Source organism: Larus michahellis, chromosome 4 (assembly GCF_964199755.1).
Source record: "Larus michahellis chromosome 4, bLarMic1.1, whole genome shotgun sequence".
NCBI lineage: Eukaryota > Metazoa > Chordata > Aves > Charadriiformes > Laridae > Larus > Larus michahellis.
The window spans coordinates 53,783,881-53,928,059 of record NC_133899.1 but is presented as its reverse complement, the minus strand read 5'-3'; the positions used below and the strand labels follow the sequence as shown (position 1 = coordinate 53,928,059).

At 45.5% G+C, this 144,179-nt stretch overlaps 2 protein-coding genes across 11 annotated transcripts; both read right to left on the bottom strand.

The window, feature by feature from the left end:
* Positions 1-23,575: 23,575 nt before the first annotated feature.
* On the bottom strand, positions 23,576-41,612 carry LOC141742478 (serine/arginine-rich splicing factor 5-like). Of its 4 annotated transcripts, XR_012586721.1 has the most exons (9): positions 41,492-41,612; positions 39,075-39,213; positions 35,473-35,543; positions 34,605-34,691; positions 32,220-32,292; positions 29,033-29,276; positions 28,236-28,309; positions 27,205-27,315; positions 23,576-25,090 (listed from the first exon to the last, which is right to left on the bottom strand). XR_012586721.1 is itself a non-coding variant. In XM_074584883.1 (8 exons), exons 2-8 carry the CDS (start codon positions 39,198-39,200, stop codon positions 24,799-24,801), a joined length of 834 nt encoding a protein of 277 aa, XP_074440984.1. In that variant the 5' UTR covers positions 39,201-39,213; positions 41,492-41,588; the 3' UTR covers positions 23,576-24,798. The 4 variants fall into 4 exon arrangements, 2 of the variants coding, with proteins under 2 accessions (XP_074440984.1, XP_074440983.1); XR_012586720.1 differs by lacking the exon at positions 29,033-29,276 and having other exon boundaries at positions 28,236-28,334; XM_074584883.1 differs by lacking the exon at positions 29,033-29,276 and having other exon boundaries at positions 41,492-41,588.
* Positions 41,613-51,105: 9,493 nt separating this feature from the next.
* ACTN1 (actinin alpha 1) lies at positions 51,106-143,382 on the bottom strand. 7 transcript variants are annotated; one of them, XM_074584879.1, is made up of 22 exons: positions 143,109-143,382; positions 98,947-99,061; positions 93,518-93,637; positions 85,756-85,842; positions 85,092-85,179; positions 84,075-84,153; positions 78,636-78,717; positions 76,921-77,006; positions 69,999-70,091; positions 68,621-68,851; positions 67,961-68,108; positions 67,238-67,388; positions 64,654-64,762; positions 64,024-64,164; positions 61,837-62,019; positions 60,945-61,079; positions 59,921-60,100; positions 58,843-58,989; positions 56,815-56,895; positions 56,186-56,251; positions 54,568-54,726; positions 51,230-52,006 (listed from the first exon to the last, which is right to left on the bottom strand). In XM_074584879.1, exons 1-22 carry the CDS (start codon positions 143,211-143,213, stop codon positions 51,848-51,850), a joined length of 2,745 nt encoding a protein of 914 aa, XP_074440980.1. In that variant the 5' UTR covers positions 143,214-143,382; the 3' UTR covers positions 51,230-51,847. The 7 variants fall into 7 exon arrangements, with proteins under 7 accessions (XP_074440975.1, XP_074440977.1, XP_074440976.1 ...); XM_074584881.1 differs by lacking the exon at positions 76,921-77,006 and adding an exon at positions 75,501-75,586 and having other exon boundaries at positions 143,109-143,352; XM_074584874.1 differs by lacking the exon at positions 56,186-56,251 and having other exon boundaries at positions 51,106-52,006.
* Positions 143,383-144,179: the final 797 nt, after the last annotated feature.

The window sequence follows — 144,179 nt, the reverse complement described above, 5'->3', positions numbered from 1 at the left end:
GGCCACACCTGGAGGAGACGAAAGCGGCCCTCCAAATACCGGTTCAAAAAACTGAAATGGGGGAGGAGGGATAACAAGGCAACAGGATTTGCTGCCAACAGAGAACCATGTATTATAACTGCAAGCAAGGCTCAGCAGGGCTGGGAGGAACTCCAGAAGCTTCTAACAAAACTCAGAAACCAAACCATAATGACGGAGAAAGTTCAGCGCACACAAACGCCAAAGCAAGCTGTTTCAGAAAAATTGGGCAAGCCTCTCGCTCTGAGTTAGAAGCTGACTTGCAGGGGTCAGCAGTGGGCATGGGCAATGACTGTTCAAGCATTGCACGTAGAAGACCTGCACCGTGGGGGTGAATGAAAAATATGTATAACCTGGTCACACAGCCCAGTCCATGTCCGCTTGCCCGCTTTGAAGCAGGACCTAAAGAAACATTGTAAGACGGACCATGCTGAGTCAAGATCAAAAGTCCACCAAAGGCAGCATGGAAGAACAGAAACAGGATCAAAGGCAGAGCTGGGTGGGGGACTTTTTTCGTGAAGGGAGATTGAGGAGCGTAATATTATTTAATTTGCACCAGGGAAGCAGAGGGCTACAAAACAATGGTTCCCTTTGTAAACAACTGGCTGATGCCTACGGTTTATTTGTGCTGAGCAGGCTGAAAAGAAAGATGTAAAGGTGCTTTTAAAAATAGTTGCAAGGGAAGTTTGCGCTTTGCCACCGGTCTGCCTTGCAGTACTGTTCCCCGCTGGATGCGATCTGCTGATAAGCTCCTACCTGGCCTGAACTCGGCTCTGCGTGCCAAGCCACCCCCAGCAGTGTACCTGCTCTGGCTGGACTGCCGAGACCCGCTTTTGCAGAGGCTGGATGCAACTGCCGTGTGGGCAGCCTCCAGCCCTGGGCAGCAGCTGGCGATGCCCAGCCTGTGCACTGAAAGCCCGCTCAGCATCAGCCTCCATCCGACACGCAGCGGGGACTGCACGGCGGGGGCAAACGCGGTCCCTGGCAGGGTGCAGTGACACCAAGACCCATGCAATAAGAAACGGAAGGGGGAGTGTGTGTAAATAATTTACTAGTGTGACCTAAATGCTACCAGGCCTTTGTTTATTTTCATGAAGTCAGTGAAGAACCACGCGGATTCTGAGACTGGCGTTTGGGGACCAGAGGCTGAGAGGTGACACAGAACAAAGGCATCCAACCCCTCCGTGCGGGAAGGCAGCCAGGCTGGGAGCGTAAGGCTCCAACTTTTCCTGCACACAGAAAGCTTTGCGGAGAAATGAGAGAGGACGAAATGCCACCTATCTACAGGTGGCTGCCCCAGAGAGGTGGGAGCTTCGCCACGCACCCTGTGGAGGGACCAGGGAGGGGACGTCGTTTGCTGGATGATGCCTGTCATGTATTTCCAGCAGGGTTTCTCTCTGCCCACAGCCACCAGTGCTGTGCTGGGACCCTGGGTCCACGGAGAGGTAGGCTTTTGACTGAGAAACAAAAGTGAAGCCTGGACTAATTGGCATCAAAGAAGAGCTAATCGTGCTTCTCACGAGAGCAGAGACGTTGGGCCTGGTGTCATGCAGGTGATGAGCACTGATGGGATGCCGTGATGCCCTGCTCCATGGCACAGCTTCCTCGACATTGCCAAGGCCAGGTGGTCTTGGAAGATCAACAGCAGGGTGCCTCCTCCTTACAAATCCTTTGCTTTCTGTAAGGGGTAAGAGGTGTTGCACACACGTGAGACATTGATTGCTGGCTACTGGCGTTGTGAGAAGAGGAAGGCTACTGCTCCTACTTGTCCCTACTTTTTTTTTTTCTTTATGACTCTGCTCCATAGATTGTGCGGTTATAAGATAATCTCATTTTTCAGTTAAGAAAAGCATGCTTTTCCTGCTAGCTAGTGCAGAGAAAAACATGAAAACTCAGGAGTGTGAGCCAAAGACTAAAGAGTCAAAAGGCAAGCATACAGGATTCAACATTATTGTTTTTAATTTTTTGAATTATGTTCTTTAGCTGACTGACAATATTTTGGAACCCAACTCTCAAACGTTTGGGATTAGCTGTCCTGGAAAGGCGATGACGTTGGCCCTCTAGTGCCACTTGGGAAATGCCAAGATCCCAGCCCACAGCTCTGCAGGGGAGGTGTTACTTGGCAAGTAGCTAGAGCTTAATCAGAGGTTTGGGACCACCGTCGGGGGGGTCACGGAGAAAAACAGATCAGTTTTTCAGCTCTCCTGCATGTGGCCAGTCCAGCTGGATAATAGGTCCAGCGGCAACTCCTAGCAGCAGGAAATTCTCCCCTTCAATGGCCCCTGACGGTCTGTGTAAAATGAGAGTTCAGCCAATGGTACAGGCACTTTTAGTGGACAAGTATCCACACAACGTAATTTCAGCGGTAACTGGTGTCTTTGTGTCTGCTGTGACCAGTCTCCCTGCCAGCCCTGCAGAGAGGACTGGAATTACCTGGAAATAAATGTCACCATCAAAGCGTCCTTCCAAATGAGGCTTTCGCGGCTCTGCAATAACAGCACATGCACAATCGCTGCTTCTTTATTTCTTGCTGTAGCGTGTCTGTGGATTGACAATGGCTACCTCCAGGCCTTCAGAGTGAGTATTGTTAGACATATTAAAAATTAAAAAAACCAATGGCTTCTGACTCAAAAATTCACTGCCCTTCAGTGAATTTTGCGTACATCTAGCCCTTCCATCTGAGGAGCTGTACCCACTAATTGTTGCTGAGGTTTGCAGTTGGTTGACCCACCAGTACAGGGACGGGACGCAGGGTGCAGTTGTGCAGCTCCTCCTGCCTTCAGATGTGTTCAAGGCGCATGACTCAAAGACGACCAGTCTGTCACCTTTAATATCATTGATGGATGTCGTGGTTTAACCCTGGCTGGCAACTAAGTGCCACACAGCCAACTGCTCACTCGCCCCCATTGGCATGGGGGAAAGAATCGGAAGGGTAAAAGTGAGAAAACTCATGGGTTGAGATGAAGGCAGTTTAATAGGAAAAGCAAAAGCCACGCACACGAGCAAAGCAAAACAGGGAATTCATTCATTACTTCCTATCAGCAGGCAGGTGTTCATCCATCTCCAGGAAAGCAGGGCTCCATCACACATAATAGTTACTAGGGAAGACAAACACCATCAGTCCGAATGTTGCCCACTTCCTTCTTCTTCCCACAGCTTTATGTTGCTGAGCATGACGTCACGTGGCATGGAATATCCCTTTGGTCAGCTGGGGTCAGCTATCCCCACTGTGTCCCCTCCCAGCTTCTTGTGCCCCCCATCCTGCTCGCTGGCAGGGCGGTGTGAGGAGCAGAAAAGGCCTTGACTCTGTGTAAGCACTGCTCAGCAGTAACGAAAACATCTCTGTATTAACACTGTTCTCAGCACAAATCCAAAACATAGCCCCATACTAGCTACTGTGAAGAAAACTGACTCTGTCCCAACCCAAACCCGCACAATGGATCAAAACCCCACAGGTTCCAGCTGCAGTGGATATGACTGCGTCTGTTGCAAAATGCAAACCAGAATTTCTAAGTGCCACTGGAATGGTGAAGACCCACTGAGGAGCAGGTGGACAGCAAAAGCTCCTTTGGTGAAACTGTTCAAAAGAGCAAGTCTGCTGACGGAAGGAGGGTCCCATGTGCCCCTCCAACAGCGTAAGTAGAATGGAAAGCAGCAGCAGCAGCAAAAGCCAGCAATGCACCAAAAGCTGTGTCCAGGCTAAATCAGGCCAACAAAATAGCTGTGCTGGTGAATGAGTAACGCCAATCTAAACCACGTTTCCTGAAGCAGTTGAACCCTCAGCCCCAAAGCTCATCCCAGGAGGACGGGCTGTTGCAGTGACGATGCTATGGAGGGGATAGCTCTGCCTCATCGTTGCGCTGCGTGCAGTTACGGCCAGTTTGCATTTGTGAAATGCATGCTTTTCCATCTCTCATTAGTTAAAAAAAAACAATCAGCGTTTCTGTGTGTGTGTGCACTGGTGAGTCCATGAACTAGACTAGGAAGAGCGCGCGTGTTTGTGTGTGAGTGCTGGCTGAAGGGATTGTGTAGGCGCATGAGAAGAAGGGCTGGTGAAGATGCGGACAAGACCCCGCGTGGCCATCGCACGGCGGCATGGCGGCGTCCCAGGCTGCAGAAAGGGCGGCGTGTGCTGGGACAGCCCGGATGGCCACAGCGCAAGGGCGGGTAGGGCTGCGTGAGTGCTGGCTTATGCAAGCCATGGGGAGCCTGGGTCTGCGCCGGCGGGAGGGCAGGGGACAGCACACCAAGCACCCGTGTGCACGGGATGGGGAGACGAGCGCCGGCGCAGGACAGGGGAGGGGAGATGCTGGAAGGCTTCTTCGCCACTGCTTATACAACCGGGTTTGGCTCAGCAAAGAGTTAATGTGGTGAAGAAGAGTCTAGAAGGGCTCCTGCCAGCTATAAACAGAGCGATCAGCGTACACACAGGATGTGGCAAGCAGCTAAAGGCGTCCCGTTATTAACTTCACTTTTATTTCAAGGGGATTCACTTCTCTGTTCTGTTTCCCATTTGGGAAGTGAAACCTAAGATCATGGTACCATTAAAAAAAATATTTGGTCACAGCTCGTTTGTTTTTCTACTTTATTCTCTCTTTTCTTTTAAAAAGTTACTTTGCTTTCCCTTGAATGGAATTTATTGAAAATCCTGGTAACACATTAAGTCTTCGCTCTGTGTTCCTCTCCGGAGGAATTATCTCATTTGCTCTCATTTGAAACTGTTGACTCTGAGGGGAGTGTTTACACCTCACGACGTGCTCACAGTATGGTGCAACCCGGAGCTGAGGGAACAGAGCGGGTTCCTCCTCAGCACAGCCAGAGCCGGCCTGTGCGCTGCTCACGAAGGTGCTTTGTAAACATTTATTCATTCTTGCACACAGGCTCCCTTCCCTCCCCCCATCAGGTGAGGAAATATTATTGTCACCGTTTCACAGATGGAAGAAGTGAATGCAGATAGGTTTGGTGACTCACCCGCAGCCGCTGAGGCAGATCTGAGCTGAGATGTTAAGCTCCCAGCCACCTAATTTAACCCAGCAGGTCACGTTCCCACCCAGTGCTGACAACGTAGGTAGTGCCAGCTCCATCTACCTGCCACCCACTTGTCCTGTGAAGCAGTAACACGCATCTCCACGTTTGCAGAATGAGATCAGATCGCCGTGGCTTACTCCATGCGATGGTGTCATCAGAGCGCGATATATTATTATGATATGATGGTGTTATTATGCCTGAAACTAATGCAAGGCCACGCACAGAACAGAGGTAGGCAGCTGAAAATCAGCGACCGTGTGCTCCTCAACCACATCACACACACACAACACACACCCTGTACCGGGGTGTTGGTTGATCCCGCCGCGCTGCAAGGATCTGCAAACCATCTGCGTGCTGGGCAGGGTCCCCCCACCTCCTCTGCTGGGGCCTGGGTTCGTTTCTGCCCCATACGGTCCTCGTGCAAATGACTGAAGTACGAAAGATGGCTCCGTGAGGCAGTGGAAGGAAACTGTTTGCCTCTCCAGTGGAAATGGCTCTCAAAGCACATGGTCAGTAGATAAAGATCATGGCCCCAGTGCTCCAGTGAGACTGGTTGTTTTTGAGTGCTGAGCGCTTACTGGAACCCAAGCCTCCTAAAGGCGGTTCAATACGTGCACCCGGGTGTCTCATCACGGCTGAACATGCAGGGCCACATGTTGCCACCATTTGGTTCTGCTTTGCTATTTAAAATCCTCGCCAATATTGTTATCCTCTCCCATTGAGAACAACAACAACAACAATAATAATAATAATAATAATAAAAAAAACCACCTCTCCTTATCATCTTCGTTTGCTTTTCACGCTGTTTACACGGGGCATGATTTCACTCATGTCCAACTCATCCCAGACGACTGAGATTAGTCAGCTCCACTTTCTGAGACGGGCTCGTCTGGCTGGCTGCTGCCCAGGCCCCGCAGGATGCTGCTGCAGCCAGCCTCACGCTGCTGGAGGGGAGGCTAGCTTTCCCTGTGCGAAGCTTATCTTGCATTTTTAAATAAAACACTTGGTATTTTCTTCTTTTTTAACAGGTCACCCCAATGAAGCTGCTTTTTGCCCTAGACAGGTGCAAAACCTGTTTCCGTTGCTCCGAAGAAGTTTGCAGAAAGATCCTCCTTGATTTCTGTGGGCTTTGGACCCTTCTCTCAGGGGTTGTTACTGCACCTGCTGAGAGCAACGGCAAAACGCCCACTAATTTCAAGGCGTGAGAGGCTGGGGTCTCAGAAGTACTTTGGAATGAGAAGGGAATGCATTTGAGTGCCTGGACCGTCCAAAGGCCTGCCTACATCCCTTCCTACCATGGTGTGTGGCTTTGGGGAGCGCTGGGACTTTACAGTTGTAGGGAAATTGAGAGAAGGAAGAGTCTTGAGCATCTAGAAGGCAGATGGCTCGCTCTTCTTCCTCTGGCCCTCCTTTAGGGACTAAGTGCCACCCAAACTCTGCCAGAGACCTGGGGTGTAGCACACGATTAATCGTGAGAGTCATGACAACACCTTTCTGGGCAGTTGTCTCTGGAGTTGAGGTTTGCTTTCCTTACCGAGGGTTAAAGGGGAGTTTTCGGGACGTGGAGGACGGCAGGGTGGCCAGCCCTGTGACCGGCGGCAGGAGAGCGTGGGCTGGTGTGTGGTAGAGCCTCGAGTCAGCACCTTTCGTCCACAGAAACACAAGACCCTCTGTTGTTGAACTGGCAGAGAGTTAATCTCGTAGTTAAAATATTACTGGGCTCTACCTGCTCTTATCCTTCCACAGTGCAAGGGGCAAGGGGCTTAGTAGGTCAACTGGCTCGTACCTGACCGCAACTAAAGGGACCCGGTCAAGGCCCAGAATTTGACCCGTGCCTCATTGGTTAGATCCCTTTCCACAGTTCATGTCGTTCCTTTATAACCCTTGTTCGTGATTCAGTGTGTTCTGTGCTGAACAGAATGAAATAAAAACCCTGCAGAGAAGACAGCCCCGGCTGAAGGTGCCGTTCGGTGCAGGCTTCGTCAGCTGTCCCACAGCAACACAGGGGGGCACGGGGTGCTCGCGCGGGCGGCCTCGGCATCGCTGGCTGGTGAATGAAAGTGGAGTCCTTAGAACAGCACAAAACACAATACCTAAATTTCAGGAGCCCACAGTGGGGAAGAGACAGCTGTGCCAGCTGTGAGAGGCAAATAAAATGACTAGTTGAGAAGGAGCCACAAATCCAGGGCAAACGCCCAGGCACTACCCTGCCTTCTTCTCGTAAGAGGCGTACAGCCAGCACCCCGTGGCACGAGTAACCACAGCCCTGGGGAGCACGGGGCTTGTTTGCTGCTGGCATTGCCACTGTGCCTACCCTCGCCACAGATCTCTGCTCCCAGACCTAAGCCACCGAGACGTCAAGTTACAGTTTTGCTGTCCAAAAGCTTTCTATATGGGAGCGGGGAGCAATCCTCGCTATCTCTACAGGTCCCAGCTCGGCGATGCCTGCTACACCCATTCATCTAAATGCAGAATTAGCTCTCAAACTAATGATAAGGCTTTAAATGCCATCCCACAGCTCATTTATTTCCCCGCTGTCCCAAAGTGCTTCCCAGGTGCTGAAAAGCTTAGCTGCCAAAATCTCCATGGCCTCTGCTGACAACCTCAGCGTCGCAGCTCTGCATTGCGTCATATTTCCTATTCGTGCAGGCCCCAGGTGCTTTCCAGCATTAACGTGATCAGCCTCAGAGCCCCCAGCAGTGGTGGGGGTGGCCGTTCTCCCCCCGACACAGGCGAGGAGACCCGAGGACCAGCGAGGAGAAGTGACTTGTCCCCTTTCACAGGGGAAGTGGGTGCTGGAGCACCACCACCAGCTGATGGACGCCTCCCCTCTTCTACGCGTGTCTTCCCTCCTCAGAGCAACGCGCCTTGCCTTGGTGTCAGTGGAGTTGCACAAGTGTCGGCGAGGCGTGAGCTCACACTGCAACACGCTGGTGGCGCTGAAGGCACAAGGTCATCCCACCCTTGGGAAGGAGAGGGAGGACATGCGTGCATATACGCACCCAGGAGCTCACCTCGCTGATGGCTGTTTATAAACACACACGGAGCTTCCATTTGGAGATGTGCCCCGCATGGCACGTGGCTGTTCGGGCAGAAAAACATCACTGCCCCAGTTCCTGCATCAGCATCTGTTTTGTTTTTCTCTCTTGGGTTCTGGAGTTACTTTTGGTTTGCAAAAATAGCACCGCTCAAGGCAGCCTTCCTGATAGGTGGAATAGTTTCCCCTTGAGAAGAAACTGGTGGAAATCCCCTCTCTTGAGACATTTTTAGCTTTGCCAAAAAACGCACAATGGGAGTGACTGCTTTAACTAGTGAGCTGACTGGGATGAGCTAATGGGTTTTTCCATCTCTGGTGTCTAGTTCCAGGGATTTCCATGAATTGCTGTCAGGACAGAAGAAGGCAACAGATTGCAACTGTGGGATCTGCTGTTTCAGCTCCGCTGACACGTCATTCCCTCAGGACACCCAGTGACCTGGTTAATCTAGTTCTTTGCTTCTGACTTCTCCTCGTAAATGATTTATCAACTGGCGTGGATCCCTGTTTGCTTAAGGAGGCGTGTGACGACCTCTAGCAGACTGGCTGCACAAAGCTACAGCCCGCCTTTGGCACCCGGCTCCTGGTCCCAGCTCGTGACCCTTGGCAGGGTGAGCAGGAGGACGGGGCTCCGGCCCCGAAGCCCAGTGGCAAGGGCTGATGCAGGGAACCGTGGTCAGTGTTTACATGGCTCGGCGGAGAGCCCCGGTGACTAAGCCGACAGCTCGTCAGCGAGGGTGCTTGGAGGCCTGCCTCGGCCTGTCCTGACCCCCACAATATGGAGGTCCTGACTGGGTGGCTGGCCCCCGTGTTCCCTGTATACAGGCTGTTGGGTACAAGCCATGGGAAGCATCAGCCGTGCCAGAGCCAGCCTTTGGGTCCATGTGCTGCAGAGAGAAAATACCGTGAACGTCCACCACCTTGTCCATCCTCACAAAGTAGCACCGGTGGTGTTGACACTGGTGTCTGAACCAGATGCTGCTCTGGAGGTCTTCGTCATGCACACACGTAGGTCAGTACACAAGTCACCACACACGGAGCACTGCAGCTGAAAAGAAGATGGTACAGATCCAAACTCAAGCATTCAGGCCAGGGAGGTGAGGGGTCATCCTGCCTTTGTACGTGAGGCTGAAGGAGCGTGGAAAGAGATCAGATACCACAAATTGGGCACCCCCCTAAAAAATTGTCTGTGGGCAACTCCCTGCCTTCCCTCCAGGCCAGTTATTGCTGCTTCCTGCTCTGATTGTTTCAAATCCGGTTATCTTGAGTTATGCCTGTTCTGGCAAATATGGTGCAGCAGGGGGGAGGTCCTGTTCCCGTCGATGCTGTATGCATGCCACAGATCAGAGATTAGCATGGGAGGAATAGCTGAGATGAGCTGCTTCAGGCGGGTATTGGGAAGCTTACAACTGAGCTGTGTAACGATTAGAAATATAAAACTGTTTAACAGAGCCTTCATTTTGGAAGATACAGGGCCATGCTGGATTTCCAGATGGACGGAGGCTGTTTCATAGGGGCAGCACCCAGCAGCAGGGGCAAGCTGAGAAGCTCACTCCAGCACCGGCCCGGACAACCCCACTCCCAAGAAGCACGGTGTCACGCCACCCAAGAGCCACACGTCGTCAGGGAGGGCTGGCTCCGGCTGCGGCAAGGAACCTGCAGCCACATGTAGGCAGAAGCATGGGGTGTGTTTTCTTCTAGCGTAAGGGTGGATCTGAAGGAGCTTTCAGCTTCCTGGGGCCTGAGAGGTGGTTCTGTTCCTAGCCCAAGAGGATGGAAGGTGCAGCTCCTGTTGCCTTTTTTTGGGGCTACCATGAGCTTTTTGGGGCTCCCACGAGCTTCCTTTCCTTGCGCCTCAAGAGGAACCTCTGTGCTCCCACACCGCGTGCTCCCACTCTGCACCTTGTACAGCACACCAACATCACAGAAGGACAGAGAGCTGGTGGGGTGTGTGAGGGCTAATTTGCCTCACCAGAGGCAGCCATAGCTACCCTGTGGCTCAAAACCCCAAACCACGTCCCCAAGAACGTATTTGGTCTAGGCTGAGCCCACACGCCCCATGATATCTTAGTTGTAGTTACAGAGCAGAGAGGCGGTGCAGGGAAAGAAAGGACGGCTAGTGAGTTACCCCAAAATCATATTTCCAACCTTTTAATATGGGAGGATGTGTTTTAGGTATAACCTTCAATGTGAATTCTTAGTTTCGAGCCCAAACTCACTGAGTGTTCACACCACCTCTTCTGTACACAGTCTGGCTCTCCAAACAGCAAAGAGCCTGGTCCACGTAGAAACTATGTCCTTCCCAGCAGCACAAGTACTCCTGGCTCAGAGCTCTTGGCTTTGCAAACTCATTCACTGAGGGCAGCACAGATGTAGACCAATGCAAGTGCAAAAGTCCCCAAAAGCATTCCCCTGTCCCTAGGGTGCTGAAACAAGAGCTGGGTTTTCTCATTGACCTCTTTTGTGGCAGGTGCACAGATTTAGCAACGGCGTGTTAAAAAGAGCACCCAGAAACTCTTTGGCAGAGCCAGGACTGGAACCTGCCTCCTGTCAGCTCCAGTCTCCCAGGCTGGGGGAGAGGCTGCTTCCCAGTGCCTGGCTTTGTTCTGGTCCTGGCAACACAAGGCCATATTCTGGTCCATTCTCTGTGTAGCCCAAAGGGGTTTTAATTTGCATTTTTGACCACAACCAAACAGATATTTTCATTGAGCTGTTCAGGCAGAAACCATTTTATTGAGCTGTTCTGGTTTTGGTGTGCTAAAATCAGCCAACTGGCAGAGCAGTTTAGTGCAAGACAGAGAGAAGTCACATACTTCTCAGCTGGGTCTTACCACAAGTGATCCTTCTGGGATGCTCCAGTCAAGGCTACAGCTACCTGCTGCATAGTCAAGGCATCCTCCTTTACCACCACTGCTCTGGGAAGACTGGCTCAGAGTTAAGAGGCAGCTGATCCCGGTGTCTTATCCAGGTCCACCGCTGATGAGGTTCACAATAAATCTACTGGCAAGATCTGACAAGACTGCATGCAGAAGGGCACAGTTATGGATGAACAGAAGTTAAGGGAATAATAACCTGTTTGCCTTGGACCTGGTCCAGTATTCACTAAAGGGATTTCCATGAGCATTGGTAGGATTCAAATCAGACCATAAAGTCCTTGCAAATTTTCTTCTGCTTTATTAAAATGGAAAAAAACCCCAACCCAAACTAAAAACTATTTTAAAAGTTGTTTCCCCTTTTTCTTACATACTTATTGTAGAATCATAAAATGGTTAGAGTTGGAACGGACCTTGAAGTTCCAACCCCCCTGCCATGGCCAGGGACACCTTCCACTAGACAAGGTTGCTTGAAGCCCCATCCACCCTGGCCTTGAACACTTCCAGGGATTTATTCTCCTGCTCCTTCCTGGCACTGGGAAGAGTATATCCCATCTCTGACAAGACCATGATTTGACAACTGCCCATAGTGTGAGAAGTGCATTCCTGAGCCTCCCAGTTTTGCTGGCCCTGGAGAACAGTCGACTCAGCCCTCCTCCACTTCAAGGCTCGTCATTGGTGCCGGGCACTGGCATGACAGAATTACGCACCAAGAGGACGTTCTTCCTATCTTGTTATCACTTCCCCAAACTATCAATTAAAAAATGTCACATTTCTGTACCCTGTGGATATCATCTGCCTTATTTGCGCAGTTTGTTCGTGCAGGGTTGTGACACACGCTTCCCGCAAGTCATCTAGGGAGGAGTATTACAGGTATCGAGGCACTTAAAGATGCCAGCAGAGTGCCTAATTGGATTTCAAGAGGGCATTTCTCCTGCCACCTTTTGTTTTCAATGCAGGCTGGACGTGTAAACCCCGGTTCCCATCTCTAGGAAACAAACACCTTTAAAGTCTGGTTGACAGCCTCAGTCCACTCTTAGACTACAGCACTTAGCTCTCAGGGTGTTGTGAGGATGGAAGAAGGAATGACTGTGAGTTCTCAGGAAATACAGAAATGGGGTCAACTAAGTAACTTTTAAGTCAGTTAGAAAGACAGTCTATTAACACTTTCTGCTAATAGCCAGCTTTGATAGATTCCCATGATTCCCACTGCCAGCATCTCTATTCACACAAGGGAATATTTATGGCCCTTCTCCCTCAAAAGGCTGGTTTATCTCATTTAAAATAGAGCAAGCATGAAGATACATCTATCAACATTAGGGACATTAACTCTCCCTTTTTGTCCCTATGCTTAAAAAAGAAAAGAAGCATTCAAACCTTAAAGTGGAAAGTGAATCACACAGAGTGGCTGTGGATGAGGGCCATTAAATGCCTGGCTGCATTTTTTTTATGGAAACAGTAAAGCAATTTACCTTACAAATAGCTGTGGTAAAGTGGGGTTTAGGTTCTGTGGAAGTTCAGAGCCCTACGTCCCTAAAGGTCAAGTGCAGCGGCAAAGCCTTTGACCCTCCTGAGCACTGCTGGGGGGGGTCCTGGCTCTCGCCCCAGGAGAGCTGCTGGCCCACCAGGCAAAGCACATGCCAAATGGGTGCAAGCGCGAGGCCTGAAGGAGCTACCGCATCTCTGCTTTGATTTCCACACAACTTCAGAAATGTCAGGGTCAGTTCCCAGGTAACAATTCTTGGCCCATTACAGACAAGCGTGAGCTCCAGAGGGGGGCAAATCCACACTCTTTTGAACAAGAAGAGAGAAAAAACCAAATCCAGTTTGTTTTCAGGGCAGTCTGTTTCGACTGCCTGTAGGTTTTGATCGGAACTACTGAAGTGTGGGCCTGTCTTTATGCCCCATTTTGGAAAGGAGGGCCTTTCTGTGTTTTTCAGCATTTTGGTGTGTGAGTCATAGGGCTGCCATCTAGAGGCCAAAGGGACTTTCCAGCACATTCCCTTGGACAGCAATGGCACTGGCGATAACCTACTCCTCTTGCTACCTCCTTATAAAGGATTTCTCATTTCTAAATAAGAAGGCTATAGTACAAAGCAATTCTCCGTCCACATCTCTCATTCAAGAATCCTGCCTTAATCAGTCCAGCTTAAGAATGGGCTACATAATGAATGTACCTGCCATAGGGATGAAGGACAGTGTGAAACATGAGATATAAAGCAGAGCCTTGCAGAGATATTTGAGGGGCTCTGGGGAGCTCTAGGCTTCTGGGATTGGTGTTAAATGTGTGGTTTTGAAAGAGTTATAGCAGGGAGACTTGAGCATGGGGCAGGGCTTTTTGTTGCCTTCTTAGTAATAACATCAAGCTCTATAGTCACAAAGTGAGCACGATTTTCATCTGCTCATCCCGTTGCTGCTCCTCACCACTGCCAGGCTTGGGAAGAGTTCGCTCTGGAAATGCCCCCAAACTGCATCTATTTTGGCTCTGAATGTGCTTTTCTCCCATCCCTGCAGCAATCTCATTCCTCTCTGACAACAAGCAGGGACCAGCAACAAGCTCTGTCTACTTAGGCCTGGACACTGTCCTTCCCAGCCTGGCCCTGAACGGAATACTGCAGGTCCAACTGATCCAAAATCCCGGCAACAGGAACCAGTCTGGAACCTGTCTTGGTGGTTACAGCCTGTACAGAAAAGTCACATCTCAGCTCACGCTCCTTCCCCGTGGCTGTTCCTCTGCCTTGCTGCCTAATCTTCCCTCTTAGTCTAGTTTAGGAGTGGCCTCTCCCTGCGCGTTTCCCTGCAGCAGGCGTAGGAGTCATTTAATACTGACAAATGTTAAAAGGAACCAGGCAGAGGACATTCATGGCGACCTATTGCTCTCCACAATGCCCCGTGCTAATTTGAGGTGTGTTAAAGCCTTCCACCTCCCACGCGGCTCGGGTGGCCGGGCAGGTTGCAGCGGAGCGGGGCAGTGCGGGGTTGCAGGGTGATACTCCGGCCGGGCGGCTGGAGAGCCCCACTCAAACGCCCTTGCAAAGCACTTCAGCTGTGCTCGCACGCCGCCTGCCCCGTGCCCTGCACCCGCCGCGTTGCAAAATCCCCCGCCGATGTGACTAAGAGTCACGCTCTGCAGCCTCAGCTTCGGTTTCTACCTCTCACAGCCCTGAAATGGAGACAGGGAAGTGTCAGATGCTTTCTGTTCTCCTTACCCAGGGACTCTCTGGCCACGGGTGTTTTCGAGCCCAAGGGGCCGGGGTGCCCGTCGTGTGAGTGGCTAAATAAAATCGTATCTGAACCCAGCCAGCTCTGCTTACATCAAGGAAAGGGGAAGCGGCCGTTGACTCCAGCGAGCGCTAGCAAAGTTCTGCAAGAGGTGGCTAAAAATAGGGCTGCCCCCCCCTACAACACTTCCGTCCTGCCTTTGACACACGCGCGGCTTTCACATCCCGTGGGCCTCGCTGTTTCCTCGTGGCGGGCTTGCCTCACGCCCCGGCGTCACCCAGCAGCCCTTCCTGCCTGCCTGGGGACAGCCTCGGGAGCTCTGCAGCGCGGGCGGCTCGCTCCCAGCCCGGTGTAAGCGGCCACTTCCCCTGCCCTCTTTACATGCGCTTGGGTTGCAAATGAGAAGTGGGGCAAGCCCCCAGTGACCGTCTCGCCCGAAGAAGACGCTAAAAGTCCCAGAGAGACTAAAGACTGGAAAAGCTTTCCACAGCGGCGTGTTTTCTCAGTAAATGACACGATGGAAAGCGTTTGCTTGAATACCCTGGGACAACATTCCCAAACGCTGCCTTTTGATTTTCGTGCTTATTCTCGGAGAACTCGTAGCTGAAAATGGCCTGAACCTGCTTCTTGGCGTGAAAAGGAAAACAAGTGAACCCGGATGCAGAGGAGGGGATGTGAAGGGGAGCACTTCTGCGTGCTCTGAGGCTCAGAGATGAGATGTCCTTGCCTCTGGAGCCAGGGAGATGGCAGTTTGCAGGCCAGTGATACTGTCTGGGTTTTGGATGGTGGCACATGGAAGATGGAGATCCGTTAGCAATGTACTGTAGGAAGAGGGAAAAGCAAGAGCGTTACCAGTTCTGCCAGTGCTGTTTGTGAGAACAGAGCTCAGGGCTGATGGTCGTCACTGTTAAGCTAAGGAGAAAGCAGCGAAGTGCGTTAACCCAGATGAAACGGAGACTGTTGAAAATGGCCTGTGCTGTTTGCCCTAGGTTTTCCAAATCCTAGGAAAGTAATGCCCATGGGAAGTTGGGCTCATTGGAAGCTCATTAGTGTTTCTGTCTTCCCCACGTTTCAGTCCAGCAGGTACCAGGGAAGGGCAAGGCAGCACGTGCTGGACTCCTGGTAAAGACAAATAGGATGAGGGAAATCCAAGACCAGGCCTTTTCCACCTTCTCTGGAACACAAGATGATTAAGCAACCTACCACCTTGTTGCCACACTGCAAGGAGCAGGGTCCAGGCAGTCTAGGAGCTGATCCGCTCTTCCAGGAGCTTGGAGTCTGGCTGTTCTGGCCTCAAGCTGTCAAGCAGAGGGATCTGGTCTTGAAAGAGAAACACTTCACAGCCCCCAATTCTGCTCCCAGGCACCAGGGGTAAATCAAGAAAGCCAGTTGAGTCCCCGTGCTGTAAAAGGACTGATGATGAGGGAGAGCTGAGCCCCTTCACTGTGGGTGGGGGATGCTCTCTAGGGGTAGACCCTATGGAGCCCTGATGTTGTCAGAGGATTGTGGAGAGGCTGCCTCTGGAAGTTGGTTTGGTAAGTGCCAGAGGTCTCTGGAGTGGACCGGTGAAAGGCACACGTGGAGAAAGAGCCCCTAGCCAGCCCGCAGGGCAGCCTCCAGCGGGTAGTAGCCCTGCTGCGAGAGGGCTGCGTCAGGGCACCGGGTGGTAAAACACAGCAGAAAGGCAATCCACTCAGAAGTCACACCCAGACAGCACGAAATTTTCTCCAGACCAAGCCAAAAGCTATTTCCTGAAGCCTCTTTGTCACCACACTCCTTTGGAGGAGTGGCAATGTTTCAGCGTACACCTAACGCTGGCTAGAAACAGGGCCATGGCAGGAGAAGGGTGCAGCCCCAGTTCTGGGCAGCTCCTGCGGGTACACGTGTGAGTGTGGGGAGGAGGATGCTGGGGGTGGGGGTGGCTGGTTCCTCAGCAGACAGTTTTATATTTCTCAGTCTGGTGCAGAGGAGAAGCATCTGTAAGCTCTCGCTACTTCTAAGCCTTGCTAACCAATCTCCTCTCAAAACTAGCCTGTGAAGGTTTCCTGGGTGGTTGGTTTGTGGTTTTTACCGTTGCAATTGGGTATCTGGATCTTAATTCAACCTCTCCATCTCCCTCCCCTGCCCCGCCAGTAGTCACAAAGGCAGGCAACTTGGGCCTCTCCTGTTGTGGAGGTGGAGGTCTGGGGAGCTACGCCGGGATCGCAGCTGGCCTGGAGAAACAGGTCTGTAGCCCTTTGGGTCAGTTCTCACGGTGATCCTCACGACAGAGGGACTTTCGAGGGCTTGAGGCAGTGACAGGGAGTCAGAGGGATGGACACAGAATATCTGCACATGCTGACATGGCTTCCAGCAGATCCTTTGAGAGAGCTGCACAGGGCTCAGCTCCTCGGTTGATTTTTGAGGGCCCCCCCACTCCCCCTTCTGCTGCTCTGGCAGGTGAGCGTGCCGGAAACCACATGAGCGGAGGAAGACAGAGTTTCCAGTGCTCTAGTCAGGGGTGTTGTTATGGGTTTTTTTGTGTGTGTGTGTATATATATTTTTTTTTTCCGCAAAGGCGATGGTTTAGGTCACCAGGGCTATTTTAAGATGGATTTTGCAAGTATCTTTTAGAAAGGGTATTTCCTTGAGGCAGTGTTACAGCACCATCTGGTGGGGTCCCAGCCAACCTCCAGGAGAGCAGGAGAGGGGCTGCTCTTCTGCAAATGGCGTTAACGAAGGGGCTACTCTGAGCCCGGAGCGCAGAGAGAGAGGGTCCGGGGCAGCATGCACCGACAGCAGGCACGTCGGTGGGACCAGAGGTGAGGTTTTGGCCCTGTTCACAGAGCGCTTGGCAAGAGCTGTCAGAGAGTTGAATATTCATTGAAAGCAAAGCCTGCTGCCACGCTGCGAACCGTCCCGGGCCTTGTCTGCTTCACGTGATGTTAAGCTTTCCCTCTGTGACTGCATTGCAGCTGACACGCTGGTACCCTGAGATCTAATTACCCACATACTGGACAAACCCCACTGCTACGTAAACCGCACCGACATGGTGAAGAAGCTTGTGGGGCAGCTTTAGATCCAAAAGTCCAAGGCAGCACTGGCTGCTACCTACCACCGCAGCTTCTTCCCTGTGAGTACAAGCATAAACCACTCTCACCACACTCTTTTTCCACATACAGCTATTACGGTTGTTCAGGTAGTGTAGACAAGTAGAGGGTAGGAAGGTGCACAGTGCAGGTTTGCGAGGTCTTAGCCGAGCTAAGTAATAAATTCACTCATAGTTTGCAAGGAGCTTGCTCAGAAATCTGGGGTCTCAAAAGTTACATACTGAGTATCATCCATTCTCACTGGGAAATACAGCATGATGTGATCATTTTGGTGTTCAAGGATGAGAGATATGAGCTACTGGACTAAAAGAAGTTCAGGAGAGTATGTACAATGAGTAGATGTGGATTTTAGACCATCCAACTGGGAAAAAGTAAAGCAAATTGAAAGAAATGGAGGGCGGGTGTGGGCAGAAAGCTTGCAGCAAGCACTTTGGCAAACCGGGAAGACTACTCTACATGATCAGCAGTGTTCTGGAACAGGGCTAGAAATAGGCTGTGACAATTTGAAGGAAAAGAATGAGGAAACTTTTTAAACAGATAAGAAAAGTTGTTCTTTTGAGCACATCACTTTTCAGTTAGGCATTCACAGAAACCAGCAGTGATGCAGAGAACGTGTCAATGGCCGTGTGTGTAAGACACAGCAGAGCTGCTTGCTTATGCTTTTTGTTAAAGACCCAGTGGGGAAAAGACATAGAAGGAAGAAAACCAAGCGCAATCAAAACCCAACACTTGAGGCTGAAGCACTAGATGCTGTGTTTAACTCCAGCTCTGGTAAATTCCATCTTTGGCCAGAGGCATGGAATGGCCTGGCTGTCTGGAGAGGCCAGATCCCAGTTCTCTGGCGGTCAGTACCAGCAGAAGGACAGGCTGCCCATGGCCTAGGCAGGCACAGTCTGCTGCCTGCTTTGGAGAGCTATGGCTGGTGGCTGGAATGGTGCTGGCTTGGACTCCCGATGTCTGGAGGCACTTAGGAAAATCCTAACCATGGGGCCTAGACCCACAGTCCGGTTCACTGAGTTTGAGGAATAATTCTTTCACCTGTAGATGTGAAATGCAAAGATTTCATCCAGTTTTCTTTCTTTCCCTGTATATCTTTTCCTTACTTCCCTTTCCTGTCATTGCAGTGCCAACATCTGCTGCAACAACTCCACCCTACCCCCAACTAAAATCTGGCTCAAATTTTAGTATCAGTTTGTTGTACCTCTGCTTTCAAGGCTCTACAGTGGGAGCATTTTCAGGTTTTAATGACTTCAGCTATACCAACGGGTGCTCACTTCCTTTAAAAGTGTGACCTGCTACATCTTACCTCTATGAACCCCAAAGTAATATCCACGGGCCTCTGACATGCAAGGAGAAATCAGTTGCCTTAGAACGCCAGAGAGCTGGGTGTTGGGTAAAACAAATCCAGCGTGGAAGTAGGATCCTGCTGAACCTGATTTCAGGGTCTCCAGTGATGTATCACACCTACATACACACATACGGAGTATTTTTTGGTCTGAACTGAAATATCCACTCTAAGCATATCGATCTGGATCTTTCCAGCTCAACCTAAATGCCCACAGAGCACAACAGTTTTCTAGAGTGGAAAAGGAGAGAACAGGGAGAGAAGACATTCATCCCTGGTTACAGGAAAAAGCCATCACACAACACAAAACTATCATTCATCACCGGTCAAACTCTGTCTTTTATTTTAAGCCCTTTGTTAATCTTGAAGAGCAGGTTTTACCATAGACCCTTCTACTCTCCTTCATCACTCCCTCATGGTCCTAGGCCCAACAAATCAATAGTAGTGATTGTCCTTTGAACATTTTGAGACAACCCAGACCTACGTACAGAGCTGCCATTAGCTAGTATTTCACTACAGCATATAATTTGGCCTTGTTTCTAACCCAGGCCCCCAGCCTGTTAACCCTTGTGCTTTCCTCTTGGTGCTGGCTCTATCCAAGCCCTGAATGGCTCCCTTATGTGGAGCCAGTGTTTCTGCTATATCCCCTCATTTAAGCAGACATGCACAGAGCACTCTGTGGTGCTGCCCCAGCTATAGCCCTCTGCCAGGCATAACTGTTAGCTAATCAGCGTTATTGTCCTAGTAAATCACCCCCAGGGTGAAAAGCTAACAACTCTCTTGCAGGTTTGCAAAGAGAGGGGGTGGAGGGGTGACTGATTGCGGGGCTGGTAAAATGGGAAACATGCCCTCAGGTACTGTACACACAGAGCATTTAGTCTTCCAGCAAACAATGGCTAAAGAGGGGGAATGAAGGAAACAGACTGGAAATTACATGCTTCCAAAACCCTTGTAAGAAAACTAAAGCCACTTGGGAACTGTACAGGACTCAGCCCATGACCAGGGTGCAGCAGGAGGAGCAGGCAGGGCTGAGAAGTTCCCACCTCAGAACTCATTGTCCTTGACCCTCTCTACTGGAGCAATGGCAGAGCACCGCGGGTACGGACCCCGGGGCTTTTCTTCCTCCTGGGAAGCACGCTGCTACTTCACCTCATTTTTGAAAGAGAAACTTTTTCTTTCCTGAGAGGAGCCAAACTCCTTCCGAGCCCGTTTCCCGGCTGCACCAGGAACGTACGGCCACTAGATGGCACGAGTCAGAGCCCAAGCTGTTCCCTGGGGAATCCCGGCCTTCCCGTGGGCACCTTCCTCCTCCTGATCTCCTCCTCCGGACACCGCAGGTCAGCACACCCACCACTTGCTTTAATTTTCTCCTCTGCAGAGCAGAGATGTGATGTGGCCAAGCATAATAAAGTTTATCATCACAAACTGCTGCGATACCCTTGGATGGAGAGCCCTGTGTTAAATTGACAAAAATGTAATTAAGTGATAAAGAGGTGCCATAAATGTCACAGAAAATATACTCTTATTTTTGGGGTGGGATGTTGCCACTTGCCTAAATGCAACTCGTCACCGTGCTCAACTTCCAGCTGTGCCCTGTGCTGCAAGCTGCAGAATAAGGCTTCCCCCCAGGAGGAAAATATCCTGTGGTAAGAGAAGCACAAGAAATCCTGGGCAGAAGGAGAGTGGTGATGGTGTCCTGTTTGGAGACTGACGGCTTGGAGAACAGAACGGGAGGATAACGTTAGGAAAAATCGGATACTTGTGATGGAGGCAAACAGAAGGTTCACATGGGAGTTATAGCCCAGGTCATAGTGCCACATCCTCCCTCCCAGAGAGGACTGGGAAAAGCTGTATTGCAGGAGACCTGAAGTACCCACTTTTTGTGATATAATTGACTGGCTTCTGAAGGATCAGATGAGCATCAGAGCTAGCAGAAGACAAGGGGCAGGCACAGGGATGGCAGCTTGTCTTGCCAGCAGCAAGCTGCTTGATCATCCTTGCCATATTGCCCAACTGCACCCCCAAGGTACAACTGGAACCTTTGAATCTAATGTAAATTTAACATTTATGTTGTCTTATGTCACCTCCATTTGCTGAGGAGAAATTTGTGAAAACCGCTCTTCAAGGATGGGGTTAGCAGAATAAAGGTAGAAGTAATTACAGATTTACTTGTAGATGCATCATGACTTCAGCGCTTTGTTCCTTTCAACTTCGCAGGGCTGAGAGCAGAAGCTTTCTGCCAGTTGGAAGGGATGATTCCCAGCTTTCTCATGGAAAGTGTTAGATGTTGGAACATGCTGCCTGTAAAAGGTATGACTTTACTACATTAAAGATGTCTATTTATGGTTATTTTAAAGTGGAGCTTACATTCCTGTCCTCTGTAAAGTTGGAACTAAGGCACCTGATATGGATAAATAATTTGTCCCAACACAGTCTAAAGATGTTCTATTTTTAAAATAAGCTGGTTTCTGAAATACATTAATAGTTCAGCCAAGTTTCAGCCTATAATTTGTTCCCTAAAGAGTCTACCAAACAAGACTATGTCTACCAATCAAGATGCTTACCTGCCTTATAGGTATGATCTTCTCACAGGAACACAGGTACAACTTTAGTTTTCTTTACACTGTTCGCTCTTCAGCAGAACACCAAATATTTTTAAACAGAAAAAACGAGCACACCTTCCCCAATTTGTATATCTCAAGATCACCATGCTGGAGGAAACCTCTAAATTGGAACTGTTGTCATGAGTTATATTCCTTTCTGTGGTCTATCTAATAAGTCTTTGACACCGAAACTGCCACCTGTCAAAATTCAAACTCCCCTCTTGTCCTTTTTTCACTTCACAGCTTCTATCTACCCCAGTCCCTCTTCTTCCCTCTCAAGACTTTTCCATGTTTGCTGATCACCAAGCAAGTATTTTATTCAGGCTGCTGAATCGTCTTTTTAACCCCTCTAGCATCAACTCATACGCCCTACAAATTCCAGATTGGGTTTGTTCCAAGTTGAGGTCAGACATAACCAACTTAAGAGTGGCACTGAGTTATCCCTTCATCAAAGCAATTGAGTGTATGCAGTTTTAGCTCATTTTACATGTCAGGTAAGACCAAAACTTTAAATCCCAACGAAAAATGTAGCTTTCATTTCCAACTCTACCGTGTGCCAAACAGGGCTGTGCTGCTCTGAAACCTGCTCAAAATTGTTAGGACTTCCTGATATGATAGTCTTGAGGCTTGGTTTGGTTTTTGTTTTCCTCCCTAAAGGCAAAAAAATCTAATCTGCTATTCATAGTCTGTGCTCTTTAAGTAAAAATAATAAAAAAAATAATGTGGTGACACAGCAGGAAATGGGGGGAGGGGGCAGGGGGGAGGGCAGGAATCAGATCACCCTTCTGCCTGCTCCCCAACATACATTTTAAGGCATTAAGCTTTTTTGACACGGAAAAAGCCATGGAAAAGAGTCACATGCACAGTAAAAATTTGGGCTTCAAAATCCATTATTTCTACAGGCATCTAAATTAATATACCAAAAGAAACAACTAAGAGCTGAGTAACCAGAGACTCGACCTCTCCTTTAAGGAAACTGGTTTTAGCTGCTAAAGATTCCTACCCTTGCCCTTCAAATATTGAGAAAGCTGCCAAGTTCACATCTACCATAAACAAATCTTTCCCTAGAGATCAGATTTGCTATTCTTAGTATTTCCAAAGCTCACCTTTTCCTCACCTAAACACCTTTGTATATTTCAGGGGAACAAAGAGCCACTGCTTGCCACCTCGAACAACATGTAAAAAAATTAGCAAGAGGTCTATTTTTGCATCGCGTCACGTTGCATTGGTACCACCCTACAATCTGCAGTCCCGAGTTACCTGTTGCTACATTTAGAAACCAGTACTACATACAGTTTACTTGGAGGCAGCTGTGCTGGCAAAGACGTTTAAACTGCTACTACGCCAGCACAGAAAAGAAATAGTCCTAGGTGTTTCCACACTAAACCACTACCAGTTCAATCATACCATTTAAAATAAATTTTAAAAAATGTACTTCTAACCAGGATTAATAGCAACACAAATCTACGGGTAGACCAGGCTTTAGGTTCATGTATGTATTTATGTCTGCAAGCACAACAATTTTTGGGGGGAAGGGCAGGCTGGTTCTTTGGTCTATATTCATCTTACTAATGCCACTGCTGGTTGAATCAACAGAAAATCATGGAAGGGATATTATGTACAATAAAGAATCAAGAATTAATAAAATTCACAAGACCTATGTTAGCTCTATATTTAAAGTATTTGCAAGGTAAACAAAGGTCTCAGGCTAAGCAGTGGACGTTGCTGGAAATATTTTTGGCAGTGTAACAAATTTACTAAAGCAAGCAACACTGACGATTAACACAGCTGAGCATACCCCAGCTTTCCCAACAGAATCTGGTAAGATTCCTCTGCAAAGTGATTCCTATTTGTTCCTTCTGTTCTTTCTGAACTGCTAGCGTATTCAGATCACACCAAGATGCGTGCAAAGAACATGTTTAGCAGTAATTTGTTCTAAAAAAGGTGTCAGCCTTGAAGACTTTGATGCACGGAAGTACTGTGGGCAATATAAGAATCTCTGGAACCGTATTTCAAGTGACGAATTATTTTACTTATAGGAAGATTCCAACACCTATGGCCATTTGGTTGTTGGTTCTTCTGTTGAACTGGTGGACAAGGAGGTGTCACACAAATCTTCTGCAAGGACTGGAGAAAAATTACTATTTGGCATCCGTGCAAACAGCCACTGATGGCCATGACAGGAAAATCCTATCCTGTCCTCCTACTAGTCAGCATTTGGTTACTTACCTGTCATAACTGGTTTCTAGTTTACATTTTGCTTGCTTCCATATGGATACACCTTCAAATAAATTTCCTTGTGATCACATTTGCAAGACTGTACAAAGTGAACAACAGCAACGTTACTAAACAAAACTGCAAAGTAAGCCAGAAAAAGGTTTTATTTTATTAGGAATGGTACATTTAAACACATGTAAGACTTTGGGATTAATTTACATATTTTTCCAAAATGTTTCCCTTCTTTAACAATACAGAAGTTAAAAAAAATGTAATTCCAAATTATTATAAGAACAAACAGTATCTGCAGTGGAAAAAGACCAAAACAACTGTGCATTTAAGAGATTTAAAGAAATTATCCTCTTTATGCTTTCAAATGATTAACATTTCCTGTCACAACTGACTACACTTTTCCTGGGATTTTTGCTGCTGTCGTTACTAAAATAACCTTCCTTTCCATCAGGACTATTGCTAGTCATACACACATTATTCAGTATCATACTTTTGGGTATGAAAGCTATGTCACTTTTATAAACATCAAAAACATGGACATGCATATTGACATTTTTGTGCAGTTTTATGGAGTCACCTGCCAAATAAGGCCTCTACATACAATAACACATACTAGTGAATTACTGGAAAATTAGTATAATGGATTCCCAATAATCCTGACATCTGGATGGTATGTCTCATTTTAACAGGAAATTCCAGCTTTCGTTACTGGTTAACATTGTATCGATTCACTATCCAAATGAGCGATATTCAACTGACCAATGTGTATTCCTGAAAGTCTGTTGCAAATTAAGCATATTATCAAGGTCATTTAAAGCTGGAACTTAAAACAGCCTGTTAAGCCGAGCAACGGGGGAAAAAAGTGAACTCTAAATTCAGCTGGTCCATTCATTCTCACACAGAAAAGCAGCCACAGAACCTTAAAGGAATAAAATCTATACTTCCTGTTCTCGGGGACTTAATACCAAGGACAAAAGCTAACGTAGTATTTTGGAAGTCAAAGGCCTTGGAGGTGGAGGGGAAAGTGAGGGCAAGAGAGGGAGAAAGCAGCGTATTGTCTCATCCCATTACCTCAGCATTATGTGTACATAATATATCTATGATAGAAATGTTTACTAATAGCAGGGAAAAAACATAAAAAAAGAGACTTCCCACTCCAGACTTCACTGAAAGGAGAAAGCTGACAGCCCCTCCTCACAGAGATGGCCTATTTGATGACAGGCACTTTGGCAATGTAAGAGGAGGTTACGCTTTCATCATGTTAACTCATCCCCTCCCAGTTCGCATGTATAATTTGTCTCAAGTCTTCAAGAAACTTGAATCAAATTAAATGCATTAATACATCTCTAAGAGCAGGTTAACTACGGCTATGAGCAGAGCTCGACCTAGAACGAGATTTTCTTTTCGAAGAAGAGGGAGATGGGGAAGAAGCTAGCAAGCTGGAGCGGTGGCTTTTCTGGGAGTAACTCTTTTTAGGTGTACGACTGCGAGATCGGGACCGGGATCGAGATCGGGACCGGGATCGAGAACGAGACCTGGACCTGGACCTTGATCTTGACCTGGACCTGGACCGGCTGTCCGATCTGGAAGATCCTGTAGACCTGGACCTGCTGCGAGATCTTGAGTAACTCCTCGATCGAGATCTGCTTCTAGAGAAACACAATTAAGAGCTGTAGTCTCACATCCTACTGAATTTAAAAACCTCAATTTAAATTCTCAACTACTTCGCATGCACAGCACACCCATCTGAACATCTGAATGCACTATGCACAGCATTCAGTTACTTCAGAGTACTGCTGGATTTCTGCTATGGTCCACAGAATCACAGAATGGTAGGGGTTGGAAGGGAACTCTGGAGACCATCCGGTTCAATCCCCCTGCCAACACAAGTTCACCTAGAGCAGGCTGCACAGGAATGTGTCCAGGAGGGTTTTGAAATGTCTCCAGACACGGAGACTCCACCACCTCTCTGGGCAGCCTGTTCCAGTGCTCTGCCACCCTCAAAGTAAAGAAGTTCCTTCTCACGTTTAGGTGGAAGTTCCTATGCTCAAGTTTGTGCCCGTTACCTCTTGTCCTGTTGCTGGGCACCACTGAGAAGAGCCTGGCCCCATCCTCCTGACACCCACCCTTTAAGTATTTATAAGCGTTGATAAGATCCCCCCTCAGTCGTCTTTTTTCCAGACTGAAGAGACCCAAATCCTTCTGCCTTTCCTCATAAGAGAGGTGTTCCAGTCCTCTAATCATCTTTGTAGCTCTCTGCTGCACCCTTTCCAGCAGTTCCCTGTCCCTCTTGAACCGGGGAGCCCAGAACTGGACACAGTACTCCAGGTGCGGTCTCACCAGGGCAGAGTAGAGGGGGAGGATGACCTCCCTCGACCTGCTGGCCACACTCTTCTTGATGCACCCCAGGATGCCATTGGCCTTCTTGGCCACAAGGGCACATTGCTGGCTCATGGTCATCCTGTTGTCCACCAGGACTCCCAGGTCTCTTTCCACAGAGCTGCTCTCCAGCAGGTCAGCCCCCAACCTGTACTGGTGCATGGGGTTATTCCTCCCCACGTGCAGCACCCTACACTTGTCCTTGTTGAATTTCATAAGGTTCCTCTCTGCCCAACTCTCCAGCCTGTCCAGGTCTCTCTATATGGCAGCACAGCCTTCCGGTGTGTCAGCCACCCCTCCCAATTTTGCGTCATCAGCAAACTTGCTGACGGTGCACTCTTATCCCTTCATCCAGGTCATTGATGAATATATTGAAGAGGACTGGACCCAGTACTGACCCCTGGGGAGCACCACTTGTCACTGACCTCCAACTAGACTCTGTGCCCCTAATCACGACCCTCTGAGCTCCGTCTTTCAACCAGTTTTCTATCCACCCCACTGTCCACTCATCTAAGCCACACTTCCTAACTTCCCTATGAGGATGCTGTGGGAGACAGTGTCAAAAGCTGTCCAGGCTCCATCATAATATCTTGTTAGGCCAAGGGGAGCAGGAACTGCTAGCCTTGACAATCTCTGCTAGCTTGCCAAAATATGACTTACCTGAGAAAAGATGCCTCCCCCCGCCCCAGGAGTGGACAAACATTTTTTTTTAGCCAATTTTTTAGTCAAGAAAAGCACAGAAATGAAAATTCATACCTGTGGTATTTATTCTCTATGGAAACAACCATCCAAATTAGTTAGGGTTTCTTTCAAGATGCTAAAAATGTCTCTAAAGGCATGGAGCACCAGTACATTTTAAGGCCTGAGAGTTTAACACCTTCTCTAGTTATGCATCCTTTTTTGTGAAAAGAAATTGATTTATTTTTAAGAGAGACAATGAAAGGGCTGCAGCTAACATGTTTTTTTAATGACCAAATGGCAGAACTGCTTTGGGAATAATGCAAGCAAGCTAACTTTTTCTTTTATTCTCATTAAAAGGTTGGCTTTCACAACTATTTGAGAGCCATTTCGCAGGATTGTGAAGCAGTTTTCTATTAAATTACAATTATTTTAATACCAAAATTCCTATGTTTTTAAAAAAGGCCTTTCATTTAGCTACAGTTTTATCTTTAAAAAAAAAAATTCTCCTTACTGTCATCCAACAGTATTCTATTTACCTTATTTTCAGCAAGTTAGTTCTTATCTAGATCTGTTTACACTGCTAGAAAGTAGTTCTGTGCTGTGCTATTTAGCTCAGGGACAAAGAATTAGATAATAAAACTTTGGCATTGATGCTACCCAAATCCATGACCTCAGCAGAATTTTATCAGGTCAGGTGACATACCTATGCCTTCTGTGATCTTCAGTCAGTTTAATTCTGCGTCCATTCAGCTCAGTGCCATCCAATTTTTCCAGTGCGCTCTTCATATCACTATAAGACGCAAATTCCACAACCCTGTATACCATCAGGAAAGACAAAAAAAAAAAAAATCAAACAACTTTCTGTTGATTCACAGCTCGGTATTTTATCTTCGAAAAGCTAATTGTTAACTTGGTTAACAGGAAAGTATGACACTAGCAGTCCTAGCTATTCATACCTTTCACATTTTCTTAAATCTTTACAAAACTCTCATCTGCAACGAGATGGAAAAAATCCAGGAAGCTACACAAAACTGCACCAGCTGGGGAAATATCTTTTAGTCCTCCACTAAATTGCATTCTAAAGCTGTCCAAGAAACAAAATAAACTTGCAGACTCTCCTGCCCTATTTAGATTTTTAACAATGAATAGAAAAATCCTGTGTTTGTTTTTTTTAATCTGTTTTCCCCTCAAAAAAAGTCTAAGTTACATTTGGTTGCAGTGGCCCTAGAGCACTGTTTGACCAGCAAAGACACTCCATTCATAATTCCCTCTCCCCTGCTTTGTCGTGCAGGACCTTTGTAGTTTGCAGAATTAAGAATGGAGAGCAGGCAGGTAGGTATTCCCTGTGGAGATTGGTTATGTTGATTTCCCATGACTTTGTCTGTTGAACCAGTGGAAAGAAGCCATGGACAGGAATTATTCTAGCCTCAGGAGTCATAATTAGATCATAAATTATTATACATTAATAACTCTAAGTCCAAGACAGCAGAACCGAACTGTGGAAAGGTTTTGCCCCTTCTTCTGTTTTGACTTTGTTTTCATGGTAAGGAGGAGAGACTGAGTTCAATACCACTTCTGAAGTCCTACTTTCTGACAGGATTTTTTTTTTTTTTTAATTGGAGAAAATTCAGCATCTAACCCACACCACAGGTTTATGTTTCATTTCTTTTATGTTAAAAGGATAATCTTAACAGTTTCAGTTATCATACAGATTTGGACCCAAAATTAACTTACCCTTCATTCCTGTTGTTTCTGTGTGCATCCACATAGGTAACCTCCCCTGCCTTTCTCATTACATCCTTCAAGTCCTGCAGCAAAAGTTAACATTTTAGCCTTAAAAAGGAAACAGACGAGTCAGCTAGCAGTACATAATACCCACTAAAGCTTTCTCTGCTAAAACTGCTTAATGCTTTTATATTTTTCTATAAATATATGTAATTTAGAAAAAAGTTTCTGAAACTCAGTCTATGTAATATCAGCTGCATACAGAAAGAACCCCTCACTTTTACAACTATAGTGCGTAAAATACTGCTTTTAAAATAATCCTGCATCCCCGAACCAGCTGTTATGAAAACACTTAAAATACATATGCACTGAAATCAGAACAGATGAAAAACAACGTAGTATTAAATGCAAATTTTCATGACGGACTATAAGCATTAACACCCCAGTTAAATACCAATCCAATATATGTAGACAAACTCATTCCATATGCTCACCTCCCCCAGCTTCACAGCAAAATTAAAAGCAAATAGGTGTAATTACTATAAAATTACTGATTTTACATGGGACATCTTTTTCTTATATTTCACTTGAATATCTGTCACACTACAGTGCCACGTCAATAGACACCCTTCCATTTAACTTAATAGAGGCTAAACACGCAGACACTGTAAAATTACTTGCTCAGCAACAGGATAAAGTACAAACAAATAATGTAAAAGGTCACTAAAATACTAAACATTTGTATAAGTTAGAGCAGTACTTTTACCAAACAGTATCTGGTTATTTTATAATCCCAGACTACTTACCGCAACACGCCACAAGTGGCAGATGATAAAAGAAGGTACCTTAAGCAAAGAGTTGCTTGTCCAATACCTAGCTGGCCAAGAGGAACTCTCTTACATGAGAAAGGCAGAGTGATGGCTCATAGCAATATGCTTCACGGAGGTACCAGAGGCCCTGAAAGCACTGGACATAGTCTCCAGAAGTGGCTAAAGAACCCGAGGATGATCTGTGCTAGCCAATCGAGATCAAACCCAGGCAAACCAAGATCTAGATTGCCAAAAAACAGGAATGTCATAGGAACCAAAAGGAAAATTCAGAACAGGCCAAACCCTAGAATTTCAGCCACTAGAAAACCCCCAAATCTTTGGTTCTTTTTCCTCCACACAAGAAAAATGAGGGTTAACCAAATCAAGGTTGTTAGAAGAGGTTCAAAATGCACTTGGTTAGAAATATGCTTAAGAAAGGAAAGACTACAAAACAAAAAGCCAAGAAAAACTTTAGAACCTTTGCCACAGAATATAAGAAGGCTTAGTTTTATCTAATATTTTAATTAAAATTTAATAGATTTATTTTAAAAACTGGCATATGCAAACTCGTAGGTATTTCCCTTGTTTCACACATGTTTAACACAAAGAAACTTTAACAGCAAATGAAAAATGGGCCCTACAGCACCATTAAAAGTTATACTTCAACCTCAGTATGTTTATCCCAATTTAGAGATGAAGAACAGAATTTTGGTTCTGCTCAAGTCAACGAGAACTTAACCAGACCAGGACTGGTAAGGCAAAAGGAAGTTAGAAAATGTTAATCTACGCAATTATTTTCTAATTCAATAGTTTTAGACTTTAAAATCGAGGCCCCACAGACTTGACACACTATATGCTGAATACTAAGGATCATCATCATGAAATACCATTTGTGATAGTAATGTCAACATGATTAAGATGTCAACATTATTGTTCAAAAAAGAGTAAGTGTGCATGTGTAATACAAGCTCAACAGAGTATTTACTCTTCATAGGGGAATGTTTTAAAGTTATCTGGTTTTACTTAGCAGAAATCAGTGAACAGTCAAATTTTATCCTAACTTTACTGTTCTGGTTCACTTTAAACAGCACAAGAATACCCTGTTGTCCTTAGCAGCAAAATAAAATAAGGTGTAGGACAACCATAAATAGGAAAAACACATATTAAAAATTACATCTTGATGTAACACAGATCTACTTTCCCAACTGCTTGAAAATTCAAAGATACTGAAGAACTAATGAGGGTGGTTGGAAAGCTCTGAACACGCACAAATATATGTTTGCTAAATAAGGAGAATTCTGACAGTTTGTCTACTACTTAGATATGAGATTATCTGTTAACAATATAGTCAACAATTTGAGGAAACTGATCTGAATACAAATTTTATTTGTGGTGGGGGTTTTGTGGGGTTTTTTTGGTTGTTTTTTTTTCTTTTTGTTGTTGTTGGTTTTTTTTATTAAGTATCCCAACAGAGTAACTTTTAAAGGAGACAGAAGTTCTATAAGCACAGGGATCTGCACACACCAAAAACGAAATTATGCATGCAAGTTTTAAAGGAAGGTTCCATCAGCAGCACTGATTGTGCTTGCTAGAAACTCAGGGATTAGAAAGGAAGAATAATGCCACTACTGTTAATGTGTTTGCTATTTTAATCTGTTGTGTAAGCAGCATAGTTGAAAGAAGTTAAAACACTATAGTTAGTATCAAAGCAGTACAGCTTCAAAAATGAAATGAGGCTTGCATATGGATTTTAGCTTCAAACAATTTCTATTTAGGCAGGTATCAAGAAGTAAAGTCTCTTATGCTAACTTATAACATATTTGAGAGAGTCATTAAAACATTTAATTAGAATCCTAAAGATTCATCAGCATGAAATCTGAATTGGGTGGGCTTCAGTCTAAAATGGTAAGTACACATAAAGCCATTATAAATATTCACAAGTAAAAAAAAGTTACAGAAGTGTTAATTTTTTTTTCAAATTATGAATTTAACGCTAAACAGTATCACAGGATTTGCTCTCCTTAATACTTCATTCTTGCTTACTTCTCTGGTCCCTACTGTAGTTTCCAATTGCTGTGTTTTAAAGTGATCTCTTCATATATGTAATTGCATAGCAAACCAGAAGGTATTCAGATTAATGCTCATCACATCAACTCAGAAGTTGTTTTTTTAGTTATTCAGTAATTAATAGAACTGTACAATTATGAACCTTTTGAACCTGTCATGCAAAAGATAAACAAACCCAGTTCAACCATTTATCTGCATGGATTGTACCCAAGCTCTTATGAAACACATCAGTGGAGCTCCAGGCAAGCCTAACAGCCTCCTCATGTGGATTTAGCTGTAAGACCAAGGCTTTGAACGTTCAACATGTTCTACTGCATTTTTCAGTACAGTAATTAAAGTCTCTTTCAAAGAATATAAAGGTTAATGAACACGACTAAACTCCACTATTCACTCACGTTTTGTAAATGGCATCGTTGCTATGCCCTTAAAAAGTAAACTTTCTATAGACTGTATACTATGCAGAATACAACTAATGGAATTGATTATGTAGTTATTCTGTTAAAAGCCAGCTAAAAATTAGCAAAACATTAGCAAGAGGTGAAAAGGAAAAAAAAAAAAAGAGAGATGGCAAGAAAGCTTCAAAATACAATTACTGAAAGTTTGGGTTTTTTAAAAAAATATCTACAGTAAGCATACTTTATACTTTACACAGTAGCTTTCTTAAGATTCCCTTTATTAATGACGTATTACCAGGCTTTTCAATCATGCATCATGTCACAAAAGTAGTTTGTGAAACATAAGACAAGACCCTAAATTTCACTCAAACCAAAGGCAAGCACTTCCAGGTGTAACAATACAAAAGGATGACAGTCTGAATGGATGCTATGCTGCAATAATTTAGCAACAATTTAGAGTCTTCAAAGGTTTTATCAGTTGGTAAACACAAGTAAGCAAGAATCACTTCCCAACTACAAAATCTAGTTATAGAACTTATTTGCACAGCTGTGAACCCAAAGTTTTGAATGCTAGTTTTTAGCAATCACTGAAGCTCTTTTGCTTGTTTTCTTTATTCAGGTTAAATATTTATGATGGCTTTATTAAGAAATTAAGCTGAGAGCAGTCTACTTACAGGGTAGGAAAATAAGGTGTAAAAAAAGAAGACAAGATGTTAACTCACCTGCCAGCTGATACGGGATGAAAGGTTCTCAACTATGATCCTGTGTTCAGTACGAACAGGAGGTCCATACCGGCTAGAAGAGGTCAGGAAAAAAAAAAAAAAAAAAAAAAAAAGGAAAAAGCCTCCAGTGTAAGGAATTTAGAACTTAAGAAATCTGATGTTTTCTATAGTTTGCTGAGAGATTTAAGTATTTTCCTTGTTGCTGGACTGCTGATTTGATTCTGCCTAGCCAAAAATATATTTGAGAGTCCACTACAAGAAGAGAGCTGCTACAAGAGGGTTTGAAAGGATTTTGATGAAGAATTTTATATTAAGGCAGTCAATATAGCTGCCATTTTTCCTAGATACACTGAAACAAGTGCCTAGGAGAATAAAAAAAAATATAAAGAGAATTAGTTTAATTTTGGTATTTGACAGGCTTGGCTCACGTATACGGTTTTGGAGGATATTCACATAAAGGGCAATTTTTAAAAAAATTTCTTTGGTTGGTAGGATAAATTCTGCTTTATGTCAGGGAGATAGAAGGCACAATTTAAAGGCATCTTAGTTCGTGCTTCTAAATTCCAAATCACTTGTTAATATTTATAAATGCCACCATGACCTATATTAGATATTTTTGTGGATAGAAATATTCTTATTTTAGTAAAACGAGAGCTAGATAACTGGTTGCCCTGAAATAACTGTAGCAGTTTACAGTTCCTGAATGAAAGCCGATTTTTTTCACTTAACCAAAAATTAAAGCCCCTCTCAAACATGAAAATATGACTTGAAAATGTTCATACATCTGGAAAGAATACTGCCCTTGCAGGTCATTTCTGTTCCCAATCCTAGTCATTCTGAGTCCAAATGGATCTGAGAACTATGGAAAAAGGTATGCCAGCCTTTTGATAAGTAATGCAGGATTCTAACAATGGCACTACTTTGTATTACTATAAAAAGATTCAAGAATCAAGAACACTGACCTTAGAGAAAATTATTCTCATCTTCTCCTCCCATAGAAACATAATCCTAAATGGTGTGTATTGATTTGTACACTGAAGCATAGGCAATTTCATTTCAGTGCATACCTCAAAGTGTCCCAATTTTTTTCAGAACATCCAGATCTTCCAGGCATTTAAAGAGAGGTCCCAGAGTCCCAAAACTGGCAGGCTGAGTCTCATTTTTCCATTATTGCAAACGGCAGTCTCTTCCTGTCTGGCATCGGCAGTCTGACGTCATGAACATGACTACAACGTCAGATGCCCACGACCTTCAATCACACTTCCTACTTTAAAAGTCCACTTTTAGCCTGGACCTCGGACCAATTATACCGCATCAAGGTTACTGCCACTAAAGAAAAAATAATCTAATTAGCATACTTGCATATGCAAATTAGATGTTCCAGACACTGGTTTGTAACTGGCAGCAATTCTGACTTTGAAACAAACGCAAAGATTTATGTCAGTTAAGTCTTCGTCGTTCTTCCAAACTGTATTCTGCATAGGCCACGGCTATGAATGTCTCTACAGAGTAAATTATTCCATACATATTTACATCACACAGGTCGATATAAAGTACAAAGACGTAATGCGTAGTTGTTTGGTGGAATATATGCATATCTGCAGAACTTTCACAAACTCCACTGCAAGTTGGTGCAAGGTTCACCACTGGCTCAAATGCGAAAGTGAACACCTCCACAAATACTTCATGTCCACTACAGGTATTCTAGAGATGAGCTATGTCCTGTTTTTCAGATTCCATCGTCAGACAGAGGCTCTCCTTCTGCAAGGCACCTGCTCGGTCAGCAAACTCAATCAGTTGGTATTTAAGCACTTCTGCACATGATAGTGTCTTGTGCCCTAGCACTGTTTCTCAAATACAGTTCCTTTTGTATGCTGTACTGCAGTAAGCATTTCCATAACCGTACAACTGGAAATGTGAAAGCTTGGTTAGACAGTAAATACCTTGAACTACTGCTCTACAATAATTCTACTTAGCCTGTAAACTCAGTTTAATGACAAAAGCCTCAATAGAGAAACTCTGGCATTTTTCTTGATGTAGTGTTAAAAGCAGCCAATACAACTGCAGCATTACTCCTTCACATCATTTACCACAACAGTAGGAAGCAAGACCGATGTAGTGCCTACAAGAAGGAGAGGGAGCATTTCACAACAGGTTTGTGAACCTCTGTAAGCCAGTTAAACTGCTTTAAAACCTACATTCTCCCAGCCAGAGGAGGTAAATAACAGTGATGGACCTCCAAGGTTTGAGAACATAAAACTTATTTTGTGAAGCTATACAAGGAAACAGAGCTGAATCCCTAACTCCAACCACACAAAGAAAACAATATTTCAGTACAGTTCTGCAGTTATTCTGTTAGTAGGAAACAGAGTCCAGACCACCTACCTAGATCCACTCTGCGACTGGTAATAACTGAACCGTTGTGGGAATCTGCCCCTTCCTCTTCGGGCTCGAGCATGCTCAATTGTAACCCTTATGATAGGAACAAAACAAAACAAGCAAACAGAAATTAAAACAAAACACAAACTTTAAGTATTTGACACTGACTTAAATCTTTCGCAACTGGAAGCACATGTACACAAACAAGAATTATCTTGCCCTTGCAAGCAATGATTTATAACACAGTTACTGGCATTTCTTAAAGAGCCAGAACAGTGGTATTCTCTTGCCTCATTCATCTCCCTCAGACTTTAATGAAAATTGTCATGGGTCTGTAATTCAGACTGGAACAATTAAATTTGCTCAACCAGAGCCCAAGAGTAACCACAAAAGGAAAAAAGTACCAAAATAAGTAACAACAACCTAATGACCTAAACCCAACTTCCACAATCAAAATAAAAATTACTGTAATATACAACGACTATAGTCCACGTTGTTGCAAACCGAAGGGCAACCCTCCAAATGATGAAGCCGACAGATAAATAACAAATAAATAAGTTCAATTCACTTTTACCAATATTTCTGGTGACAAGACCTTGAGTCATCTTTGAAGGAGAAACATGTACAAGTGGGGAACCAGTCAGCCCTGCTCCAAACCACCACACCCTCCAGTCCCAAACTATCTTTGGGGCTGTAGCCCCAAACTATGTAAGGCTGTAGCCAGGATCCCAATGAATCTCTTTATCTAAAGATATGGAAGGTGTATCCCACCATGGAGCCCCAAGAAACAGGTGTCAGAGCACAAGCTAATGCACTGTATTTGAATACAAAGCACTTTTGCTGTTTGTAAGTGAAATTATGGTATCAAGTTTACCTTTCATCACACAACTCTTTACCATTTAATTCATAAATTGCATCATCAGCATCCCTGTGGTCTTCAAATTCCTGGAAAGAAAAATGGAATAAAAATGTATTTTTCCCTCATAGTACATTCAAATGCTAGAAAACTGCTTTCTTTATAAATTTTACATTTCTGCAGCAAGTATCAGCCAGAACTTTGAAGGAGGAAGTGAATTCCTAGTACATTTATGACTAAAAACCAAGATGTTCCCATTCATGACCATTTCTTCTCTCTCCACCCTGCAAACTCCTTTTGCTTCCCTCAGTTGTTTCAGTATAACTATTTGCAGGACCTGTATAAAATAAACTAACTAAATTACCTGGTTTATTACAGAAATTTTTAAAATACTTTTGGGGAGAGAAGTGGGGGGATTACTTCAGTTTAAAATACAGATCTACATACAGGGAAATCCATATAACAGCACAAGCTGACCAACTGCAACCAAACGCAGGAGAGCTGTGCACTCCCAAAACCCTCTGAAGAGTTATGGAGCTGATTCAGTTCTTACTGAATTGTCAAAGAAAGAATAAACCATAAAAAAAAGCCCTTCCTGATTTTTTTCTGAGAGAATTCAGATCACTAGTCTGGCAAAAAGGTGCCTGCGTAAGAAAAGTAAGAAACATAAGCCCCTCTTCAACACTGGCCACCTGTGGGTCTGGATCAGCTATAATACGCAATTCCGTATACTGTTGCAACGGAATCTGCTGCTTCGCTTTTGGCAGCAATGCTGCTTTAGTCAGCCCGAGTAGCCTCTGCCCACTATTCAGCCCACTGGTTCTTGGCAAAGCTGTTTGTACAGCTCTGCAGGAAACTAGGTCAAGAAACCTATCCAGATTAAAAACTGCACACTTTGTGCAGGAGGTGGGGTGAAAAAGACTGTTATTTTTCAACTAGATCAGCTTCCCAGGTAGGTTCATTATGTGGCTGAACAACAGTGGTGACACCATGTGAAGCAAGGGGAGAAGGGAAAGAAATAAGTGGTGAGAACAAGCAGCTGGGGAGGGACTGCTTGAACCAACAGTGTGGATGGGGAAAAAAAACAACTGTGGAACTGCAGCTTGAGCGCAATGAACAGCAGAGAAGAGGCTTCTTAAGTTGAAGAAAGGGTTTGCGTAACTATAAACAGCTTTTCAGAAGCAATATAGTATTGCTTAAGTGATCTTACCCCCTCTGCAGTGAAATCTGTTTCACTACTGAGTGAAACATCACCCATCTTTGCATGATGATGCAAAGATTATCTTGAGAAAATTAATTTAGGCCCAGCAGTTAAGAATATCAATAGTTAGCACCTACAACTCCCATGATTTCAGCAAGTTTCTAACAAACAATGCCTGCAAGTCTATCTAGCTTTACCTACTAGCTTTATGGTCTGAAGTTTGAAAACATTCTGCACTGGAATCTACAAAATTTAAGTCAATACAATTAATTTCAAAGATCAAGCAATGATTTCAATCAAGCACAATGAAATATGCTTTTAACACTACAACAATGTTAAATCAAAATCACTTGGTTTTGTAAGAGGTTTTATAAATACAGATTTTAAATAAGCAAAACCAAAGATGAACTGACAGCCCGTCATAAGTGAGGTACCACAAAGGATAATGCTATTCAACGTATTTATAAATTATCTGGATGACAGGACTGAGTGTACCCTCACCAATTTTGCAGCTGACGCTAAAGTGGGAGGAGAAATAGATATACCAGGAGGAAAAAAACCCAGAGAAACCTTGGTAGTCTGAAGGATTAGGCCAACAAGAATCGCAAGTTTTAACAAAAGATAAATGTGAAGTCCTGCACCTGGAACAGAATAATCCCAAGCAGCAGAACAGGCTGGGGTCCGAGTGGCTGGAGTGTAGCTCTGCTGAAAAGGACACGGAAATCCTTGTGGAGAGTCAGCTAAATGTGAGTCAGCAGTGTGGCCTTGCTGCAATGAAAGCAAACCGCGTCCTGGGTTGCCTCAGTAAGAGTATAGCCAGGAGACCAAAGGATGTGATTATTCCACCCTACTTGGCATTTGTTTGGCCACACCTGGAACACTGTGTCCAGTTTTGGTCCCTTCAGCTCAAGGCAAACACTGAGAAATTGGAGCGGGACCAGCAGAGAGCCACCAAAACTGATCAGAAGGCTGGAGAACAAAGAAAGGTTGAGAGCGCCATGCTTGTTCAGCCTGAAGAAAAGGCAGCTCAAAGGGGATCTAATCAGTCTTCCAAAACCTAAACCACAGTTACAGAGACGATGGAAGTGCTTTCCTCATGTGGCTGCACAGTAACAGGATGACAGGTAAAACGAGGGAAAGATTTGTTCAGATGTAAGGAAAAAATTCTTCATCATGAGAACAATTAAATTTTTTAGACAGTCATGGGACAATTATTCAAGCTTATTAGCGAGCTTCAAAAAGAAAATGCTTCTGCCCAGGAACTGGAGAAGAGAGGAAGGAGGGTTGGCTGACTCACGTACAGGAGTTGAACAGAAGTTGTTCCTGAATGAGTCAACAGCCCTGCCCAAGAAGAGAAGAGCAATGCTCAGGGAAAGGCGATTGAGAAATAGCAGCAATTGGAAAGGACACACTAAATAAACTCAGGCTCACGTCTAGATCAACCATTTACCTCCAGCAGGTATTTACCTGGTTGCAGTCAACAAGAAGTAGCTCATACTGCAGGGCAATCAGGAACTGGCATGTGTAGGAGTCAAGAAGTAATACTCGTATGAAACTAACGTAGGCAAAGCCTGCTTTTTTGTTCTTTTCCCATAGCTTCACCCAAGGGATTGATTTTGGCAGAACAAATGACATATAAGCCTGACATAGTGCAAGGGCAGTATCAACCTTTCCAGTTTGAACTCAGTGCAGCAGAACAGCTAATTCTCAGTTCTCAGGAAATAACAGTTAAGTAACAGGCTGATCCTGAGTCAACGTGGGAACATGTAAAGCTGTAAAAAATCTGGACAACAGTTTAGGAGCACAGAGCACTAGAAAGCATTGGCAGAAAACTAAGATCCAACAAACTGTATTTCATTTAATAGTCTGACAGACACTTAGGCCCCGTGAACACATTAATGGTGAATATGCCTAACTTCAACTGCACAAGAGTTAAAAGCTGTGCTGCTTAAATCCAACAGGAAGCACCTATTACACCTGTTGTCTTAGACACGTACTTTGCTTTTATGTCGGGCCACTATTTAGAGATATGACCAAGCAGACCAGAAGTAGTGAGGGAGAAACATACGTGGTTCTGTATAAACTTTTCTCCAGGTCAAGACTTTGTCAAGTTTTGGAATGCCATTACAGGATATTTATACTGTCTTCAGAAATAAGGGATAAAATTTAAATCCATGGAAGACTATGATTAGACAATGTATTTAATATAGCTAGAATATTACCAAGATTTTGAGCAAAACCTGGCAAAACCCAGTTGAAACTGTAATTCCAACATCTGAAAAGCAGTCTGAAATGTATACTTAATATTTTCCATTTTCCATTGGAACTACTATTCTCTAGACCGTCTTCCCTTCCTTGACATCAGCCTAGCAAGGCTAGTACCTGCAAGCAAGAGAAAGGAAATTAAGGTATTACTCACCACAAATCCAAATCCATTTTTTAGATGGATTTCTCGTATACGTCCATATCCTTTGAAGAATTTCTCCACATCCCGTTCCCGAGCACGTGAGCTTAAGTGTCCAACAAAGACACGACAGCCACTCATCTTAAGGTTGATGCTAAGAAAGAAAACAGCACTATTTATCAGATCGACAAACTTAAAATAGGGTGATTAAGATCACTTTTACATCTCAGAAATCTTGGTTAAATAGGATTTGATTTTATTGTCCCCCCAGTATATATGTTCAAAATCCAATTCTCTATAGCCAGAGAAGTGAGAAAATCCTGTCTTACAGACTTCTAGTAGAACCCAGACAGAACTCCCAATTCGTCCTTTTTAGTCATATAAAGACTTCTTGTATTTGAAACAATGTTTCTGTTTGTTGTTAGACTAATAAGGCTTTTTCACCACAGAGCATGAAAAAACCCACTCTATAAGCTCCAAGATGAATCTACTGAGCTAAGAGCTGTTAACAAAAACAAAACAAAACTGTTACACTAATCATTGGGATAACAGAAAACATTCTCAAACTTTGGTTTTCACCTGAAAGAACTGCTGCAATAAATTACATTACCATCCAAAAGATAAATGGTAGTCATCAAATTACTTCGATTTGCACTAACCATAAAATACCTTATTTTAACAGTCTATGAAGTTACGAAGAAGAAGCATTTTGTTATTCGCAGATTTCAATGGCAAAAGCAAAGGTCATTTTGAATATTCAGATTTTCAGATCTATTGATCCAGGATACAAAATCTGAGATATTTTATCGAAGCTCCATTGTTTACCCTGAGTATGTCACTTTTTCAGTTTATGTGATTTAAAATTTTTAATTTTTAAGTTCCTGTAACTGGAAAATATTATTTATTTGGCTCACTCTGTGAGCTTGCTGCCATACAAAACCCAAAGAATCCAGGCCCTAAGGAGTGGTAATACAATGTGATCTTATATTACAATACTGGTCTGTAAAGCAGACAGTAAACAGACAACATACCGCATTAGCTGTGAAAGTAGTTCAAGACAATTTGGATGCAGAATTTTGAATTAGCATGATGTACCTTGTGTGTTAACACCCACTAGGTTTCTATCGATTATCATCTTTCCTCGGGCTCACTACGCCATCAGAGAAGTGACAGAACTTTGGAAGGCAGGGTATAGGTATAGGGCTTCCTATGGGCCAAAGGGCAGAAGTGTGACAGCACTTACGTAGCCTAAACTGTCCCCGAACCGTGACCTGAAGTGATAGCTATTTAATCACTTTCACGTGAAAAGTTTTGTGCTTCCCCTACAAGAGCCTATGCTGCCCTTTGTAACCATTCCCTCCTTTGTGCCCACACTTGCATCTTTATGCCCACATGCAAATCCAGCTCAGAGGACTGAATCAGCTCCCTCGAAGAGTAGCCAGTGTTCCGACAGACTGTTCCCCCGATGCACCCTTACCATAAACACTGGCAAGGCCAGCAGTATTAAGCAAAAGCCAGGCCTTTGCAGAGGAAGGACAGACTTACATAACTATGCTCTAAAACACGGCAAGAACAGTCACTCTGCCAACAGTGCTCATTTGGGGAACAACATAGACTTGACAGATTAAAACGACTGCATAACTGCTGCTCGATACTTTTAGTTCTTCGTTCTAGGGAAACAAAGTGAGGAAGAGAGAAGAATCACAGAAGGAAATTTACATGGGGTGGATGGAACTGACTGCCCGAGAAACTGTCACAGATACAGCGGAGAACGTGGAAACTGTGCACGAACGACTTATTTAAACACCAAGGGAGCACAATGGATCTGAGATCTGTATCGACACCTGCAAGTCGCAGAGCTTCACACGTTGTTCCCAGCACAATGCGTTTGCTGACTAGCGGCTCACAAGATCGAACATGCAGGCCGGCAAGCACGGGGCCGCAGCCAAAGGCCATCTGCTCATCCGCCTCTTTGAGCGAGCCGAGACGGGACGGGGCAACGCCAGACCCGCCGCTCCCCCAGGGCGGGAGGGCCCTCTCCGGGGGTGCCCCGTCACCGAGGTGTCGGCCCACCCAGCGGCGATCGCCTCTTCGCGGCGGACGCCACGGCTTTACGCTCACCTGCCAGCCCCGCCGGCTTCCAGCCGTCCCTCCGAGCAAACCCGCCGCCATCAGCCCTCCCGTCCGCAAAGCCTGCTGCCGCCGCGCCTCCATCACCCACGGGCCGCCCGCCGAGCGCCCGGGCCCGCAGCACCAGCGAGGCCTCCGAGCGCAGCCTCCTTCCCCTCAGCCCGGCGCCGCCACAAGAAAGGCCGGGCCCGTCCCCGCCCCGCAGCAGGGCCCGGCTGCGCGAAGCCCTGCTCGCAGCTCGCCGCCCGACGCTCCCCCGGCCCTCCCGCCACCGAGGGAGCCGAGGATGGGCGGCCGCTCACCGTCGCCGAGCGCTGAGTCCTGCGGGCCGTGAGTGCACCGGCTCTTCCCGGCGGCGGCAATGGCTGCCGTATTCCGACCAGAGACCAACGCCGCCGCGCGCCCCCAACCGGCGCTGCGCAACCGCCGACGCCCGACTACCATTCCCAGCGTGCCGCGCGGCGGCCCGGCCGCGCCCCGCGCCCCCGGGGCCGCCCCGTTGCACGCTGGGAGATGTAGGCGCCGGGGGACGGGCGCCGCGCTAGGGGCCCTGCGGGGGCTTTGGGGGCGGAGGGACGGTGGTTGCGGGGGATGAGAGGGTTGAGGATGAGGGTTCCCCAGGGGAGCGGCTTCTGGCCGGGAGGTGAGGGGTGCCGGAGGGGTGCGGCGGGCCGGGGCGGGCTGCGGCCCGGTGAGGGCGAGCGGCGAGGCCGTTGGGTCAGGGGGAGGCCGAGGGGCCTCCTGCCGCCACCAGGCCCGCGCTGAAGGGTAGGAGCCCGCCGGCAGCCAGCGCCTGCCGTGGGGCACCCTGAAATCAGTCAATCCCATGCCTTTCCCGGTGAAGTGATGCTGTGCCGGTGCGTCCCTGTCAGCCTGCTGCCAAGACCCCTCCATTCCACTCCGTGCCGAACTGCCCTGTGGCTTTTGACCAAGACATAGCCGAAAAGGCGGGTATCTGTGCTAGGTAGCAAGCGGAGGAGCAAAGGCACACGTCCGAAGAGTTTATCCGAAGTGTTACACCTTAGCTCGGCAACTACAGTTCTCCTGACAACAAAGTTCGCCGTGGCAAATCCCTAACTACCGTGTTCTCGTACACAGAATTAGGCTGCTTTGCGTAAAACCGCAATACGCTTACTGTCGCTGACACCAGGGGGAAACCTTGGTGAAGACACAGGCTTGTATGGAGCTGCTGGGCAGAAGCAGTTTTTCCATGTGTATACATCTGCAGCACGCTACTTTTCCGGTTTGTCAGTGTCTGAGATGTACTCATTTTATGGAATTCTTACAGTGTAACTCATATCAGTTCACAGTGTGATAAAATTGTTGTCCGTTTCTTCAGGAGAGCATAGCATAGCTTATTAAATCTTTACTGTCCAGACGCTTAAATATAGCTACAGTTTGTTTTGCTCTTTTTTTTCCCCTCCTCTGGTAGCATCATGTCTGGATTTCATGATTTAACTTGGAGTAAATATCTAAGTTACATTTATGACATTGTATGTTAGATTTCAGGCATCATTCCAGTTTCTTGCCCCCTAATTATCCTTTAGGGTGGAGATATTCAACATCCATGTGTAAGCCAATGCAGGCAGGACGCAGGAACAACCACAAAACCATGGATGAAAGGCAAAGAACAAGTTTAATCTCAACACCTCAGAGAGCGGGGAATCTCCGAAGCAACACCCGGGCAGAGGCACACAAGCAGGGGACGCAGGCACCGCGGAGTGAGAGTCCTTGTTAGCAAGAGTCCTTGGCAGTGAGAGTCTCCTTGTTAGCAAGAGCGTGCATGGACTCCCTGTTCTCGCTGGTATTTAAAGGGTTCAAACAGGCATAGTTTTTCCACTGTGCTTTGATCATCTTCAACAACAGCCCAGGATTCTCAAGCGGCTAGATAAGGTGTCCCTGAGCCCATCGCAAACTTATGTTATCTAAGTGCAAGTGTTTTACTTGCAAGCACCCAAGACTGAACAACAATTAGTGTGATATATGTGTTTCCCAGCACCCCAGGTGCAAGTCACTTGAGTGTATTTACAAACCTCCTCGCCGATCTTCTGTTGCTTTCCCACAGTCCATAATAAACAGAATCATTTAGGTTGGAAGAGACCCCTTGAGATCATCTAGTACAACCCCCAAGGTTGCCCAGGACCCTGTTCAGTCAGATTTTGAGTATCTCCACAGATGGAGGCTCCACAACCATTCTGGACAGCCCAATCCAGTGTTCAACCACCCTTACAGTAAAAAAGTGTTTTCTTGTGGTCAGATGAAATTTCAGGGCTTTTAATTGCCAGTGGACCCTACTGAGTAGAGTCCCACTCCATCCTCTTCATTCCCTCCCATCAGATATTTGCACACATTCAGCCTTCTCCAGGCTGAACGGTCCCAACTCTCTCAGCCTCTCCGTATATGAGAGATGCTCCAGTCCCGCAGTCATCCTTGTGCTGGACCTCCTCCAGTAAGTCTGTATCTCTTTTGTACTGGGGAGCCCAGCAGAGGACACAGTGCTCCAGGTGTGGCCTCACCAGTGCTGAGTAGAGGGGAAGGATCACTGCCCTTCACCTTCCAGCAAGGCTCTGCCTAATGCAGCCCAGGATGCTGTTGGCTCTGGCCACAAGGCAACTGATGTGGACTCTTTTTGTTAAGAAAACGGAGTCATGTGACAGCTTAACACAGATAACTATGGTTAAAAAAGTGGGCAGCTGTAGCTGGGGCAAGTATGTCTTACAACTTTGAATCATGGAATCATAGAATGGTTTGGGTTGGAAGGAACATTAAACATCATCTAGTTCCAACCCCCCTGCCCTGAGCAGGGACACCTCCCACTAGACCAGGCTGCTCAAAGCCCCATCCAGCCTGGCCTTGAGCACCTCCAGGGATGGGGCATCCACAGCTTCTCTGGGCAGCCTGTCCCACTGCCTCACCACCCTCACAGTGAAGAATTTCTTGCTGATATCTAATCTAAATCTCCCCTCTTTCAGTTTAAAACTGTTATCCCTCATCCTATCACTACACTCCCTCATAAAGAGTCCCTCCCCACATTTCTTGTAGGCCCCCTTTAGGTACTGGAAGGCTGCTATAAGGTCTCCCCAGAGCCTTCTCTTCTCCAGGCTGAACCCCAATTGTCTCAGCCTGTCTTCATAGGAGAGGTGCTCCAGCACCTCTGAATACAATGTTCAGTTGTAAGGCTGTTTTACTTCTTTATTTGATAAGACCTTCCAGGACATTCAAAATGGCAGCCCTATCACTCTTTATATGCAAATTCTGCATGGGTAGCAGAGCTGGACTATTATGGGAGTAGCACCAGAGTCTCTGTGTGCCTGTGGGCCTGAATTGCTGCGTAAGAAGCTCAGAAGCAGGAAAAAAAAACTCCTTAGGTGGTAGACTTGGAATGGTATGGGAGTGATAAGGGTTTGCGTTACTGGCAATAATGAAGATAAGTCATGACGGAAGCCCAATTAAATCTTTCTTAGTTTTATCCTGCATCTCTGCAGCCTCTGGAATTGTGTCAGTGGGGAAGAATGCGCTGTACGTCTGGAACGCAGCTCTGGCTGCTCTGATGGTGCCTGAGCTGGGCTGGAGTGCCGCTTTCCCTTTCTTGGTTGTGGACACTCTGCACGGGTGGTAAAAGGCACGAAATATATCATTAGAAGAATCTGCAGTGTTGCCTCTAGTGTGTGGGTAGCGGTTCTGGAAGCTATCATGTGCAAAATCAACTTTTGTAATGAAGCGGTATTTTAGTTTCCTCGTTATTTTTGTTGCACAAAAAGATTAATCTCAGAAGACCATCTGAATGAAAGCCCACTGGGAACTGTTAGCGTCCTGACTGCACACCTACGAATGTAAACAAATACTCAGCTGGAATAAGGATACTTAAAAAACACTTCTATTTATTGCTGGGGTAAATGAGCTGCTTGCTTGCTTCCCCGAAGAAGACATTTTATTTTCTCTGTGGCAGAGAGCAGGATGCTGTGGTTCAGTACCACACATTAGAGTAAGAAGTAGCAGGAGAGAAATTCTTCGTTAAAGTGGTGATGGTGTTTCAACGTGCTTAGTAATAAAGAAGGCAGAAAATGCTTTCTTACCTCTGCAGTTTAAATTAGTCCCTGGTTTTAGGCAAATGTGTACAACGAAAGCCACAGGGTTTGTACAAAAAGCAAGGGGAATGGTCTGGGAGAAGGTTTGAAATACTTGTAGGATGACTGTGGCACTCAGGCTGGAATGCGACAGAGCTGGGCTCAGTTCTCTGCTCCGCCCCAGACCTCCCCGAGGACCACGGGCAAATGGCTTCTGCCTGGAGGCAATAACCACTCATTTCCCTTCACTGCAGCACCTAACCCAGAGGTTCCAGCCACCCAGGAGGCATCCAATATCTAGAGCTAAGTCCCCACTCTCCCTGCACAGGACACGGGGGAAGGTAGACGTGGTGACCAAAAAAGTCTGCGTGCTAGTGAGCGAGCAAGCGGGGAGCTGCTAGGAAGCAGTGGTTAGAGATGTGGGTCTGAACGTCCTGCCCCCCTGAGCACGTACACACCTGCCTGCCGCGGGGAAATCAGAGCCTTGTTCCACTCGGGATCCGCAGCTCCGAGTTGTCTCAGAGAAAAGTGCCAACATCTGTTTCTAGTGAGGACTAACTAGGACTTGTTCTTTTCTTTAGCTGCCAAAAGACATGTTGAGACCAACAGCTACGTTTTGTAAAATAGCCTATTGTTTAAAATACCCGTCACTCTGGAGGCTTGGGTCCGCTGTCTTCCTCAGGCTGAAGATTCAGGCTCCCACCGGCCACAGAGTGCCCCAACCACAGTGTGAGCCTGCGGTGGTGGAGGAGGGAGGCTTCTCTCATTCAAACTGTGCCGCTGTGGAGCAGACAACGGAGGGAGAGCAAGTATAATGGCAGACCTAGTGGTTGGGGTGCTGGGAGAGGCGTCTTAGGGCCTGTTTCCCAGCCTGAGGCTTTGTTCTGTATTTTGTCCTTTGACTTTTTAATGGAAAATACCTAAAAAATGCCTCCATCAGGGACTGAAATGCAACATTCCTTCTGCAAACTGATTGCCTAAAACCATGAGGATGTGGGTTCATGCTTTCCTATTCCTTGTGTGCATATTCTTTATTTCAGAGACGGACGGAGTGAAGCTGGGGAGATGCTCCCTGCCCCAGCCTACTATTTTTTCCGCTGGTTAGGGGGTAGTGCTGGGAGGTGGGGGTCCCCTGAGGAGGGATGAAGCATTGAACTCATGTTGCTCTCTTTATGTGGAGATATTTTAGGCAACCAGGCGCTTATAGAGAAAATGGGTGGCAAACCCACCTCAAGGCTTTGCAAAGAGAGCAGCCAGTCTTGCTGGTTTGCACGGCTCTTTGTACCTGGGGTGAGGTTTGCAGCCCCCGGTGATGTTTGCGAGGGGAATGCTCAGGCCCTGATGGGGACTGCCACAGGGGACTGGGTTGTTTCAATGGCCTGTTTCAGGCCTCCCCTAAAACAGAAACATAGGTGTGCAGAGAAGACTTAGGTGCAACAGGGAAAAGGCTAGTGAGCAAAACCTCCAGATCTGGGCAGCAGCTGAACAGAGACTGTTTGGATTGCAATTTTGAATACAGGCTTTGCATTTCTACCTTCTAGTGACACCCAGGCCTTTTCCCCCATGTGCCGCCTTCATCTGCACAGTGGGAATAACACTAGATGTTTCCCACAGCAGAAGTGAGACATTACATTTTTCGAGACAGCATGAGGACTGGGGTCACCGAGGTGTTGCGATAGCCAGAGGTCCTTCTCAACATTTTGCTCAAACGCTTGCTAGGTCACCAGGATGTGAACTGCTGACTAATAGCAAGAAGGTGTAAACAAACTTGCTGAGAAGAGATAAGACAGTGATGGGATGTAGTGCAGTTTCCACCAACATGTCTTCGTGCGTGTATGCCCCAGAAATCAAAGCAGAGAACAAAACCGAGAAGCTCTTTCCTGACCATTGTGTGGTGTCTCAAGGCAGGGCAGGAATCCATTTTAATGTTTTATTGCTCAGATGCCTATAGCAGTCTATAGTGCCTGTAAGTCCTCAGAATATAGAAAAGATTTATTTTCTTCTTGCGTTTTCAGTGAGTTTAAATAGCTGTGGTTTAAGTCTACCTAAAATAGCCTTTTAGAGCATCCTTCCCTGTACAAGAGCTGATCATTCATCTTTATCCCTCGCAGTGGCTGATTTCTCTGCTGACTGCAGCATTGAACACATTTTCTGGGTGCACGCTGGGGAATGTTCTGATTACCTGTTTGTCTCAGGATATGCCCTAGACTTTGTTAATCTAGGTTTATTATGCTAAGACTTTCCCAGCAGCTTAGAGTTAATGCAATGGATTTTAAGGGTTTACACAGTAGCAACTCTTTCAGTAGCCAGAGTCACCCCGGCGATTTGATTAATTCAACAGGATTAAGCTTTCTTAGTACTTGGCTACTATAGGGGTGGGCGGGAATCTGTGCTACCCCAGCATCTGTAGGGCAACTAATGTCGTACAAATACTTTTCTTGTCACGGTCTGAAAAATCATACCTGCATTATGGTTCCTTAACCAAGTCATTTTAGTTTGAGCTGTTCCTTTTCCTAGCCGTTAGGGCCATCCTCTCTTTATTCCTCGCCCACTCCATTATTTCCCTGATAAAACCAGTGAGTCTGATTCGGCTGGATGGATCCTCTATGGATGTATGAACACTTCTTTGAAACCAAATTCATTCAAGGTTGCAGACCAGTTTCCTTTCATTGTCTTCTGAGACTCCTGGCTCTGCTCCTCCGCTCCAAAACCAGATGCTGGCAGCACTGAAGACATGCAACAGTCACAAGATAGATTTGAGCGGCTTTTGGAAACGTGGTTGACATTCTGGCAGGCAAGACAGACCCGTGTTGTCTGAGCGCTGTTGTGCTTTTTGCCCCTGTACTGACAGTCATGCAGGGTCAGGTACCAAGATCTCAGCAGCCAAAGATATCAACAGCCGTGAAAGGAAAACGGTTAATTTCTTGGGAAAGCATTATTTCAATATCCGTGCCTGAAAACAGTGAGCATGACAGACTGACAAAAACAGTTTACCCCTGAATGGGAGGTGTGAGCTTGAAGCGGATTGTCCGCTTCTGCTCTTCTTGGCAGGAGAAGGGGCAGTCACTGAGCTGCAAACAGCTGCTTCCAGAGCCGAATTTCATCAAGGCTGATGTCAGGACTGGCTAAAGAACGGCACATGCATGCATGCTGCAAAACCGTGAGCCTAACACAAAAAACTGTTTTCAAATTTCAGCATACTAACTGGCAGAGACTGTTAGGCCACACGATTGCAAGATACGTCTTGTGCTGCACGTGAGGAAGGTGAATGTATTGCAGCCTCCTAGTGTCCCTCCTTGGGTGGGGTGGGAATGGCGGGGGGAGGGGGGGAGATGTATCTATGGCCTAGTGGGAAAGACCAGGTCACATAAGCTCTAGCCAGTTTGTCAAAGGCTGTGCCACCTAAGCAGGCGAAATACCAGTACATAGAATCACAGAATCATAGAATGGTTTGGGTGGGAAAGGACCTTGAAGATCATCTAGTTCCAACCCCCTACCGTGGGCAGGGACACCTCCCACTAGACCAGCCTGGCCTTGAACACTTCCAGGGATGGGGCATCCACAACTTCTCTGGGCAACCTGTGCCAGTGCCTCACCACCCTCATAGCGAAAAATTTCTTGCTGATATCTCATCTAAATCTCCCCTCTTCCAGCCTAAAATTTTAGACACCCCCTACTGCCGATATTCTGAACTCTTCAACGACTCAGAAGCACAAGTGAGGCCCTCCTGGTGCTGTTAACACCTCAACTTCACCAGAGGCTGAAGTGCTGTGGTGCCAATGGAGCAATGTTAGCAAGGCTGGAGCCCACATGCTGCCACCCATTTGTGGTGCGGGCAGGGACGAGCCACCCATTTGCTTTCTGTCTCATAAACCCAGGAATACTTACACCCAGCCGGGGTTTTGTGCGAAACCTGGTCACAGACTGCAACACTACCACAGCTCACTACAAGGTTTTTGTAAAGACTTCTGGAATCTCCACGCATGGAGTTGCAGAGCGCTGTCACCGGAATCATTCCAAATAATTTGGCTCCATTCTCAGAGTGATAGCAGGCCTGGGCCCAAGGTGCACCCATGGTCTTTTTCAAAATAACACGTGTCTTTCTCCAGACAGTGGTCATTTAATACCCCAACGGATATTCCCCCCCACTCCCTGGTATTCCTGTTTAAATAAATAAATAAATGTCACGCATAAAAAAATGTGTATCGTTACATCATCTGGGAATAGGTACAACCCACAGGGAACCTCAATTTGTTTGACACTGCAGATGTCCTTTCCCAGGTGCAGCAAACCAAGGATGGGGCAGCTACTGTGGAAGAGGGTTACCAAAGCAAGGGCAATGGGTGGGCTGAGGCAAACTTCAATACAGGTTGTCTGCTCGTGCCTGTAGTCATCCTCTATGCTGTTTTGGTTTTCAAACAGATAGCGTATGTTATGTACATCAAAACATGGCAATGGAATCAGCACTCCATATCTTTGAAGAGGACAGTCCCATTTGTAGCAACATAGTAGTGACGTAGCTGAAAATGGGCCCACAGAGGAGCCTGGGAGTGGATGAAATACTGATGCGGCTGCAAGTCCGACATTACTGACAGTTCATATTGACCCCTCCAGGCTTCTTGGGTATCATGGGTTACCACATGGGAAACACAGCTTCAGCTCAGCTCTAGCACTCATTAACGATGCAACTGTAAGTTAGTTACATGAACGGTCTCTGCTTCAACCTCTGAAGACAAACTATGGCGAGTACACTCTGGTCCCGCCTATGTATGAAGCTAAATGGCGCTCACTTGCATACCCTCTGTGAACACGTTCTCCAGCCCACAGGAGAACGTAGATCTTGGTGTCTCCTGGAAGAAATGTGGTAGCAGACATTAGCATCCGCTCTCCCAAACACAGTATGCAGATACTGTTCAGCTTGGCATACATCGCAACACGCTGCTGTGATTTTTATTGTGTCCTACTCAAGGTCAGGAATAAACCAGAAAGCTGTGCTGAACCCCAACCCGCCATGTACAACGTCTTCCTCAGGACTTAGCCCTGCCTTGGAGAGCAGAGAGCAACACTACTGAGAGTGCAGGAGCTCCTTGTGAATCTCTGCGTGAATTCTCCACTCCTGCAGCCATCACTTCAAAATAAAAACTGCTTTCAGGACTGGAGAGTATGTGGTTATACCTAAAAAAACACCATCACGAAGCACTAATGAATATTTTTCCTTCTAACTCCATGTTTCCTAAAAAAGTCGTGGGAGGGCAGGAAATGCACCTGTAATATGAGATGGCTGGGAAAGGATTAGCTGCTTCCCTGTGCTGATTTTCAGGCACGTGCGTGTGTGCGTGTATACTTTATGATTTATTAAAGCTCCCAAAGGAGTTTTTCTGAAAGCTGGTTTCTTTTGACTGTCCAATACAAAGACGGCCTTAAGGTCTCTGGAAGAATTTATGATGTCAGAAGATGTGATATCAAAAGCAGGGAGATATTCAATGCTGAGCATGGGAACAGTGGAGGGATTTTTCATAGATGGTTCAAAATACAGCGTGCGTTTGTATAGCTCTAGTAACTGATTTTGTGCTGTTTTTTAAGGAATAACAAGAATATTATTCCTAGAGATATGGGTGTATCAGGGATGGTTAAAAATTATGTAAGTTATTAAAGTAGTCAGAAAGCTGTGAAAATTCCAACATCATTCAACAAGAATGATAAGGTTAAGGGGGAGGGGAAGTTTACCTTTAAAGTACTGTAATTTCAATTAAAAAAAACACATTAATTTTGGATTCTCTTTGTTGTGTTTGTTGTTTTAACTAAATAGGATTAAAGAGTTTTACTATACAAATGAATAAAGTCTAGAGTTGTTATCACAAGAAATTTTTAATATGGTTTGTGACAAGCAATATCAAAGTTATCAACTCTCAAGCTTCATGTTCTGAAACCAGACAACTCTCAGCAACAAAAAAAGTTGTGCACTGATAAACATAGGAGGCATATTGTATTTTTTAATTAAATATGAAAACATGAGCTGTGTACATTATTTTTTTCCCTAGAAAACACAGCAATTTCAAAAGTTTATCATAAAATATTTTCATGAAATGAGTGAACCAGCAAACACATGCACTTGTGTGCCTTCCCCCCTCCCAAGATAAACGTGATAAAAGAGACATACGCAAATGTAAAAGTTAACAGAACAAGTGGCATTTGGTTGTTGTTTGGTTCTTTTTGGAAAGGATGGAATGTAACATTGTGCTTGACCTTCTATGTCACAACAAAAAATATTTGGTGTGATATTTTAACATGTTCTTTTTAAGTTTCAATCTGGTGGAGAAAAATACCTTTTCCTATAATAAAATATGTCTGTTCTTTTTAAAACGTAACTTTTTTTGCACAAAATAATTTTGTAAACTGTCATTTCAAGGGCAAGGTAGGCGGTGCCATATCAATGTCCCCCCCGCCCCCCCACTTAAAAATGTGATCTGTTATCTGAAGCAAAACAGGGAAACACAAAAAAGAGCGGAGCAGAGGCTGCTTTGCAAAGAGAAAGAAGGGCGTGTCGGACGGGGGAGAGGGGAAGGGAGCGTGTGGTGGGACAGAAAAAAGTTAAAGGTCACTTTCGCCGTAGAGCGCCGTGGAGAAGGACATGTAGTCCAGCGCACCGGGTACAGCATCACGGCCATTGTAGGGTGCCATTCGAGCAATGCAGTATTCAGCCTGATCAGGAGGCAGCTCCCGCCGTAATTCATCCACAGTGATGTAGTTCTGCAAGGAGGACAAACAATAAGGCGATGGTTACTTTTCAACAAACTGACCTTCCTCGCAGGGAGAGTCACCCCCTGTCCCCCCAGGGCAGCAGACAACAGACAGGGACAGGACCCAACAACCTAGACTAGCACCGTACACCCACACAGGGAGCTCTCTGGGAGGAAACACAGTCACTCTCCCTACTACTTGTCCATGAAAATGTTTTTACAACGGAAAGAAAGGTTTTTTTTTTGTAGGAGGGGTGCTGGCACACCTAAAGAAAAGACCTGGAGGTAAATAAGGTGAATTATTAGTGTAAGACTGTGCCTTCCTGTAACAGTGGAGGTCCTGCTGAAAGCAAATAGGAGGAAGAAGAAATTTCATTTGGCTCCTGTGCCTCACCAGCAGGAGGTAACAGCTGCTTGTGCTGCTTGGGAGGTGCCATTCCCACTCTCCTGAGGAAGGACAGGAGCCATCCCCACTAGCTCTGGTCGGTGGCAGCCATGCAGGCAGCAGACAAGCAAACACTTTGTATTGCTTCCACAGTTCCCCCAGGAATCCTTGCCGTTCACAGCAGACATTTTTAATAAGCAAGCAAAACTTCTTATGTAAATTCAGCTTCTGGAGACTCGCTGAGCTGAAGTACCTTGGCTTCTCTCCATGCAGTAGGTAACAGTAGCTGCCTGTTTGCTAACCAGCATGTTGTCTTGAGCTGACTGACTCACCAGCATTTGCAGTCATCTAAATAATGGTTCAGGTTTCACACCTCTCTCTCTCCTGTGACTTTTTATTCTTTCCCTCCTCCCCTCCCCCCCGTCTTTCAGTTTAATGATTGGAGTGAATAAGAGGTATTTTTCTTCATAATGAAATACTGTCTGATTCATGCTATAGTCACTAGAGCGTCTTTAACACTGACAAGTATATTTAATGTACTGTACAGCGTAAACGAGTTAATAAGCAATACTGTATCCAAAAGTACCTATTTATTCAGTGATTAGCTTGTCTGAATAATGTGGAATTTTCAGGCCTTGAAAGACAATAGGATTGGCTTCAGTCAGGCAGATGCCTAAAGGATGGATATCATGGATTTCTACATTACAGATTTGTCCTGGTTTGAGGTAAAACAGAACCAACTTCCTGTTCAGTAATTTTATTTCTTAGCTAGGCCTCTTCCAACTCTCTGAAATTAACAGCATGTTGTGTTGAAAACAGTTCGTTCTCAGAGTGGTAAGACCAATGTTTACAGCTTGTGCCAAGGAATGGCACGCAGAGAGGCTCTTGCTTATACTTATTGCTATAATAACCAAGGTCAGCTAATTTTGTTATTTGCCCTGTTGGAGGGTTGGAAAAGCGTAGGGGGGTCCCACCTGTGGGGAGGAGCAGACAGGACAGGTGACCAAAAATTGATGAACAGGGATATTCCATCCCATCTGCCCCATGCTCAGTATAAAAGCTGACGGATTAAAGGGTCAAGTCTCTTCCTTCAATGGCTGACGTCTGGGGAGGACCCTGTCTGTTCATCTGCCTTTGATCCCGATCTGTGTGTTCCTGACTCCATCTATGGAATCCAGTTCCCACCTGTCGCTGAGTCCAGTCTGGGACTTCCCCAGTGCCTGATGGTGATGTCATCCTGGGAGTTTAATACGGTTTTGTATATACTGTATCTATTTAATTATTTTCCTTTTTATCTTAATATTTCATTAAAGTAGTTTACTTTCTTCTAAACTTGTAAATCTCTTTATCTCTCCTCCTCCTCTCCGTGTACGAGAGGCTGGGCGGGGGGGCATCTGTCGCTGGCCATTGGCCAATTTGGCCAAAACCATGATAAGATTATGAAAAGTTTATTAGTGAAACATGGAAACCAGTATTGGATTTACGGGTGACTTATTACAATCTGAGAAATGGTATCCCACATTTCAAGTGAGATGAATAAAATCATTAGCAAATATAGAGATATATTAATATTACATGTGCATATTATTTATTCAATTACATAAAAGATTAATGGGGATTGTTATATAAGAAAAATAAGATTACATAATTTATCAGCTGATGATGCAAATTTAGAAAATTAATGCTTTTAGTATCATCCTGTGAGTTTTTCTACTTTTGACTAATTTCTATGATTAAAAGATGCTCCTCTTGCAGGTACAGCATATCCTCAATGAAAATCTACTATTGATTGTATAACTACTGATAGTGACACACGTATATCTGAGAAAGATCATCTCAAGTTTACAGCTGTCAGTAATTAAGTTTTTCAAGACTAATCAAGAACCATCTGTTGAATTTGTTCATATGTTTTAAAATAACAAATCACGACCAAGCTCTTAATTAAATTTTTAAAGCGAGAGTGGGCAGCATAGTTCTGACTGACAGCTGAACAGGACTTTCAAGCGCCTTGGCAGGCTGCTTATTAACCCACACTTTAGCCTTGCACTCCTCCAGCGCTGCACAGTGTTCCTGTGAAAACACCCTCCGTGCTAGAGAGTGCTTCCCTCGAGACTTTCTCTCAGAGACAAGAGAAAAAGGAAAGCAGGGGCCGTGCAGATGCAGTAAAGGAAGGTGTGGAGCCTCACCTTATCTCCAGCCAGGATCTTAAAGGAAGCCATAACCTGGTCAGCGGTATCTGTATCTGCTGTTTCCCGGGACATGAAGTCGATGAAGGCCTGGAACGTCACTACACCCAAACGGTTAGGGTCAACGATGCTCATAATGCGGGCAAACTCTGCCTCTCCCTGGAGAACAAGAGAGTCACGTAAGCCTGGACGTTTGGGCAGCAGTGCTATAAAAGTGAGGAGAAACTGTCCACCAGCACATCTCACAGCTAGAAAAACAAAGCCAAATAGAAACCACTTCTGTTTGGTTTATTTTTTTTTTAAATCAGGATATTCTTTTTTAGCTCACTGTTATGTACAAATGCTTCCCACTCATTTGTCCTTTGGAATAAAATATTCTCAGCTCTGCCCTAGGATAACATCCAGCTGCATCTAGCTCTAGGACAATGCTCCTATCAGGGAACAATATCACACTGACTCCAGGGGAAGACGCAAATTTCTCTGTAACACATGTCGTGCTAGATGTCTGTAGAAATATTTGAATATCTGCATTCCTCAAATCCTTTACTTTCATTTACTAAATGAGAACTTTTACAGTTCTCTTCAGCTGCCAGAACAGAAACCACCAGAAGAAATATCTTTGGGGTCTTTAATAGTATCTGGTTCATCTTAACCAGACAGGCTTTGGAAAGAAGGACTTACATACCTGGAGTGGCCCAGGGAAGTAGCCTTTACAGGGAAGATCCTACAGAGAAGCTTGTTACAGAAGCCAAAACCTTGTAGTGTAGTTTTCTGCAATTTTTTTTGCATATAAACAGAAAAGCAACTATTCTCATCTCTGGGACTCCTTCCTCCCCAGGCAAGGTGGAGGGGAGGGCAGAGCTGAGTCTTCTCCTAGGAACAGGCTCTTCTAAAACATCTAGAACAGTATACCTTCAAGAGTGATTAAGGTATCTAAATCAACTGTTACTGTGGCTTGGCACGCTACACTAAAGAGTCTGTATTTACACTGGGCTGATGAGTACGATGAATAACACTGCTTTGCCTGACATCAGGAGCAAAGATGCTGGGAGTACAGCTGAATATTTTAGCACTATGCTCTTCTCCTGCCCTTTGATGAGCATCAGCCTTTGCTGAAGCTCTTCCTATTAGTTATCGTGCTTCTCCAGATGCCACATGTTACTGTTCCTACTCTGGTGAAGTAAAAGCTACAGGGAGGATGACTGGAACTTGAACTTACATGTACAGGAAAAGAGATGTGAAATAAATGGTAGGAATAAAGGAGCAGCGTTTGAGTGTATTCAGATCAGGTGATGTATAATTCCAGATGAGTTCAACTGATACTTAGGGCTGGGGAGGTTGTGTGTGCTGTGCAGAACGCAGGTACCGGTAAGAGGAAATTTACTGTTTCTTCCACTTGTAGCTAAACAGTTTGATAAATATAATTCTTATTTGAAATACACAGGAATTAGACAATAATTTCCAACTAACAAAGACTAATACTAGATTTAACATCCATTGCTGATAATTCTGGAAAATGAGGTTGTATTTACCTTGATTCACTACACATTCTCCCTTCATTTTTGAAGGTGCCTACAAGAATCACTTTGAACAGGAGTGATAGAGGGCTCTACATTACCATATTGTAACCCATGGAGATAAGGCAGGCTCGGAAATCTTCACAATCCATCATACCAGTCTTCTTCTACAGGGAATGATGCAAAGATGGAAAAAGCCAAGGGAGAAAAGGGAGACCAGTCCAGGGAAGAATGAACCCACAGGAGACATTACAAAGCATGAGTTTCAGGGGGGATGAGATGGAAGGAAGGATTTACAGGACAGCAAAAAACAATAGAGGAAGGGTAGTTTGTGAAACCATGAGGAAGCAAAAATGGTTTTGGACATGGAACAGTTTCCACACAAGGAACATATTGATGATGGAAAAAAGGAATGAAGAGACGAAGCACGACAGATTGAGAGATGGACAAGAAAAGGAGTGTTAAGTGACACAGAAGTAAATGGAATAGTTTGAAGATATAAAAGGAATTCTCCCAAGACAAACAATTAGGGAATTAAGAAGGCATAGATACCAAAGTACATTTAAAGAGGAAGTAGTATAGAAAAGTGATATATATATATATACATATATAGAGTCAAACACAAGAACAGCAATGACAGATGGATTAAGACAAACAAGAAAAGAAAGGAAAAAACTGTTATTTTTTCACAGTTTAACATCTGTCTGTGTTCACCACTAGCATTCTGTACCTGTGCATCGTTTCCAATATCGTAACCCAAGCTGATGAGACAGGCTTTGAATTCCTCAGGGCCAAGTGTGCCGGAGTGGTCCTGGTTATGCGGTGTGCCAGGCAGCAGGACATGCAGTGCCAGTGGGGTGATGGTGTGGGGCAGAAGGAAGGGAGACATAGAGGAGATCAAAGGGAGGTGGAAGGACAACGAACAGGTGCACCATGCAATGGGTGAGGAGAGAGGGAGAGGAAGAATGACATGCAGACAGAAAGACAGGGAAGAAAAATAAAAAGTGCACAACATTAGATATCACAATGACATTTCAGGATGTGCTAAAAATGCTCTTGGAACAGTTCCTTCTCAGAGAGCTCGTCACATCTTGAGAGCATTTGATTGACAAAAACAGTTGATGCTCAGAAGCCTCAAGATCTCCATCTCCCAAGTGAATTACTTGCATCACTGCTTGTTATCCATAGTGCCAGAAGCCCTGTGTTTCACTAGTAAACCGGAGTGCAGGTAAGCAGGCAGAGGCAGTGGGAAGCATTACCTTAATCTTCCAGTCAAAAGTCCCACTAAAGGAGTAGGTGAGGGCAGGTGTGTTTGGCAACACACCCAAGGAAGCTTAGCTGTCAGGGCATCCCAGGAACAGACAAGGAAAAACAGCTGAAGCTCAGGGGAGCAGTGTTACGGCTGTATTTTTACCTGCACATGAGGTGGAGCTTTGACAGGTAAAGCTATTTCAAGTGCTCAGCTCTGCAAACAGCACTGCTGTACAGCTCAGCACAACACGGCTTGGCAGCTGCTTTTCCATTTGCTCATTCCCCGCTCCCCCAGTGTTTGGATGTACCCATCAAACTATACACGAGCTACCACAGGAACTGAGAATCCCCCTCCATCCTGCAGAATTTTAGCTCAGGAAAGCCCTCAAGCACTGAAGAGCCCCTGCCTGCCACCACCATCTCTGGCCAGATCAAGGATGCTATAGACAGGATGGTGGGGCCAATTCCAATTGACTTTCCTTTCTAAAAAATCAGCTTTTAAAGTCAGCATTAAGCCTTCATAAATAAAATACACTGTTGAAGATGGGAAACCCATGTTCTCTCTGCATTATCAGACTGTGGTGGAGGGAGGGGCAAGCAATATGAAGGTCAAAATATAAAATCTACAGGGCTTTATTGGTCCCTCTGCTAAGAAAAGAAGCCATGGGTTTTGTTTTTCTTAGGCTGCTAGAGAAGGTCTGAAATAGCCAGCGTTCAGCAATCTGGAAGTGTTGCCAATCTCGGAGGGCAGGCTGCAGCCCTGTTCTCCTTTCAAACAGTATGGCTGCTGCAGCAGTGGTGGAGAGCAACACATATTTGCAGCACTGAGTTAGTATCTCCGCAGGCTGCTCAGGCATTTCCAGACAACACTGAAGGGGTCGATCATGGAGCCAGCTTCAGACTTGGGCTGCTGTCCTGTTTCCCTGCATGACACCTTTGTGATTTGGATTGTAGAAGGAAGACTTGCAGACAGGCTGCCAAACTGAGGGGAGTAGAACTTCTTTTAAGGAATTCCTTTCTTATGGCACCCATTAGTGCCTTGGCATGTATTTCCACAGTAAGGCAAAGCATGCTTTACATCAAGGTTTATCTACGTCATGCAATGCCACGGTGTGTATAGATCCTCCTCTGTTTGCTCCATACAAGAGCAATACTGGTTTCTTCAGTACAGGTTGATGCGATGGTATGTCAGAGCGGAGGACAGCTGCTCCAAAGAACGTTATAAATCAAGATAATAATCTGCTCTCCGGAGAAGATGGAGTAAAAGTCTAATTTCCAAAATAAGCCTTCAAACCTTTTCATACTTTAGCTTTATCTTAGCAGTTTCCTGTGAAGATATACTTAGCAGTCTTCACAGGAATGACTGCTCCACAGGAGTGATGTTTGTAAGAATGAAACATCTTCTATTGATCTAGTTTTACCACAGTGACTATTTGGGTTTTTTTTCGCACTGCACAGTCTACATGGAAGCTTGCAGTTTACCAAGCTGCAGTCAGAACAGACTTACCCTGTCGAAATGGTTGAAAGAAGCCCGGAACTCGTTCATTTGTTCCTGGCTGATTCCTTTGGCATCACGGGTCAGAATCTGGTTTTCCACTTCGTTGATGGTTCTAGCAATTGTTGTTAGTAACTGCTCCCAGCCCACTCGGATATGCTGGAAAAAGAAGACAGGACAATTTTTAAATTAAGAAGTAGCTCTTGTGCCTCTGTGGCCAGTGTACTGGATATGCTACTTGTTGCAAATTAAATGATCCTGGTGGCCAAGGCAGGAGAAGTCTTTTTGCTCAGAAAAGCTTCCTTCTCATCTGCAGTGTGAGCCAACCAGATGTTTAAAATCTGAATTTTGACCGAAGAAAATACTGAAGAGGCCAATTCCTCATCTTAAGAAAGCCTTGGTCCTTTGCAAAGTTCCTTTGCCTTGTCAGAGAAACATATTGGAGGCCTTTAACACAAATAAGAATGAGACCTAGTGCTTCTAGGACTTGGTTGGGCAGAAAACTCTCCTTACCAAGAAAATAAATAAACCACAGTCCTTGGAAGACACTGGTGCTCCACTGCCTCTGCTGTTGCATAATGGAGAGCTGGCCAAAACCCAAAAGACAAGTTTCAAAGCCCGGCTGTGTTCTGCTGGACTCATGTTGAACTCAGATTGCTTCCAAGAAACCTCACGTTGTCAACAGAAAGCCAGATTCCGGTTTTAAAAAGCTTTTGTTGGACTTTTTTCTTTTGCCAGGCTATGGCAGCTCAAAATTACTAGCACGCCCCTGGTCTTTCTAATCCGAGCTAATAGGTTGCCACAATTGGGTGGCAGGAGAAATGAGATCAGCCAATTTTTCAAGCAATAATGTTGATCTCATTCAGGTTATTTCTATTGTCTATATTTGGAAGTACTTTGGAATGGGTTGGCATAAAGTACAGCTATGAAAAAAAAATAAAAAATTCAGCGACATGTTGTTGCATGCTTGGCCATATTGTCAAACTCTCCATTTTCCTGAGAACTCCCAACATGTTGCCAGAGTTAGATGTGGCTGATGCTAACTGGCCACAGCAGATGAGGCTGGCTGATCTGCTTCCAAAACTTTTACCTCCATGGTGTAGTTGGTGTGCTTGTTGTCAAAGATAAGCGCTTCCTGGATCTGTTGGTGGTCTCCTTCCAACTGGTCAATCTTTGGTTTGTAATTCACAATGCTTTTCTCATACTGCCGCAAGTGGTTGAGCTGGTCCTCCAGGGTCCCATGCATCTCTATTGAAATGCGGCCAATCTCCTGCATTAGCAAAGCCAAAGGAGTCAGATCCCGTTGGAAGGACAAGCCTCAACATGCTTGATATTTATTGCAGCTATTTCATGCTCACACAGGACGATGATTCAAAAAAAATATCTCATGGAGCAGTTACTTTAAATGAACCGAGAGAGTGTCAGCAAAAATCTTAGCAGAGCCCTGAACATTTTCCAAGTGAGGTGAGTCACATGAGATATGTCTAATACAAGGATATAAAAAAATAGAAAACTGCAGTCCATAAGCTAGTTATGTATCAAGCTAGATCTTTTTCTGATATACTGTCTGCCACTAACTGTCTTAGTCCCTTCATACAAACATATTTCTGTAATTGCTTCCTTCTTTACAGCTCCTGCCATCAGTAATAGCTTCATATCTTTCCATTTCATCAACTCCAATTACTTTAACTCAAATTTTACCTAAAGGGAGAAGATCTCCCTTAAAAACACGTCTCCTCTGCTGGTTTGATATGCTAATTGTATTTATTTTGTCATGTGTATCAAGACTATTGCTGTGAAAGCAGTTACACAAAATATGCTTCTGATGTAGGGTCTTTAGCTTGCTGCATATAAACACAACTCTACTGAAATACCAGTGTTCCCCATTTTAAATCATGTTTTTTGTCTCTGTACTAAAGAGTTGGGGGAAGAAAAGTACAAGCACTTCGGTAACCAATATCAATCTTGGGATTCTCCATATTTTGTATTAAAGTTTCTCTTGCTGTAACCTGAAGGAAGAATGACTGTGACAGTGGTCAAGAAAGACCAAGGATAAGAAGATCAGTGAAGACCACAGAGGAAAACAGACTGTTTCAAAATGAGCAAAGCACTACCTCCATCTTGGTCTGGATCCAGGGTCCGATGACATTGGCCTGTGCACCAAACTGTTTACGAAGTCGTTCATTTTGCTGCTGGCGAGCATGTTCTTCCATCAGGGCTTGATCCCTTCTGGGAACCAGTTGCCGCACCTACAGCAAAGAATAACAAAGTGTGCAGTTTATACATACAAAGGCACAGGTATAGTAAATGTAGAAATTACCACAAGGAAGGGAGGAGCGGGTGTTTGCACTGAAAACAAGCAGTCATATGGTTTAGGACACAGTGGGAAGGCTCATAGAATGTGAATCCTATCTGCTGTAGGTTGCACACTGCAAACTCGTCTCAGGCCATGGAAGACCAGAAGAAACTTCCATTCACTACTGGGGTTTTTGTTGGCTCATGTTAATTGAATTGCAGGACCCTGTTCAGATCTCACTTTGGTGATCTCGTTTGGTCGTAAGAACCATCAGCACAGCTGGTATGGAGGGTAGCTGCTCTTTTAGGTTTACAGCAAGGGAAGGCTACTTGGCTGCAGAGATAAAACACCTGAAGGATTGAAGGGTGAAAAAGGATACTGATACTTACTTACTTGATACTTACTTACTTACTTACTTGCTTCTCAGGTCAACTGAGGACTGAAAACCTCAAACCTTTTAATTTAGCATCTTTCATTATAAAATAGCAAATAAAAGGGATCTGACACCCCTTAGGCATTTATATGAAAAATGTCTTCCACTTTCCAAGCACATGGCAATTAAGCCAAAAACAAATCACAGAAAAAAAAAAGAAAAGCTCATCAGTAGGCATGAGAGGGTAACTGAAGAGTAAATAATCCACTTCCTGGGACCCCAGTGATGGAGCAGTGGTGCCCTGCCACACTAACTTGCAAGGTTGGAAAGAACTCACATGTTCCCATTTGCCATTGATCTCATGTGGCGTGATCGTAGTGTAAGGATTCGTTCCTGCCATGTTGACATGGTATGTCTGGACAATCTTTGAGACTTCATTGTGGATTCCCAGAATGGCCTGTCGCTCCTTGTCGGCATCTGGCAAAGTGGCTTTGAACTGTTCGTGGGCTGTGGTCAATCCCTGCAGAAGGAAGACAGCAGCAAAGGGAGTGTAAGAGCATTAGTCACTGAATAGTCTCTTCAGCAAATGTATCCCTGCAGAAGTGACTGCAAAAGCTTACATGTTCCCAGGATACAAAGCAGGCTACTCTAATACTCTAATACACTTTTCAGGTTCTCTCAGCATCACTAAAGAGGCTATTCTAAGTAGTTAAATGATGTGAAGTCTTGTTTTCCCTCCGTTTCTGTCCCATGTTGACCAGTGACAGGGACCACAGCCCCCAAAATGGTGGAATAATTTTGGCTCATAATTTAGGGGGAACTAGTTCCCCAACACTGCTCAGTGACTGTCTGTCAGCCCCTTTGGGAAGAAGATCTGACTACTAGCATTACTTGAAAGCAGTCATATCTCACTAGTGTAAATATGCCATGTTATTCTTCTCCTACTAGGTACGTACTAGTTTTACACCTAAGATAACTCCAGATAAATACTAAGAGCCAGATTCAGTCTGATCGGAGTAAGTTAGATCTAGGTGAAGGTCTTCCAGCCAACGGCAAACTTGCACAGGCAACAAATGCTCCTGCTGCTGAAAACCAGCTCCTTCTCCCTGAACACAACAGGCCCTTTCTGTTCCCCATCTTGCTGCGGTGCCCAGACTGTGCTCCAAGGACCAATGGTGGGGGCACGCTTGCTGGTAGTTTGTGGACAGCTGACAAGCCAGTTGGTCCTGGCTCATCTCCCACTGCTTCTAAAGGCCTTTAAGGTACTTCATCGCAGAAGCCTGGAAGATCAAGACTAGGGAAGCAAACGCAGGGAAAGACACAGCAAAACAAATCGGGGACAGAGAGGCACGTGCAGGGGTAGTCGAGGGAACAGTGTGGACAGAAGAGGGAATGAAAGTAAACTGCATGATCGACCACTCTCTTACAATACACACACTGTAACTACTTTTTGTAAAATTGCTTCCTTACATGGTGACTCATTACTTTGCAGCTGCTGCGGGGCCACAGAGATGTAATGCAAGTCTGGGGGGCTGGGAAAGATACTGCAAACAGTCACAAAGAGATGATGGAAGTGTTTAAATCCTGTTCAGATTTGTTCTGCGTTATGAAAGACTTAATGAACCCCTTTGTCAGCAGGGAAGGGTGGAAGAAACAAGTGGCAGCTCAGTAACAGCTGATACCAGGCTAGGGCTCTTTCACTAGCCCTCTGCCCCCCTGTCTGCATAGTGTCCCCTGTTGGTGTCCCATCTGCTGCCTCACTGATGGCCATGTTGTTGTCAGCCATTCCTGCAAAGTGCTGACTTGGATCATTTTCATGAGCCCATCAAGTAGGAGAAATAGAAGTCCCCACTGCAACCCGTGGACGAGTAATTCCTGCTGTCAAAGGTGTGAAAATTACCTGCAGATACCTCAAGTTGCTTTTGTAATACCCTTTCAGATGGTAGAAAACTGAGATAGTGTCTCTGTTTTCTTGCAGGAGGTAAGAAGACTTTCACTTCAAATGGTAATTTCACTTCAAATGGTAATCCACCACTAAAGTGGACGATTCTGATTTTTTTTGTGCTCAGCACTGAAACCCAGCTGGCAGCTCAATAACTCCCCTGCCCTCTTGGCACATCCTATCACATAAGACCAAATGACCTGGACATTACATGGGACAACTGACCTGCAGAACCTGTGAGCAGCACTACGCTTTGCTCATATGAGTTAAAAAAACAACCACAAGACCCTAAGAGAGTCTCTCAATTTTCAGGCTTTCATTAATAAGACAGTGGAGTAAGACTGAAAAATCCACTTTCAGTTTTTTGTGTCCAGCTAGGATGGTGTGAGCATGTTTCATACCTATTCAGATCCACGTTTTTGGAGGAAATCAAGGAAAACCACTCCTTTTTGTTTCTCTTGCTAAGGTACACTCACTAGAGCAGAAGCACCAAAACATGACCTACAAATTCAGCACCACCAGGAATCCAGAAGACCCCCAACTCTCTATGCCAGCTGACTGGTGCAAATGACTACTCTGTACCTGGATCTCCTCAATGGTGTGAACAATGAACGTGTCCTGCAGGTCCTCCATGGCCCCTTCCATCCAGTTATTGAAAGGGGCAGCTCGTTTGGCATATTCCAGGTACAACTGGTCAATTGTTTCCAGTAGCTTCTCTGTTCTCTGGGCATGCACAAAAAAAGAAAGAAAATCAGGAAAGAAGGTTAGAGAAGAATAATCACATAAATATGTGGGTTGTCTGAGCTGCTCCTTCCTTTCAGACCTCCTTGGTGCTCTCAGGATGGCACTACAGTAAAAGTCTCTCTGCTGTTAAGAGATTACACACAGGATGTTTTTTTTTTCTCTGAGGGAAAAATTTGAGGGTCCTTTGAAATAAAACAAAACAAGGACAGTCTTTTCAAGCAGAATGAAATTACAAAACACATAAAAGTAGAAAAAAAATCAATAGCCTGAGCAAATGAATGGCATCATAATTGGGCTGGAAGGGGAAAAGCAGGATAAATACACTGAAATGTAGCTCTTGTTTACAGTCTAGGATGTTCTAGGAGTCCACAAAAGAGCTGAAATTGGTTGCTCGTGCCCACTGCAGCTTGTTTCCCACAAATGACCTACCCACATAATCCCAAAGGTCCAACTTGTAACATGTCTCACCTCCAAGGCTTCTCTACGTTTCTGGGTTAGGGCACCCAGATTATCCCACTGATCACAGATCTTCTGGCACCTGGCATTGACACTGGGAGAGTCGTAATAGTCCAGCTCACTATAAGGGGTGGGGAAAAAAGGACCAGAAGTCAAATAAAAACATTTTGGAGAAGAAAGAGAAACCAATTAGAAAACTGTATCAGCCTTGATGACAGGTTCAGACAAAGAGCTCACGGTCTCTGCAAGTAAAGTGAGCCAGGAAGACAGCAGTATCTAGTTTTGGAGACACTGTATGTTACGGTACATCAAACAGCACAGAACAGGAAGAAAAACAACCACCACCCAAGGCCTCAACAAACACTGGTGCTGGCTGCCTGATGGGAATAATTTGGCATTGGGGGAAGGGAGTACAGACCTTTGCTCAAACTGAGAATAAGCAGATTATGAGCAGAGCAATATGTCCCTGTATTCTCCTTAAGAACACCAAGCAGGCTAACTACCTGCATCTTGTACATCAGAATGGGCAGCAAAGATTTTATTATGAATGCAAAGAAGCTGGTTAAGGTTGTTCCAAGAGTTGCACAGTATGGGTGGCAAAGAATAGCCAAATTACACAATCCATCCATTTATTTAGGACAATCCCAGAATTACAGTGTAGGTTTCTCTTCTATATGCCTGACAGAGAGTGCTTTGCTGAGATGCCTGGCTGGCACTCATGAAAGATGGGCTGGTAAGAGTATGGCTGGGGAAAGGAGAGCACGGGGGTAAACTGAAGCTTGGGGTCTTGTATTGCTTTGTGCTCTTGGTTCTGCACGTGGACAAAGAGGGAGAAACCTGCAGGCAGAGGGAGATCAGCCAAACTGTGAAGTGTCAGCCTCAAAAGAGAAAGCAGAATAACTCACTGGGCTACTGAGAGACCATGGGACATCTGATGAGCATTTCTCTAAGCAATAGTGCAGGTTTAAACAGTTTCTTCTTGCCTCCCTCAGCCTTGTTTCTTCCCACCATTGTATTGCCCTCCTGAGGTGTGTGGGCACAAGTGCTGGTGGGAGTCTTGCGGTAAACTAGTCAGGAAACTGATTTGGGCTAAAAATAACTTTTTCTTTGCCGGGTTTTTAATCCAGATCAGTTCCTTGATCTACTTTGCTGCAGAGACAGCACAGCAGATGAAAGAACTGCTTCTGAAAGCCTGGCTTGTAATGCAGCCGTTCTGGACCACTGCTGCTGGGGAGTGGAACATACCGTGTCCCCAAAACATGCCTGGCACAGGCAGCCGCAGTGGCTTCTTCCAGACCCTCTCCATCTCCCTGGCAGTGTATCTCTGGGCGAGAAAAGAGCTCAGCTACAGTTTTTCAGGGCATGGCCTCTTTCTAAGATGGAAAATGGCTTTTGGAAGGATGTCCGAGCCTGCTATTCCCACACTTTGGAAGAAATCACCTCTCTCCCCCAGCTTAGGGCCCAGCCCTTCCCCGTTGCTCTTAGAGCTGCAGCTGCTTTGGCTGGCATGTAGCGTGTGCTTTGGAAGTGGCAGGTCAGCTAATGCTTGCTGACTAGCCAGCCTCGGTTTTAATCTTACTGACATGGAGGATTGCCTTGAACTCTCCTCCGGTTCCAAGGTCAATCCTCCAGTGGACAAGGGAGCAATTCTGTAAACCCGTGTTGTTAAAGGAGATAATGATCTTGATCCAATAATCCTGACTTTTAAGAGAAAAACAGTCCTTCAGACAAAGAGTACTGATCTTAGCCCAGACACTAACTTAAGATAGGCCAGTGTGATATATAAATATTTTTAAAAAAGGAAACAAAGTCAAAGCCAACTTGTTCAGACTGTTTTTGCCAAGAAACATGCAGGGTTTCAAAATCTCTCTCCCTGTGCTGCAGAGACCCGCTCTTTAACTACCTGCTATCCCTAGCAATCAACTGCCCACCCTGAGGAGAGTCCATTTCTCCTGGTAACCTGTGCCACTCGTCACTCCAGGAAAAGGAGTGGAGGTGAAGGTTTCCTAGCTGGAAGAAGCAGGGAGGGAGCTGAGCTGCTGTGAGGACAGGACACCCTGAAGCAAGAGCCGACTGGAGTCCATGTGGTGCAGTACTCCTGCGGCAAGGGGCCCAGGGTGGCAGCAGAGGCCATGATGGGCTCAAGCATCAGCAGGTGTTTTTCCTGCCAAAATAAGGAGGATTTTTTTTTTATAAGAGCGAGCAAACTGAGAGCCTGCTATCCTCTGCTGTTTCCTTCTGTTCCTGGAAAAGTATGATGGCATTACAATTCTGAAACCTAGGCAGGCACCAGCGGCAGGTCAGACTCTTTAGGAAAGGGTTCACAGCAGCATAATGATCTGGAAGAGGATGGAAACTTGGCTTGGGAATATAATACTGACACCCCCGCATCAGCACCCACGACTCATCCGTTTTCTGGCCTGCTCTTGTAGTGCATCCGGATACTGGAGAGCAGTATCCTAGATACTGTTTGGAAACACTGGGACTTCCCAACATTTTTGTACGGAGATTGATTTATGTCTCTCCAGAGGGCAAAGGGCAAAGATGATTAAGCCTCTCTGGCCCCAAGGATGGGATGTGCGCTGGGGTGCCGTACTTCAGCTCTTGTGCAATAGCAGCAATCTGTTCCACGCGGTCCTGGTGTGCAGCCAGGTCGCTCTCAAAGGCCTCGTGTTTCTTCAGCAGGGCCTTTATCTCCGAGAGGGTAGCAGTTTCGTAATCCTTCTGCTGCAGCATTGCTTCCTTACCTGGGGAGGGAGCCAAAGGACAGGAGAGTGAAGGGCAGGACCCAACGCCCCCAAAGCCAGCTCCTGGCCACCAAGGCAGCCCTGGCACCCTGCTCCAGACACCCTGCTCGAGGCTTGCCCCCATGCATGCTGGCCTAGAGATGCACAATCCTCACTTTCAAATCAGGGAGTGTGAGTTTGCCATTAACAACAGAGAAGGGCACATAGTGCACCTCAAGCCAGTGCTGTCAGTTTATACTGGACTCGTCTCAGTATGTGCAAACTGGGCTATGCTGGTCCTCCAAATGCCAACTGTAGCATTTACAGTAGGGCAACTTTTTCTCTTCTCTGTAGCTCTTTTCTATCCAAAGTTCTCACTTTGCAATAGTTAGGGAATGCTGATGTGGACGCATGATGTCGCAGAACAGAGATCAAGCTGATTTTCATGCATTATTTTCTAATAAAATAATAAATGAACCTGGCATTTTTGAGAGGAAAATCTCATGTAAGGACCTACACATGATCCATCTCTTCCCCCCTACATAATGGACAGCACTATGTCAGGCAATAGGAAGCATGTAGGTTGGCATTACCATCTGTCCAGGACTCATGAATGGATGCTTTCTGCCGGAACTTCTCTGCCAGGTGATCCAGCCTCTCTAGCCTCCGGATCTCATTCAACAACCACTCCTCATAGCCCTTCTCAGCCTGCTCTAGGCCACCCCAGGCATTGTTTATATCCTAGAGACAGAAGCATGAGAAGAAAAGGCAGGTTAGAAGATGAAGGGGGAAGATGTATCTCAGCATTAGTCTCCACGAGCTACATGGCTCCAATTGGTTGGAGGGAGTGGATGTGGCTTTTAATCTCACAGGGTTGTGCAGAGATGAAATGCCAGACTTAAGATAAGCAGGACCAGCAGTCTCAGGATACACCTGTCTGCACAAGAGTCCCTCTCAAAACACTTCCCAACATGAAACTTTAAAAAAAAAACCCAACCATTTTTCAATTAGAAAAAATGAGAGCCACCCAGACATCTCTTCATAAAGGCATGCAACTTGTGAAGACCCTCAGAGTCTGGTTTAGATACAGGGAAGCAATGATCGCTTGATCCTCTCTTATTATGGCCTCACTGAACTATATTCCGTAGGGTTCCTACCACACAGTATCTCACCCTGAAGGTGGGCATGCTCTGCCCATCCATGGGTAGAAAAGGCACGGCTGGGGTATATACGAGCAAGTTACACCTACTCACCGAGACCATTTTCCCTTCTGAAGGCATGAAGGCCGGCCTGTTGCTGAGCCGCAGCTTGGTCTGCAAGGTGTTGAAATTGATTTCAAGTTGGCACTTCTCTTGGACCTTGGGGGGCTTGTGCAGGCGACGGTAGTCCCGGAAGTCCTCCAGTTTCTGCTGCATGGCTTGCATGGTGTTCTCTGGGGCCCGGTTCTCCAGCCAGGGGATGGTGCGACGGATCCACTCCAGCAGCTGGAAAGAGCAATGACAAGAAGCGTTGAACTGAAAATTGTGTTAAAACTACAGGTGTTGCTCTGATCTCTTTAGGGACCATTTAATTTTATGCTTGCTGTCAGAAAGATTCTGCCACCAGCAGGGCTTGTAAACAAAAGTTTGCCAGCTTTTTTGGAAGTACTTTTTTTTTTAATGAGCAGCATATTCCCTACCACACTAAGTAGAAGTGCTTGTTGCAGCACTCCCAATCCAATATGTTTAAGGCGTAGCTTTTGCACAATCAGGACCAAACGATGTTCTCAGATTACACTAAAGCCTTAGAGTTTTGCTGGACTGTTGCATAACTAAAGGACGCTGTAAATCATATTACCTCCAGAAGGATCTGACAGGGGAAATCAAGTCTAGCCTCCGGTTACACTTTTCCCACTCTAGCTTCCTTGAAGTCAGTGTTGCTCTTTGAATAGCCCTCCTTAGCAAAACCATCTGGGCAGCTGTCAAAATGATAATGCAATGGGCAGTCTATAGTTTGAGTGGAGAAGTGTCCTATGCTTTTCATACGAGGCTGAAACCAAGCTCAAGGTCTATGCTTGCCCTTCTGTTCTCCACCTTCCCCTCTGTGCTTATCTTCCACAAACATACTCCAGTCCACATTTGGTCACTTCTGTAGTTTCACAGCTGTCAGTCTGTCAGCCTCCTCAGTTAACCAAAGCAGCCTCCAGCTTGTATCTTACACAGATTCTTTCCAACTCTCAGCAAGTGCATATTTCTTTCCTCAATTATCTCTAACTTCCATTCTCTCTGATCCAATTCCTGACTTCTGTAGTATATGGGTATACAATTTGTATGAAAGATGTTATGAACTTGTATAGTCCTGAGGAATGCAAATTAAACCAGCTTGATTTTTCCTTTCATTTTAGCATTTCTGTGGTTGCTCTTAATAAACTGGGAAACTCAAAGCTGCTCTATGGAAGCTTTCTGTTTTAAAGTAGATTGCTCTTGTCTTTAAGGTAAGTTCGATGTTTAATTTTTCTCAAGCTAGAAGGGGAAAAAAAAATTTCCACGGAAATGTGGGCCAACAGCATTCCCCAAGACTAGTTACCAGTGTTATATGCAATTCCTTTCCACATACCACCACCCAGAAACCAACAGCACCATGGACACCTACATCACTGGCCAGTTTTTCGTAGTCTTCCATGAGCTGTTCGTTTTCTTGGTTGACTGCCAGCACCTTGCAGATACGATTTGCTGCTGTCTCCGCCTGACGAAGAGAAGAAAAACAGAAGGGAAAAGCGTAAAAAAAAAAGTACAAACCAAAGCTTGCAGCTTAGCTTCCTGCTACATACCTGTGGGTAAGTCTCCTACACTTGGCTCTAGCAACCTGTCTGCACTTCGAAACATCTGTCCTGACTGCTTTGCTTTCTATCTGATCTTCTAGAATTATTTTTCCTTTCTCAGGTGAACACATTCCTTCAGAGTTTCTCAGCTCTACTGATCCCACCCTACGTGTTGTGAGACAACCACATTTCTATGCTTTTTCTGAAGCTGCTTGTACGAGACAGCCCTGTTGTTTGCTTCCTAGGAGAGGGACCCTGGCTGCCTCTTTACAAAGACAGGGGGTTTCTACCACCACCTCCACTCTTCTCACCAGCATTCAGAGCTGCAACAGCAGTAACTGAGTGGTGTCAAGCTGATGAGACTCTCTACGTGCTTTTACCCCAGAAAGAACTACCTAAACTGAGTTAATCCATAGACTGGACTTTGGAAATTTCCTAATTTTGTTTGGAAGATAAAGTGGTAAATACTCCTCTTAACCTTAAATTCTGCCCAGCAGAGCTCTCTTCCAGCTTTCCCTGTATTTCTGGCTCTCATTACAGGGCCACCTCCTCCAGCATCTTGCCGCATGACACCTACCATGTATTCAAGGTCTCATGATCCTTCTGAGAAGACGATTTTTATTTTTTTTCCCCTTTATGGGTAATCTATCTGCTTACTCTCCCAAAACAAGTCTCACCAAAAAAGAGCCTGTTGTTACAATTTAGTTTTTTTGGTTTTTGCTCTCCCCCCACCCCCGCCCCCGCATTGTGGGCCCAAAACCTTGTTCTCTGCAGGGAGCTGAACACGTTAAAACATGAATTTGGAACAAAGTAAGGATCAGAAAAATCCCAGCTATGAACTGAGGAGCAGTCAGTCTTCCCTGGAGTGCCATGCGTGTGTTTGGCATAAGGAACATACAGCAAGCTGATCCTTGCACAGCATGTATCTGTGGATATCAGCTCCCTTTATCATTACCGTGGTAGACGCCATGCCACAAAGGCTCGGAGGATGTGCCCCTGTGATGGGTGTCAGTGGATTGCTCAGCATCCTCTTACCCAGTACAGCTATCACCCTGGTGCCTGGGGAAGGTGCTAGAGCTACCCACAAGACCTTTGTGGAGTAGTTCTCCTTACAACTAAGTGGAGTTGAAGAGGAGAGGGCACATGCCAACACTACAACAGGCCAATTGCACATGGTGTTGTCCTGCCTTAAAACTATGTGCGGGACTGATGCCAAAAGAAGTTTCGCTGAGCTTATAGCTGGCAAGTTTCAACCTTTTTCTATTTTTAAAAGGCCTTTTATTATCTGTTTATTCAATCTCCAAGGCCATTTGAGAAAAATCCTCTAATTTTTGCAGCTGATGAGAGGCAGCAAGAATAGCAATAAAGTCATAGACTATACAGTGATGTATGGATTGCTAAGGTCCCAAGGGATCTGGCAATCTTATTCATTTATAAGAAGTGGTAAAAACATATATTCAGTCATCTGTCCCTTCACTAAAGCAGGGCAGCTAGCAGATACACAGAAATTAACTAATTTAAAACACATCAGAGGGACCTGTACAGGAGAAAGAGCAATTTCACCTAAAAAAAACCCCAACAAACTGTAAAAAGTGCAAACAATGGTTACATTTAAGAAAGCTTGTACTTTGTTCTGTTTTTAACTAAAGTTTGTACTTTAGTTAAAGCTCTTTGATATCCAGAGAAAACTTTATAGACATGGGACCAAACAGTATGTCAAAAAGACATTGCCAGAGCCCCACCATGATGTGCCTAGTGACTGCAGGGAACTGGTGGTGCCAAGTGTTTATCTCAATCATCCCAGGAGAGAAGCTCCCTGCACACTCTTAACTCTCTTCTTTTTATACCCCAGGAGCTCACTGCAGCAGCAACCAGCTGTGCAGGAGGGACCCCATTATGCGTAGGCATATTTACATGTATCTGACAACAGATTTCCTCCAGCTGCCCAAGTTTTTAAAAATATATGTATGTATATATACGTGTTGAACATCTGTCCAAACACAAAAGCCCTCTCAATGACAGCAATTACGACATTATTTGTATTATCCTAAAGGCTGAAGTGTAGAGGCTTTCCCTTCCCTATCAGTACTTGCTTCCCTATGGTTCTTGACTACTCCAGAGCGCTCTGTGCAACAGTGTGCTGCTGCAGCAGCAGGAAAGGCTCTGTGGCCACTGTGACCATTAAAGTCATGAGCAACACATTACACTGACTTGCTTTGAGCATGGTAGGACAAAAGGATCCCAGTGCTTTCAGGTAATCTCCACAAATACCTCCGATGCTGCTGCTAATAAGCTGATCTGTGGTGATGGCAACCTTAGTCAAACACTTTCAGGTAAAAGAAGGGTGGCATGCTAAGATGTTTACATGAGGCCAAGGCAGCTCCCCCTACACTTTCATTAGTGGAGTGCGAAAAGCCATTTTGGCTTCCCCCCCACTGCTGAAGGCAATGATGCATTTTGGATGCTCACACTGACTCCAAACAAGCCAGGATGCCCACAAGGCATGGAGCAGCCCAGAGAAGATGCACCATCCTGGGGGCTGGAAGCTGCATACCTGTGTTCTCAGAGAACCTGTGTGAGCCGATCAGCTTCAGTACAGTGTCATGCTGACACATTACACTACTTGCACTCAGAGACTGTGGGGAGGGCAAGCCCAAGGCATTCTGCTCAATACCATGCTGCCATGTGATAGGCATGTGCTGTTTGGTGGACTCAAAATGGAAATCTGAATAGACAAAGTAGCAGTAATTTCTGTGCTTTTTGCCTTTTCTGTACTTCTCAACCCTGACTTAGACTGCTTAGGATGGAAGCGGAGTTAGCTGTCTCTCTAGCTCATGGATCCAGGTCTCTTTGCTGAGGAGGATCATAAAGGAAGGCACTCCCACTGCACACTATGTAGGGAAGATGCCTGCCTGTTGCTGTCCTCTGGCCTTAGAGGACCACTCCAGAATACTGTGTGCCAAACCATCTCTTAATAAAATGGTAAAACGTTAGTTAGAAATTTTCACCTCAGAAATCAAGTTTACAAAATATTAAGCCAACCAGTAATTGCATGCATTTAGTGTGAAAGTCAGAAGCGGTTAGAAAACAAGCAAACCAATCAAAGCAAGTATACCTACAAATATATATATATATATATAAAAAAAAATGGCATAAAGAAAAAGCAGTCATCTACACACAGAGGTCAGGCTGGGAACCCTGTACCTTCAAAGGCTCAGTATAAGAGAGTGAAAGAAGCAGAAAGCGGCTCATGGGACTTCCCCTTCAGGACTGGTGGCAGTAAGGAAAAATCTGAATGAAAAACGGAGCGATATCACAGTAAGTCCCCTAACCGTGCACAAGGCAGCAACACATTACAGTCTGGGCTGGGGCCTGCACTCAGTAATCACTTTGCATTTGCCCGGGGGTTTGAATCTGTGTAACTCAGCAGCTGGCTAATGTATGGCTAGGGCAACTCCAAAAAGGAGCTGTGCCCCTCCTGCCAGGACACAGCTGAGTTGATGGCCCATCGGGACTGCTAAAAAATTAATAAATGATTAAATCTTTAATCTTCCCTATAAGCCAGTTAGACTACGTGGGACTGAAGCTTTAATAACTAAGAAGCTCCATCTCTAGTTCTTGCCCCAGTTATTTGGTTCAGGTCCTGAGGCAGTAAAAGGTTGTTTTCAGTTATACCTGGACACCTAGCATCCACCTAAATTGCTGATGAGAATATGGGACCTGCTGAGCAGGTTTCAAAATCATGGAATGGGTGCAGAGAGAAGAGGAAGGGATTGGCGAGGGGCATGGCTGCTCCTGCAGCAGGCCACAACCCTCCTCATATTGTGGTTTGCTGTTTCCTCAATCTGGAGTTCTTCAGGTTAAGCAGACAGCATGCAGCAGTCCCCCAGGGGCACCTGGCAAACAGCAGGCCTTATCACTGGGCTGGCATGAGTTCTGAGACTACAGTCTTCCTGGGCAAGTATCAGCTGGCTGGAGCTTGCAGCCTGGTTTTAAGCATTTTGAACTGTTCACAAAGCAGGATCCTTGCAGAAACGTTATGATTACACAAATTATGCCAAATGGGCAAGTCTATTGCACTGCTGTGGGACACATTCCCAGTTCCTTGAAAAAAAGACAGTATCACATAATTTATACGAAACAGGGCAGAGAACAAAAAGCTTGAACTAAAGAGCTGCTCCCTGGAACCTACTGCCTGCATTTGCCCCTCTGAAAGCCAGCATCAGCATGGTATCTGCATCAATGCTGTGACCATCAGCAATGCTTTGTACAAAAGTGATGGACTCTTCCTGGAGTCAAGTTAGCCCTCAAGCTGGGCAACACATGGATTGCGTCTCAAACAGAAAATGCCGAGTGAGAGAAAGAAGTTGTGGCTGGGGGAAACAGGGAGATTTTACATCTATTCGTAACATGAAGAATGTAGTCTTGAACTTTGTATTTTATTGTTCCAAGGCCTACCATCTGAAATTAGCAGTGACCTTGTGGAAAGGCTGCAGCCCAGTGAGGCTATCGCATGGGATGAAAGGATGGACCTTTTTCTTCTATTCAAAGAACTGCAGGGAAATTGCTGTTTTGGAGGAAGTTTGCCCAAAGGCGAACTATGACTATTTGGTTCCTCTGAGGACAAATGTCCCGATGTCAGCTAAAGAGACTTTGGAGTAAAGAAGAAGCAGAGGAAGAAGGACTGAAGTTATGGAAATGTGCAAAGCAGAGGAAAGAGATATAGAACATATAGGTGGTTTGGGAAACAGAGGACAATGACCAGGGAGAAGCAAGGAATGGAGAAGCATATGAGTTTGGTAAAGCTCAAGGCCTGGTAGGAATGCACTTTGTGGCTGGAGCACAAAAGTGCTATGTAACCAGCTCACAGATGATTCAGCCTAGGAAAAGACCACTGACCTAGCGGGGTCTGAGTGTGGAAGGCAGGATGTCAGCTCAAGAGGGACAGGCTGTGATTTCCTGGAGTAGACTGATTTGATTTGGTACTTCTGGAGGCACATCGCCTGGCCAGGATGATGCCCACTAATCTCTGAAAGGGTATCGACTCGGTCAGAGCCGACATTCATTCATCTTTCGATGTCAGCTTTACAAAATGCTTTCTCCACCACTGGGGTGTGAAGCTGGAGGGAAGGAGCAGCTCAAGTCTGTTCGGAAGGACGTTTACATCACTTCTCCAGTAAGACAACAGATGGCACATCCAAGCGCACTGCTGGATGCATTGAGCTTCCCTGCAAACGCCCTGGGGCGGAAGGGGGTCTGACACGTTCCTCGGTGGAGAGGAGTGGTGGGCAGGGCAGGGAATGGGGAGGGGGTTGTTAGCGGTAAAGTCTCACCTTCTGCGCCCCTGAGAAGGCGTGGTAGTAACATGAGACATAGGTCATTATGGCCTTCTCATCCGGCCTTAGCGTGCCTATAATATCTGTGCAGAGAAGGAAAAGAGGTTGAAAGGATAAAGTAAGAAGCAGCACATAGAATAAAACAAAACAGTCATGGGTGGCGTGAGAGAGGGGGAGAAAACTTCCCATCATGCATTGCAGGACAGGCCAAACAGATTTCCATGCGGAGAGCTGGGAATTCGGATCAGAAGGTGGCTAGCAGCGTTGGCTTGTGGCTCAAAGCGGTACCCCTCCCTCCCACCCCTCCAATCCAGGGGGATCCCAAACTGAGGATCTGGGCTCTGCAGCTTCACAGTTGCGGTCTGGGGGCCTGGCCCAAGGATGCAAATAGTCTGTTTGGAGGTTTGAATGCCTGCGCTCAAGGCCTTTCTGTACGCCAAGGAGCTAGAGATCAGAGCCTTCCTACGCAGTGTGCTTCCTACACAGTATCTGCTCTGCTGCAACACGCACTGCCTGTTCCTACTGCACTGAAGTACAGGCGGCTGCTTGGTTTTGGCGAGAGATGTGTACAGTGTTTCACCCACAAAACGTTTTCCTTAAGTGACTCCATTACCAACAGGAAAATGGCTAAGCCAGACACAGCAAGAATTCAACTGCCCGATTTCCAGCATGATGGGTCAGAAAAGAGGAAAAAAAGAAACAAATGAACAAAATCAGGCATCTCAGTCCTGATAAGCAATGCTCTGTTTGCAAAATCACCATGGATGTACTTGTTAGACATGCTTTGTAAGCCCCAGGTGAACCGGGACTGAATTTGTGGCGCAACTCCTGAAAGCAGCAGGTTCAGACCTTGAAGCAAGGGTGTGGGAACCTGCAGCATATGCAAGGTAAAGATAAAGCTTTGGGTATTCATTGAACCCTTCATAAAACCACTAAGTCAGCTCTGTTCCCTCATCTTTGAAAAAGAAAAAAAAAAAAAAAAGTGAGTAGGTATCAGCATTGTTTCCAGTGGGGGCAGGCTGCAGTGTCCTGCTGAGCAGAGCATCTATGTGGTGGCGTCCACCTTTGTGAGACCAAGCTCAGACTTCCCAGGAACACGGGGTACAGTCCTCAGCCAACAGGGCAGCAGTTTGGAAGGTAAATGGAGAAGGCAGAGCTCCCCGCTCCCTCAGATTTGTGCCACAGGATAGATAAGTGCCACAGGAAGTAATATTGACTATAGGGAAATGGGACTCCTGGCTCCCTTGCCCCATGTATTTTGTCTGGGGCACCCCTTTGAACCAACAGCCAACTCTACCAAGAACATAATAATAAAGATGCCCGTAGCTAGAGAGGAGAGAGAGAAAGAAAAAAAGGTTTGGACATTAGCAACGGCACCAGGTGTGCTCTGTGGAGGGAGCTTGGGATCCTGCGATACCTTCTGGGCTCCTGAGAAGGCGTGGTAGAAGCTAGAAACATAGGTCATGATGGCTTTCTCGTCAGGACGGGCAGTTCCAACAATGTCTGTCAAAAAAAACCTCACGTTAAGAGCATAATCAACTGATGGGAGGAAAGCAAAGGAGAGGGAAAACCACAACTGTCCAGGAGGCCTGCTGGGGTATATGCTTGTCATAGCAACTCCACAGGGCTTCCCAGCATTCCCCGGAAGATGTGTCTCTCTCAGAAGCCAGGATCACCTTCCTGGTTCCCCTCCCTCATGATAAAATTGTTTCCAGGATCTGGCCAGGCCAATGCAGCCATATGTCAGCATGTCGCATGTCACAGCACTTCCCCATCCTGAGAACATTACTGTGATTGATGGGTTGAATCAAAACAAACTGGCAGCAGGTTGACATGACTTTTATAGATGTATTATACTGCAATTCCTCCATGCAGTTCTTCAGGAAAGATCCCTTCTCCCTTCCTTTCCATGCCCCCATCCTCCATTTCAACACAATGATGGCTTGAATTTCAAAAGGCCCTTTCATTAGTTGCAGAGGAAACTCAACACCTCTAGAGATCAGAATTAATGGTGTGGAGGAACGCGCATTAGCTCCACTCCATGAGGGAGGAGAGTGATCAGGAAAGAGCAATGGGAGCTCCTGCAAGGGGCCCTCTTCATTACTGCTAGCTTTGCTGAGATCTGAAGCTAGATCCACTTATTTTGGCAGTGGCTTTATTTCCTACAGAAAGGCAGGAGGCACTTGAATGTTCTCCAGAAACCTCATTATTTTTTGTGACCTCAGCATGATGAATGCAGGGAAAGCAAGACTCATCCCTGGGGATGGGAAATACTACCTCAGAATACGAACACCCTAGTTACCCAAATATAGGTTCACTGGGTTCAGCTGTCCTATCACCATCTTTCCCCCTTGTTCCTCTCACTCTCTTATTTAACTAAAGCCTTTAATTACTTCTCCTGTCCAAACCTAGCCTGAAATACAGCTTCTACCATTGAAACCAGCTGGCTTCAGGCAAACAGCCAACAACCAGTGAACTATTTCAGGCTGTTGTTTCTACTCCAGAGTTACAGTCTTCAAAACCTATTGCCAAGCTGGTCCCGACAAGGCTCTGAAAAGTAATCCTTGCTGTCCCAGTGGTCTCAGGGAAGTGGTCACAGTCAGTAGCAAAAGCACCTCTGAACAATATGGACCTCTGCCTTGGTCTCCAGACCCAGCCAGTGAGAGATCTTCATGCCCAACACTTCTGAGTAGTCAAGAAGAAGCAGTTTATAACACTAATATCATGCCCCAAAAAGGAAGATCACCAGCAATATCAGAAAGAGCCCAAAAAAATTCTGGAGCAAAAGGAACGCAGTCCTGCACCATACGTTAACTCAGTATTAAGCCCGATTCTTGAAAGGGAATACTTTAGTCAGCAGTGGACATAGCCAGGTGTTACTCATCTCTGCCTAGTGTGTCAGTCTCAGGTTAAGATCTCCACACCAGACTCAGAAGACTGAGGGGCACAGGAGGAAGAGGGAAGAACAGGCGATTCATTATTCCGTTGTAACTTTTTCCCTATACATTTAGTATGTGGTCATGGAGGGAGCATTCAGAGGTTACTGAATTCTTGTACAATTCAAGTCCACCTAGAAGATGTGGGAAATTTCTTGAGAAAAAGCAAGTTAAAAGCCACTAGGTTCTACTTTACCTTCTGCATCCAGCATCTTCGGAATATCCAGGTATTTCTCAGCCACATCAAAAGCTGTGTTTAGATTAGTGAGAGGATCATCCTGGGAAAGAAACAAAGCCAGAGCATTAGCATCAACTTGTAACAAGGTACAGAGCATTTCTCTCAGAACAGAGGTATTGTGCTTGGTTTGGTTCAGGTAACTGTGCTGGTCCAGACAAAATTATGTATGAATCCTCATGTAGCAGGATGAAATAATTAGCTTCCTTTTGAAGCAGAGCCTGGAGACTCATGATATAATAATTAATCCATGCACTTGCAACAAGAAGGAATAATACATTTTGTCTTGAACCTAGTTTGAAGTAAAATTAGCTTCACATCATACTGATAGTAAACGGCCATATCTCACATTTACTTCTCATGCTTATATTAGCTTTGCAACTTCCATTTTAACGAACTGCAGAGCCGTGTGTCTGTTAGAACATCTAAGCAATACTGAAATAGTAACAACATCTGCAACGGGTGCTGTCCTTAGCTAGTGTACAGTTTGTTGAACACCAGTTGAGTGGGAGGAACAGAAATGTTTTAACAAATCTCTACAAAATAAATATATATAAAAAAACCCGTTTTGTCTGAGTATTGCTTTTCCTCCTAGTCACTGCACAGGACTTGTCATTTCCTTAGTACATTTCTATTCCTCTTTATAGAAGCTTTCTGCTGTGGCAGGATGCACTTCAGATACAGACATCAATACACAGTAATCAAATCCTAAACAAAGTTAAATGTGACTTATCACATCGTGAGTCATATCACAAAGGTAACTAGATTTTAAAGAGCCACACAAGAGAATATGAAACGCAGATGTCACTGGAAATGAAAGACCTCTGCAAATTGTTTCCAGCATTCAAACATAATGATTGTTAAGTGCTGGGTCCTGCACTTGGGTCACAACAACCCCATGCAATGCTAGAGGCTTGGGGAAGAGTGGCTGGAAAGCTGCCCGGCAGAAAAGGACCTGGGGGTGTTTGTTGACAGCTGGCTGGATATGTTTTTTACTATCCTCCAGTCACAAGAAACCACCCTATGCCATGGAACTGGAGGCTGGTACCATTTCAACTTCAGCCCACGTCTCCTGTGCCTGCTGTGGAGAGACCTCTATGAACCAAAAGTGTAACCAAAAGCCTTATTTGGGAAGGTGACACTAGCTTCTCAATAGATACTGTACGTTGTTTACTATGTATAGACAGGGCCTTAGCTCCATTTAGGAAGGGAAAGTAAAGGCCTTTCTTTCACTCAAGTGCAGGAGAATACAAAAATGCCAAGTGGCAGCTCCCTTGCCAGTTTTCCCATAGCTCATGTGACATTTTCTACATCTGTAGAAATGTCACCACTGTGTACCAAATTTTAATCTATGCTGACCAGATATGACCACCATGGCATTGCTAGCGCCCTGACAGAGTGTTTAGTATTAACACAGACCCTTTCTTAGCACAGATCCATCTGAATGAGCTGTCTGAAGATCTGTCAGCCTCCCCTGGAGGAAAGGGAGGAGCAAATTCACTGCAGATAGCTTTCCTATCAGTTCGCAAGTAAGAACACCAGGAGCAATGTTGCCAAAGGTTAAAAAGAAATTTTAAGCTGGAAGTTGGGTGAGGTTTCCTGATGGGAAAACTTACTGGGCTTGGGCGCTCCCAAAGGAAGGGCTGGGAGTCTTAACATGCGGGAAACTGGAGACTCACCTAGATGAAGCCAGCAGACTTCTACTTCGTATGTAAGAAAGATGTGTGATCACATAGTCTCTTGGGGAATGAAGCTAAAGACAGTGCTACTGAAAGCAAGCTACGTAAGCCCAAGACTAGCTCCAAGATGAGCATAGAGCTAAACCTTGAGCAAGACCCTGTTCTCTGTGGGAAAAGTTTCACGCCTCATGGACAGTGGGGTTGCTCATCATGAAGGTGATACTTCTTTGTGCAAGAGACGGGGTTTCCCTGGGGGCTTGTCCAAGACTACAACAGGGTCTTGAGCCCCATGAAACTCCTCCAAACTCCACTGGTTTCAATTCCATCCCATCATACACCATGATTTCAAATCGCCTGTTTCAATTGACTCCCATGAAAAGGGATAAAGTAGTAAAGACTGGCCTGGCAGCTCCAAGCCTTGCAGTGCAGTGCTGCAGCACCACATCTGCAGGCACGTTTTAGGGACCCAAGGGCAGCAGAGGAAAAAAAGCCAAGTCACTTGTCCCCTGATTCCTTCCACAGCTGAAACACCCCCCCCAGAAAAGCACTGACCCAGATGAAGTTCTGCAGAGGTGCCTTGGTTCCCACTCTGCTTATGTGAATGTAGAAATGGCAGAGACACAACGAGGAGCAGTAATTTATCAGGCTCTATCTGGGCCAACCACAAGGAAAGCTATAGTTTCAACACTGAGGAATTATGTTGTTTTAATGGTGGCAGATAGCAAACCTGCCTGAAACAGATGGCACGTTCCCTGCTTTTGCTGACTAAAGACTACTGCAGCTCCTCCTCTTTGACCACGACCCTAACTCACACAGGGAGTCTTCTCCCCTCCCCCAGCTATTGCCAAGTGCTTGCGGCATACAAGGTTGCCATGGCAATTATTGCAGTGTGACATAAAAAAAAAAATCTTCTATTAACTAGCAATCAGGAAAAGAGATGGAGGGGGAGGAAAATCAAGAGAGAGCAAGCACTTACTATATCTGACAGAGTTGAAGACACTAGGAAAGAAATCTATTGGTACAACTCATGTTTTCAGGAATATCTGTAATAAACGCATCCAACACGGCAGTACACAGACCACATTTCTATATGGATTGTGGTGTATGAGGGGGTGTCTGAGCCATCAGTCAACCATTGTACTTGATAAAAAGATCTGAGATGTGGCTCACAGTTGAGCTACAGTCGGGGGTAAAAGGAGGAAGGGAAACCCCATCTTCTGCATATTCCTCACATGCAGATCATGAGCTGAATCTTGAGATCTTATCTACAGTGAGCTGAACAATAGCAGATAGATCTGCACCAAACAGAAACCATCTAACCAAGTAAGTAGTTGTGGTGTCAGGGAATCACTGACACCGAGCTGGGTGGACTAGGAAAAAGAGCTATGAACATAAACTCAATACAAAACTGTGCTGACTAAAGAAGTTGCTAATTTTTGTGAAGAAGACATGCAGCTACCTTTTGTTAGCATACGCTGCCAATACATGGTCTGTAGCATAGACACTGCCTCTGTGAAGGAGCAGAAAACACTAAAGCTGCGCCAGAATGCTGCCCAAACAGGAGGTACAATGCAGACCTATCGGCAGCTTGGACTGATGCTCACCTCTATCTTATACATGCGTGTGTGTGTACACAGAAACACATGGAACATTGTCAAAGGCACACAGAACTGAGATGTCATTAATCAGTCCCTAGAGTTGGAAGAGACCTGGAGATGGAACTCTGATCTACTATCCACTGTGATGGCTGCTTCTCGGGAGCCTTTCTCATGTCTTTCTCTGCAAGGTAAGTCCCCTGCAGAACCAGGAATGATTCAAAATGTTGGGGTTTGTTTGTTTGTTTGTTTGCTTGTTTTTGAGGGAAGGGCGAGAGGAGAAGTAGGCTCCAAGGAGAAGGGCAAGAATCAGTTGAATTGAGCCAAAGGGAGGAGAAAAAAGCATTAAAGGAGGAAGCAAGTGACAGAAATAGTCCAGGCAAATAACTGTGTTTATGAAGGTGCCGTGTCTATATCCTACATTCTACAATATGGGTTTCAAAGATCTAGCATAAAAAAGGCAATTTCCCTTCAGCACACATCAACTGCCAGAGCTAAAGGCTAGTCTCTTCGCAGCTATTTTCTCAAGATTTCAGCTATGGTAGAGTTCTCAAACATACATTTAATCTCATGCCTTTAGAGTAATCAAGGCAGAAAAACAATAAAAATGATACAGAAAGAGTCAGAAGACTGCAGGAAGGCAGTGGGAACCTGATGAAGGATGGGATCAAAGGCAAGTGGAGAACAAAAAGCTCTGGTCCCCTTTAACCTTACTCCAAGGAGGACAAATCCCTTCCCATCTACGTTCATTTTGGCTAGGACAATCACCCTCCCTTTCACCTTAAAAAGTCTGCAGGCAATATGACCAAATAACTTTCTTTCCCTCACTCTCATTTTTCTTGGGTTTGGCTAAGGGCTTTGTTGATAACAGAGAGTGCTGTAGCATTTACACGGCTGGAGTTGTCAAACACACACTGCTCAGCTGCTTTTATTTTCCCAAGATCAGGCACTGAAAATGTAGCTCTAATAATTCCTTTTCTTATTGCTGCTGTTTATGTAAACAGGTACAGTCTCTTCCCACTGTTTATTCATCATGTGCTGACTCCAGACACTAAAACTGATCAGATAATATAACTGACTGCTCTGCAAGACAGTAAAGATCCACAAGGTTACTGAAAAGCAGAGCAGGCATTGTACTATTCACTGCCTCAAGGATGCAGCTAATTTGACTAACTCATTTACATATTGTCTATTTGCACAGCGATCCAAGAGCTCAAGTTCAAATTTAATGGGCTTCTATGTTTATTTCCCTAGCTAACATTGAACACGTATCCACTTTATAACACCCAGCCTCTGTAATCAGATGGTCAAACTTTTTGTGTATTAGCCTCAGTAACAACACGTGAATTATGCTCTTGGTGACATTTCACTCCACATGTTCACAGATATAATGAAACCGGATCTCAGGAGACTGCAGGAATGCCAATAGGATGGGAACCCGGTTTGGTCTTCCATCACCCTGCTGGGTTCAAGACACTGCTGGCAGCACATACCACTGAACACTTAGTCTCATCATCCACTTAGCAATCTTGTCTTCAAGACACACAGGAATCAAACTTTGGAGAAGCTAGATATCATGTTACCAGTGGCACTTTTTAAAGTAAAATTGAGTGTTACAGCAAATGCTTTTCTGGCACCTGATACCTACACGCTAGGAGAAGCTCAGTACTGCAAATGGCTCAGTGCTAAGCTGGGAGCATGTGACAAGTGTCCAGTGAGGATACAGAGACCCCCTCAATGAGCTTGAACACCAGGTAACTGGTTTATATCCAACTCTCCACAGAAATGTTAAGTCTGATTTGACTTGCTAGTCTGTGACATTAGCACAGAACTAGTCTCACATTTGGTGTTAATGAATTTGCCAGCTTTTGCTCATCAGCTGGGGTTGGGGCACGTGTCTCTCATAAGGCAGTCTGAAAGCAGAGAAAGGCAAGCAGGAAGCTCATTAAGTTCACGCTTCACTAAGAAGCCTGAATGTACTGATTCATCCCTCCTTCCTTCCCCCCCCAGTCCTGCAACTGCCAGCTTGTGCTGAAGTTCTCCAATTATGTTTATCAAGCTAATTCTTCTCCCTCTTTACTTTCAAGGAGCCAAGCATCTGGTCTGACAAAAAAATTGTGTTGTACCTTTCGTAGCTTCCCGTAGTCGATGAGCTCTGGACGGTGTCTATGAATTAAAGCGCAGAAACCAAGGCCATCCTTCCAACTACAAGAGAGACAGAAGATAGCACAACGAACAGTGGTCAGCCAGGGAGGGACACAGTGACAAGCATGAGGGAAGGCACCAAGACAGCAGGACAACTAATTCTGGTTTAGTTTCTGGCCAATGGTGCTTCTATAACTGCTGGGAAGGAGGCATGTCTTGTACCTGCATGAGACTGCAATAAAGATTCCTTTCAATCCCTGCAAAAATCCACTGTAATTAGGATTTGTTGTTTGCATTGCCACCTCCTTTTTGCCAGTTGTCTGTGCTGAACTCTCTGTGCATGTCCCATGGAGCATGCAAGGACAGGTGTAGAGCTCGGGTTGAAAAAAGGTGTAGATACAAGGCTTAAAGAAGGAACAAGTGCATTCCTTAGGGAAAAGGCAGATGCCCATAGCTAGCTCCACTATACTACTGCCTACCATGGATGGCACTTAAGCTCTCAAAAAAGCGCTTTACATTTATATGGTTCATACAGCTCTCCAAGACATGCTGGAAAAAGCACTACTATGCAGAATCTTCACTGGGACATCTGCCAATTTGGAAATATTAAGAGCAGAGCAAGAAAACATCTCATCCATTTCCAACTCTGCCATACTACAGAGTTTCTGGTGCAGCCCTTATTTCATGGCTCCTAAAGCGTTCTGAGTTTCCATAAAGCAAAAGCTGTCTTGCTTGGCCCAGGCATATATGCTGCTGTCAGAAGACTTAATGCTCTGAAGAACTTTATGAAAGCAACTAGAATGAGGAATTGGGATGTAGGTACTTGGATCCTCTTATAACCTCTGCCTTTAATTTTCTAGGTCTCTCTGGACTACACTGTTACTTTGTAACATGCATCTGCATTGCCTTGGGAGGTCTGTCAGGAACATTGTTGGATGTAACAAGAGACATATGAAAATAACACAGATTGTAAAGCTAAAATCTTGCCTGTAACTCACCTGATATGGAAGTTCTGGATGTTTACATTTTTGTAGGGGGCTGTCTTCCTCTGACACCATAACAAAAGTCCTTCTTTAGCAGATGTCTCTAAAGAAAGCAAGCAAGCACACCAATTAACTCATTTTCTTAGAAAGCAGGAGTCTCTGAGGCATATGCTATAAAAACATGACCAACTTCTCTTTGGTAGGGACTGTGCTGAATTGTGCTTTATTTAATTTCACTTCTCAGGAAATTCTTTGTTTGGAAGAGTCTACTGGGATAGTTTTGTTGCTAATATTTTCTTAATGAGGTTCTGTAATAAGGAGATAGCTTTTCGGGATTAGAGAGGAGAGTTTTATAGGACTTGTAAGAGATAGGTCTATTTTCAGTGCTAGTTCCTGAATCAGCCTGCAAGAAAAGCCAACATCAAAGTTGGCTTTCAGGCTTCACCATCTTTTTGAGCTGCTCTTAAAATCTCTTACAAGAAGAGGATGTGAAAAACTCTTCTCAGTATACCTGAACTTGGCCAGAAATGTCAGTGAGATGACAGGGCAGCTTGGGGAGGGTAGTTCCCTAGGATCTTCCAGTGACTCACATAAGCACATTCTGGGCCTCTTAAGTGGCAAAGCCATTTAGTTACTCCAATTCATTGCTGAACAGTGGCTAGAAAGAACTAAGGTTTACCTTCAACTGAGATATCCTGAATGGCAAAACGAAGGATGATGGTCCAGATCATTCCAAGAGTCATTTTAACATTGCCATCCACGATTTCTATGGAGAAAAAACACAGAAAGGGAAGAAATAGGAGAAATCAAGTTGCAGGTGAAAATCCTAGCAAAACAGGAGCACTGGGGAGCGTTCCCTTTTGCAGATGGGAGAACTGGAATTTCATCTGAAAACTGTTCTTCCCCACCTCCCCAGATGCTCTGCTGGTACAGCACAGTCTTGCCCAGCAGTACCCAGTAATCAGACTGGTTCTCTTGCAGTATAATACTGAGTGTAAAACAGACACCAATGATCCAAAAGACCAGGAACAAGGACCAATTTAGATCAGTGCGATTCCCCACAGGGCCCTAAATACATCTTTTTCAGGTTTAATTGCTATCACTTAGAAGCCATATAAGCCAAACTAGGAAAAAGAAAAGCCTTCCTCTCTTACTCTGAAATGTCTGCTTCAAGTCACCTATGTAACTGCCCCAGCGTAATTCTACCAGAAGAACCAGTGAGACTTCCTAGTGCAGATGAGCTCCGACAGCTGGTTTTGTCATGTGAACTATCTACCACCAAGAAAACCAAGAAACATCAACGTTTTAATTCCAAACAAGCCCACATACACCAGACTGCCTCTAAAGGACTTCTTTCAGTCATGTAATTGACAAAAGACACAACAGAGCATTCCTCAAAGTACATGCGTCCTGCTTGAAGAGGAAGCCAAGACTCATGCTGACCAGCCTGAGCTGACCATAATATAAACTAAGATGTTAAGCAGATTGTGCTTTATTGCTCATTGGACCCCACAATATAAATCAGCAAGGGTCAAGAGGTTTTAGAAAGTGACTGCTTGTGTGTGTGACATATGATCTGTTTAGGATGAGTGATCAAGGTTCTGGGGGGAGGCACTGGGGGGATGCTGGCCCAGAAAGAGGCTTCCACCACATATAGATCAGCGTCAAACAGTCCAAAGGGCGAGCAGCTGGGTCTCAAGCGCTGATCCTCCTCAGCATCTACAAAAATTCCACACAGACTATATATACATGTTATAAAATTTACAGCCTTCACTTTTTTGGATAGTGAAACTAGCCAACCTGCCTTCTCCTACTCATTCTCTGGCAGATTCCTGCATGGCAGAAGGATCTTTATCAAAAAACTGACAAGCTACAAGAATATTTTCAGTAAGAAAAGGATTAGAATTTACCTACTGTTTGGAGGTAGAATAATTCATGTCCTAACAAGGCTGCTAGAAACCATTTTTGTACTACTGTAGACACCTCTGTGTCACTGCTTCCATAAAGCTGCCCAGTAGGAACACATCATGCTCTGGGGCAAGTAGAAATTTGCAGTATAGGCAACTGCCACCTGTCTGGATCCTGTCACAAAAGTAACAATATTTGGAATTTTCCTTTTAAGCCATTAAAAATTTTTTCCTTTTATGAAATATTTTCAAACACACACCAAACATGTTGTTTCAGAAACCATGTCCATCTGGTCCAAACTCCTGAAAGCTTGTGATTTAGCAATACATGTGGTGCAACTTCCAGTGTAAATGAGAAGGATAATCTCCACTGTGCTTTGACATACATCTGCATTAGGGATTTACAGATTTAAAAGACAGAAAACAAGACACACCACCACCTTGTTCTACTGCAGTAAACCCCTGTGCCTACACCTTCCTGCATTTACGAGTACAGACAGAGACCTGGTGGGGCATCAGTTTGTCCAGAATTAAAGAGCCAACAACTTTTCACTACAGTACAAAAGAACTACAGTTATTGTTGCTGGCATGAAAAAAACTATGTTTGCCTACTGACAATTTTCTCACAAATTAATTTTTTACAGGTATTTTGGGGTCAGGGTGTTGTCTGCTAGGCTGATGTAAGAAAATGTCATGTGATGACAAGTATATTCAGTTCTGCACTTCTTGCATTCTCCAGCTCAAAGGAAAATTCTTAATATTGTTACAAATACCTGAGATACTACAGATAAAATAGAAAAGAAAGCATCCACATTTTCAGCTTGCTTGTTTTGTTCATGTGATAGATATTTGTGGGGGATTTTCAAAAAGCAAAAAACCCCAATGCCTGTAAAGACCACAGCAGTTGGCAGGAGGACCCTAAGGTATATTTAAGATCTGAAACTAAATCGAGCTCTTTATTTTAATGGACTAGATGAAAAGCTGATGGCAATACTTTAATGTTGAAAATGCTTTATGAACACTAATAAATAAATCAGTGAGCTGAAACAGGTAATTAATGTTACTGTTCCATGGACTTTAATTGGAAATAAAGGTCAAGATACCTACATAAAACCAGATGGCGTTAAGTTGTTAATGTGGCAACAGAACTCAGCTCTATTCTCTGGTCACATTCTCAAATTCCATCTTTATAAAGTTAGGTGGTGGAGTTAAGTTGGAAAGCATCAGGTTGCCCAGAAGGCTGGATGGGGCTTTGAGCAACCTGGTCTAGTGGGAGGTGTCCCTGCCCATGGCAGGGGGGTTGGATCTAGACGATCTTTAAGGTCCCTTCCAACCTGAACCATTCTATGATTCTGTGATCTCTTCTCCCCCACCCTCTTCATTGCATTACTCATTTAAAAAGGAAGATGTGTGCTCCCTGCTCCCATGTCTGATTCTTCCTTCGCAGTGCACCAAAGCAAAGCTGCTCTAGAAGAAGCCCAGAATATTTCCACCACTTCATCTCTACATATCATTTTATTTTTTCTTGACACAAGGAAAACCCACCACCTACCAAGCAGATACTGATGTTAGTGAGATTAGTAAGTGAAACATCCCAGGACGCAGATTTAACCAACTTCACCATCCCTGGTCCTTTTCTTCTTTTTTTTTTTTTCTTCTTTAAAATAGTCGACAAAACTGTTATTATTTGTTAGAAGCGGGCAACCATTTTTTATTTCTAGAGCTAAAAAATGTCTCTTGGCAACCTGGTTACAAAGTCAGCCAGCCTGATCAGAAAGGATATGCTCTTTGGCCCTCACTCACTCAGTTTTCCACCCTTGCATTCCCCAATGCCAACCTCCTTTTCCTTTAGGATCCCTTCAAGCTGCTGCCAGTCTCTTTCCAATACAGTAGAATATGGTGAAGAAACAAAAGCGAAAAACATGGTTGCAAAACAGGCTTGCATGAAGCCTTCTGCTTCATGGTGATGAAGAGAAAGAAAATCCACAGGAACTGTTAAAAAGTTGAGTGTAACACTACAAAGCTAGAACAATCTAATGCTTAATTAAAGATACTGTGTTTGTTCCCCACTGATGTAAGTAAGGCTCAGTAATGTGAGAGCAGTTCACAAATTAACAGTCTAATAATCAGACTGTATCTTCTGCCTGACTGTGCTTTCCAAGTGCTCTTCCTAGGCAGGACCTCTGCAAGTGTTGTCTGTGCTTCCTCCACCACCAGCAGCTGTTGTCTGAACAGCAGCAGCAAGTACATGTTATTAATGTGATTTACATTCAACTTGGGGGTGGATGAGTTGCTGGCTAAAGCTGAAGAGGCATCTGCATCCACTGGAAGGAAATTTTTTGCACCAGTGAATACGCTTCCACTCAGCTCCCATCATTGTACCAAGTTCCACAAACAAAATATGCAAAAGCTACAGTACACTCATCCATTTGCTTGACAGCCAATTAAGGGCCTGAAAAATATTCAGTCCTTAGGAGCAAGACTGGCTGGCTACACAGATGTGGCTTTTAAAATGACACCACCTTTTTTAAATGCATGAACTCATTTTGAAAAATGTAAAAACAATTAAGCTTACTTTTCTACACTGGCCTGGGTAGTTAGAAGCAGAATCAATGCTACAAAAACTGTTATCCCCCCTAGCTATTTCTGAGTTGCCTATAAGAGCACAGCCTCTGGTTACCCCATGGAGAGAAGGAGTTGCAGGGGATGAACAACTAGCAGGATAGCTTTATAATCTGGCAATTGAAAACATAGACCAACAATGGTGACATAAAATTAAGGCTGCTCTGCATTTTGTTTATCCTGACAAAAGCCAAATAAAGCAGGATGAGCATCCATGCCCCTGTCTTCATTAAGCATGTTGCTAATCATGGTCCAGCCAGATTTAGGACAGATGGCTGGCATTGATGATGGGGGTGTACATCTCAACTCCCTAACTGTGAGCGGGGACGAGACAGGGACAAATACAATGCTATGTTTCACTCACTGATGTGTAGAGACTTTATTTTCCCCCTCTTTCCGCTGTCAAATATATGCTTGCTCTGCCTGGGACTTCAGTAGGTGTTTTGCTCAGATGGGACTTCTCCAATTATTGAAATTTCTAAGCTTCTTTTCTCCTTTCACAGGTGAGAATGGGGATCAGTCCATCCAAAGTTATGTTTATGCTGAACTGGAGCCACATCTGTCTAAGAAAGCAGCAACCTTCTATGAAGATTAGAGGTGCAAATAAAACAGTCTTAGGGTCACATACTTGACCTATTCAATCTGTTAAATCCCAGGAGCATTTGACACCAGTATGGAATCTATTACAGCAAAAGAAGGTTCCTGAGGTGTCAGATGACAGTGAGATTTAAAAGCAGATGAAAAACCATTTGGAACCTGCACCAGGCTAGAGCCTTCCTTGATCCAGATTTACACAGATCTGCTGCATGCCACAACTGCTTTGATCCTATGGACTCTGGCTAAACAGAGATGTTCAGAATCATCTTGAATTGTTAGCAAAGACGGTTGTAAAAAGCAGCTCTTAACCCTTACTGCTTATTCTGTTTGCTTAGTTCATCCTCCGTTTAACATGGACATGGAATATGTCCTGCGCTCATGCTGTGTGTAGGAAATCCTCTTCAATTCTGTTGTCGCTCACTAGGACGCAGCTGCAGAGCTTCGTTTATAAACAGCAGAGAGGGATCTTTATTTGATGAAAAGTGAGATAAATGCCATGAAAACATTTTTGCTGGCTTTAACTCTGATTAAACACAAGGTTTCATAAGGCTTAAGCCGACCAGAGAGTCTTCTTGGGATTCTTTCTGAAGCTTATATTTTAACCACAAAAACTAGTAATAAATAAAGCCAGGACACTGATGCCCAATGTCATTTGTCTAATGCATACAGAGAACTACAGCTGGCCTGCAGGCCATCCGCACAGGACCCTGGCTGCCCAGCAGATACCCAGAGACGGAGCAAGCCACCTCAGGGTGAGGACTGTGCTGCCCCAGCCAGTACCACCACACTGCTGCTGGATGGTGGTTTTCTCCTCTGGGAGAAAAGCCACCTGGAAGACTTCCTAGATCAGTCCAACCTGACCGAGACATTTACAGCTCATTTTCTTAGTGCAGTGTTATGACTGCCTCATTGGCTTTTATCTTCTACTTTACTGCTGCATGATGTCTTCTTAAAGTCTGAAAGTAAGCCCTTAAAATTCATGCTCCAGGAAGGCTTATAATCTCTTCCATGGACAGAGTTACTGCTGTGCTGTTCAAAGTAAAAGCCCATTTTTATAGCTGATGTGTAATTTACTGTACACCAAGCACCTGGATGGACTGGGTCGATGGCACTGCAGCAGGTTATGCTGCCTGGTGACAACCAGAGTCATCTGGGCCAGGTCTGGGTGCACAGCAGGAGCTGGCGTCAGGGAACCTATACTGTGATCACATTTACGCGGCCTGAGCTGGCATCACAGCACAGGCCTGAGCACTCTGTATAAAAACTCAACCTAAACTTGGTCCAAAATTCAGTTCTGTGCTACCTTTTGTGGTATAAAGAAAACCATATGGGTTCACCATGCAGCTATATGGGAACCAGGACAAAGGAGAGCAGGAATATTTGGCAGGGGAGGTCGGGATCACCTTTCAGACTGATGTAAATCATGGCTTCTGTCACAAAATGGCACCTCACAGCCTATTTCTGAACAGGGTAACTGCTCTGAATCCATGTTGAATAACTAGGCCCTGGAGATCTTTGGTCACAGACCATTTTACTTGCAAATGATTTCTAAGTGCTATGAGAGTGCAGTCACAGCTGATAGAGGAGCAGAGATCAAAAAAGAAAAATCCAGTGGAAAGGGAGGACAAGGCAAACTGGTGCCAAGGAGAGCAGAACCAGGAAAAAAAAAGGGAATAGCTCAGGGAAGATAAGTTTTACACATGCTCTAGACTCCCAGAAGGATTCAAATGTCTGTCTGAGATCCAAATGACAGCAGGAGCTGTTTTAAGGCAGAAGACCTCTGGCTCCAGATCCAACTTCCAGTTTGAAAAGGGTCTCACATAGATACGGACTACCATATCAGACACTGGATGCACCAGTCTATTTTGTAAGGGCACAAAATTATCTTAGATATGCATTTGTGCTACGTAAAGAGTGCTCAGGGCCAGCAACACTCTCAGGTTGCTCCTGTGGGGAAAGCTGGGAAAATTGAAGAAAAGCTTTACATACAAAATATCAGTATCATTGAGCCGTTCACCTCTTGTATTTTGCTTTTAAATACCAAACACAGTAAAGAAATGCTTGCCACATCCCTGGGCACTAGTTTCAAATTGTTGCAAATTCTCCATAAAGTTAAAGCAGTACATTCAGGTAAAGGTCTCGGTAAGGCAAACGTAAGCACCTACAGCTGCTGCAGTATTCTGCCTGATCTGACACAGAAAAAGCGGACCGTAAGATGGGCACGTGTCTTGGAGATGTCTCCAAAAACATGCCTGAAAGGCTAAAATTGGGAACAACATGCTGACACTGCTCTGACCTCCTGGGCTAAGAACAGGCAGGGCTCAGCCCTGCAGCTCCACAACTCTCCCAAAGGAGGAATGCTCATCCAGAACTGTATCATGGGCTAATTTCCTGGCTCTGTCATGAGTTTCCCTGGAGAAACCACATATTTCCATCTGTAAGATGGAGATAACAAACCTCCCTCATTTTCCGTGGTCACTGTAAAGACAAACCTAGAAATACCATAGAAGCTGAGTGTCTCCACAGCAACAGTGACAACATGAAGTCCATAGGCAGGACTGAAACACAGGTCCAGAGCAGAGGAAAACAAGTGTCAGGAAAACACAATCCAGATAAGGTGACAAGTTGTTAAGGTTTATAAAAGAGCAAACTATCTTACTAGCCCTGCAAGACCTTCTGGGTCTCGGGTGACATATCTGCAGAACACCCACCATCTTTGCTAAAAGGACAAAAATCCTACACAACTCCCCGCTGTCTGTATGATCTGCAAGTTCATCTTGAGGGCATCCCTGGTGCTACCCACAATGGTCTCAAAAACCCACGCAGCTTTTTGGGTTGCACAAGAAGCCTGGAAGCCCTGAAAACTGGGGCCTCTGGAGTCCTTGACCTGTGCTGGGGACTGCACTTGGCTTTTGGGATATCCTACAGCAATAAGGGATCTTTCCCAGCAGCTCTGCACCAAGCTAAATGCAAGCAGCTGCTGTGCTTCAATTGAGACTTTTTCTCATTTGAGAAAGAAACATCTGAATTAATTTGTTTCTGCCACTGCTCAATGTTTTCCTTAACTCATGAGAAACAGGAGAAAAGCAGGACCTGAACAATAAACCCAAGTGGGAATCAGGTTTGGCAGCTTGGTGCGAAGGTGGGATTTAAATACAGAGTAAAGGCCTAATATATCCCCTTTTTCCCTCCATGTCTTATTCTGCAAGGACATGGTAGGGCTAGGGAGGTACGAAGGGAAATTACACACAGCCGTGAGAGAAAGGCAACAGCTAAGCACAGCTTGGGCCTGGACAGATCAGCTGGTTTCTTTACCTTCTGCTCCAATAGATACTAATTTGACTCCTTTGCTGGCAATGAAATCCAAGGCCTTGTTCACGTTGGATATTTTGTGCACTCGCATTTTGCCTCTTTCAGGCTTAGCCAAACGTTCACCTAATAAGAAAAGAGAAAGAAAAAAAAGTATTAGAAAACCATTCTGAATGCCTTCTTCCCTGGTGGGTATTTCCCGCTGCTGGTGGCTCCTGCTGCTCAGCCAGACAGAGGGTAGACCTCCCTGCATCCTTTCTTGACAGTGAATGCAGGACAGCCACACTCACTGTTAAGTGCCCCCAGAAAGAATCAGACTGAATAGTATCTTTTTGTTGCATCCCAGATATTTTAGTAACAGAGGAACTGTGGGCACTGAGTCCTCTCCACAGCAGGCTTGTATCAGAGGTGAAAAGATCCTTCAAAACCATGCTGAGCTAGACAGTGGAACTAACCTCCACACCATTAACCACAGACAACGATGCCTGGAAATGGCACAAACTCCCGTCCCCCACAAAGACAGGTGAGGAGCTCCCCTCCAGCGTTTACAACACCCAATTTACAAAGCAAATCTCTCCTTCTTGGACCTTCCTACGGTCAAATATGAGGGTGATCTTGTACCTTGCCTTTTCTTTTCCCCAGCCAGGATACAGACCTTGCACCTCTCTAGTCTTTGAACTGAATGGCCATAACCGTCCAGATCAGGAAATAAAATCAGTTCTTTGACAAGTGGCCTTATAACTGTAAAGACTCATCTCAACTCCTTTCCACTACGTTTGATGAATTTCTAACTCTATGCAATGGTCTTTTACAGAGCGGTATGCATTTTACATGTTTATAACAAGGCAGAGAGAGGGAAGCAGCCTAGCTCCGAGGTAAGAGCAGGTAAATCTCCGACAGAAATGAATCTTAGGGCAAATGCCAGCTCCTGACTGGAACAAAGCTGTAAGGTTTGGAAAAGTACTTTCTTGACCTTATTTATCTGAAAGAGCTGCATTAAGTGCAGTCATGGCCATTTTGACACGCTGCCTGTAACTATGCTGACAGCCTACTTTTACTAACACTAACCCAACATGCAGAATGAGCAAATTAAAGCTTGGACAGATAAGTGGACTTTTCAAAGGAACCTCTGCTAGAAATATAATTAAACGGGACATCAGGAACCACATGTATGTAACACACAACACCAAAAAATGGGTGGAACAGCTGCCTTCAGATCACAAGCTCTAGAATACAAAAAAGATCTAAACAAAATGCAAGCAGGTTTTGCACTTTGAAAAAAATGTTATAATTAAAAAGAGATCGAATGGGCAAGTCTAGGCAAGCAATTAGCCACTTGACCTGTTCAGTTCCAAAAGTCTCCTGCTATATCTTGAACCTGAATATTTAAGTCAATATAAGCTGAGTAAAAAACCTTTATTTGAGGCTTAAGAGTCAGAAAGAAAGGTACTTTTTAAAGAACTCTTCTTCACACTAAAACTGGATGGCTTGTTTCCTAACAAAGGAGTGAGGAAAAGATAAAAGGGAGAAAAAAAGATTATCTCCATAGCCATGCCCTACAAAGAAAAAACAGTCTGGAAATGAAAATCCTTTAAAAGTGTTTCAGTGATTACTATAGGCTGGTGTCATTAGATCTCTAGCTTAAGGATAAAACCAGATTCACTTTCAAAATGAAACACTGATGTCTGACAATTTAAGTAAAAAGATGTATTTACGGTACTACCTCCATCCTAGGATTAAAAAATTCTTCTGCTTTAATGGAGCCTCAAGTACACGTCATGGTACGTTGCCTTTTTTTTCCATTTGGATAATGCTAGTCATTCTAAATAAAAGTGGAAGCATTTTTTGTGACAGTTTTACAATGGCATTTTTACATGCAGTTTCACAATAGGTTTAAGCAGACTTAGGCTGCCAAATGTGAACAAATGGGTTGAGCCAGCTAAAAAATAACCATTTTCTTCAGCTGATGTGACTGTAAACTAGCCTTGCAAAAAGAAAAATAAAGACAAGAGATAAAGTTTCATCTGGAACAGCAAGACGATCCAATTCACCTTGTGGCCGCAGGATGCGCATTGCCAACATAAGGGAGAGCATCTGAACCGCTCTCCCTGGGGCCTGCGAGAGCAGGATTGTTCCCTCTGACAGCAACATGATCCTCGAGCAGTTGATGGTGATTGCAAAACTGCAGTCTCCCTCTCTCAAATACCACAATAGGATATTTGTTTTAGAATCATTTTTTTTGGAGCTTAAAAAGTCCCAAAGCCCGATGGCTATTTCCTTCAGACTTGGACTTTATTACAAATTTAGATTTCCAGAGAAAAGCTTCATCTGGTTCCATGCCATACATTATTAATGGTGTAGACTGTTAAAACGGAAGCCCGCTAGAAATATGTTCTACTTTCAGCTATTTGCATCATCGCTTTATTTCTCAGTACTTCTCCCATCTGAGACAATGAAAATGGTCTACTCACTTCCATTCTCTGATCTCCATGTACTAGCCCAAGGCTGTACTTTAAAAGCCAAACAATGCAAGGAAGTGTTGGCATAGAAGTTGTTTACAGCAAATTTGTTTAGGAAAAAATTGAATTAGTCATTCCTTCTGTTTGGGGGGAAAAGAAAAAGCCTTAAAACTTTATTTTAAAAGTACTAAACATGGTCTTAGCCTTTTTCAGTCTTGTAGTATTATTTTTAAAATGGCTTTGTCAGGGGGAAGGAAACACATGCGGTGAAAAATGAAAGTGTGTCATTTGGGGCAATTTCGGGGGGGAAGGGGGGGCAGCAACTGTTACTTCCCACCACAGAGGCCAACAGGAGAGGACCCGCGATGAGGATGTCCCAGGACTGTCTGTGGAGCTTCCCCCACTGCACAGTGGCTGGGGGACCGAAGGCCTCCGACTGGGCTGGAAGGGGACCCATCAGCAGCACCACAGCTCACCACCAGAAAATACCGGGCTGAGTAAAACTGAGGTGCTCTCCTCTTGCAGAACACCACTGCTTCCCATATTTTGGGAAGTCGCGTCGGATAGGAAAACTGCTTCCTACCTGCCCTAGTTAGGCAGCAACGTGTCACCAAGGACACACAGGAGGGTCTGCCCTGAAACAGATTTCCCACAACCCCAGCGACATGGTCCCTCTCCCACCCTAGGGTCTCCAGCAGCTTCCCTTCCATCCCTCCTCCCACAGCAGCATGGCGGCAGCCACTGCTGCAGCAGGGGCAGAGGGAGATAGTGCTCCCTCAGTCTCACACAACCCAGTCAGGCAGCCAGGTGGGAGGCAGAGCTTGGCTCTGCATGGCTCTTGGCCAGCCAAGCTGAGCACTCTCACGGCTGAAAGCTCTTATGGCCATCGCCCTCTGGGTGAGATGAAAAGATCAGCCTGCCACAGAACAACCCTGGCCACGCCAAATTCCTGTCAGCAGCTCTGTAGTCCACCAAAACATGGGAAGAGGAAGATGTAAAGTGAGCCAAGAACTGAAAGGAAAGGCCAGAAGCTGGAACTGGAGGGCTAAGAGTCATCCGGAGACTCACCCTTTTGGCAAATGATCAGTGGGAACCACGGCAGGAACACACATGCAAGCCCTTGCCAACCAGCAGGAGACTCCTTACCCCAGCACTGCTCTTGGGTTGGGCTGCTGCTTCCCCAACTATGGGCCAAAGGGGCTACTAAGTGGGGCCAACAGCTGCAAGGAGGCTCCAAAAGAGCAGCAGGGCTCACAACTGGAAATGGAACCGCCAATGATGGAAATGAAATGTGGAAAAAACCCACTGTGCTAAATTTCTCCTCTTTTGATGCTGTACCTAGGAGAACTGTGGTTCCAGCTTTTGCTGGCTCTAAGGAAAGGATGCTCAGTCCTTAGTATGTGAAGGACCGTGGCCTCTGGTGGGATGCAGCCCATGGCAGTTTGCCGTGCCTTTGGCCACTGGTCATCGAGCAATAGGCTGTGGGCACAGAGTCGCTCTGCAGTGGATGGGGAAATGCTGTGCCCACTCCACCAGCGCACTCAAAAGCTTTTAGCTTCTTCCCAAACTGAGGGGGGTCCAACAGGACCTGCCAGTGGCCTCCCAAAGGGACAACAGGAGAGGAAGATTGGGAAATGAGGCAAGAAAATCAGGCAGTGTAAGGTATGAGACCCCCTGCTCTAGCACCAAGCCTCACCCACCCTCCCCTTTCATGCTTCTCTTCCCTATCTTCCAGTTCAGCGATTAGAAACTAAGCCATCAAGGCCCATCTGCCCCAGATTCCAGGCTGCAGCACCTCCTCTGCAAGGGAACATAAATACAGAAAATAAATTAATAGGACTCTGCTACCATGTTTCTCACAGGCCCTGCAGAAGCAATGCGCATGCCACAAAGTTCTGATAATATTTTGAACTCTGATCCCTCCAAACCACAAGCATGGGCAAAAACTCTGAGGTTTTATCCTATATTCATAAATTCTGAAAAACACATATACCGACAGCACTTTGCAGCAGCTGGCAAAGGAGAAGGGAAGGGAATGAAAGGAAAGGAGGGGCAGAAAGAAGGCAGTCTGAGTGCTTTTATCATGGCAATTTTATTGGAAAATGCACCAAGAAGGTCAAGAGTGCAAGTCACTGGGTTGCTATTACTGGCTCAGAATCCGTCAAACGAAAGTCCATGAGCATACAACCCCAGTTTCATACATACAGTCTTATCCCCCCTTGATGCCTCCCATAATACTTTACTAAGGTATTTATTTCATCAGCACATCAATAGGGATTACTGTTTATATGAAATAATCCCTGGGAGATATCTGTCAAGTAGTGGGACATTTGTGATAGGGAGTGAAAACAAATCTGATCTAACTTGTTCATGCCACTATTTTCATTTCAGACTGGGTTTTCTGGGATTTTGCTTTTCTTTGGGATTTTTTTTCCCCCTGAAGGCTTGAGCGCTGAGCTCAGATTGAAACTAGAATGGAAAAACTTCAGTCACAGCTGAAACTGAGCAACACAGAAGATTTACTGGTTTGACTCCCCTCTTCCAATAACTTCTATCCTATTCCCACTGTCATGTGGCTTTGGTATGATTTGCCAGTGCAGCCTTCCCACACTCTTCCCAGAGCTGCTTCATCAGCCCTGCCAAGCAGTAAGAGCTGTTGCCTGAGTCTTCACAGGAGGCTGTGCATTCCTGACGGGCAGAGGAAAGCCGAGAGGCAGGAACGGGAATGCAATGGGCAGCTTGCACAGGCCATGGGGCTTGGACTACATTCCAAAAGCACATTAATGGTCACTGCTGGAGACAAGATATTCGTTAGGGAGGAATTTGTTCTGAATCAGAAAGCAGCTGTTCTTATATTCCATCAAAATCTGCAGCATTGCAGCCCTTGCTGTCCCTATTCTGAGAGAAAGGGGGAGGACAGATTTCTGAATGGAGATGCTCAGGACACTTGAGAGCACCACACAGAACCTCTCTCACCTGAAATGACTTCCAGAAGTAACATGAGTTTGAGGCCATCCCTGAAATCTTCCTCTATGTTCTCAATCTGTGTCCCAGCCTTGCGGAGGTGAGAGTTACACCATGCTGTAAACGTCTAAAACACAGGAAAGAAAGAAAGAGGAAAAAAAAAAAGCAGTCAGTAATCTTCCCAAAAGCCAAACAACAGTTCAGAACCAATGCAGTGCTGCTAGGTACCATGACACAGATTCAAATGCTGGTTAGGTCATCATCTTCCCACCTGTTGCCCTTGTGGAGCACAATCATTAGTGCTTAAATATCCAAAGAAGTTGCAGGGTGTTCTCACAACAGAGGGAGTCTGAGAGAGACATTCACTTCATGGCTCCAGCATGTCTGATTTTCTGGAGAGGCCCCTACATTTTGTGTTTGGTTTAGAATACTTTGAAACTGATTTTAAGGCATGCTAAGTGCTCAGATTGCTAAGGACTCCAGTGGTGTTAGATGACACAACATAACATGAGGGAGAACAGAAAACAGAATTCCAGATCTTCCCATCTCTAGACAGGTGCTTCAGAAAATAAGGACCATTCGTCTATGGCCAACTGCCTCTGGCCTAATTCATCCCCAGCAAACACTGCAGCCCTTAGACACACACTGAGGGACAGCGTGCCGAGCTCCTCAGCAACATCCCAGTAGCGTGCCTCCTGCTGCCTTTGTTCTCACCAACTCGCTGCTAAGCAGACCTCCCTCCCCTTCATCACTGTCCCACCTTCTCTCCCCCCTCATGTGGAAGAGCAAATGCTTTCTGAATAACAATGCTATCACCTGTCTCAGCAGAAGTGGGGGCCACAGAAAGGATAAAAGTAAGCATTACTTAGCAACACTACTGCCTAGCACAGTCCCAGACTCCCACTATTTGAAAGCCTCTGGCAGAAGGATCACTGCAGCCACCTCAATGATAGAAATCACAGTCACTCTGTAATTAGGGATATTATGCACCACCACTGGAGTAATAATATGAGTTTGAAGTGCGGGAGAGACTGAGGTCCAAACTGCAACACAGCCAGCGGCATTCAGGCTAAACAAAACTCTTCTTGGAAACGCTTTCTGACCTCAAGTGGTCAGAATAAGAGGATCTCTCATATAAGAGAAATGAATTTCACCACAACTGATGACAAGACACATTTTCTGTGGTTGCAATCTGTCAGCCCATGTTCTGAACAATGGCCATGTGGAGCACTGAAGGGGAAGAGACCACCTCACCCAAGAGATGTGATAGTAGGGATTATCTCAAAAGAGCACCATGTGAATGGGTCTGTAAGTGCTACCATTCAATGGTCAAAACACAATAAGCAAATATAAAACACCTCAGAAACCTCAGTGTGACATGGTCTCAAATAGGTGAATCAAAGAGCCCAACCTGGAGATGCAGAAGCTGTTTGACACAAGAGTACTGTTTGAAGAGTAAATGGTAGCAACTAGTTCTTTTAAGGCAGACAAGTTTGTTCAAGTGCTAATGAATGTGTTTCACAGTGTTTGAATAAGGATACAAAGTAAACCCTTTCCTTTGTACAAACTGATAACCCCTCAATCACTCTTTAAATAGAAGGGTGAGGTTACTAAAAAAATGAGCGGCTCCAAAAGCTCAGTGCTACCACAAGGAAAGGAGGTCTTTCTTCCTTCCCTCTCCCAGATGTGCTCCCAGAGCCAATTCAACTCACTGACCCAGCAAAGAACTGTTTACTTGCTTTGGTAAGGCTAGTCTTCTGCTTAGTAGTGCATGGAGGCAGTTCAGCAGTCTAATAAGTCTCTGGAAGAGAAAATTGGGCATACATGGGACAAGCAGGAAGGTGGAGTGGACCACAGCAGTCATGCCATCTTAGGCTGTATGGGAACCACAGCAGAAAGGACTCAGCTGATACAGAAGCACAGCATGCCAAAATTTTAGAAATGCTTCACCACTGCTTACACCACGCACAGGATTTCAAAAGATAGTTTACCCCAAATGGCAAAGAGCATCAGGGCTTGTTCTTATTTGTCTGGAAGCTGGGCTTCCTCTACTAACCTGCCCACATTCGTGCTTACACGACTACAAATAGCATAGCAGAATCTTTCCTTGGAAAAAACATAGCTCAACAGCTGCCAAGCTTCCCACTGCTGTGCTCTGGCCTTGCTCTCCGCCAGGGCTGTGGGATGGAGCAGGATAACAGTGCAGCTGTAAATACTTTCATGGCAATGGCCCTTTGGACAGATGCATGTATTGTGAAAGTCTGGGATCTCTTTTTTTCAAGATGGCCTGGTTTCCTTCCAGATTTGAAAGCTTTTAAAAAAAAGAGTAAGTCATTAAGCACCTTTTATTGCTTTTTATTGTTATTCCCCAGAGAAATAAAAGTGTTTTTTGTTTTTTTTTTTTTTTCCAAGTAAGAGCGGTGTTATTTGAAAATGGGACCTGCATCCTGAAGTACATCCTTTTGGCACTACTTTCTTCATTCTACTGCCTGCACTGTATAACATGAGAAGAGGTTCATTCATTCAGCTCCCCTTTTGCAGCCAGGTTCCTTCACTCCTCCAGAGAGGCAAATGAAAGCAGAGATGCTTTCAAATGCTACATCATCATCACATATCAAAGTATGAGAGCAAGTTATGTCAGCAAGGTTGTGGATGCCCATGAACCTCCTTCTTGTATTTGGAGAGCAGACAAAGCAAGATACCTAGAGCTAGTGACTGGCCCTGGGCCACATTACAAAATCCACGTGGAATTGAGGAGGATGTCTGAGATCTAACTCTCAGGCCACCAGGCTGCACTTCTATTTCTTCTATGACTTCTCTGAAGCCACTTCAGTTTTGTTTTCTATCAGCCCAAAGCAGGTCAGAAAGTTCTGTTTTAAAACACGAATACTCCCAGTATACCTTAACTGGGCATCTCTCTGCACATTTTGAGGATGGAAAAGGGCGACCAGGTCTACATTTCTAAGAAACACAGACTAAATAAAAAGCAAACCTTCTAAACTTTGCATTATTGTAAAGCCTGGCAGGATAACCAGACCAGTGAGAGTATTTTTATTGCTGCAAGAGTCATCTAGGGCTTGGTGGAAAAGTAAGTCACAGATTCAGCACTCCTGCTTCTTCTGATGGAGCCATCTCCACCACATCATGCAGAGTGAGACGACTCTGCAAAACACTGACATTGGCCATCACTGTCAGAGCTGACACCTCAGCTCCTCAAGGACACGCACCGTGAAGGGTTAATAGACAAAGCACACACAGTTCGCACTAGACAACTCCCAGATGCGTAGACATTTTCTCAAGGTACCCTTGAGTTGCTGCATGAACTCCAATAAGCATAACACCATAAGGAGCACAACAGCGTATGGGAACAGCAACAAACCGCCGATGCATTAAGCCATTTTACAAGAAATCAGGATTATGAATGCTTTTAATAATTGTAATGGGATTCACAAACCATATTCTTCACAGGCCAACCCAGAGCAACATCCACCAAAACATAATAATAAGAAAATAGCTTTATGTTACATTTGCTGCATATACTGCACAGAAGTAAACAAACTATCTTCTTACTTCAAAGTAGCAAATTGGAAGGAAATTTGACAGACAGATAGGAGAATGCTGGAGAAGTGTGGCAGAAAAGTCAGCAGGAGTAAGGGAAGGGAGAGCTGAAATTTTTGCTGTCCGCTGGGGTCTTGCAGTCCTGGCAGTCTTGTTTGGAGCCATTTTTACCGACTTGGCTTCATGCATCTGCACAGAATCCTTTTTGTTATTCTAGGAAACCTACTGAAACCACCCACTCGCCCCATCCATCCTCTGGGCAACACAGTCGCTCCTCCCCTCGCCCTGAGTCACAGCTAGCAGTGACAATCGTCTCAGGGCGGCCACTAAGCCCTGCTGTGCTGTCTGTCACCATCAAACAAACAGAAAAGGCTGCTGAGAGCAGCCAGCCGTCTTTCTGGCACAGGCCCGGCCCTGGGAGCAGTCATACAAAAAAAAAAAAACCAACAAAAAAAACCCACCTGTGTTTGCTGGGGTGAGGTGAGGCGCACCCCAGTCTGAAGGGCAGAAAAGCACTGCCAGGTGGCAAGCACTGTCTCCTCTGTCATGAACTCAAATCATTGCTCTCAGGCAGCAGATGTGCTTCCTTGCTGCCTGCAGACGCAGAAGGCTGGAGATTATTCTCCTGCTTACCTCTAACTCCCTGTCCCAAGATGGGGAAACAAATACTCTGTTAATCTTGAGGCTTACGGAAATTTCACAGAGCTGGAAAACTACTCACAGTTAAATAATAGCACAAAAACATACCATCAACTGGATTTTCTTTATACAAATCTCACACCATAAATTTTCTGTGGTAACTGCAGAAGAGGTGCAAAGAGAGCTGTGTTTCTTGCCCCTTGGATCTTTCCATACATTGTACTGTATTTCGTTTTTGGACACAACAGATCACTAGGACCCCCCCTGCCAGTCTCCCTCTTGTTCAGGGTTCGCAATGGAGGATGCCCAATGAAGGAGCACGCGTGCATTTGCATGTACATGTATGCATTTCTCATCATTGCTCTGAGCATCCCCTGCTCCCATCTAGCTATGATTTTTTTTTTTTTTTTTTTTTTTACACCCCAGATACATCAGCAAGATCCCTGACACTGGGATCAACTCTTGCTATTTGTGTGCTGTACAAACAATGGGACCTTCATATTCTACCACAATATAACCTGCCAGCTCATAAAAAGAATAGCAAGCAAATATGATTAACTGCTCTGCTGCCTCAGCACATGAGGCAGGTTTACTGCTGGGGTAACCTCTACAAGCCTACCTGCATACCTGTTTTAACAGGCACGCACACCTTTCTTCTGACACAACACGAAGGGTCCCTGCTTCTCAGAGTTCACTGTATCAACCCTTGCCCAGGCACGAGTGGCATGAATTAAGAAAAAACAACAGCCAGGTGACTGCTGGAGGTCCTGCAGCCAAAGCTCTAATGAGATACCATCTTCAGCTAGCTCCTTCCTAGCTCCTCTCCCAGTCCTGCCATCTGCAAACCTACCTTTGGTTCTCCCTGCATTACACGTGCATGCACAAATGAACTCTCCGGTACTCTTTGCACTTCCCTAACTTTTGCTTTTGATTCTGAAGCAAATAACCTTTCCTCTTCACACTATCCTTTCCAAATTCAGTACCTCTCTGCTACTGAAGTGGCTGAGGAAATGTTCCCGAAACCTGGGGAAGTAGGAGAGTAAGTCAACATTTTTACATTTAAAGAATGCTTCTGCTTGAAAAGCAGCAGTGCTGTGACACCGCTGAGAGCAGACCTAGAGAGCTCTTTGCTGCAAGAAAACAGTCAGAAGGCACTTCAGCCACTGAGCAATTTTAGCAATGTAAATGTTGAAGCTACCACAACCGTGTAAGTGACAGATATTAAAAAAAATAAATGGGCAGTTTTATCTCTTTGTGGCTGCAACAGTGACACTCCAGCTTTATCTGACCTTTCCAGATGCTCTTTGCTTCTCTCCTTGCTAAATCACTCTTCCATGCAGCCCTGCTTTCCATGGGTGAGTGTAAACTTTATGACACAGCCAAGGGACTGCCATATTTGTGTAACAACCCTGGAGAAGCTGTAACTGAGACAGAGCAGTGCTGCTTGCCTCCTTCCTGACAGGAGAAAGGTCTGGCTTAAGCAAGCAAAGAAAGAATTCACTGGAGCACTGCCTCGCCAGAACACCACCACCGTGCTCAAAGGGAGGCGGCATTCACGGCCACCAAGGCACCCTCCCTTCCTTGCGTTTATGCTGGGGGATGAATTTTAAGCAAGTATTTCAACACAGCTCTGCTGTTGAGATGTGTCCACAAAGGTTTGGCTCCTGTTAAGAAGGGGATGGAATTGCTAGCACACAAAGCACAGTTTTATGCTGTCTGCACACGTGCTCTGCAAAGTGAGGTCTTGAACAGGCTGAAAGCTATGGGTGCTAGCCCAGGCTTTCTTCTACTGTTGTAGGGGAAGTGACAGGAAGACTCCCTTTCCATTCACCAGAAAAGAAAGCAGGATATTCAAACAATACATCGTGCACAGCTGGAAAACAAAATCAGTTTACCCAGCTGCAAGCGTTGCTCTTCTGCTAGTCACACGTTCAGAGCAGTGCACCTGGGCTTCTGACTGCACAGCCAGGCTGCATTCCCTGCTTGGCCTGAAAGCAAACTCCATGGCGCCTGCTTACTACAATGCCATATGTTACAGGACTGCTGAGACAGATCCACTAATTCTTGCAACAAATTCTACATCAGATTCCACTCTGCAAGAAATTTTATTTAAATGAAATTATCTGGAACAACGACTGAGACACTCACCTAATAATGACTAATAGTTTATTAAGAGCAGGCAGAAAACTGCTGCACACACAGGTTTTTTTTAAGCAATAGAATTGCTAATAAAGCAGTTCCAGCTGCCCAAAAATGGGATCCTTCCCACCTTAGTAGTCTGAGAGCTGAATATACTGTATCAAAGTAAGGAGGATGCTAACCCACAGTCACCACAAATCTGCCTCTCGTTCCTTGAACAGACAGACTAGGCCATCATTAGCTTATTAATCAGAGGATTTTAGACTGCAAGGCTGGGAAGGCCATGAAACAAACCTCAGCCACCCAGTCAAGTTTCCCCGCACTCAGCACTAATTCATCACCAGCATTCACCCCCAGGGGTTCATGTGATTTTCCCCTTCCTGGTGCTATTGCTCTCTGACAGTTTCTGTGGTACTCCCTTCTCCAAATCCTCCTTTCACACTTTAAAGCACTTGGAAGAATCGCTGGGGTCTTGTGGGTGGCTGCTTGTCACCCTCCCCGCACTCAACACAGACTCAAAAGACAGGCTTGGTTGCAGCTTCTTTTCCTGCCAAAGGCTGTGGTATAAGCTGACAAGGAGGTGCTCAGTTAATTAGGGAGTAATTACAAAGCGATCCTGTCAACACCTTGGAACAAGAAAGGCCACGGCTGGACAAGACAGATCACACCAACTACCCTAGTGAAGAAAGCTGGGCACTGAAAGGGCCCTTCAGGAACTACAACTGTGATCAGATAAGCCAAAACAGTCTCCTGGCCCACTGAATAGTTTCTGTGTAATAGTTTCTGTGCCCACAGGTTGCAAGTGACAGCTTTATACACATATATATTAGTGGGTTTCAGCTGCTATGGAGGAACTGCAGCCCTACAGCCCTCACTTGTGAATATTACACCTCTTGGTTTACTCCTTGTCATGCTTGGATGTCTGCTAGGATGCCCAAAAACACTCACAAATGGCTGTCCTCTCCCTGCAGAGGAGCTCTAGGGATTGGAGATCCTCTACACAAACCTCATTGCAAGTCCAGGAAGCCACTCAAAGTGCCTTTTGTTTGAACACGAAATTAAGAGATCAGCCACCATTTGCCATACCTTCCAGTTTCATCTTCTAACCTGAAACACCTCCACTGCACATTGGTTTGCATTTGAAGTCACCTAACAATTTTGAAAATAAGAAAGGCATTTGATAAACCCTTTCAGCCTTTACTAAGCCCATCCTCTAGGACACTGGTGTGGTTCAAAGAGCTTGGTTTGTGTTGAAGAGTTATGCTATCAGCAGCCTGACCTCTAAATTACAGGTATGATGGTCAATGAGACCAACACCGCACAATGAGGAGCATTACCTTCCAATGGAGTTGGCCAATTCTCTTAGAAAGACCAAAGGAATTAAACGCATATTCAGATAGAATCATTACAGACACTCGTAGCACTATTTCACCACCCTCCCAAAAGGAGTTTAGTACCACTGGCATCAGTGGTAATATCCTGTTCTGGTTTAATTGCAGCTGCTGAGTTCCAAGCATGGTTGAAAGATAAAATATAGCCCACACTGCTTCTGAAGTACTACATCCTGAAAACAGGAGGTATCATTACATTGTACTGTGTTACCAGCATACACCTAAAGAACCGTTTGGTGGCTGCGTAAGGAATTACTGAAGGTGAAAAGGAAAACTGTAAGTTTACTTGCATTTCCCAACTCCAGGGTACAGCCCTTGCAACTTGGAAACACAGAGCTCAGTCACTGCTTCTTAGCCACTTCCCAAAACCAGTCTCTGCAGCTCAGGATGAGAACAACACTACAGCAGTAAGAGCCCCAGCCCTAACCATAACTGCATAAGCCAGGCTGGATCCCACTGGGAACATGAAGTTCACTACCAAAGCGTCTCCTTGTCCAGAGGAGCTAGGAACTGTTGCATAGGGAAAATAAACCCCCCTGACAATCAATTAATCTTTTTGGACAATGGCAATGAATCAGCACATCACTTGCAAGAAGTGCAAGTAAATTCAGTGTAGGAGTTTATTTTTGCTCAGTGGATTACAGTTGTCTGTCTTGCACAATTTTAATTTTCCTCTCCTAGAAGACAGTACAAAAAAGAAAAAGCCAGAGTCCCTTTCACACTAGTTTTCCTGTGGCATGGTATTAACTGCTTTGGAGTCAGAACAATCCCTTTTATTAGCTAACAACAGGCTAAATTAGCGAGGGCAGAAATCTCAATCTAGTGCACTTCCCGTCCAACACAGGGTAAATATTTGTTCTCTACATTTCTGCTTCTGGAGTCTTTAACTCCATTTCTGCTACAGAGCTGCACCATTTTAGGAAGAATCTGCTTCTGGCATTTGAAAGCTACTGACCATTAAATCAATGAGTCGTCTGGCATTTCAGATCATTAAAATAAAAGCTCTCTTTATCCCAGAGTTACCAGGGAGCACTAATAGCTAGAAACTTACAAGAAGTCTTCAGACATGCAAAAACCATGCAAAAAAACTGTGCAAGGAGATCAACTGGCTAGAAGTATGGTCTTTTAGAGTTTATTGTGAAGCTCAGATTAGCAAGACTCTTCGTTATGCTCTTCTCTCTCCTATGAAATCAGCTCATAAATGTCAACTTGCTTCAAGCTCTCTCATAACAAAAATTAAACAGAGCTTGTCTCTGCACTTTATATGCTGAGCTTCCCAAATGCTTTATAGCATTTGAAGATATACTGGGAGCAATCATTTTACTGAGCACCAGGATGCAACTATTTATGGACTGAAAAGTGGCAACAAGCCACTGAAAGAAAGACTGTTTGATTCATGGAGGCTGAAATCCAACTGTCCAGAGCAGGACTGGGCCAGGACACCAGGATGAAAACCTTCATGAGCAGCCTTATGTCCCTGATGGCAGGCATGCACTTCACATCTCACTGCCCAGTCAAACTCTCTTGGAGGATTTATCCAGACCCAGTACTGGTTTCACGGTAAGGTGTCACCCACTCAGTCCCAGGAAAAGGCTGTGGGGGAAGACAGAGAATGCCTGGCTCTGTAACACAAATCAGGACACGTGGATCCACTCCAGCCATGGCTTGTCTGAGAGCACAGGAGAAGGGCACAGGACTTCTTTCAAGTGGAAGCAGGGCAGGGAGGTGCCCTCCCTCCAGTGGATTCACTTTGCTACACAGGCAGATGCAAATGCAACTGCTGTGCTGAAGATTTGTCTTGTGCTTCTGCTTTCATGGGGTGGGGGCACCTATCAGTTTATACGAAGTCCAGAAAGCCAGCAGTGCAGGAGCTGATCTGGCTGAAAGCCCTTCTGCAGTGTAAGTTCAGAGACATTTAGGACTACCCAGAGCCTTGCGTCCATCTTGCATGCTGCTGCCCTAAGGAGCTGCTTCCTCCAGCTTCCTTGGAGGACTCACAGGTGTTGCTTTTTCTGTGGCTCCTCTTTAGCTGTTTACTTTGCTCATGAAGCGTAAGGGAGGAAGAGGAAGTTAGAGCTTCATTTATCCCCACTTTCCAAATACAGAGCTAAGTAAACAGGTTGAATAATTGAAACAACTTAATGTATTTGCCCACTGCTCCTTATGGATGCTGCAAAATTAAAACAAAGCATTGCTTCGGGCTTTTCAGCTGCAGAACTTTAGTGACTCTGCAGCTCTGGAAGGCAGAAAAAACTTGAAATAAGCTGGTTTTCTAAGGGATAATAGCAAGCGTCCTGGCTAAAAGAAACTATAGCTGCATTTCTAGTGAGAAAGGGACTCCAAAGTGGTGTTTGGCACAAAGCCTAAGAGCTCTTTGACAAAGTGCAAGGAATCAGAAAAGATACCTGTATCCATCAGAATTTCTGAAGGCTACACGGCATGGATGTACTATGTATTTGGGCTTCGCTCCCATCACTGATGACACAAACTCTTAGTTAAAATGTACAGGAAGAAGATACTTTTAGATACACTTCTCCCCTTGGCCATCATCACTGTCCCTGACTTAATGTGTTGTCAATGCTCAGAGCTCTCATGCTTATCTGCAGCTGTGAAATGCATCACAGCTCCAGAGGATTCTCCTTTTGAACAAGGTCTGCAATTGTTAAAATCATTCACTTGATATGAGATTTTCCAAAATTAAGAAAATAGCTCCTGGGACAAGATGACTGTGATGCACATGTATTATCAAAGAAGTAAGGGCCATGAAGATTGGTAGGAACCTGACTGTGCTAGGGACTAGGCAGACTACACAGGGAGAAAAGCTGCTCTGTGCTCCAAAGCACTTCCAATATGAGACTCAGAGATGAGGGCAGTGTCATTCAGGGCGCTTGGCAGCGATCTCAACGCATCCACAACCTACCTCTCGTCAGGTTCTTTACCAAGATCATAGTAAACTAAAAAGAGATTTAATCCAAAAAAAGATGGACACTATTTGAAAAAAAAAAAAGCTACAAATAGCTCACAATTCCTACAAGCTACATACCTGTGTCTGAACAGGAGCCTCCTGTGCAAGACCACAGGACTGATACCCTCACACACACTAATGTTTGGTGCCATCACCTTGTTCTCAAAAGCTACATCCTGCTGCCATGGTGCAATTTGCTCTAGCTTGGTCCATGCAGTTGGTGCTGACAGCCTAACTGGAGGGGAAACAACAAAACTGTGGCTGTCTACAGCAGGCTACTCCTAAGTGAGAGAGGCGGTACAAACAAGAGCAAGAAAGCATTTGTTTGAAAATGTAATGAGCAGACATTTGGCATCAGGGGCTGATAGAGGCGAGAACTGACATCTCACAGCAGAGGGATAAGAAGAATGGGAGAGACAACATGAGGCCTTGAAAACAAAGGCAGGTACCTCATATTTAACAAGGTGAAGAAAGGGGTGCTACTGGAGAGACTTGAACTGAAGGGCGTGTTTATAAGTGATGGGTGACAAAAATTATTGCTGCAGCTGTTTGGTTGAGTATGATTGCATTGCTTCATGGAGGTCAGAAAAAAAGGATGTTGCTGTTACTCAGACATAAGATAATTGAGAGCCCGTGCGGGAGCTGGATGGGAAATTCACCAGCTATTCCAGAGGGAAATGAAATGTCAGGTCAGACTAGGGAATGTCACATTTATTGTTGGATGAAAGGATTTAACTCGTCTGGGTATAGGCAAGATATTGAATGTTTACATAAAGGCACTATGAAAAAAGTCCCACTGCTAACCCACATGAGCAGTAAATGTCTCCTAAAAGGTAAAATACAGAACTGAGCCTCAGAAACTCTAAGAGCGACCACCCTGGCACCCTCTCTCTCTCCCACCTCCACCCCCGGAACACAGACCAACACAGAGACTATGAAGAAGTGGAGCCACTCCTCTATCTACCCCTAAAAGCAGATGTGTTCCTTTCATTCACACGCACAGAGCAGAGTTGTCACTTTTTAGTGCTGTTATCCCTGTGAAGCAAGCCAGATGATAGGGGTGGTGCCACAATCTGCATCTTCTCATGTATGAAGAGTAGGTCCTTACTGTGACACAAGCTTGCTAGCGTGTCCACTACTACGAGTAGTGTCAAGATGATGAGATGCTCTGTGAATTACTGGGAGTTGACCACAGGCATTTCTCTTTCCACGATGTAACTCTTAGGTGGGCGCACATGTTTGTACAGCTGTACGTTCAATAGTGTTTTCACTTATAGTTTAAATACCCAGCACATGAAACACCTAGAACAACACAAATTCATATATATCAGTGTCTGTGTGTCCTCTGGTTGTAGGGAAGGGTATTTATTAATGTAACGGTCATATTTAAAATTGAATTGCATCGTGACTTATTTTTAATTGGACACTGAAAGTGCTAAAGCTACTGTGGGTGGTGAGATTATGAAGATGGTCTTTTCTGGGATCTTAAGATATATTCCTTGCTGAGGCATGAATGTGTCATCTAAGAGCTAGAATAAAACAGGATTTAAACTGTCTACGCTAGCACTGAGTAACAAGCTATTTCTCAGTGTGCATCACAGCCCAAGGAGTGGTTTAATTAGTGAGCATCCTCATGGCCCCTAAGGCATCTGCATGTCATTGCAAGTTTCTAACACCACCTTACCACCACATGCACTGCAAGTGATGGGATCTCACATCTGCACCCAGGATATATACCCCTGACTGGTACTTGAAGCGTGCTTTGATGGATCCATGCCAAGTCTATGGGTACACCTGGACAGCACAGTGAAAACCGGTGTAGAGGTGTCTGAGTATCTGAGCCAAGGTACCAGAAGCAGCAGCGGTAGGAAAACACAGCTTGGTAAGGGCTATCTGATTTAGGAGCTATACCAGGGGTCCAGGGCACAGCCCCCCTGCAAAGATTAGTACATAGCAAGCATAGGAACTGAGGCTCAGTACTACAGTGGAGCAAAGAAGCAGATGAGATTAGGTCAGGTCTTCCCAGCATGCGTGTTCAGACCAGGATGGAGATCCTAAAGTAAAGTAAGAAAAAAAAAAAGGCAGTGGAAGATTAAAAAAAAACCAAACCAAAACAAAAAACCCAACTGATAGAGGTTAATTACAGCAGGAGCTTTGTTCCAGACTGCTGTGGTTCAGTGTTTCAGACACCCCAACAGAGCAGCAACTGCATTAAGAGCCATGGAGGCAATGCTGGCTCACCCACCATATCACCTGGGTGAGGACAGCACAGCACTTCTCTGCTTCCCCCAGTTTGCTGTCTTTGCTCCAACCTCATGCTCCTTTGCCCTGCCCATGGCCACCAAGACGCTGGACTGGGAATCCAAGCTGAATATGATCTAACTTTAAGGGGATGTAGTCTTAAAAGACTTTCTTGATCTCATGACCAAAACCTCATATTTTTATCTACTTTGACCTTAATTATTTTGTTTGTCTTGAAACTATTTATGCAGTTTATCAAAGCAAGAAACTCTCTCCAAAAGAAGTCAGATGTGGGACTGATATGAAGGATTAAAAGAGAAAGAGAAACATTCAAGGTTTTTGTTTTTTTCCTTTGATCTTTTATTCAACCTGAACCATTAGCAAAGGCAGTTTCAGTTCTAGGTAGCACAGTAGCTCTGAGCTAGTATCTATTGGTATCATCTATTCTTTAAAAAGCTTGCGCTACAGTTTTACAATCTAATTTTCCAAAACTTTCATGAAAAGGAAAAATAGGAAGTGAGGCTTAAAGACACATGCACCAGGGATCTGCAATACTTCGGGAGGGTGTTCAGCTTGTAAGAATAGCTGCCCTAGGTAAAGCCCGGGAAACAGAGTCAGCAAACTTTCTGGACTTGACCCAAAGGCTACCAAGGAGAATGTTTCCACTGACTGCAGGGGGTTGGGATCAGGCCCTGTGCTGTGGGGGACAGTGGCAGAACGACAGAAAGAGTCTGGTGACTCCAACCAAGTCCAAAGGAGCCATAAGGAGCTGCTGCGTTATTTAAAAGCAGACAGGGAGAAGACTTTGCCAGATACTAATGGGAAAAATTTGATCTCTTTTTAAACCTAGCAGCAAGATTTTCACCATCCTGATGACAGAAAAACCTATGGGAACACAGAGGGAAACACACTGCAAAAAGAACTGGGAGTAAAACACTGCTACCAGCCAGTTCAGCTCATCAGGAAGTGTTTGCTGTTTCTCCTTTTCCGCCTCAAAGAGCTGGAGGCTTCAAACAACGTTCTCTGAGAGACAGAGCACAAGGGGATGGCAGGGAGGCAAGTCCCAGCATCGATGCCCTGGGTAAACAGACATCCCCACTGACTGGTGAGGACCTAAGGACCAGCCCAAGACCACCTTCTGTAAAAGTCATGCTCTGTTCCTCAGTCACCCTCTGGAAAGATGCAACAAGCCCAAATATAACCTAGATTAGCAACACCACATTACTGTATCTGGCTGGGGAAATTTTCTTGGCACATGGGGCAGTCAGGAAAGCGTATGAATAATCTGAAGGCAGGAGCTGGAGCTGTAGCAGGTCCAATGGCTGAGGACAGAGTGTGATTTAAGTCCCAGCCACAGACACGTTCACATTCTTGCATTTGCTCATTTCTAGGAGATGAGGTCAAAGAGCTCACCACAAGAGAGGATGAATGATGTAAACTGGACGTTGAGTGCCAGCACTAGGTTTTTTTTCACTGTGCTCTGCACATACCGAGAGCCTTTCCATTTATAGGAAAGGCCATTGGTATAAAAGGTGCATTCTTCAGTGGGCCAGAGAAGGCATCGTACTGGGTATAAGAACGCTAGCACTGTTTCCAAAGCTCAGCAATCCCAGTTAAGGGATGAAAGGAAAAAACCTCAATGTTTTCCCTAAGGAAGAGCTTTCAGAAGGGAAGAGGACTGGAAGAGAGATTCAAGGAGAAAAATCAGGTATTTTCATCAAGGAAAAGGAATACACCTTGGAGTTAATGGTGTCTTAGCTATTTTCAATAAAAAGAGCCATATACCCATATTTTTTTGACCAGCTTTAGGCTGGAATAAAGAGGATTGGGACTATTCTCATTTGCCATGCCAAATGTCCCAAGTTGCTGTGCATCAACGCAAATAACTTGGGAAAGAGAGAAGGTGGAAGAAGAGTAAAATCCCACCAGAAAGTTAATTTTTTATTTATTTATTTATTTTTACACATTTCTACATTACTTAAGTTGTGAGGATTTTCCCTTCCTTTCTGTAGCTCCTTTTCAATCCCAACCATACTCCCAGCTATATTCTTGCTAAATAGTGAGTGTTCCCAATCTATAGCTACAATTTCACCCTTTTTAGAAAAGTGAGCAAGTTTCAGGATAGCTCTGACAATTTGAGATATTGGCTAGAGTGAGTCAGAGACATCCTGCTCTACAGAAAAGGACCTATTTTCAGCAAGGGCGCATATAAGTATTTTGCCACGAGTTGCAGGATTTTGCTTCAACAGTGGAGTTGTGATGTCTTTCAGGAGCTGTAGTTCAGATCCCTCATGCTCCCATTTTCTTCTGCTGTGCAGGAACTCATTTAAAGGCATCTTCCAGAAAAAGCTACCAAGTAAGATGGTACTTTACAGGAGTCTGATGGGTGCAAATCATGTGTGGTACAAATCATGGGAGATGCAATTCCCTTTGGAAACTACCCCACAGATACAACTGAACTATTAGCTACATGCCCAAGTGTATTTTGCAGAAGGGAAAGGAAACTGGTCAAAATATTGGGGCTTGGGGATTTCTGGTATTTGTCTTTTTTTGTTAAAAAAACCCCAAAAAAAAAGACAAAACAAAACCAAAATCACCCCAATATTGCTTTCCCTCCATGGAAAACACACACCTTTCACTAAAAAAAAAAAAAAAAGCTGCAATACTACAGTTAAGAGTATACATGTTTTTGGTCAAAGAACATTTCTAACGGTTTGAGAAGGATATCCCCCCAGGTACCAGTGTTTTCCAAAGCATCATCAAGAAAACAAGGCATGCACACACACACAGTGCTGCCAGTTTTGCCAACAACAGTGCAGTTCCTACATGTAGAAAAGGCTTTTTCTCTCTTCTGCTAGCAGGCTGCCTCTAGGAAGACGGTCACTGAGAAATGAAGACAGCAATTTGAAAGATGGTGGTTGGTTGGAAGAGGATGGCAGAGAGGCAAGAATAGGGTTTAAACTTTTGATTCATCTGTAGGGAGATGCATCCAGTTATAAAGGATGACTGATACCCGGAGGGAACAGACTTGAACGGGCTCAGGCAAAGATTAATTATTATTTGCCTTTGCTGCTGTTTAAAGAGAAGAAATGATGAAAATTGCAAGATGCGAACTGCTTCTGACTCGACCTGGGACAGGAGGAAGAAAAAGGGGAGGCGGGGACTAGTTTTGCATTTTCTTAGATAAGGGAAATTGCAAAAATAGGTGGGGGAAGAGTTTATTTGTGTTGTGAGCTTTAATCTCAGTCTGGCAGTAGTGGCAACAGGCTTCAGTCCAGCAGCAGCTGGAGAGAACGACCATATGAAAAAAATCTGTATTATACATGAACACAAATCCAGAATTTTCCATTCTTCTTCCTTCTGCCTGGAAGCATATGGCATCTATTCCCAAAAGTTTCAAATAGCAGACACAAAATGATCACTAGCCCCGTGGGCTAGGAATTATTTTTTCACAGCTCTAGGTCTAAAACTATGTATTTTATACTTGAACATGATGAAATCTTGCAATACATTTATATTATTACTGAACTCAGGAGAATTTTTAACCTCCCTGCCTGCCAAACAGAGCACAGGAGCTCACTGCTGAGTCCAACACTTGTATTTTTACAGCATACATGACCAGAGGTGCAGCCAGTCCTGAAGGAGGTACACTGCAGGATGCACAAGCTACCAGTAGAAGGGAGCATTTACATGGTCTACCATAGACCTGTGCAAAGCTCTACTACTTTCTGACCAGTGGCTCGCTCCACCAATGTTCATGTTTCCTTTTGGCGCTCAGCTCTGCTGAAACTGCTCAGGGACCACAAACCACACTTTAATAAAGAAAACACACACACGCAGAGATGAGAAATTTCACCACAACTAAAACCCTGCCATCTTCCTGCTCTATCCACCTCCCACGCTGAGCTTCAACCTTGCATTTAGAACAAGTCAGAAGTGCCTGGCTCTGTTCAAAGCATTAAAGCGTCCAGGACACAGATGCATCAGCAGCTTTATAGTCTCTGTAGGTAGCCATCAGTCACACATCAACATAAACTCATAATCAGGGGGCTATGTGCCTCCACTTCTAGGCTGAGCAAAACGGGAAGCAGCCAGGACAGTGAGCATTGTTGGAGAGTCCTAGAAGATGGGAGTGCTATGTTCAGACACCTCGGACCCAACAGGACACCCCTCCGCTCTGCTCAACAGCCAAGACAGGAGTAGTTAAGGAAGCCAAAGGGAGGACACAGGGGTAGCTGCAAGGCATAACCTGAGCTCAGAGCCCCCCAGAATGGAACAGCTTGAGCACCCCCCTCGCTACGCACCAGAGAGCTTCACTGTAAACACACCCTCTACTGAAGCAGAGAGCAGTAATATAAACCAGATGCTGTAGGGAATTTTTTTCCCTCTTCGTCTGCACTAAATTTAAATACTGAGCTCTTCTTTTGCCAATTCGTTCTTAAAGGGCCTGTGTGCCGCTCTTCATCTCTATCCCACTTGTCTGAATTTAACGAAGACCTCGGCAGCCCTCCACGCGCTGCAGCCACCCTGGGAAGCACGTGTTCATCATGAAGCCTTGAAGGCTTTCTAACCACTGCACCAGGAGCCCTTATTGCTTCTATGCCCATTCACCTGGGCTCAAAGGGAATCTTGCAGGTGAAATCATGGCATGAAAGCACTACTCATTGCTCTGGCCACATAAATGCCAAAGGATTAATGCAGTGCCATCTCCCCATTTACTCAGGTTCTTCCAAGCTGAGGGAAGAAGGAAGGAAGATGTGCCATGCAAGATATACTTTGGAAGTTGGGTGTCACGCTGTAGCACACACTACCAACTTCATCAACAGGACACATCATCACATTTCAGCATTGCAGCATGGCTACATCTAAATTGAGGCAAGGATTCCTGGGCTGAAGATTTGCAAAGCTGTAAGAGCAAAAGAGTTAAAGGCAGCCTGACATGTGATGGGCTGCTGAACACTGCAGTACGCAGAGCTAATTGCACACCATCCAGTGCAGAAGCAGCATACAAGCATCAGTGTAATTGCACACTGGGTAACAATGTTTTCCAAAAGCTGTTTTTACAGCTTTAACAAAACAGTAGGCTCAAAAAAACCCTCAGCCACAGTTTTTAAGACAACTCTACCCTGCCCCCCTGCTGAACACTGCTACTCCACCAAGAGGTGCAGCAAGAAGGAATGTGTGCCTGAACCACAGCAGCTCCATTGCTAGGTCCAAAGTCTTCTTTCAAGCCAGGTGCGAGCTCGAGAAAAGTTTCTCCATCCTTTAGGTATATCCTACTCCAGGTCTTCCATCTTCTGAAGAGATAGATATGTGACAGAATCAACACAGGAGCTTAATTCCCACCTGATGTGTGACAAAGACCACACTTTGCTTTCAAAAATTGTACCAGTTCTAATCAACACAAAGAAAGTCCTGCCAAGAAGCTAGTTTAATTGTGGTGCAAAGAGCAATCCACTAGGTCTTCTATGCCACGTGACTAAAATGAGTACCCTATCACAAGTTTCACCTCCCAGGCAGAGTAACGGAAATCTATTAGTTAAGGACATCTAGGTCTTACCACAGAGGGCAATGGAGGAGGACACCCTTGAAGTACTGTCCCTCCAGACAACGGGCTCCACCTGCATTACCACCATCACACTCAAATGGGTCAGCTACCATAGTACAGCTGAACTAAGGCATTAAATCAACATCATCTTTCTAATGAAGGCTTTAAGTGATCATGGCTAAACCATTAAAATCACAAATTGAAACATTATTGAGGATGTGTCCCCATTATCCCTCCCTTTTGTTGGGCTATCAAAGCCCACAGTTGCTTTGGTTATCAGTAGGGCTTTTTTTCCAGGAAGGTGCCTTTGCCTCCTAGCACTGCTAAACATCAGCTTTCCTTGGCAACTCAAACAAATCACTAGTAATGTAAAAGGCAATGTGCCATTCTTGAAAGATACAAAATAATGTTAGTGCACCCTTTCCTACAGACTGTTGTATTAAATTTTTACTTGGTTTCAGCTCTTCTTGAAAATTAATGCCTCACCCCCAAAGTCAAATATTAATCTATTTATTCTTCGATAACAAGCCATTCAGAAAGCAGCAGAACTAACGAAGTCCGTCTTCCTACACTTCCAGAAACAAGCATGCAGTTTGCACCTTTTCTCTTTGTTGCCTGACTTCTGACTTATTTTCCCTAACTTTGCTGTTATCATAACATCATTGACCCTTTAACAGCAAACAGTCATAGGGCAAGAGGGGTATTCTCTCCTGGAACACAAAATAGCTAGAAGATAGAAAGTTAAAGCAGAAAGTGGCCAATCTCGATCACAGAGAGAACTAAGCAAAGGGAGTTAGGCAACATTTCATACACGCACAAATACCACCTGATGTAATTATTAATGATAGTGAAAAATAAGACGATCAGTAAGGTGAAAACATATTTTAGTTTATAAAGCCTACCTGTGAAAAACTAGATTTAATCAAAGGCAAGTGAGTAACACAATGACAAATAAAAATCATTGGTGATAAATCCTCAAGGATTCACTTGTATTGGAACTACTCAAACATCTTACTGAATCCTAAATTAATTCAAAATAAATTGGGACAAAACAGGGAAAGAGCCACAAACAGCTCACCAACTCATCTGCTTAACGGACAGCAATACCATAGAAGTAAAACTTCAAGTACAGATGAGGAAGGAATGGGCTGAACAACCATTATGGACATCACAATAACTGCACACCACTCTGTGCTGCACCTGCATGCAGAACACAGTGGGGTCCTGAACCCGTACAATGAGGGAGCAGGAACAACACATTTTTGTAAGTAAAAATCCTTAAATCATCTGAGATGTTCAATTTACTTCTGCTTTACAGTTCAGTAGGAAAGAGCAGAATATAATTATGCAGCAATTGTTTTATACATCTATGGCAGATTTTATGTGGAGTTTGACTTAGGTGAAGGTCAGATCAATACTATGTGGCTTACAGTTGGTTTGTTTAGCTTTTTTAAGGCAATACAAAGTAAATATCCCCTTTCCTGCCCCTCCCTTGCCAGTCTTGGAAAAGACATTGTCAAAGCATAGAAATAATTGTTGAAACCTAGACTTTCTGTGGACATTGTGGTTGCATATTAACTACCAGTGAGAAATGCCACCAACAATAGCAGCTCTGAGGGTAGCACGGGGAGGTGCCCTTCTCATACGCAGAAGTGAAACCATTCAAAGGATGGGGTGCTTTTTACCTTGTGTACTGCAAGTTTTGAAATAGTCTTACAAAGATAGTTATTTTGGGTGGATAACAGAACGGAGCTGCTCCAAAGTGCAGTGCTTCAGCACCCCCTGTAAAACAGGGCATCAAAAACACTGTGATCCATCACAACACGTTATTTGCCTAAACTGAGTATGCATGCAATCATATCTCTAACCCATATCCTTCCTTAGTTTTTTTTCCTTTCTAGTAAGCTCTGATCTCATCTGAAATGTATGTTATTTTAGCTACAAGGTCCCCAACTTGCATACGTTGCTCTCAAAATTCTCAGATGTGGCTCCTGACCACAGGAAACGATCTGTGGTCTATCCTGTCAGGAGGAACAAAGTACAAGGATGCCCACTGCATTCTACTTGCACACGGGTAGCTGGAACCACTAATTTTACCTAGCAGCTCTTCAGGACACAGGCTCATCTTGTTTTCTCTGATACATGAAACACTTTGGTGCACAAATTAATGGCCATTCAATCTGTGCACTTAATAGTTTTCAAAACAGGGGACACATGAAAAAATGCAGAGGTCCTCTACAGCAGTGGTCCCAAGCTACCACAGAAGTCCATCACCTTGGGGTCCTGGCACAGCAGAATGAGGGTTTTTCCCCCCTCAGGGACAAGAGAAACCGCTAATCCCATATAATTCCTGAATAACATTACAAAAAACACAATCAAAAAAATCTCTCAGTTTATTTGGCAAGTGGCATGGGATTATTCAACCCAGGAGCATGATAAAATTTCAGACAGTTTTGAGCTTTCTACGGCCATTTTGGAAAAGCCTACAGACCTAAGCAATGTGCTAGCAGTGGACAGAAGCTGAACTCATTGAGATGTTTGCCACGATCAGCAATAGGAAAGGAGCTCCCCCAGGACCATCCTACATTTCTATCATCCCACAACCTTTTAAGCCCTTTACCAGTACCTCAGTTTAGCTGAGGTTAGTTAGGCTACATGGTAATTTTTTTCAATCCCAGAAAAAAAATCACTTTGAGGACCTTCAGAGTGTAATTTGCTGGTGTGGTATTATGTGCAAGCACCACAAAGTTGTGTTTTACATATCCATACTCTCAGCCATTGTCTCTGTTTCTGAGCAGGCTCTTTTGGCTGTGCCCACTCAGCACACCGCTGAACACGTATATGTGGATGTCTGCTCCGCAGCCTTAGTTACCAGAGCTTGTCTCTCAACTCTTACCCTGCTTCCTGACACAAGTCAACTGACTTCTTGTATTAGCAAATACACCTGCCAAGTTCCCCATTTTGTGAACAGAGACAAATCTGCTGTGAGGAAGCTCATAAATTCATGGGGTGTAGGGACAGCCAGCTTGCTTGCAGAGCAGAGCATGCTCTCACTGACAGGGAAGGCAGCAGGGAGGCAATCCCCTCGTCTTCCAGACAGACCAGCACCCAGTGCTGCCCCACCAGAGCAGTGGGACCGAGATGGGCACGGCAGCACATGCCATCCTAGGAAGGCTGGCAGAGATGAGTCACCACTGCAGACAGATGTGGGAGGCAGCAGAGCCACCAGCACCTGGGGGGGGGGGACAGGGGAAGCACGCACAGCAGGAGCACCCTCGTCCCTCATTTAGGGGTGGGGCACCCAGCCTTGCATGGGGAGAGAGGCACCCTGTACTGGGCTGACAGGCTGCTCTGCCAAGCACACATGCCAGAGCTGGAAGAAAGGGAGGAGACTGCTGCCAAAGAGGCACAAGCCAGCACAGCACCACTGGTATCCATGGGATGGAGACAGCCTGGGTCTCACACACACCGCAAAGGCCCTGGCGGCCATGCAGCACTGGGGACAGGTCCAGCAGCAGGACTGTGTACATCCTCCTACCCATTTCTTGTGAAACACCATTTGCTTTCCACCAACTGTGCAGCCTTTGGAAAAGCAGGCGCATCCAAGGAGCACTTTTTTTTAAACAGGGTTGGTTTGGTTTTTTTTTTATTAATTGCAAGCATGAGCGAGTCAGTAACGACAGCGCAGGCTTCCCCAGTATCTGCCAGCAGCACCTGCTTCCTCCAGCAGCCATGGAGGATCCCTTGGGCCTGTTTCACACTGTGCTCATCAGCACAGCAAGGAAAGAGACACAGGAGGGATTCAATACAACAGCTGCAGCACTATGTCTGTAACAGAGCAACATGCACCCCTTGCTACCATGTCTGGAACCCCACAAGTTCAGCAGGGCAATAAAGTTGGAGAGGCTCCTGCACCTGATGACAAGGATAAAATGAGGTCTCTGCCAAGGGAAAGGCAAATGATTTACACAAGACATTTCACCTGAGGGGAAGACGAGGTAGCAGGGACTTTACCTTTATTTGGGAGCTACTGTGGCTTGCAACAAAGAGGATTCCTGCTAAAGAAGGACACGAGATCCATACAGGGCAGCCAGAATGACAGCACAGCAAGTGGCACTAATGCTCATTCCAGAGCTGCCACGACCCGCCACAGTGAGGGGCATCCTCTACAGTGTCCTTCCACTGCAAAGGACAGGACTTGCAGAAATATCTCGCACTCAGGTGGGAAGAGAATTTCAAAAAATTATAATGCCTTGATGAACATGTTTTCCTCCCAGACCCTTCTGGTTCAAACATGGCAGCTCTCATCTTGGAGACCTACTATGCGAACTAGAACTATGTGGTCACCCTAGCAAAACACTGATTCACCCCTGCCACATGCTATACATTTGGGACAGGCAAGGAAGAAAGGGCAGGTATTTAGAAGACAGGGCCCTGGTTCCAACTGAGCCATGGCCTGGAAGGACAATGAAAGCACTATAAAACCACACTGCAACACTGGGATACTGGGAAAAAGAAAACCTTCACCCCAAGACTGGGGAAGTAGCCTGGGCAGATAGCTAAGCTGTACCCTGACTCTTCCTTACATAACTTCTAAAATCTATTTTTGCATAGAATTTAATAATCAACTAAAAAGGAGTCCATAAGACATGTGTCAAGCACCCTCTCACAGATAACCTAGTAGAAAGACTCCCGCACACTCTGAGGCACATCTCATACACCAGTTCAAGGTAGGTTTCTTTTGCCTTTAATCATTTCTCCCATGAATAAGTAACACCTAATGAAAGTGCTCTTACCTGACAGCATTTGTATTCTGATACCCAGCTGCTACTCATATGCCATTCCTAAGACAGTCCCTTGTTAAGATTACAGTAGCAAGGGCAGGAGACATGTGGAAACAGATATTACCTAACGTAAGTGCTTAAAGCAGTCATTTAGCTTAGTACCAATTTCTTATTTCATACTTTAGTCCTGAAGACCACTGGATTAGCTCCCTCCATGGAGCCTTTTAAACACAGTGTTCTCTATAATATACACGACAAAATTAAAGCCTTCTTCACTGTAGATTCATCCTCCATTCAGGCAGCTCCACAGCCGACACTGCTTGAGCAAGTACTTCTGCAGACAGGATAATAGTGTGTTACTCATCATTTTGCCCTGTCCTGCTATGTACTTCAGAGTGGACACACCAATACCTCATTCGCATTTGTGCTCACACCACTACCAACCTTGGTGCAATTCCACAGGAGGGAAATCTCAAACGTGGTATCGGTCACAGTCCTCTCAGGTACATCATTTATTGTATGGGAAAAGGAATGGTTTCACAATGGCGAATGACTAAGCCAACTACCATTCTTCAGTTACAATTTCCACTCAAATTCATCACTGTTGCCCAAGGATGAGCCATAGAAGTTACTACCACGTCAAGCGCTTCGACCCTGCTGCCTTGTATTGGGAAGCTGTGTAGAGATATCTACTACACACAGAAAGCCAGCAAGAGCATTTATGAAGCTAGGAGATTGAACTTACTTTCATGCATATTCATAAATGCTCATATTCTTACTTGTTTGTGTAAGAAAATGCCAAATCATTTAGTCACAGATAATATGTCAGAGTACAGCTCATCTCTTAAAAGGAGTGCCTTCCGTACTCACCATTCCTAATTTTGCTGTTGCCTGACAATTTTCCTTTGCAACAGTTGCTAAGCAAAACATTTGCAATTCAGCTTACTATCACAACTGATACATGATGATTGTTCCTAATGGTTACACAGTAAAACCCATGGCTGTTGAGTCCTGTTCCTTTTTTGACCTACCCTGTTTTTTTTCAGATCTGTGACATGGGTTATTTTATTCTTTACCCAGGGAACACCTAAATCATTTCTACTGCAATATATGCATGCACAGATACAGTAGAAATAATAAAACTGCCAGATACTGGATCCTGCATCACATTACATTAGAAAAAAACAAACAAACAAAACACAAAAAACCCCACCAAACCCAAAAACCACTGACAAGAAATAGATAACCCAAACAGCAGGACGTGCAGTTAGTGTACAATCTACAAGTCATCATTTCCATGACATTTGTCATCTGTTTTCTCAACTAAGGAATCATCTGAGTGAGGTAAAGTGCATGCAGATGACAGATAGCCGTGTTAGTTACCACATGGAAGTCAAATTACCCCTGGTACAAACAGACAAGGAATGTTTATTGCCAATTATTACAGAAGACCTAAAAACATCATTCCAGCAATATCCATATGAGGTCTGTCAATATCTACGGAAAACAAATATCTTGCTAGCACCCTAAGACATCCACCATGAGTGGATTTTCTCTCTAACAATAATAATTCTAATTAGAGGAATTTGAGATTATTTCTAGAAGTTCAAGTAGCTTTATGTTTCTCCTACAATAATCCAGTTCAGTGTAAGACCAATACAGAAAAGTTAATTCAAGACAGACTCAAAGTGCTATATATTTTTCATATCTGTGGCTAAGAAACTGTACCACAGGTTAGCAGTCACAGCTAGCACTCAACAGAATACGAAGCAGGAACTTATCTCCTTTCCAAACAAAAGTCAACTTTGTTGAAAAAAATAAAGGAGAGTCTTTCTGACATTACTAACAGACATGTGGACAGGTTTACTTCAAGCTTGTGCTTAGACCAGAAAACCTCTCCTATTCCCCTTCAGCTCAAGAGCTTCCTATTGGGTAGAGCCCAATAACAAACAGAATGGTCAAGAGAAGTTCTTCTTCCATTAGCTTTGGCTTCATCACGGGGGCTGGGGGTGGTGAGGGAAGGGGAAGTATACAGGTCTCCATCCTTCCTCTTCCATGTCTGATTCATACAAACTTCATCCATGGATGATAATCAGACTTTTCAGGTAAGACAGAAAGAAGGTGATGGAAAGAGACCTTTGGAAGCATGGAGGAAGACAGACTTCTGCCATTCCTGAGAGATGATAGGAGTCTTCAAAAACAGCTTAGGAAATCAGCAGCAATGCAGGTTGCTGCCATATGTTGAAGCTCTAAGGAGGACAAGGCAGGTCTTCACAATTGAACTGATGCTATACTGAAGAACGGAAAAGCCCCATACTGTGTATGGGCAGAGATAAGTTTGTTAGGAAAAAGAAAGTAACAAAGGGATCTTCCTTGTGCAGGAGAAATAGAAGAATGGTAAATCGCACTCTGCCTTGGGCCATATGAAGTTTTCTAGTTATGCCCATGCTGATAGCAAGGGTAAGCTATAGACCGTGCTGCAAAATTACACCTTCCCTTTTGTTCAAAGCCACACCTCAAAAACTAATATGAATTTTATACTTGGTTCTCCACCACCACAACTGCTTGTATTCAGTACTGGCCAAATCGCTGAGCGACACCCATACAAATCCTTACGCCCAAGGGGGTCCCATTTCCCAGACAGGTCACTATTGAGCTTGGATAGCTTCATGCACTAACCTCAGACCAGGGTCCAGCCAGAACCTCCTGTGGCAGAGATCAAATTATTATGTTACAAGTCAACCCCTGGCAAAACTCCCCTGACTTCAAGCCTACACCAATGATAAATGCAGTTCAGTTCAATCCAGTCTTTGTTCCTAAAACTGTCCATTTTCTGCTTTCCCCATAGCTCCCTCTGAGGGCTGCAGGGACAAGTAGGTCTCTGCAAGAGAGCTGATGGCAGACTATGTAGCTTCACAGGAATACCAACATGAAATGCATTGTTTCAGGGTCTCTGGTTAAGTGCTAATCTTCTTCCGGATTTGGATGCCAGCCCCAATTATGAGAAGCACGCAGTAAACAGAACTGTGCCATGTGATATGCGCACTTAACCCTCTTCCTGCTGGCAGCTGCACATCAGCACAAAGTTGCAGTGGGAACAACAAAACAGTGTCTCCACAGACTGGTTGGCCTTTTGTCCTCTGCTTGGTGCTTGCTACTTGCTACTGTCTCCTCTGGAAAACCACGTCCATACAATGGAAGGCTGCAGAGGATGAATGCAGTTTCCACCACAGCCAATCCCCTGGAAGTCCTCTTTATTTTGTGATCTACCCCGCTCTGAACCAAGCGTATGGCTGGGCACCAGCCACAGCCAACAACAACAATGGTCTACGTGCAGCTTCACAGGGAAAAGGGTATGGGTAATTAAGATTGTGCAGTGGGAGGTTCAAGCTGATCTTGTCTGTGGGCCAGGAAGAAATAATCCCACTCCCAACACGCTGAATAACCAGCGGGTGGGCTTGAAGAGCAAGGGCACAGTTGTCCCAACACTTTCCTCAGCAAGCAATCACACGATTGTTAGACTCTACAGTAGGTATTGGCCATTGCCCAGGGGCACTGTGGCTACTGCACAAGTATCCGGTGCAGTGCACCATACGCTGTGCTCCCACTCCAACTGTTGCCACACATGTTGTGCAGTTATGACCACGCAACCCTACACCAGCACCCACCACAGCTTGGGAAGAGAAAATGACCTGAACCAGCAGGCTGGAAGCCAGGTAAGTAATGAATTTCGGCCCCTCTCTCCCACGGAGTCCTTTTCCCTCCCACGGAATCACATATCCTATCATCAAGGCAAGTAGGATCTAACTTTTGCAGGACTCTTCCTTCCTCTTATGCAGTCAGATGGCTACAGAGCATTGGGCTTGGAAGGGAAACATTTTCTTCCTGCACAAATCAGGCAATACAACTCAAAGTGGAGTTTTCGCAGCATTAAATTCAACTTGGTACTTAGCAAGCCGAGCAACACTTATTAGTGGCCCAGGACCTCCTTACATCCTACCTCCTACATCCTATACACTGCACTGGCAACTGCCAAAGGAAGTTAGTCATTTCCACATTAGACTGTCTCCCATGCCATGATCCAACCAGCCCATTTCTGCACGCAGGTAAGGTATTGTTAAGTGAATTAGAATTTATTTCTTCCTTTCTCAGCTGCCAAAACAGCTAAGCCTCTTGCACTGCTTAGCAGGCTACTCTCTAGCACTTTTTTTCCCCCCTGACTTCCTGATGCTTAAGAACCCAACCCTAATAACTTAGAGCCTGTCTCCAGCTCTCTGTGTGGTTTCTCTGTATTTAGGACTACTATAGGCTGAGCTCTACTCAGGAAGACAGCACAGAGCCCTGACGCGTTCATGCTGCAAACTTTGAACTACACTTGAAGCAACAGTTGGCAGAGCAATACAGGGTCCACATGAACAGCGGCCAAGCAGCAAAAGCAGATCAGAGCACCATGTATTTGCTAGAGAATAAAGAGCCAGACACCCATCAGTGAAGAAGTTGCAGCAGGGCATCTCCCCGCTGACAGGGGATTCCCACTCTGCTCACTGCAGCAGCAGCCAGCCCTGCTGCATTATCCCAAAAGGGAAGCACCAGCTCCCAGGCATGAGGAGCCAATCCACAGCACAGCCCTTTGCTTCCCAAACTCCCTACAGCAGCTTTGACACTCTTTAAAGATTGGGAGTGGACCACCAGTACCTGTTCATGGAAGAAGCCTGGTATTCTGCAAGGCAGCATGGCAAAGTTTTCAGGTTTTGAGCTTTCAGACTTGGAGGGCTAAAGACTGCACCTGCTGAGCAGCTTTCTTTCCTCAAAGCTTCAGCAACTGGGTTCATGTGAACTGCTCTGAGCCCTGGCAATGTCCGCAGGGCCTAAGAGGAGGCAGCTAACATTCCTGCATAGGCAACAGAAGCAGCTTCTTTCCCAGCTCAGCAGCTGCTGCACAGCGGTTCTTCGACCAGCTATTGAGCACTTGCTTCCAGAAGGCGGGAGACTGCATTGGACTTGAAAATGAGAAAGATGCCAAATCCCAATCCAGGGACAGTGCTTGGGGAAACAGGCAACGTGATGTTCAAAACACAGATCCACCAATCTTTATTTCCACAGCAAAAACAGTTAAGAGTTGGGTTGGTTTTTTTCCTTCAGCTTGTTCCAGCTCTCTCCCGTTCTCTTAATGCTCCCTCACTGTGGGGACCTATCTAGGTTTAACTCTTCTCCCTCTTATTGTTTGGTAAATTAATTTTAACACTGATTAAGTTTTTCACCTGGGTCACAGTTCACATCCACAAGCAGTTACACTGGAGCAACGCAGAGGTTGTGCCTTGCAAGGGAAGGAAGGAGCAGCTGGGGACACGTATTTCTCAGTCAGCTCTTGCGAGTACAGCCCCTTTACTCTATCAAGCCATAAGTATAGTCTGACTGCTTCCAACATTACTTACTTGTGTAAGGCAGATTTCCATTCCCCCACTCCAAAACCCTTCCCCCATAACCTCAGATATCTTGCATGGCTAGAGGTAGTTTTAAGCTGCATTCCTACCTATGGAGAGTTGGCGACAGTTTATTCTTTTCACACGCAGACTAGAACTATCACCTGGTCCAAGCTACAAAAATTCAAGGAATTTGGGCAGGGCTTAAGGAAAGTGAGAAAGCATTGCTTTGCTTTCCAACCTAGTAAAAGGCATTCAGAAGCCTGGAACAGAACACAAACCTCAAGCTCCTTCGGCTGCCAGAGCCGGATCCCCTCTGTATTTGCTGCAGTTCCAAATACCATATTGCTGGGGGAACGGTTTCATGACTGGCATTGGACACTTTATTGACAAGCTGACATTAAAGTGGGCAGTCCCACTCTTCACTCACCCTACCACCTCCCTCTTCTCTTAAATTTAGGCTCGATAAGCTCAAGTCTATTATCTGGCTGAAAACTCAATTTTCCATCACATGTGCAAGTACTGATCATCCAACTGAGAACGAGTGACAGATAAGCACAGCCTGGACTGAAGGTTGTGAAACTGCAGCTGGAGTAAGTCTTGCCCTAAGTAAAGGAATGAAAAGAGAACATTAAGCACTCGCACATGCAAAAGTTAAATAAATTAGGTGCAAAGCGTAAGATTTTGGCAGGTCTTTGGAATCGTCAGGGACTGTCAATTTGAATATACCTTATGTCACCCTCTGGCAAACTATCTAAAATACACTTTATAGACTGCAATTCCACAATACATTAATTCACCCTTTTCGTAAGGCTGCAGAAATATCAAAAGTTCACTAGCCAAAAGGCAGATAAGCACTACATAAACTACATTAAGAGCTCTGGAGTATGTTATCCCCAATATACATATGTGAAATATTTTGCCCAGTCATATCCTCTTGGGAATGCAAAGCAAGGAGCAAATGGGGGGTAAATTAAGTCTCGGTTAGTTTGATAGAAACAGGCACATCTAGCTAATATTTCTTTCTCTTCTACTAAGATTGGAAGGGTGGTTGTTGTTCTGGTGCCCTGCAATTTCATGACAAATACGCAGTCTTACAAAACCTTGTTAAGGGTTCACATGAGAAGAAGTCATAGGAGAATGTGACTTACCAATCCACCACAAAGGAAGGTCAGAGGGGAAGAGAAACCGGAGCAAGTTTTGCCAATGCCTCACACTGCTATAGCACACCCAGAGGCACGCTTATCCAAACGACACCTCTTAATGCACTCTGTGCCCCAGCACTGATAAAAGAGCTTTGCTCTTTGCCTAGAGACCTGTTCCTTTGGATGGGCCATGCAGACAGAATCCACACATTTGATTCCCACAGCCCGACTGTGCCCAGTGCAAACACTCCCCTACCTCAAGCCTGCCTGCTGCTGCCCTGTTCAGAAGCAGAGCAAGGTTACTCAGGGGCTGCCAGAGCCCACTGCCAGCGGGGGACTTCCAGATAAGTTCTGAAGGAAAGCAACATCACCAAAATAGTCTATAGGTGAAAGTGATGAAGACAATTGTTAAAAACTTATTAACAAAGAGTTTCAAAAGTTCTTTTCAGTACCATATGATTTTGTTAACTTATCAGACCATGAAAGCCAGCAACCCACCTAAGCAGAACAGCAATCTTCAGGCGAAAGCATATGAGATCACTGAACATCATGGCAGAGTAAGGTGGGAACACAGATTTTTTTTTTTCCTTCCCAGCTCCTGTTAATGAAGGCAGGGCAAGGAAAGAAAGAAAGAAGAGGAGGGGGAAGAATTTGGGATAGGGAAATATAGATAGAAAAAGAGATATCAAGGAGTACCATCAGAGGCTTTAAACTCAAAGCAAAACTTAACAAAAAATAGTATGCTGGTGATTTTATTCTCTTTGGCTATGCCCACAGCAGAAAGTCACTACAAAAACTGCTGTACTGTACTAACAGAGTTGGAAGGATGCGGAGAAGGGGACATATATACTTGCAATTTTGTAGCGGCGTGCTGAAAGCAGACATCTGAAGTTAGAGATGACAGAAACACACAAGCACCACTCTGAAGTGGTCTATTACTAGACTTCATCCTGAAGAGAGACAGGGAAGCACTCAAGCAGGGTGCCCTGATAGTGGCTGCGCCAGCACCTAAAGCCAACAGCAAGTTAAACGCACGGTGCCAAGTGCAGTAGTATACAGAATTGAAAATAATTTGAGTCAAGTGGATTGTGAGCAAGTACTGCAAACAGGGAAGCAACTTTTATGTGCTGTAATCAGCACAAGTGGTCTTAAGACAAAACTTAAGTAAGAAAAAAAAAAAGGGGGGGTGTCCATTTAAAATCCATTACCATCGCTTCAGTGGTCACGGCCTTGCAGCATCTGGGAATCACGCTCACAGATCAGAGTTGTGCTGTACGGGGTGCGGTACAAGCACAGGGCAGAAACACTGCCCCTTTCCCCAACTACCTTGCGGGCTACGAGCATGGCAAGGGGCTGCAGGAAGATGCAGACAGATAAGGCAGAGTACAAGGCAACAGGTAGACACTGCCCAGGCCAGAAGGAAGATACCTTGGCACATCATGCAGCCCACCACACAGATCTCTGGCCACAGGCACTCTAGGACTTGCTCCTCACCTTACTGACCACTCTGGCCTACATGGCAACAAGTACATTTTCAACTGTTTACGTAACTCAGTGACAACAGCAGATTTCTGGGGCAATAAGGTAAGTATATAGACAGCAGTGACAGATACTGACAGAACACACAAGGTCCCAAGGGATGAGAACATCTCTCCCCTCCCAAGCTAAATCCAGAGTACATGAAACAAACTCATCAGAGGTTGTTTCTCTACTCGCTTCACCTGCCAGGGCAATGATGCAGACTCCGCATCTTATAGTACCTCTATTGCCCAGCACCACACAGCAATGAAGCCTGGAAAAGCAGCAGGATCATTGTTCAATAGCAAAATGAAAACCTTGTGATAGGAGTGGTTTTTGGGGTGGGGGTAGGTTTTGGGTGCGGTTTTTTTCCTGGGGTGTGGTGGTGATGGTTGGTTGTTCTGTTTTTTGTTTGTTGCTGTTTTGGGGTGGTTTGTTTGTTTGTTTTTGTTGTGTTTTTTTTTGTTTGGTTGTTGTTGTTTTTTTAAAGGCCAAAGAGACTTTTCCTTTTTCTGATCCCATCACAGGCCAAACACTGCAAATGAATATCCTGCTCAGCTGCTGAGTAGAGTGTGCTTGCCAGCTGACGGCAGGCAGCTGGGCAGCTAGGTATTTTACCACTGCAGGGCCTTTGCTTGCTGCAGTTGCATGTACACACCCACCCTCATCCTTTCTCACCCAGCAGGGCTCTCCACTTTAAAAACTGCCCACACTTGTTCCTCACTATGGTCCTTCTCCCCAAGGAGGAAGAGCCTGAATTACAACAAGCTTCATCTCAGGAGGTAAAAATGAGGAATCAAAACAAAGGCTGGAGACAAGTGCACTGGTACTGCCCTCCTGCCAGGCTATGGAGGGGAGGGCAGGAGAAGCCTTCAGGAAAGCCAGCTCATTGCTCTCAAAAGGAGAAGAGGCTGAAGAACGCAGCAGAGCGATGCATCTGCTTGGAAACCCCATGTCCTGCAGAACAAATCTCAGGGCCAAGAGCTGAAGTCTCTTGGCCTTGCCTACAAAGTTAGTAATTTGGTGGGTGAGGGGAGAGCACAGACACCGTGTGTAAAGACAAGAGGGTATTCTGACACCAAGAAGAGACATTGAACCTGCTGCAACGTAGATATTTTCTACCATGTAATAAACTAGATGTTAAGTACTACTACATCACACCTTCAATGCCACCAGCTGCCCTGCAAGTTCCATCCAACACCAGTGTCCTCTGACACAGCTTGCAAAGAGAAGCCTCTTTCTGACAAAGGGGATGCAGGAGATCACCATGAGCTGGGCATACTGGCTCACCTCCACAGGGATCCTGAGCTTCTCCCTGCTGCAGGAAGCCCACATGGTGCCAGCCCAGGCTTGGCAAGAGATACAGTGAGAGAAAGCGTGGCCTGTGCCAGGCTTGCCCTGTGTCCCCTGCACCCACCCTTGGGCCACCAGCAGTAACTACCTCTCACAGGACTGCAGGCAAAAGTTGTTCCAAGCTCTGCAAACACAGAGGATATTACGCTTCAAGTGTTTTAGTTACTGTAAGCAGTCCACTAATTACAGTAGTAATGATTGGATTATGGCCAGTTAACAGTTTTAAAGAAACAAGCCATTATAGGAGGGGGAGGCAAATACTCCTTTGGGTCTAGGATGGAAAAAGCTTTCAGTGGTCCACCCTGTAGGAAGTTGTCAGTAAGTAGCTGGGTCAGACCATTTGCAACAGGCTGCAACAGCAAGGAGCAGTGTAATGTGTCACCAGATGATACACTGGCACATGAAAATTATCAGAGTTGGAGAAGGGGTGCTTGCAAGAACAGAAGGTCTCCTGTTCATAAGCTGGCCCCATCAACTCCAACACCTCTGCATGACTGGACTCAAAAGACATGCTGCAGACAGGTGTGTGCATGCTAAATTAACGACACAGCATCATGCTTGTGATGCTTTGTTTCAGCATGCAAGGAGTTGTTACTACAGGCATTTTAGAAACTCTTTAACAGCGATGTGCTAGCTCCAACCAAACAGCCAAATGCAAACACCCACATTATCAGGAGCCAAAGGCACTCACCAGGAAAAGCAGCTAGAAATTTCCTTTCACTAGCAATTGTTGCCAGCACTGGAAGGCCCACAGTATGAGGCGTTAATCCCTTAGTCCCTCCAGTTGCTAAAAATCCATACAAGGAACATGCAGGGAGGGTTCCTGCACACCTGACTCTCACACCTCTCCTTCAGCAACAACTGACTGCAGAGCATTCTTTGCGGGAAAAGCAGCTGGAACAATGGATCCCTGCAACAACTCCTATCCCAATGCATGGATACTGCAACAGGAAGGACTGCCAGCTCTGAAAGATGAAGTTTTGTGTGGCCATGCCTTTTCTATGGAGGGCAAGAGGTCCCAGTTGCACAGCATCGCCCACTTTCTGCCCTGCAGCACCTTCTGCAAAAGAGGAAAGGAATATCATATTTTACAGAAGAAATCCCCAATGTGTTGAAACCACAATGAAGGGAATGATACTCATTCCCAGAGGACTACCCCGATGGCACTGCCAGCAGTATGTCCCTGTGGGTTGGGTAGCTCTGCCTAGCCAAGGAAAGCCTTGCACCCCCACCACCCGCTTTTCCCTCTCCACTTGCCCTAGTAAAAGCATGTCCCTACACCTCTCACCAACCCTCAGCGGTGACACCCCACTATCCTGCGCAAGCTCTTCAGTGCCTCCCCTCACCCCCTCCTCAGAAGTATCTTGCTCAGCTTGGTCTCCTTGTTCTGTCCCTTCAGAGGTCTTCAGCTGAAGACTGGCAGAAACTGAGTTTGGTATCGCTGGCTGGAGGGTGAGGATTTCTGGCAGGAGAGAATCAGTGGAGCTGGGCATCTTGCCCAGAGTGAGTTCACACTTGGCTCACCACAGCTGGAAATAGTCTCATCCCTGGCCAGAGTTCCCCAACGGCCCAACAAAACCCTTGGGAAACAGCAAGTTTCCACACGTTAGCCATTTTGAAACTGACTTGTTCATGTTCATGAACGTACTCCCCCGCTGCCCCCACCCAGCCTTCTCCAAGCAGCACAGCCGCCTGCAAGCGCCGCTGCCAGAAGGTGCTTGATGAGCGAGCACTGACGAGGCATAAGGTCTCGCTTTGTGCATTCAGCTAGGTGCGTCCCAGACCGATGCTTCCCCTGGAGATGCTCCTCTTGTACAGCAACACCACAAGCAGAGCTACAGGGAAGGCAGAGGCTTGAACAAACGTACTGTCACACTCCTCTTCCCACCACACCCTTCCATCCAAGTAACTGCTCTCCCCTCCCTCATCGGTGGGAGATCTCCACACCTCCCAAACCAGATAAGACATGTAGGAAACTCACCTGGAAGCATAAATACACTTAAAAAGCTGGAACTGCTTTTGGCTGCAATCAAAGTTTTCCTTAGGAAATGAAGTATTTTCCATTGCGATAAACCCTGGCATAGATATGGTCTAAACAGCTTTAAACAAAGCATCATTTCTTTGGGATTGTTCAGCAGTTAAGAAATTAACTTGCTTTTTTTCACCTATGGAGCCAAATTTTAAAGTTTTCTTGGGGATAATACATCTAAGTAGCAGAACTAACTCACAGTCTACTGAATGGTAGATTTAAATAAACTGAGGGGGATCACAGGTAAGTACACTGGGTAGTAAGAGAAACTCGGCTGCTATAGAGTCAAGGAATCTGGCCAGGAAACAGGGCTCTGGGATGTACACATCACTTTCCATGATGAAGAAAAGAGCGCTCAGATGGGATGCAGAGACCATACATGGCGCTCTTGCTCTCCCTCATCTCTCCAAGGCCTTTACAGGCTAGCTCCTGGAGCGAAGATGTAACAGTTCAACTTCCATTTACAGCAGCAGTGAAGTTCGAGTGCTTAGCATCACATACTGCAGTGAGGAGTACCAAGTGCCCCGACTGCCTGATCCAAAGGCCACAGAAAGCAGTCGTCCTTCCTCCACTGCCAACTGGCCGTGGTTCAGCACCTCTGTAAGGACAGGAGAATTGTCCTCAGTGTTGTAAAAGGAAGCATGAGTATTCTGTGCAAAACTGTCCATCCAGCACACTGAACGATGGAACGAGCTGAGTGAGCAGGCTGTGCTGCCCTTCCGCATTGTTCTGCCCAGCACAGGGATACAAGATTTCATAAAGGTCCCTCTGAAAGTGAGGGCCATGCATAGGACATGTAAGCAGAGCCCACCTGTGCTATCCTGAAAGGCAGGCCCTATACTGCAGTAATGCACGGTCACTGCAAAGTCATAGAATCAGAGAAAGGTAGGGGTTGGAAGAGACCTCCGGAGATCATCTAGTCCAACCCCTCTGCAAAAGCAGGTTCACCCAGAGCAGGCTAGACAGGAACACATCCAGGCGGGTTTTGAATACCTCCGGAGAAGGAGATGCCACAACCTCTCTGGGCAGCCTGTTCCAGTGCTCCGCCACCCTCAAAGTAAAGAAAGTCAAGCAGACTGCCAGAGAAGCAACCAGCTGATACATCAAGTTCAAGTCATCACTGCCTTCTCATTGACCATGTAAGTCATCTAAGAGGATACGGAACAAGTTGCTGATTAAGAAGTCTGCCATACAGCCTCACCTGCCTATCAACTATCCACACCAGTGTGTTTATGTAAGATTGCCCAGAAGCCTTGGATTGCTGGCATTCATAGACCTGCTTGAAACCACTCCAATCTGAGCAACAGATAGGTGATATATGGAGACTCACATCAGTAGTGTCCACTGTATTGAGCGTTAATAGCCAAGACATGGCCTTTTCACCTGCCAGCACTTCCCATCTTGGCTCTAATACAATGGAAAGGCCAGTTTTGCTGTCATTTCCCACACCACAGGGATGAATACGTTTCCAGCAGGCTTTCAGTCTACATAGATAGAATGACAAATCAAAGATTCATCCGGATGAGACACCAAAGTCCCCCTCTGTTTATTCATGCCTACCCCAATCCTGTCAATGGGAGCTGTTTCAGTGCACTGAGGGTGGAGAAGGTCTCTGCAGAGCTTGTTCATGTTGTAGTGCTTCAAAGCAACAACAGATTTGGAAGAAGGGGAAGAGAGGAAAACTGCAGGTAAAAGCCTGAAGTCAGCCAGCTGCAGTATTGGTACAAGGGTTGGCTTGCAAAGGCCTGATCCACCCCTTACCAATAGGATACACACATTGCCAGCTGAGCAGGAAAGACACAACGACAGGAAACCAACATGGGGAAAAAACGGTTCTGCTTTACTGCCTAATAGGGAGCAAAAGGTTAAACTGGCACCAGGCCACACCACAAACATCCTATGACCAAGTTCTGCTCTCATGCAATGGGGGAAGAAGAACAGGGACGGCGGCAGTGGGAGGGGAACAGGAAGCAAACTTTTTTTTTTTGCTAATCATATTAATGCTAGTGGTTTTCTCACTTAAGCATCTTTTGGGTTGGCCCAAGAAGTCCCCAGTTCTGTCTCGGGGATCTGGGTGACTCTATTGAGAACCTGTCAGTCTCATGCGCCGGGGTCAAAATAAAGCAGTGGGCGGCTCCACAGACTTCAATAAAACAGACTTTTCTGGCATGACTAGCACCAAGACAGAAGGTCCTGCTGCTGACAAGCCTATCTCACCACTCTACACCAACTCATCCCAATAGATCCAAGCTTTGTGTAACATGCTTCATCCCCAAAATCCCAGAGTTAGAGCAAATCTTATGCCTCTATGAAGCAAAGATGACTCTCTGCCTTTCTTGCTAAGGTCATGTCTTTCCCACCTAGCCAAGCATACTACTCACATGCTTTCCCCCCTACACACGCAGTTCACCTATGGCTTTGAGGGGATGAGAGGGTTTTATGTTGCTATACAAGATTTATAGAAGTCATGCTAAGCACGTTCCTTGTGGTAACCATCATGTTTCCAATAGTCATACACAGCAAGAAATCGGTTTTATGTTCTTAGATATATTTTTTTAAAAAAAAGTAAATTCCATTGCACTCTGTACCCAACTTTTTCAAACACCATTCCTTAGACTGTACAAAACACCTCAGAAAAGTCACAGCAATACATCCAGCAAGCCCCTGAGGCAGACACAACACATTAAAGTAAGACCAGTCCACTGTATGTGTTGTATTTTAGCAGCTACCCATTTCCCCAGACAGCTCTCCAGCCTCTTTTCTACAGTGACTGCTTTCTGCACCTCATCATCAGAAAGAGCACAGCCATCCTCTGCTAGTGTAAGTGCACTCCAGAGAACAGCCTAAGTGTCAGGCACAACAGTGATAATCCACAGGCAGCTGGAAAAAGCTCTCAGTCCTTCCCCAATACTGCCATGCAAGTTTTTCACCATCGCTGTCACTGCTGCTTGTGCCAACCTTAAGAACTCCAGGCCAAAGCCTTAAGCGGATCCCAGTCCTGTGTGCACAGGAAAGCACACAGGCTCATAACCTGGCCAGGGAGACCAACTGAACCCTGCTCCTCCTCCAGTTAAAAATGCATGATACACATTAGGCTGTAGAACTGCACCTCTCACACAGCACACACGAGAAGAGCAAGGTGCCTACAGCAGGAGCACGTGGGCAGCATATTACTACCATTCATGGTGGTCACCTCAGTGGTGGCAAGAGCAGGCACCATTCACTGGGTCTCCACTGTAACACACACAGCTTCTGAAAATGTGATCCCAGTGTTCACAAACGCTTTTACTGAACAGGCTTACCAGCCCACATTCTCACAGCTACCATCCACTTACACTTGAATTTCATAGCCAGACAACACCACCTCATACAAAAGCCCCCGCTTCCTTCTAAGGGGACAAGTTCTCACCAGACAGCCAAGAAAACTGAAGTTTCCAAGCAGCTTCTGCTTAAAGATGCCCTATGTGGCATGCCAGACTCCTCAAGCTATACCACCAAGCACTGCAAGCTATCAGGGAGGAAAACAACATTATCTTCTCTAGCCTTTGCGCTTATGCATGGCAAAAATGTCATTACCAAATCACATGTACAAGAATTTAAACTGGTTGCCTGAAGCAGTCAGCAAGAAATTCCCCAGACAGACACGCTTTACATCACTGGGCTGGTAGCTGGATGCCTTTGAGGTGTTTCATCCTTCCCTAGAGGATTAGGAAAAGGAACAGTTCAATCCAGTTTGGTGAGTATCGTGTTCTCATGAGTTGATCCTTCGGATCTGTTATACACCCCCCCAAAGAACATGCAGTCTCTTTCTTAACCCATGCCCACCTTCACCTTCATTTTTCCCCTTAAATAGGATGTTGAATAGGTGGGCAAGTCACTGCAAAGAGCACATGCCTCATTCATCATGCACAAGAGGTTACAATGAATAATAATGTTCTTGTTAAAAAACCCACAGGGATACATCCTGATGAAACCCGATCACAGAAAGTATGAGGCAGCTCCCACACTCAAGGACAAATAACTGATCTACAAAGACAGATATTTCCAGAGTTCCCTACAGCAATTTTTTAGTTTAATGTTTTGAAAAGCAAGTATCTGGCAATAAGCTACCTATGTTAAACAACGAAAGTTTGATCCGAAAGATAAGAGATAGCTGGTGACCTATATTGCCTGCCTGTTTGACTGTAAAAGAGCAGCTGAGCAAGCAGCCTTACAAATTTCACCATTCTGCTTCTGTATCAATACTGGTCACTGAAAAATAAGGACTCTCAGGTGCACCCGGGCCACCTTTCCTACAGCACACCCACACTGTGGAGACGAGGCAAGCACCATCCCTCACTATGGCCCAGCAAATACTACGCAGTGTCACTCACAGCAGGAGCAAAGGACCCAAGTGCTGTACATTCACCAACAATGCACAGTTATTTACCTCACTGCTGAATCTATGATGGTACTGAAAGAAATTTTAGCAAACTACAGACTGGGTGTGGTATCACACCTCTGTATAGGTCCACAGCAGTTACCACAACTATAGCTTTCTGGAAATCTAGATAACCTTCCCAAAATAGACCCTGACTGGATGACAGGACACTCAATCCAAGGGAAAAGGAAGCTCTGATTATGACTTTTACATTTTGTCAGAGATATTAGTCACAGTCTTACCACCTGATCTGAGCATGCTACCAGCAGGCTTGGAGGTGGGCATGTTTCCATGAGGGACCTGAGCTCTGTTTAATGGGTACTTTCTATCATTAACAACCCTACCTCAGAGATGTGATTAGCACAGCAAAATTCAAATCATAACAGAGCAGTAAGACCTGTTGGATGCAGATACAGTAGGGCCACAAGACCCATGGCTTTTTAGGTTATAAGACCATCTTCGTGTATTTTTGTGTATCTTTACATGCAGCGTACAGCACAGAGCAGCAAGAGGGGTTCTGGGAGACTGCCATTTCTAACAAGGAATTTCTTTAAGTTCATGAATAACTGTACTTGGTAAGTACTTCTTTAGGGCAGAAGTAGTGCTCCCGAAGTCTGTGCTATCACTGCATCAGCAGCACCGTAAATCTGAATAGTGCAGTTCTCTCAGCCAGAGATATCATTTACTGCCACATTGCCACAGAAATGCCAACATGGTGAGGCAGAGCAGCACTGGACAAAGACAAGGCACATTTATTTCATCGGTTTGATTTTTTTTTTTTTTAAAAAGAAAAGCATTACTGACAATTCTTACATCATTTGGGTTGTATAAGGCTGTCTTCTACATGCTGCAAATGAACACTACTTCCTACTCATATTGTCAAGACAGCAGCTGTCAGGTCAGAAAGCAATTCGGCATTTAAAGTTTCCCCCCCACCTCTACAGTTTGGGCAAGTTGTTTCCAGCCATATTTTAAAATAAACCCTGAACGAGGTGCACTTTGAGCAATTGGTTCATGAAATGACAGTGGCCAACAGGAGAGCCTGCTGCATGCAGGGCCCGAGGGCTGACCCCTACCAGCACCCCAAAGCAGCAGCAGCTTTGCCCCAGTGTCATTCCTGACCTCCCTGGGACACTCAGGAGGCGGTGACAGGAGGTTGTCCTTCTCACCACTGTCCTTCGTCTCACCTGCAAAGATGAGCTAGGTGTGCTGAGCACCAAGTGGCTCACACAGCCCCTCAAGGCCAAATCTGGCTCCTTCACCAAAAGCCCCCAGGTGACTCAGGAAAAGTTTGAATGCTTCAGCCGGCCATTTGGCATCAAAAGGGAGAAATGTCCTTGTGGGCACAAGTGACAATCTCTTGGCCAGTAAACACCCACATACGTACTTTTTACATGACAAGTTCGTCTACCTCAACAGCTAGGTAAGACCGTGGCAACGGCTTTCAGCAAGTTTTGCTTTTTAACACTGCGAAACAGCAGGATCAATCTTGTTATGCCTTGGCTGGTGCTAATTTGAGGCCTGACTCCCGACAGGAAAGAAGAGAGAAGAGAGAAGAAAGAAGTGTCTATTAGAAGAAACTACTGAGATGAGTTCAACAGTGCGAAGGCAAAAGTATTTTAATCCCCAGAAGAGACCCCTGCTCCCGCACAAAAGCCCATGCAGAGGCTTATACCAAGTGAGAAGTACTGCACATTATATCTTTTTACCACTTATGAATAGCAATACTGTAACAAGCTCTTTAAAACCTCTTAGAGTCTCCTCTGATAGACATGAGAAATAGGCTTCGTGTACAAAGCTGCTTTCCTCCCAGGAACTGTCACTTTATCCCTATATTGTAAAACATTAACTTCCCAGAAGGGGCAGATGGGAAGAGGCGAGATCAGTGTCTCTTCTCTGTATCATGTTCAAGAGGCCAAACTTCACCCTTCAAATATGAAACTCACTCTGCAGCTCATTTATTTACCTATCTCAAAGCAGGTCATGACACCATATTTCAAGCACGACCCCAGACACCGAAGGCTGTCATATTTGTCTCTCAGCACAGGTAAGAAACCCACAAGCCAGCTCCTGAAAACTCAGCAAACTTCTTGGCCTCAACAGGCATGCTGTAAGGACATTACTGAAAATCAGCAGATCTACCAGCTTCTGATGCCTGCCATGAGCTCTGCTGAGCCCATGCAGCCGGGAGAAGGAGACCTGGATTAAATTCATCTGTGAGCAACATCTCTAGACTGTTTGCTTCACAAGTTTCAATTAGTCCCAGCTGCGCAAAGCCACGCAGGACAGCACTGTGGCACAGCTATCCCAGTCCGCAGGGCCTTACCGAGCCAGGACACAAGGGGCTGGGAGGAAACAGCCAGTAAGACATGGCCACTTCTCACGCAGACACTTGCTCACTCGATTACTGGCCGTGCCACCACTTTAGACATGCTGTCTCCCCACCCAGAGAAGGCCCAAGCATAAAAGTTTCAAGTTTGTCTCCCTGGCTGGAATCAGTGCTATAAATAATAATGACAACAATAATTTGGTAGTAGTTAAATCAGATTTCGTACTGTCTGATTTAGTACTTAAATCAGACAGATTTCCTCTATCAGAAATTCTCTAGCTATTCCTTAGGTGAAGGAAAACCTAAAACATGCAAGTCAACCAGGAAAGACTGAGCCTGAAAAGAGCCTACAGGAATATCTGGGAGGCACGAATCTCTCCTGTTCACCTCAGTAAGCTATTAATGAACGTGTACAGTAATGAACATTTAACTTTAATTACTGCAATGATTTCATTTCACAGGTAAGAAGGGGTGACAGTTTTACTACACCATGCATCCCAGGCTTATGCTTACTGGATATACTGTTACCTCCCCACCTCTGAAGGAAGCAAGCCTCAAGACCCTAACAGGGCTCTCGGTCACATTCAGACCCCAGGGTGGGGAACAAGAACTGTCCCTCAATATCTGCACAGCCTGCGGTCCGCTCATTGATCCCTCTGAGGAGGGGTTAGCGTGATAGGCTACAATTGGGAAGAGTCATCACTCTCAGACCTGATCTTCCTACCTACAGACACCAGAGGGGTGGGTCATGATAGAAATATGAGCTTGCACCCATTGGAGAAGGGAACAGCTTCAGCTGTCCATCGGCAGGAAGAGAAACAACGTAGTGACTCCACCACCAGAAAAGGACACCTAACTATACAGAGCCCTCCCATTCAGCAAGCCGGAGAGTAACACCCAGCACATCAAACTCAACGGGTAGTGGTTGACCATCAAAAGAAATTGGCTTAGATTATTTTGAAGCAGATGTGTTCATTCCTTAGAACTTCCCCCTGGCTTCTCCCCTCAACTGCAGAAGTAACCCACGTTAACAGAGTAGCTCTCTGTCCCCCTCTTGTGATAGGACCAAGAGGACTTTAAAACTACTCAAGGGAGGTAATATTAAAAGAGCGCATGGCCTTCAGGGCACGTACCACAGCTTGGGTTTTGGGACTTCTTTTTAAGCCAAAGGTTCAACCCCTGCTTCTGACAACCAAGTCAGTGTCCCACTACATATAAAATATTTCCCCTCACCCTGCACCATGAAAGGCAAAAAAACCCGCAGTATGACAATCATTTCCCCTCACAGCCTGTGTGCAATACTGCCCATCTCGGCTCTGGGCCCCACTGACTGCTCCTAGATGTATTAGCCAGATATTGGCATAAAACTGGAGATAGGGATCACAGTCAGGCAGATCTTTTGAAAAGGAAGAAACTTCCCTCCTTAAAGGCACAGAGCCTGGTCTTCAGATAAGCCATCCATCCCTCACACCCCAGACCAAGATTACATTCCTCTCTTTTGTTGAAATGTAAGCTCACACACCATCAACTCTCTTTCAACTAAATGCCCTTGTTTGCATGCTTTAATTCTCGTGCTGTCTACTCTCACCTCCGAAGTCTCTCCAAGCGAGGAAACCAGGAAACCGCTGACAGCGGCTTTATAGCTATCACCTTCAATTAACTCATCAGACTCCAGGGGAAAGACTGCTCAGCGGCACCATTTCAGACAGCTATGAACAGCAGAAACGGAAAACCCTTCATCTCGAAGCAGAGGACGGGAGAAGGAGAGGGGCTAAAGAGGAAGAAGAATCTGCTCACTGGTGTGCCCTCCTTCCAGAAAGCCCCACACCTCGGGCTACATTATATATATTAATATATCTTCTATGCATAAATAAGGAATATCCTCCCCTTTAGTATGGAAGGCATGGAGATTCTCCTGCCTGCTTGCACCTCCGGCAAAGCAAGGTGGGATCCGAAACGCGAGCCCAGAGCGAAGGAGCAACTGGCCAGGAAGAGCAGCAGGAGCCTGCTGCACCCCGAGGTGCCCCTGCCATGTTAGCACGAGTGGTGTTTCAAATTCTGCTTTACTGTTGCCTGATGAAGTGACTAAAACGGAAATGTTTCGGGGATTAGGATTCCAGAGTGATCTAATACAGGATGCTTTTGGTTTAAAGAAGGAGGGGGGGAAAAAAGCCCCATAACTAGAGAGCGGCGAGGCTGGAGCTCCTCCTGAACTCTCCCCCCCCACCGCCACCCTTTCGGTTTAAAGGAAAAAAAAAAAAAAAAAAAAAAAGGGCCGAATGTTACCATTTTTGGACATGAGCTCCGCGCAAGCCCTGCCCTAAACCACACCATTCAAACGAGAAGCCAGTCACCGTCCCGCCGCCGGGCCGGGGCAGCCCGGCGGGGATAGCGGAGGGGGGACCCGCCGCCGCCGTGGCCCCCCCCGGGGCGCACCTGCGGGCGGGCTGCGCGTGACAGGGCGGACATCTGTTGCTGCGGGGGGACCCGCCGCGGCACCTCCCTCCCTCCCTCCCTCCCCGCCATCACCTGCCCGCTCCACCCGCCGCCGCGGCCCCCGCCGCCTCGCCACGCCTCGCCAGCCCCCGGCCAGGCGCGCACCGGCCCCGCCGCGGCCGGTGGGGGCGGCGGAGCCGGGTCCCGGCAGCCTCGCGATGTGTGTGTGAAGGGAGGGGAGGAGGGGGTCACCCACCTTCCTCTGCTGCTTCTCCCAGGCCGGGTCGAGGAGCAGGTCCCGGTCCCAGTCCTCCTCCGGCTGCATGTAGTCGTTGGTCTGCTGCGGGTCGTAGTGATCCATGGCGGCTGCTGCGACGGCGGCCCGTGCCTGTACCTGTCCCCGTCCCGTCCGTCCCACTGTGCCCGGCCCCGCGGCCGCTCAGCCCGAGCAGGCGGCGGCGGCGCCCGCTCCCACCTCTCCGCCTCAGCCGCGCGCACCACGGCGGGGGCGGGACGCACCGCACCGCCCCCGCCCGCCTCCGCGCCCTCTCATTGGCCGCCACCCGCCGCCGAGACTGCATTTCACAACCACAGCCCGGCGCTCATTGCGCGCCCACCACGTCCGTCATGGCGCCCGGGCCGTCGCGATAGGCGGGAGCTGGCTCATCCGTCCCTCCCCCAGCACCTCCTCGCACCTCCCCCGCGGCGGCAGCGGCTGAGGCAGAGGGCGGGCGGACGAGCCGGACGAGGGGCGGTGGGGATGGTGCCCGCTGGGACGGGGCGATGCGGGGCAGCTCAGTGCTTCTTTCGGGGCATTTTTCCCACAACGCCCCCGCGGCGCGGGTGCGCGGGAGGCCGTAGCGGGAGCGGGCCCCTCACAGATGCGCCCTCACGGGCGGGGCGGCCGAGCGGTGCCGGGGGGCGGCGGAGCTGCGCGGGTCAGGGCAGCGTTTTGTCGCCGGGAGGATGTTTCCGTGTGACACAGCTGGCGGCCCCTGGTGCCGGCCCTGCCGTGAGGGTGTGCGGTCGCAGGTCTGCAGTCCCGCCGCCACCCCGCGCGAGATACAGCCGGTCACGCAGGTGTGCCCCCGCCTAGGGTGACAAAAAATAGCTATTTTCGCTTGTTCCCGGCTGGTAGCCGCTGGTCAAGGTTAGGATTGCCGGTGTGCGTGGTGGCACAGGGTGACCCTGCTCGCAGCGTGCTGCGCCACGCCGCCCAGGCACGCCTGCCGCTTTCCGCCCGCAAATATCCCGTTTAACGAGAAAACGCTAAGCTTAACGTACATTTGGCTCATCTAGCAGCTTCCTAGGTGAGAAACGCAAACCG

Excerpts from the sequence above, each read along its gene's own strand:
- LOC141742478 (XM_074584883.1), bottom strand. The coding sequence starts at position 39,200 with ATGAGTGGCTGTCGTGTCTTTGTTGGACACTTAAGCTCACGTGCTCGG. Across the intron at positions 32,293-34,604 it reads CAGTCGCAGAGTGGATCTAG|CCGGTATGGACCTCCTGTTC; the intron begins GTAGGTGGTCTG and ends GACCTCTTCTAG. Across the intron at positions 25,091-27,204 it reads GAAGATCACAGAAGGCATAG|AAGCAGATCTCGATCGAGGA; the intron begins GTATGTCACCTG and ends GTGTTTCTCTAG.
- ACTN1 (XM_074584879.1), bottom strand. The coding sequence starts at position 143,213 with ATGGATCACTACGACCCGCAGCAGACCAACGACTACATGCAGCCGGAG. Across the intron at positions 93,638-98,946 it reads ACTTCTGGAAGTCATTTCAG|GTGAACGTTTGGCTAAGCCT; the intron begins GTGAGAGAGGTT and ends TTTTCTTATTAG. Across the intron at positions 68,852-69,998 it reads ACGAAAAACTGGCCAGTGAT|CTGCTGGAGTGGATCCGTCG; the intron begins GTAGGTGTCCAT and ends TGCTCTTTCCAG.